This window comes from Zophobas morio, unplaced genomic scaffold, assembly GCF_036711695.1.
Source record: "Zophobas morio isolate AGI-343-1 ecotype UQ-CSIRO unplaced genomic scaffold, CSIRO_AGI_Zmor_V1 ptg000009l, whole genome shotgun sequence".
Taxonomy (NCBI): domain Eukaryota; kingdom Metazoa; phylum Arthropoda; class Insecta; order Coleoptera; family Tenebrionidae; genus Zophobas; species Zophobas morio.
Genome location: NW_026972114.1, coordinates 5,102,937 through 5,247,115, shown reverse-complemented (window position 1 = coordinate 5,247,115; position 144,179 = coordinate 5,102,937). Strand labels below are relative to the sequence as shown.

Genomic DNA, 144,179 nt, shown 5'->3' with positions numbered 1-144,179 from the left:
CTGCGGACTCGAAAGAAGGACAAATTGAGCCGTTGTCGCTCTTCGTTTCTTTTTCCTCCTTAGGAAGGCTTTTGACCAACCTAATTTTGTCTATTATTTCTGGCGCTCTCGACCGTGTATGCACTTGTATGAAAGAACTTCTTCCCGCCATTTTTCAAAACAAAAAAAAAAACACACAATGTAGGTTCTCATTTGTTAGACGATCACAGCCAAGGCCAAACTTTAAATTTTTGAATTTTTCGCGGGCCTTTCAAACTGTTTCAAGGTCAAATTTTAAGGCGGGAAGTTTGGGTTATCACACTATATTACTTCAAATAATAATACTTGATGCTCTTTTTAATTTTTCAACCACAGGACCACAGATTTGTGATCTTGAAATGTTATATTATGTTGAAATAGTCCAAAGAAAAATATATTTGTAATCAAACTATCGCCGCGACAGCACTGGTTCTAGCGTATGAGATACAATTCCGCGCGTTACTGATCAGATTTGGGGAGGAATAGATTCGCTGCCCGTTGCTGGGAGTGAAGGATTTTGAAAAGTAGTCAGCGAAACTGTCAACAAGAGCCTGTGATTTATTAAGTTCAGAGCCATCATAAATCATGCCAGAAGGAATCGTACCCGAGTCAGTTTTTGATTTAACAAAAGACCAAAATTTCTTGGGATATGATTTTAGATTACTATTGGTGATATTTACATAGGATTTATAAGCATGATATATTTCTGATTTAGTGTGGGCCCGTAAAGATTTAAATATGTCATGATCATCTCTTGATCCAGTCTTAATATAACATTTCCAAGCATTATGTTTCCGCTTTAAATTCTTGGTTATACTTCCATTGAACCACGGAGGGTATTGATATTTGGTAGCTTTCTTCTCAGGCACGTACATTTCAAAGACACGATTCAAGGCTTTATACATAATGGAGACAGCATCATTTATGTCAGAACATTGCGAAAGATAAGCCCAATTAATTTCAGACAGAGCAATATATAAAAGGCGGAAATTACATTTGCGAAAGTTGTATTCTGTATCAATGGCACTGAGAGATGTTTTAGATTCACTTCTAAGAATAAATAATTCTATGTCGAGGGCAGGATGATAATCATCTTCTGCAACAAGCGGAACTGGAGATTTACTAACGGAACAATTAAGATTTCTGTTGATGAAGACAAGATCCAAGAATCCATCTTTGGAGTTCAATATTTTATTACATTGCTGAAGATTAAAGAAGTTCATATATTGTTTTATTAGAACGCATCGGGAGGAAGATATACTGCTGAAGGAAGAAAGAGCAAATTCTGGGACACTGAAGTCACCCATTACGAGAATATTGGAGTTATATAAAATATCTAATGACAGTAGCCAATCAAAAAATATGTTAACAGTGTTTAAGTCACAAGATGGTGCTATGTAGTTAACAAGTATATATATAGTTCTCAGATTATTGGTAGATATTTTAACAAGCACAACATCGATAAAAGGTACAACTTTACTTATCGCAGTAGTGTCTACAAGTCGCATCTAAGTTGCTATCAATTGCTAAAAAAACTCCCCCACCCCTTTTACGTCCCGTAGCCAAATAGTCCCCATCTTTACGAAATACATTAAACAAAGATAAATTAAACAATTCGGCGTCATAAATTCCATTATGTAACCATGTTTCAGACAGAGCAATCACCTTATAATTAGAGTCTAAAGTACATGTCAAGTAAAAATCTTTTAATTTAGTACACAAACCTCGAACATTCTGATAATAGCACAGCACTGAAGAACAATTACCTGAAACAGGGCTAGGATCGATAGGCAAGATATTTGATTGCTATATGGGGATACCAAAAACGTCCTGTTTGAGTTTATTGATTATCTGTTGATGGGCCTGACACTTTAGAGAATCCCAAGCAGCATGATTAACAGCTACGCTTTCAAAGTTCTCCTTTGATTTTAAATTCGAACAATTAACACAATAGAGATTTACAGCTTTGCAGTCTTTTATATCATGCCTCTCAGCACACCGAGCGCACACTAACGCACTCTTACAGTTAGAGGCTGAATGATTAAATCCATTGCATTTGAAACATCGTATAATGTCTATCCCGCAATAAATTGAACAAGCATCCAAGCCGACCAAGCAGTGACCAACGTTTACAGCCTTTTTATATGTCTCAATGTCAACTTCAAGTAACGCAAAAAATCGTTCATCATCTTTCTTCTTTTTCAAGGGAGCAAGTTTTATCAGCTTATACTCGTCCACAGCATTAAAGATATACTCATTCTGTTTGACTAAATAGGTAATAACACTACCTTCATCAACACAATCGGATATGCCCACAATTCGAATTCTCGGCCGTAACGTTTTAATGTCACGAATGTCATAATCAGAAGAAAGCTTATTAGACTTTGCAAGCTGCTTAAATCGTTTGACATCATCACATCCAAGTAAGACGCCCCCCTCTCTAAGACTTTTCACCTTATCAATAAGCATCAAAGAATCAACAGGATCAATTTTAGACATAATGTCAGACTTAGTTTTATGTACTGACTGTGTTTTATCCTTTGGCTTCACAATAATCGTTTGTTGCGCATTCTTAGCTATCATTGCAGCATAAGTCGCTTTAGCATTGACATCCGAAGGCGTAACATTATTCGGCGGGATCAGCGGTTGCTGTTGAAAGTTTTTAGTTAGCTTAGAGATCTCATCACGGAGAACAGGATTCTGAATAACAAGATTACGAATAACAGAATCCATGGTATCTATTTTATCTGATAATGGTTTTAGCTCCGTATGGACAATCTCTTGCACCAACATTTTAAGTTGATCTGCCGAAATAGATATATCATTTGTTGCCCCCGTAGCACTATTCAAATTACTGAAAGGACTAGTTTTAAGTTTGCAAAAGCTGCAAGACCAGTCAGTGAGAGCACCCAAATCATTCATATTATTATACGTCTCAGGGGTTATACCACCGCAGAGTAAGTGATAATTGTGCTTACATAACTTACAAGAGATGTAATTATCTGACCGCCCTATGGTACGTGCACATCAGTATTTAGAAAAGATCGTCACAACAAAGGCGGAGGTGGACGTGTTTTAACATTGATCACATCTGCGCGAACTTTGCAGTTATTTCCATTACAGCCGACACGAGTAACATTGACACTATATTTCTGAAGATATCAAATAAGAGGTTGGTTGGCGTTTCTGTTAGGTTGCATTTACCGGCCACTTACTTCCATCATCGAAGATGAGCACTCCCTTATCCAGTGCATCTCAGAGATGACTGACGTTTATCATTATTATCAACATCTTTTTATTTTTGGTGATTTCAATATGCCTGATATAAAGTGGCTCTTAAACGCTTCTCAGGCTTGTTCTCCATCTTCTCAATTATCAGTCGACCTTGTTATCGAATAGTCACTTAACTCAGTTGCAGGATAAACAAGAAGATCTGGTACGCTGTCTCTTCCGCCATTTTGGCACTCAAAATACGGTCCAGAGCTAGTGACCAATAGATGGCGCATACGTGATTCAGTGACTGTCAGATTAAACGTCAACTTTGACAAGTACTACTTTTCTTTTCCACGAACGAATTGTTGATATTTAGAAAGATCGAAAGATGAGGCGGTGCGTTATTTGTGGCCGTGTAAAATTGCTTGACAGCGATAAGACGCTATTTAAAGTTCCTTCGGTAATGTATGTAATGTAGACAGCCGCTTTCACACATCGCAACTCTGCTGTACTCTTGGCTTGTTTTAGCATTTTTGCTTGATTTTTTTTTTTTGTCTTTATAACATTTTTGTGTTTAGGAATTCCAATCTACACCAAAAATCTTGTGATTTCTACATTTTGAAGTCAGCAGGAAACAAATATAACCAAGCATAGACGAACGCAGTGATCGCAATTGTTTTATACTTCGTCTTTATGTTTAATTTGCGTTTTACAAGTAAAACGTATTGCTGTTTATAAAATGAACTGTTTATTGTCTTTCAGATTTATCATGCGAATAAATTAACCTCTAGTTTTAATGAAGAGCGCGCCTATGACATGTCATTATATCCAGATCTCGATTCAGATACTCCAGACAGAAATCTTAACTTTTTATTTTAAAGCACAAAAACATCTTGACTTTGAATGTTTGGAGAATTTTGTGTTTTAATTTTCTTAGGCTTAGAAGTATATTACCAATATTTCGTTTCCACCTTCTAGGTTATGTTTGAAAATAAATTTCATCAATTTTTTTCATGAAAATTACTGACAGAAGTCATATAACAATTAATTGAAGGTCATTAACTCAAAAAGTACATATGAACACTGCCACAGAACAATTTTGGTTGTACAGTCGACAACCTCAGATTACATTTTGTTTTTTCTTTAAGTAGGTAGTCACATGAGGCGTGATTGACGAGTTCTATTTTGGAGACGTGCAATCTTTTGTAACTGGTTCCATGTCTTTAGTTATCAGAGTGTTTAATCTGTACAATAACAAGTTTAATTGTGTTTTCAGAATATGAATAAACTAAGTCTGTGGAGAAATTCTGCCGGCTTTGCGTTTCAAATGAACACTTTCATTTGCATGGACCACTTTGAACCTCGTTGTATTAATGAATTTTATAACAATAACAAGCTGGTTAGAAGAACCTTAGACTGCAACGCACTACCTACTTTAAATTTAGGATCAACATCTTCTCACCTGAGTCATTCATCCACTGTTCTCCCATCCTCATTCCATCAAGTGTACCATAACAAAAGAAAAGCTTTGACTAATAGGTAATACCAGTAGTACTAATAACTACCTAATCTATCTATCTATCTATGATCCAAGGTAGTGAAGTTTATTTTTGTGACGATTGTGTGGTCATTTAGTCATTGATCAAAGCAAATTATCAACATCTTATTTAACATCGGGTTGTTAAGTAGGTAAAGTTTTAAAATTTAAGAAGATAATTTTAGTCTTCAAAAGTGAAGTATTCCAGATATTAGATGTAAATATTAATATAAACTTATCACCTACCATAAATTTTAGATTATGTTAATCAAATTGCATATTTCCCTGTTCATCTCACAGAGCCATACATACTTAAAACTCACCATGGAACTGCTACACAAGCAACTCTTTATTTGTTGTCGACATAATCAATGAATTAGGTGATATAAAGTGTAACATCATTTTCCCACTCAAGTAAAGTTGCGATGAGAAACTGACGATTACTTGTAATAGGTATTTTAGTGAGAAATTTTGAGAGATTGAGGAAGAACGTAACTTCGCCATGAACACGGCTTACAGATGAAAACAGCTGTTGTTTCAAAAAATGAAGAAATGCCGTATTTTGTTGTATTTGCAAAGTATGAATACCCTAATAACAAAAAAAAAATGCACAAACACCAAACAAATATGAACCTTCGTAACAGTTTTAATAGCTACTATTTTCATTTGTTTTGACGACATAAAACTACTTTAACGATTGCAGAGCCCAATAATCCAGTCTTTTAAACATTCTTGTTGATGCCACTGACGACACCTGCGACTTTGACCACTAGTTTGACAATGGATAACATAACCTAGAAAGATCAAAAACTTGAAAATCGTGAAATTTCTGTCAAAGTGACAGTCGCTGCCTATGGTGGTGCCATCTAGTAGTAATTTCACTTTGCCCCAGATTTGGTTGCCATCGAGCGTAATGTAAAAAGTAACAAGATAGCGTACCAGATCTTCTTGTTTATCCTGCTCAGTTGGTAACGCAACCCACCCGGTACAGGATAAATCAAAACCCTTCTATACTGGACTTAATTATCACTAGCGACGACAACTCTCTGATGCATTTGGAATACCTTGAACCTGTCGGAAAATCAGATTACTCCACCACCAAGGTTAATTTCCAGATTTGCACGTTTTCGAAGGAAAGAACAGAGCTGTTATTGACTACGGATCTGTGAATAAGGCCTCAACCGATGTTTACTGGCCGTCCTTGGTCGCAGAAAACTGGGAATTATTTAAGACCACTGTGCTCAACCTCGTGTGACCATTCTTCTAGTATTAGTATCAAAAGATCCTCAACTAAACCATGGATTGGTAAAAAAATCTAAAAATGGTAAGAAATAAACGAGCTTTATGGCGAGCATTTAAGACACCAGGAAATGAAAACGACTACGAAGCACATCGTAATTTTTCTAATAATCTTTCAGTCACAATTAGAGAAGCTCGTATCGCATACGAAAAGCAACTTGCCGACTCAACAGACGCTAAGCGTTTTTACAGACATATCCGTAAAAAACTCTCCGGGTCGGTGTCGACTCTTCAATTGAGAGACGACTATGACAAAATCACCCATGACCGTGCTACTGTTGCAAATATTTTCGCAGACACATTTTCTAAAACTCTCACTCTTGAAACTGACAATACATTACCTAGTGCAATAATACTCAAGCCGAATGTCTTTCTTGATAGTATTGAGTTTCCCGGATGTCATTTACAGTAAGTTGAAGAAACTTAAACTTTCTAAATTCCCTGGGCCGGACGCAATTACTGCTTCCGTTTTGGCCCACTGTGTCGAATGTCTTTCTCTATCTCTGAGTCTTCTTAATGAAACAATCATTTACTTCAAGCTTCTTGCCTTTTGATTGGAAAGCAGCAGTCGTGCGACCTGAGATAAGTTCAATCCGTGTAATTATCGGCCCATTAGTCTCACCTCCCTCATTGTTAAAACCATGGAGTCTATAATCTACGAAACTCTCATTAAGTTCCTATTGGATCAACATCTTATTCCGGAAGAACAGCAAGGCTTTCTTCCAGGCAAGTTCACAATTTCGAATCTCCTTTGCTGTCTCTCAGACTGGACCCGGTGTTATGATTCGGGAGTTTCAGTTGATGTTGTTTACTTGCTTTCGATAGAGTTCCCAAACGCCTGCTTTTAGCCAGGCTTGAAAATATTGGAATAGTGGGGGATCTACTTCATTGGATTGGCGCCTTTTTGTCTGATCGTACGTTTAAAGTGAGGGTTAATGACGCCCTAAGCGAGCATATTCCGGTCCTGACTAGTGTACCTCGCGGATCGATTTTGGGTCTACTATTATTCATAGCATACACCGCTTATTTAAAAGACATTATTCAATCACCTTTCGCATTGTATGCTGATGACATAAACATATACAACACCAGCAACAATCAGTCTATCCTAAAAAAGGAGTTGTTAGCGATCAGCAAATGGTGCTCTGCCTGGTTACTACCTCTAAATGTATCTAATATATTGGTAAAAATAAAATAATTACTGACTACAATGTGTTTATAGTTCTACATGTTCAATGTTGGCAAATATGTTCATTAGTCTTTTTCGCAAATAGTTATTTTTTTTTAAAACCAGGTCAAAATTATTACCAATCACATTAAAAACAAATTGAGCAAAGTGTATCATAATATTACTTTACACTGAAAGGTAAAAGTGGTTTAATTTCCAACGTAAAGCAAGTATTTTTTAAAGCTTATTTGAGGATCGAAGCCTTCCGGGAAGCCTTAGCGGATTGTCCATTGCATCCAGAACCTGGTCTGATAAGATGCAGTTCGTGGATTGAAGCGGCAATATATTATTGCGATCATTTTGACGATATAAAAGACATTCGTTTATTGTTATTCATAATTTGGTTGTGTAATTCCAAATTAAATTAAACATTTTAGGATATTATGGAATTTGACTCCATAGTGGCGAAGTGCATCAATACGATTTCCAACAAAAGCATCTCAAACATACTTAATTTGGCTTACGTAAACCTATATTTCAAAAAACTGTTATTAAATTTATTATTATATGTTATACACAATAACTGCGACTAATTGCGATTGTACATTTCATAATTATGTACTCATTATCATTAATAACACAAATTAATGATGAAATTAGAAACATGGCTGTTAATACGTACGTCACACAACAAAAAAAAAAAACACGTTTTAAAATTGCTACGTTTTATAACTTTGATTACGATATTAAATAGTATATAAGTATAAGACTAATATATCAAATCTAGTATATGTGTTCGCAAGAAGTCACCATTCGTTGAAGTTCGTATGTGGCCCAAAGATGAAGAGGTAATTTGAACACAAAACTAAAAATTGTGGTTATTTTTCTGAAAGCAGATTTTATTGGCACCTATTATACACGTTACACAACCTGGGCCGGAATATCGTAACATTATGAGAAGACTGTGGCGTGCTTGTAACTATTGGATTAAGTGTCCCAAAAACTTGCAAAAAATCTATGGTGATATTGGAGATACAATTTATAATGTGGCTCTTATGTAAGTATGCTCTGGTTACACAAATATTAATTTAAATTTTCTTCTGTTTTATGCGTTTACAGTTTAGATGATATTGAAGATTTAACAAAAGTTCGACGAGGAATCCCCGCTGCCCATATGGTTTATGGAGTCCCGTTAACCGTGCAAGCTACAATACATAAGGCCATTTTGCTATTTCAAGACCTGATTTATCATCTGGGAGATAGTGAGGTGTTGTCTAGTTGTAAAAGTATATAATAATGATATGATATGATGATTACGTTGTACATTACCTATAGAGTTATTTTACCAATATTCTGATTTAGGAACTCGCCGATGGCTTCATTAAAGTAGGTCTTGATCTTATGACAGGCCAAGGAGTGGAAATATACTATAGGGACACTGAAACATGTCCTACCTTTGACGATTTCAGGGTGGTAGTTCAAGGCAGTAAGTTAAACATTAACTTTTTTTTCTTTAATTTTAATCACCATAATGTGTTTCGGTTTTAGAAGCTTCCTACACCTTTATGTGGGGAGTTCGATTATTAGAAATGTTTGCCAAGACAAAAAAAATCAATTTCAGTAATGAATTTTGGGATAAAATAGGTTACTTCATTCAGGTGTATGACGACTATATAAATCTGCACAATCCTAAGGTAAACAAACTAGGATTTTTGAATTTGATTTAAGTAGTTTCACAGTGGGCAACCGTTCGGGTTTTCTGTGATGACCTAGATGAAGGGAAATTCAGTTATCCGATAATTCATGCTATTCAAAGTCATCCCGAAGACCATCGCCTTATAAGTATTTCTTGCACAAAATATTTGATCAAGTTGTTTTACTTCGTCTTTTAGATTTGTTGAAAAAAAGACCACTAGATTTGGAAAGTAAGAAGCTTTTTGTAGATATAATGGAGAGTTTTGGAAGTTTTGAGCACAGTCGAGAGTTTTTGGAGGATTTGAAACGTGGAATTCTCGAAGAGGTGAAAAAAATTAAATTAGAGAGAAATCTACATTTAGAGAGAGTTCTTGATGATATTTTCACTAATCTAGAAACTAAGATTTTTATAGATGGGTGTGATTAAATATAAGTTGTATGGGTTTCCTTAAAATAACGAATAACAAAATAACTGTTTAGGTTATGGTTACTTAACGTAGACTTTGGAAAATATGCAGAAAATTGGTGAAGACTTTTGTAGATGATAGTACATTTCTATAATTATCGCCTTGGAGTGTAATGGTACGCATTAATTAGGGGGTTATCATTATCAAAAAGTTAGTGAATATAAAATTATGATTAAAGAATATATCACAACTTGAAATTTTTAAATAAACATAAATCGATTTCTTCATTTTTCGATTTCTCAGTTGTCAGTCGAGGCTGTCGACGTTAAATTGACAGATTCTGATTGTCTTTGATACATTCAGCCGCGTTGGTGTTTGAAACGTGAAACTTTCGAATTTTTTGAAAATAAAGGTGCAAAGTGGTTTACTCTGTGGAAAATAAAATTTCCATACTTCAATTTCATGGTTGCTGATTTTTACAACGTTGTTAAAAACACTGAGCAAATATTTCGCGAAACAGGTAATGTCCACCACAAAAAAGATGCTGGACGACCAACACTGTGTACCAATGAAGTCATAGAAGATGGGTTTTCCGTGGGTACATGCCATAAAATTGTGAAAACAGATCCAGCTTTTCCCGTACAAACTTAATGCCTATCACGAACTTTTGCCGGCTGATTTTAATAGACGTATTACCTACTGCAGATGATTTCTTGAACATCTCAATGATAACTTGCTTGATTTAACATTCTTTTCTGATGAAGCTTGGTTCCATTTCTCCGGTATTGAGTTTGTGTCAACAGTGGCGGCTCGTGACTGTCTGATGTGGTGAGGCGATGATAGAAGTTTGACAATAATATTATCAATAATAAAATTAATTAAATTAATGTAATTAATGCGTATTACTTGGTCTTAGTAGTTAGTAATGATAGAAGTCTTGCCTGAATACCGTTCATTTCCCAGTCAGTAGTGGGTCCTAATAATAGTAATAATAATATTAACACCCATAACACATTTAATCAACAATGTTTTTACAAGTCAAAATTTTTTTTAAACTAGCACTTTCTTGGAGGGATTCGGCAATAGTTGTGTTCCTTTCTAAATCTTTTAAGCCCATGAAATTTTTAATGTGTACTTTGGAACTTTTGTGTAACTTTGCACTTCGAATGAAATCCTTTAAATCGTTATATCCCGGAGACGTCGTCCATGTGTTTTTTACATTGCCTAAGAGTAGACACGGCCAACAATATAGACTTTCAGCATAAATATTACGGCTACGGCAGAGCCGTTTATGTTTCGTACCAGGCTGGTTTAAAAGACCTGGAGTACTGATGACATTGTCGCTTATCAATGGAAGTTAACGGTTTTGACTGTTCGATATTTAGCAAAATTTACCGACGTTCTAACTCGGTTCGTCGTGAAAACGGCGTTTCAAGAAGCAACATGACAATATCGTACTCGGGATTCATTTTTCACTCACCTGTACCCTGTACCTATGAAAGAGACAAAAATACGAAACACCAACTCCTGGACTTTTATTCACGTTAATGCTAATTACCCACGCACCCTGCACCCCTTCCATTCTGTAAAATAAATGGGAAAATGGTTTAATGGGTCCGCCGAAATTGGCCGAGAAGCATCGAAGATATCGCCTCAGTTCCGAGCGAATTCATGTGTAGGAGTATAGCAGCTGAGTCATGGAAATCCGTGTCTGTGATTGGGCTTCATTGGCTCAAGTGAACCGACGCTCTGGCCGCTTCAGTTAAAGAATTCGGGGCATAAATGGTACAGTATTCAACGGAAAATGTCCGCAGAAAGTGTAAAAAATAAAAAATAATCTACAGATTTACCATTTCAACATATTTTTGTAACTAAAAATGCATTGAAAGCTCTTTTTTAATTATAAATTAAATCAATCTGTTCTTAAGATATATGCTGTGAGGCGCCGCCTCACTTGCCTCATATGACGAGCCGCCACTGTGTGTCAATTTGAATCACAATTATGAGATTCCTCCATCTTGTTAAAATTGGTGAATGGTGCGCAATGTCTCGCAGACGTATCATTGAACCTCAGTTTTCTTTCAGGAAACTGTAACAGCACAAATATATCGAAACAATATCCTAACTGCTTTTATTCAAGAGTTAATAATAATAATATTAATATTAATAATAAGGTGAAAACATATGGACAAATTAGAATTACAGTTCAAGAATTATAAAAGGTGCAATCGTCATTAATGAACTTTGAGAATTCGTAATAAGCTTTCCCTAAAAGAAAATTTTTTATACATTTTTTGAAACATACGATCTCCAATACTTGAACCGGGACGGGGAGTTTATTGAAAAATTTCACAGAGTAATACTCTGCAGCATTTTTAGATTTGGATAATCGAATGCTTCTCGGACATAAGGCATCTTTGTTCCTGGTAAAGTATGAATGGTAGTCAGAATGCTGCTTGTACAGTTGTAAGTTAATTTTAACATATAACAGGCACTTAAGTATATAAATACATGGTAAAGTCAGAATTTGGAGATTCTTAAATTGCTCTTTACAATCGTCCTATAGTTAATATTGGCTAAGATTCGTATTGCTTTTCTTTGTAAGGAGAATAGGTGATGACGTATGCTAGAGTGACCCCATACGAAGATACCATACGAGAGATGTGATTCACATAAAGCGTAGTAAGCTGATTTAAGCACCATAGTGGGAACAATGTCTTTTAAATTTCTGAGTATGAAAGTCCACTGTTCGTTTTGTTAGCGGCCGAGATATCCTGGGCATTCCATAGCAGCGTAGCATCAAGATAGAGACCAAGAAATTTATGAGACTCAGAAAAATTATCAGGATTTTCAAACTTTTTTTTATGAGAAAATGACATTAACTGTTTTTTCGGTGTTCAGAAGAAGTTCGTTCTCCCGGAACCAATCAAAAGCTTCCGACCGAGACTACCTATTACTAACAATTGCGGATTGTAGGTCCTCAGCCCTGGAGAAGAGTGTAGTATCATCCGCGTATAGCGTGCAGTTTGAGCTTAGGTGGAGGGGTAAATCATTTAAAAAGATCAAAAAGAGTAGAAGGCCGAGGATAGATCCTTGCGAAACCCCCATATTAATAGCTAGAGGTTTCGAAAAGTTATTCTGAAATCGCACAACTTGCGACTTATTGGAAAGGTAAGATTCGATTAGAGAAATACTTTTCGGCTCTACGTTATACAAAGCAAGCTTATCCAATAGGAGGGTATGAGATACTCGATCGAACGCTTTCGAGAGGTCCAAAAAGGTGGCAGCAGCAATATGGTTAGTTTCAAAGCAATTGGTGATGAAGTCGACCAGGCTTTGTCTAGCATCGATAGTGGAGCGATTTTTCCGGAATCCATATTGAAATTCACTACAAAGATTATGGCTTTCAAAGTAGGAATTAAATTGTTCATACAGTATTTTCCCGCAAATCTTAGCAAATACAGGTAGAATAGCAATAGGACGATAGTTTGAGGGTTCGTTGGTATTACCTTTTTTGTGGACTGGCACAACAATAGAAGTTTTACGACATTCAGGGAAGACTGAGTGAGAGATACATAAGTTAATAAGTTTGGTAAGTGGTAAAATTAATAAGTCTATTTTTAAGACTCTCCAGTATCGACCTTACCTTAACATCGGAAACAGCACGAAATTTAAAAATTACATCGCTGGGACAACCAGGACTATAATTAGACTTATTGGGAATAGTAGTTGCTTGATCATCACTATCAATATCGATTGATCTACTGCTTTGTGGTAACTCAGAACTAGCCTTATTTACAGCAGTATTAGAGCAAATATTAGCAAAGTAACTATTGAAAGAGTCACAAGAGATATTACAGCACTTATTGTTATCCGTTGACACTTGAGCTAGTTTGCCACGATGCTGGTTAACAATCTGCCACATAGCCTTAGACTTATTGGTTGCTAAATCAATAAATTTACCATTGTACAATTTCTTTTTGAATTGCAGTCGCGCGCTATACAGACTTCGTAATTCATTTTTGCTTTTTTATGACATTGTCAACTATTGTATAATACTGCAATAATTGTCCCAGATTCTTTAGTTCATTTTAGTTCAAGAAGTCGAAAAAAGCACACAAAACATCACCCAAACAACAAGCAAAAAAGGAAGCAAGTAAAGTAGATATGGCGGGAATCGAGGAAAACACGAAATTATCTGATTGGAATAGTTGAACAAATAAGGAAAGACCAAACAACTTACATTTCCGAAATAAAACAATTGAAAGAGGAAAACCGGTAAATGATAACACGTATCGAGCTCTTAGAAACCAGACTTATGAGGGTAGAAAAATTGGAAAAGAAAAACAATATAGTAATCAAGGGCGCAGATATCCAGAACGATCCACTAAAACAAGGAGTGGCTGAATTCCTACAAAGTACAATTCAAGTCCAAGCTAAAATCATAGAAGCAACCAAGATAAAAACAAGACTAGGAAAGGATATAATTGTTGCGAAGCTGGGATGCTGGGAGGATAAGCAAAACATTATGCAAGCCAAATCCAAGCTCAAAGGAACCAAGGTGTTTGTTGATAATGATTTAACCAAAGAAGAAAATAGAGTACAAGCCAACCTAAGGAAGCTGGCAAAAAACGAAAGAGACCAAGAAAAAAATGTCAAAGTAGGATATCAGAAACTGATCGTAGACAAGCAGATATGGGACTGGGATGGCAAAACGGAGAAAATAATAGAGAGGAATACCAAGACATAAAACCAAAAGCATCTAAGAAAACGGAGAAAATTACGACGAACTTGGCAAAGAATCTGGCAATGATTAATTCAGGGAATAGCAAGAAAACGTATATGAGAGTAGGAACCTGGAATATTAGAACTCTATATGAGAAAGAACAAGAACTGGTGGACGAATTTCGCAAAGCGAATGTCACACTCATTGCGCTGACCGAAACAAAACAAAAGGGGAAAGGTGAACTCACACTAGGTGAAGAAGTCATACTATACTCAGAGGTGGAAGAAAACTTAAGAGCACAAGCGGGGGTGAGTTGTATAATCAAAAAACAATTTAGAAACAAAAATGTTTTAGATTGGTCTGGAATATCTGATAGAATTATGTCATTAACACTGGAAATAAACAAAGATCGAAAATACAGTCTTATTATTTTATATGGTCCTAAAGAGAATGATCCGAAACACGAAAAAGATTCATTTTGGGAGGACGTCCAAAGTGTCTGCGACGAGGCAAAATATCCTGTCATAATATTGGGCGACCTAAATGGAAGAGTTGGAAATATTACAGAAGGAACAGAAGGTTCGCTGGGCAGATTTGGGGAAGTAACATAGAATACAAACGGTGAGAGACTAATTGAATTTGCTATAAACAACAGTTTCATAATATCAAACTCTTTTTTCGAACACAAAGATGAACACAAATATACAAGAGAAGTTAAAAGTAGGAACGAAAAATCAATCATCGATTATGTACTAATAGAAAAAAAGCACAGAAAATTAATAAAAGATGTAAAAGTAAATAGAAATGCTGAACCCGGTTCGGACCACTACCTAGTAATAGCGAAGTTAGGAATCCAGGAAGAGCCAAGAACGATTAGAACTTCCAAGAAAGCAAAGAAAAGCACGAAAGTATATAAACTAGCTGAAGTAGAAGTAAGACGAGAGTACCAGAGGCAGATAAACACAATGATAATAGATTTGAAAAATAGAGATAGTGATTACGACCTAGAACAAATGTGGGGCTGCTACAAAGGTATACTACATAAAGCGGCAGAGTCAGTTTGCGGAACTGTGACAACAGGGGGAAGGAAGATAAAGACCCACTGGTGGAACAAAAAAACACAAGAAGCAGTAAAGAAAAATAAAGATGCTTGGAAAAAGTACCACCAATTAGGGACTATAGAAGCATATGAGGAATATAAAACGTACAGAATCATTGCCAAAAACACAATTAAAAAAGAAAAAGCAAAGGAGTGGGAAGAATTTGGGGAAAAAATGGAGGAGAACAGAAAAAGCAACCAAAAACTTTTCTATGCGAACCTAAAGCGATTGAGACAAGAAGAAAACAAGTCAATGAGTCAAATCATTAACAAAGAAGGACAGATTCTCAACAACCCCACGGAAATTCTCGACAGATGGAAGGAGTAGGTACCTCACCGAATTGCTCGAAGGAACAGAAAATAATCAGGAAGCATCAAACTACGATGGCACAACGGCATCAGAACCTAGGGCTGAGATCACAGAAAACGACATCCACATAGACGAAGTAACATCGGCAATTAAATCATTGGAAAACGGCAAAGCGGCAGGTATTGACATGATCAAACCAGAGATGATCAAATATATGGGCAGAACTGGCACTAAGTATCTACACAAGATACTACAAAGAGCATGGAGATCAAGGAGAGTCCCCGAAGATTGGTCCACTGCAGCGATCATACCAGTACATAAGAAAGGAAATTATAAAGAATGCGGAAATGATAGAAGGATTTCATTATTAAGCGTGGCAGCAAAAATATACGAAAGAATTTTGGAAATAAGGCTAAGATCAACAGTAGAAGATTCACTGAACGATGCACAAAGCGGTTTTAGGCCGGGCCACAGCGTTCAAGATCATATATTCACGATCACACAATGCATAGAGAAATATAGGAAATATGACAAAGAACTTTACCTATGCTTTATTGACCTACAAAAGGCATTTAACAAAGTCCCAAGAAATCTTATATGGAGAGCTCTAGAAAAACATAACGCCGACAACAACTTATTAGAAGCCATAAAATCGTTATACAGAAACAATTGGAATATAGTCAGGGCCCACAATATGAAATCAACTAGATTTGCAACTACAAAGGGTGTTAGACAAGGAGGAGTGCTAAGCCCACTACTATTCATCATCTTCTTGAACGAAATCATCTGCAAATGCGAAGAAGAAACCAACAAAACCACAGTCGGGTATAAACATCTACAAAAACAGCAAATCGGAAATTGTACTTTTGCAGATAACATCACCTTAATAGCTAGTTCAGAAAAGCAACTCCAAAACTCCTTAAACAAATGGAATGAGGTCTTAGAAGAATCGAAAATGGCAATTAATAAAGACAAAACCAAAGTCATGGTTGTGGCTAGAGATAATAAGCAAATAGACATACATTTAGGGAGCTCGAGAATCCAGCAGGTAACAGAATTTAAATACTTGGGTACCATAATTGATTCAAATGGAAAACTGGATAGAGAAATTAACGCGAGAATATCGGCAGCAGTGGGAGTCTACATGAGTCTTAAGAATGGTTTCATTAACAAGAGAGAATTCAGTCGAAAAACAAAACTAGCTGTTTATAAGTCCATATACTTGCCTACTCTCCTCTACGGCAGTGAAACCTGGATATTAAGTGAAAAGCAAAAAAGTAAGATACAGGCGGCAGAAATGAAATTCCTAAGAAGAATCGTAGGAAAAACTCGACTAGACAAGATTAGGAATGAAACAATAAGACAGGAGCTAAATGTGCTATTAGAATTATTGAACAGTCCCAACTACGCTGGTTTGGGCATCTGAACAGGATGGGTGAAAATAGGCAGGTAAAGAAAGTCTGGGAAGCAAGAGGAACAGGAAAGAGGCGTGTAAGGAGACCCAGAGCAGATTGGAACGGTACCATAAGTAGGATTCTGGAAAGAAATAACACATCCTGGCAACAAGCTTCAGTACGGTGCAGGGACAGAACAGAGTGGAAAAGTTTTATCAGGGATATAAAATAATACGTTTCAACACTGTAATTAGTATTTCTGAATTGTTAATTAGTTGTAATTTCTTAAGAATTATTGAAATTTTTGTTACCTCGACACCGAAAGGTACAAGAGGTTTATTGATTATATATATCTTTAGTTCATTGTCAAACCAACTGACGTTGTCACGTTTGCCTTGTGTATTAGATTTAATACATCTTACTGGAAGAGCGATATCGATATGATCTTGAAGAATTTTAATAAATTTGGAAAATTTAAGTAAGTTATATAAGTTGAATTTCCCTAGGATGGTAATAGCCTTAATAAATTTATGAATAGATTCGCTACCAGGAGTTGACTTCATGGGTAAATGAAGTTGTAGTCAGACAGTGCAGCGTCAATAGGAGTTGCTAAAGTGCAACAAGCATCAATATATGTGTTTCAAGCAAAAGCTGTTCATGAGATCAGATAGTTTAGTCTTCAAAGTGTTGTCCTTGTTAAATATAACATTAAAGTCACCAGCAAGAATTATGCTTTTTTGTAGGGAGCTAATGGTACTGAACAACTTGTTTAACACGTCTAGGAATAGATTAAAATCTCCAGAGGGAAGTCTATACACATTGATAAAATAGACATCTAGATCGTTAATATATATACCAGATAATTCACAATAATGATTGATGATCGATGGAAAGTTGTTCCACGTTGGTAGAAGCTAAGCAGTTAAACCCGTCAGTCGTCATGATTAAGGATCCTTCATAATTAGAAGATTGACGCAAGAGCAGTGATTTAGTGCAGAAGTCACCAATTTTAAGGCAATCGGCTTCACCATATGATAACCAAGCTTCACGTAGTCCCACCACAGAGAACTTATTAGCCAGAAGGAATGCTTCCATTTCTTGAATTTTAGACTTTATCGACTGAATATTATAAATTAAGATACTCAGGATGGGAGCGTCATTTTTGTTGAGTTCAGAGCTCCGACGGGTGGGACTGCCCTCAGCTGTTTGGTTTCGTGGTGGATTGTTTGTGGAGTCGAAAAAAATACCTTTTAACCACAACTCCAGAAGACCAGAATTCGGCTTTATTAATATCCCTAAAAGCGGATGGATTCATCGAGATTTTAAAGGCTCGACTGATTGCCGTGTCCCGTTTTGGTAAAAGCTCGACGTGGAATACTTCAAGAGTACTTTACTCGCAAGGTAGTTTAGGACTTCTTCCTCAGTGACATTCGGATTAACGTTGCCAACATATAGGTGGACTTGTTTCGTTACCGCGGCGAAGTTAGTCGTAATATCACCACGTTGGACTATTGGCACAGGAGCATTACCACGTACTAGTATTTTCCTACTCGGAGTTTTCCTAGTTTTCTGGGTAGATAGATTTTCTGTAGCTTTCACGGGTTCAACGAGCTCTGGCTTGTTTACTGCAACAGGTGATTTGATCACCTCAAGTTCAACTTTTTCTTCGCTTTGTGCGATAACTTTTTCACTGGTGTTGAATTTGCAAATTCCTTGTTTTTCTTTCAGCAACGCGACTTGTTCATTTAAGACCTTGATTTGATTATTCAGTTGGCTTATTATAGTGTCATTTTGTTTAATAATGTAGTGGACTATCCGGATGTCCCCATTATCCGGGTCAGATAAGGTATCCGAAAATTCTTGATTGGACTCGCTTTCCGTGGGTAGTGTTGTTATTGAGTCACAACATATAATATTATTGTCGCTGACAAAACTCACAGACTTGAGAAGCTTGGCACAACCCTTGTGGAAAACACTACCACAGTTAAGACACTTAAAAAACTTTCTATAGGCACATTCTTGCACCTTTTACAGGCTTCGGTATTGACCGCGTGCACGAGGCCAGACGCCATGTTTAAAAAAAGTTACAGTGTGATGAACTCCAAGACGAATTTTTTTAACATGACGGTGCCACGGCACATACAACAGTAGACAATTTGAATTTTTTACGTGAATTCTTTGGTGATAGAGTGATTGGTTTACGTTCAGTTCCTGAGTACCCCCAAGGTCACCAGATTTATCCCCTGTGGATTGATTCGTGTTCGGTCACCTAAAAAACACTATTTTTAAAACTCCCATTCACACCATAGAAGAACTGAAAGACAGAATTACCGCAAGGTGTACTCGCATTACTCCTGCCACACTACAAAATATGTTTGATAACATGAAAGGACGTACCAATTTATGTATACAGGAGAATGGATACCATTTCCAACAGTTTCTTTAAATTTGTATTCGCCTTTTAAGTAAACTTATTCATAAATCTGCACAAGTTAGTTTCTTTCACTAGTTTTTCTAGTTTTCAACAAGCAAGAGCTAACCTTCGTTTGTAAATTGATTTAAGTCAGTTTGCTATCAACATTACGCATTCTTTGATCTAAATAATCAATCAGCACACACGGTATTAATAAATAACTTCATAAGACTTAATAATTAAAATATCGACAATAAGAGTCACAGTTTAAGATAAAAAAAAACGAAGCCACGACTGTTGTTTGTACTATCACGAATAAGTTTATAAATATAGAGCCTTACCGTACTGTGCATTATCAGCAACAACTAAGTAACCATTACTATTATTTCCATATTGCCATTTTATCAAGTGCCATTAGTGTACCTGCTCTCTATTTAAAACTTCTTTATCAGTTTTAATATTTGAAAGACTACAGAACTTCGTTCATGTGAAACCATGTTCTTCAATTTATTATTTCTAACGATGTTTTACAACATTTTCAGTAACGGGCTTATCATACATAAAAAGAATAATGCTTGTTCACATTTAATCTACTACCCTGTAAAAGATTTTAGCTCGAATTGTTACCGAAAACGAGACGTCGTCCCTTCTACCGTAACAACAATAACAACAACTAGAAGTTTCAAGATTTTAACAAAAAACTTTTAGCCTGATATGATTAAACTAAATGGTTACAAATTCGAAACACACGAAATAGTTACTGAGGATGGTTATAAATCGCTGGCTTTTCGTATACCGCCAAAAATTCACGACAACAGAAAGGAGAAACAACCCATCGTCTTAGACCATGGTATTCAGGTTAACTCGGAAGTATGGACGTGGAGGGAAAACAGATCTCTCGGTATAGAATAGTCTTGCTTCAATTAATTCCCCAGTATAACATTCACACCACTGCAGCTTTTGTTTTGGTAAATGCTGGTTATGACGTATGGTTGGTGAATCAAAGAGATAGCGGTTACACCACCCATGTTAAGTACAAAATGTCAGATTTCAAATTTTGGGCCAACAGGTATGTCGTACATTCAAAATAATTAAATCATATTTCTAACTGATGGTTTCAGCCTTGATACAGTTGCAACTAAAGGAATTTCAGCAATTTTAAATACAGTTGCTACAGCAACTAATAAATCAGGATCTATTATTTATATTGGTCACTCTAGAGGAGCTACTCTGGCTTTTATGTACGCCTCTGAGTATCCCGAGGAAGCCCAAAAAATTCTGACAGGTGTGGTCGCCCTGGCTCTCATTATATATTTCGAACCCGTTTTCTATGTGAAACTACTTTTCCAATTATCACCTGTGCTTAGTGTAAGTTTTTCACTTTTAATTTTCTTTTAGTGGCATCTTGTTCTTTGTTGCGCAGAAAATCGTAAACGTATTGAGAATCCCAGTGATAAATTATCCAGTCAAAAATACAGCAAAGTTTTTTAAGATTCTTTGCACCGGTAACTTTCTTTTTCTTTACAGGTAGAGAACTTTGCTACTACACTTACTGTTTCCATTATAATATAATCTTTTATTATTCTTCTCGATTCTTAACGTTCCACTGTCACTCATGCAAGTTCAACAATATGCCCGAATGTTTCACTCAGGAAAATTCCAAAAGTATGACTATGTAAAAAAAGGCAGTATTCTAAAATATTATCAAGAGCAGCTTCCTTTGTATAATCTGACTAACTGTAAGCTTCCTGTGTATATGTTTTATGGTACATGTGACATCTTCATCAAGGAAAAAGTAGTATGATTTTTTCTTCTTTCTGGTTAAAAATGTCCCTTTCCAGGCTGTGAAAAAAGTTTTTAAAGAACTTGGGTGCAGCGAAAAAGAATATTTTCGGATACCAAGTGGAACTAACACCAAGAAGTTGAAGTTTGGTCACAATGATTATCTTTTTGCTAAAGATATTGAGGAGTTGTTCTACAGGAATCTCTTACGAGTACTGGATAAATTGCAGCCCAAGAAATAACTTTGGTTGATACAGAATTAAATATTTGTTTTATGCATTATTTACTCTGAATTCTTTAAAATATCGTGTGTAGAAGTGTGGAAATAGTCCTTGCAGATACTCAAACGCGTCGTTTCCATTTTGGTTAATTTTGGCATTTAGAGCATCGTTGTGGCATTGATCATCAAACACTTTCATGTAATTAAATATAGCTTGCTGAGGTACTATATAGTACAGTTCCATGGACAGACAATCCGTAAAGATGCCTAATTTGAACCTGGTTTGGCAACTCAAATCTGAATGGTTCAACGTAAGGCAAGTTGGCTCTTGTGGTGTGTTCAATCATATTCAGAATGTAATATTTCCAGTATTAAGAGATTTATTGTTATGAAATTTTAAATATAACTTGTCCACGACTTGTAGAATAAAACGCAATAATTGAAAGTGGAATTTAGGTCAGTAAAATAATTTTTTATGAAAATTTCGGGACGCGGTTTTCACCACTGTTTTCACCTTACAAAACTATATAACTATTTATTGTTCTTTTCGCTGACAAAAACGGTTGACAATGTTTTCCCTAGGCTTTATATAGTTTTGTAAACTGAAAACAGTGGTAGAAACCGCTTTCCAAAATGTCCCTAAAAAAATGGAAACTTGATTTTTAAAGATGTGATGCAAAATTTTTACTAAAATAAAAAAAAAAAAACAATAATCCTATTAATATTAGAGATTATGCATTTTAAAAATGTATTAAAAATCCCACGAAGCAAAAGGCGGCCTTTTAAGGATGGAATAATGTCTTCCCTATCTTGGCATCCGCCCAGGTTGATTTTCTGTGCACTTCATACTCAAGATTGTTGCTAGATCTCGTGATTTTCGTCTAGGAAGTTTAGAATCCTATTTTCTTCTTTTTCCGTAGTAAACGTAGTTTATATATGCGTTGAAGGAATTCTTCTGCCTGGTTGTCTCTATTTCTCCAAATATCCAATATGCTCTCTACATCCCTCACGCAACAAATTTGTTATCCTTGAACTTCAAGTCATTTAGACAACGATGACAGCCAGCGTGATTCTTGACCGTGAGAAGATCCCCACCATGTCCACTAAAAATGTCGCAGAGCACCGACGAAAACAGTGGCCTGTCTATTGCGTAGAATCTGGTAGTTTAAAAAATTGGGCAAAATTTTAAGAAGGTATTTTTTCCAATAAGTCAAAACCATAATCGCTGACGGTTTCTTCATTTTTGCTGATGTAATTGGAGAATGATGAACGGGCTATTAATTATATTTTTGTATATAATGACTTGTACTAGATTTGTCAAGGATTTTATAAGTAGACCCCAAAGACAATTAGGCAGTTATTTGTGTATGTTTCGTATCGTATAAAAAAGAAAAATAATCAGATTTGTAGGAAGGCATAAATATCTACGTATCAGCAGACTAGCACCGATATATTAGATGATATTTATAAAATTAAAACAATTGTTTTTACTTCCCGAGCGTAAGCAAAGGAAGTATTGTAATCGAGTCCGTCGGCCGACTCTCTACTTTTACGTTTTCTCGATCTTTCATGACCCCTAGAAGACGAAGAAATAGGTCTCCCATTTCCGTCTGTCTGTCCGTCTGTACGTCTGTCCGTCCGTCTGTCCGTCTGTCCGTCTGTCCGTCTGTCCGTCTGTCCGTCCGTCTGTCCGTCTGTTGTCCCGGATTTTTATTAGACAGATAATCTCCGAAAGTACTCGACCGATTGTTGTGAAATTTTGTACTTATATTAAGAATATCATGTAGATGGTAAAACGCTAACCAAAATTTGTCTAATCATCCCCACCACTAATGCGATGACGTCACTTCAAAATTGTACATAGTAAATGGGTTTTCAATTGTATAAAATAACATAGTCCTACACATGTAGTTTACAACTCTGAATCGACTTTTCACCCGAAACGTCCAGATTTTTGGAAAAAAAATCAAAATTATAAAACAACATTTTGAAATTTAATTTTTAATCTGCTAACCAGAATGCTTTGAAATGTTGCAGATGTTTTAAGGCTATAAAGAGCATCATAAATCTTTAGTCAAAAAATATTTGCTTATCCCCTCCAAAAACTTGATGACGTCAGCTCAAAAGTTTGTGGAATAAATCATATCTAAAATGTACAAAATATGATGAGTCTGTACTTGTGATCTATCACTCCATTCATATTTTTTGGATTTGCATATACAGGGTGACTCAAAAAAATTAATGAATGCGTAAATATATTTTATTGATTTAATCAGGAACTACAAAACCGAATGCTCTGAAATCTTGCAGATGTTTTAAGGTCATAAAGAGCATAATAAATGTTTAGTCAAAATATATTTGCTTATCCCCTCCAAAAACTTGATGACGTCAGCTCGAAAGTTTGCCGAATAAATCATATCTAAAATGTACAAAATATGATGAGGCTGTACTTGTCATTTATCACTCCATTCATATTTTTTGGATTTGCATATACAGAGTGACTCAAAAAAATTAATGAATGCGTAAATATATTTTATTGATTTAATCAGGAACTACAAAACGGAATGCTCTGACATCTTGCAGATGTTTTAAGGTTATAAAGAGCATAATAAATGTTTAGTCAAAATATATTTGCTTATCCCCTCCAAAAACTTGATGACGTCAGCTCGAAAATTTGCCGAATAAATCATATCTAAAATGTACAAAATATGATCAGTCTGTACTTGTGATCTATCACTCCATTCATATTTTTTGGATTTGCATATACAGGGTGATTCAAGAAAATAAATGAAAGCGTAAATTTACTTTACTCACACACACAATAGGCATGCAGTCGTCAATTTTCCGACAGCGAGGGAAGTACTGTCTAAACTCTTTAGACCAATTTTTTTTAGTCGTAAAAGAAAATAAAAACCAATTTAATTAAGAATTCTAAAAAATGAAGTTTAGTCTAATGTTTAATAACAAACAACAATCAATTTCAGTATATGTATGTACACATTAATTCATTATTTGCATATCTACAATATAGATACAGATTGATTACATTCCTTAGATACATAGGGTTATCAACGTCCTTGTTTGGAGTAATCAACGTTACATTACTAGTAATTAATTTATAAACTACAATAATGCACATATTTCAACTACAAAGTAAAAATATCGCTCACATGTCATGATACTTTTTTTTAATAAACTATGACAAAACTATGATTGAGTAAGAAAATACGACGAGGCTGCAATCCATGTTCGGTATTTTTGCTCCAATTTAGAATTATTACACTTTCTGTCAACAACTAGTCCCTAAAAGAAAACCTGCTTCAATTACGTGTTTTTATTTTGTTAACTGTTTTTTCACTGTGTACCAATTTTCAAGAAGAAACAAAGTTTCGTAGTCGCTACGCTTGCAGGTTCTTCAGTATTTGGTCACATTAAATTTTCCGCTTCCTCTCTGACACAAACTTTGACAGTTCGTCAAAAGAGTATATTTTGGGAAAATCGTTGTGAAATGCATTAAAATTCTGTGAACAAATTTAAACCAGAAGCCATTTCGATACTCCAAGAGAACCATGACTTGGTATAAAATGTTCATTTTAGTTACGAAACCTAACTGGATGTATAGTGAGAAAAATATTCGACGATGGAAAATAGCCTTGACGTCGTTTCTTGCTAATTCTGAGTATAAGGAGTCAAAAGGTATCATGGCACTTCACATTGCAAAATTTTTAAATATTTTGTACTCGAAGCGCCTAATAGATGCAAATACACAAACGCGTTTTGAATGCGTGAACAACGAATCTAGCGTTGCCATTTGTTAGACGAAACGTATTCTGATATCTTAATAGCATCACGTGGGTTTTAACACGGGTTGTTCATGTTTCGATCTTTAACATGAATGCTGCATCCGTTGAGCGATTCTGACAAAAATTTTTGTTACATATATGTACAAAATATGAGACACACACAGACGACATTAATTACACATTAGAACAACCATTTACAACATCACTTGAAAATTATAAAATTATTATTAAACTATTAGAACTAAAATTAATTGTACGATGGAAAATTATCTTCATCAAAGTGTTCTCTGATTGAAATATGTTAAATGGTGTTACCTGTGAACGGTTTGGCTATATAAATAATATGATTCTGATTAAGATGATTCTCTATCGCACCATACTGTTTTCTGTGCGGTGATTTCGGAATGTATGGACAACTTGTAGCTACTACAATGGACAAGATGAAGTTTCTGCTGATGGTGCAGGAATTTCGCCTAAATTCTCTGGTTTGGAAGTCGTTTAGCGTATGTTTTACTGCAATTTTAAATATTTTGTGATATTGTGACATCTTAAAGTTTCAAGTTACCTTAAAACGCTCTTCTGTTGATATTTTCCAGATCAGTTAGCGGTATTAAACCCATTTCTCAAATCTTGAGGTTAGAAACGTAAAGAAAAGCCTACAATTCAAAATGTTATAAATAAAAATAAGTACTTTGTTCGGAAAATTTACCTCTTTTAAATTAGTTGATATTAAATATTTTTTGAAGTGGAAGTTTTTTCAAAAACATTCTTCATTCTTCCAAGAGGTCTTGACGAATGACAAAAGTTTTGGTTCCAATTTTTTTAAAAAGATGGAAACACCTATCCTGAAATGTTAAACCAAATTTACAAAGTTAATTTCAAAATATTTTCACTCACCTTAGTTTACGTGTTTTGTTTGTATTTTTCAATTTGGACAGTAAGACGTACGCCAGTTTTTGCTGCAGCTTTCTTCGTTTTGTTGTGAAGGCCTCACGAAAAAATTTTTGCTGCAATTTCATTATTAGATAACCCCAAATATATTTAGATGATAACTCACCTGAAGTAAAAGTTGAAGGTACGCTGAGTTTGGCCGAAAATGCAGTTGAAAAATTTTGGTAAAAAAGTGACTGATTAAGTTTGCATTAATGTGATCGTCAATTAATCCAAATTTGGAATACTATCAGAATAATTTATGGAAAGTTCAAAATTTGTGTCATTAGAAGAAAATAAATTTGGTGAAAGCTAAAAATCCGAGAATCATACTTCAGAACAAACTATGAAGAAAATATTTATAAGAGAATTCGCCATATCAAATTATTTAGCTTGTGTCTATATTTTCCATAGAGGTGAAAATTGTGTGAATCTCAAAAATAAGTTTAAATATAAGAATAGATAAATAAATAAATTTATAAACACAGTACAAATCTTCACAATATCTGAAGACAGATGAAAGATAAAGGTATGTATACAACGGTGTCCATCATAAACTAGTCGTTTTCTTTTGATTTGCGTCTTTCGTCTATTGTGTTCCACTAATTGTCAAATCTATTTCCTACCTTTGTTAAATGGTGCGGTACGTTTCTCAAATTATTTTGGTTTGTGTCAAAACAGTTTCTTTTTTTTGGCAAAACAATTTCGTTGGGTTGATGAAGACTGTGTTCAACTCTTAAGGAAATTAAAATTAAATTGTTAGAGGAAAATCCTCAACAAGAAATAAGCGTATCTACCATAGACAGAGCTTTGAATTTGGAACATAGATACATTCTAGAAGGTCGTACGGAAGATTAATAATTAATAATAATTAATAATAATTTTTTAATAATTTAGTAATTAATTTTTCCAACAGACAATTGTCCATATAGAAACATATGCTGACAGAGTAGTACTACATTTACTTACATAATAAAAAAATAATAATAAAAAATGAATATATAAACTAGAGAAAAAAAAAATCAAAACACCATAAATAATTAACAATTGGCAGTCGTATACAAGATTAATTAACCCATTCGTACTACAAGACCAGATGGTTGACACACATTTTATTGACTATAATGCAATATAATTAATTTTTTTATTTTACTTCTATGTAATTTGTCGCAGAAAATATCGAACTTATCACTCAAAAAGTTGCATAGTTTAAAACAATTTAATTAAGGAGAATTGTAGTGGTGGTAACTATTCGGAATTACATAATGAAATGTCTGTGGCATTCGGCTTATACTCCTAGGTGCAATGATATTTATTTGGCTAAGTAATGTATCACTATGCACTGAACCAGCAATAATTTTTTGTAAAAATGTAAGACAAGCCAAATTTCTTCTACTCAAAAGTGATGTTTCATTAACTGTGTTCAAAAGAATTTTTTGGTCACAGTGTATCTGGCAAACATTTTGAAAAATACGTATTTACAAAATTTTGTCAGTACATTTTCAACAAGAAAGATATAAATATTATGCGTTGGGTTCCATACTACACTACAGTATTCTAGCTTTGCTCTGACTAAGGTTTAAAACAACAACTTTATACAATGTACATTGTGTAAATCTGTTGCATTACGAATTACAAATCGTAGCATCTTCAGTGCACTGTTTGTAACATATTCGATATGCGGTATAAATGACAATTTGTTATCTACTACACTCCCCAGGTCTGATCACAACGATCTAAAAGCGTACCATTCATGTTGTACATAAAATTAATGGGTTGCAATTTCCTAGTTATTGTCATAACTTTACATTTAGGGAAATCTACATTAAGGCAATTAATTTGACAACAATTTAAGAATGAATTAATACTATCTTGTAATTGAAGACAGTCAGAATACGAGGTTATAACATTTACAATCTTCATATCATCCGCATATATGTAAAATTTACAATCAATATGGTTAGATATGTCATTAAAAAAAAGTATGAAAAGCAAAGGACCAAGGTTGGACCCTTGAGCTACACCGGTTTTGCAATAAAATTCTGTCGACATAAATCCATTATACTCAACAAATTGACGCTTGTATCCTCTGTGTGTGATTACCAAGTAACTGTAGCGCAAACAAAGTTAAAGATCAGCTGAGAGGCCGTAATTACTCGATTGAAAATTTTTAAAAACCCAATTGGGTCACTTACATGAACATAATATTATGGCCGTACGGATATATTTTAATGAACAATGTAAGATTTATAACTAACTAGGTAAAAATTGGTTCAAGGTATCAGGCAGAACATTCCTCTCTCCTGTCCAACAAATTTAGTTGTTTATTGAATTAAATTTTTTTAATAATAAATCCTGTAATTAAAGTAATAATATCTCTCAAGCGTTAAGATAACAATGTTTTTTATAATAAAGTTTTGCAATATTGTCATTCAGATTGTAGCAAAGACGCTCATACCAATTTGAATAGGTATAGCAAAATCCATATCATAACAGTACTGCATTCTCAAATTTACGGAATTGTAGGTTGAACTGTCCCTGTTTTGATCAACAATAAATAAAAAAAAAATGTGGTGGCGGATGGTACTAGACAATTGAAAGTCTGGCCCGGCGCTGCGCGGAGTTTTGGATCGCCGTTGAAGGTTTCGACAGATTTTTGGTCACTATTCGAGGTCAACCTGCATTATTCATTTTAATAAACGAAAGTTCTTGCTCCGCATTTCATTCGGCATTCGACAATTTTTTCGTGGCTTTGAGGGGAAGCTACGTAAAGCGGTGTCTTTTACAACTTTTATCAGCGCGACTGATTTCGGCTACGCATTTCACTAGGCATTCGACAATTTTTTTCTGACCTTTCGAGGAAGCTGCGTAAAGCGGTGTTTTTTACCACTTTTATCAGCGCGATTGGTTTCGGCTACGCATTTCACCAGGCATTCGAAAACTTTTTCGTGATCTTGAGAGGAAGCTGCGCAAAGCGGTGTCCGACCATAATTATCAGCGCGATTGATTTCGGCTCCGCATTTCACCAGGAATTCGACAACGTTTTCGTGACCTTAAGAGGAAACTGCGTAAAGCGGTGTCCGTCCATCTTCATCAAGACTATTGATTTCGGCTCCACATTTCACCAGGCATTTGACAATTTTTTTTTGACCTTGAGAGGAAGCTGCGTAAAGCGGGGTCTGACCATATTTATCAGCGCGATTGATTTCGGCTCCGCATTTCACCAGGCATTCGACAATTTTTTCGTGACTTTGAGAGGAAGCTGCCAAAAGTGGTGTCCAGCCATCTTCATCAGCGCTATTAATTTCGGTTCCGCATTTCACCATGTATTCGACAACGTTTTTGTAACCGCCCAGGGAAGCTGCGAAAAGCATTGTCCAACGATTTCCATTAGCGCCATTGAATATGGTTAAGCATTTCTCCAGGTTTTTGACCATTTTTTTCTGACCTTTCGAGGAAGCTGCGTAAAGCGGTGTTTAACCAAAAATATCAACAAGGCAATTGATTTCGGCTCCGCCTTTCACCAGGCATTCGATAACCTTTTCGTGATCTTGAGAGTAAGCTGCGCAAAGCGGTGTCCAACCATAATGATTAGCGCGATTGATTTCGGCTCCGCATTTCACCAGGAATTCGACAACATTTTCGTGACCTTGAAAGGCAGCTGCGTAAAGCGGTGTCCGTCCATCTTCATAAAGGCTATTGATTTCGGCTCCACATTTCACCAGGCATTCGACAATTTTTTCGTGACCTTGAGAGGAAGCTGTGAAAAGCGGTGTCCCATCATATTTATCAGCGCGATTGATTTCGGCTCCGCATTTCACCAGGCATTCGACAATGTTTTCGTGACCTTGAGAGGAAGCTGCGTAAAGCGGTGTCGTACCATAATTATTAGCGCGATTGATTTTGGCTCCGCATTTCACCAGGCATTCGACAATGTTTTCGTGACCTTGAGAGGAAGCTGCGTAAAGCGGTGTCCCTCCATCTTCATCAAGACTATTGATTTCGGCTCCGCATTTCAACAGGTATTCGACAATTTTTTCGTGACCGTTCCAAGAAGCTGCGTAAAGCGGTGTCCATCCACGTTTATCAGCGCGATTGATTTCGGCTCCGCATTTCACCAGGCATTCGACAATTTTTTCGTGACCTTGAGAGGAAGCTGCGTAAAGCGGTGTCGTACCAGTTGTATGAGCGCTATTGATTTCGGCTCCGCATTTCAGCAGGCATTCGACAATTTTTTCGTGACCTTGAGAGGAAGCTGCGTAAAGCGGTGTCGTACCAGTTGTATGAGCGCTATTGATTTCGGCTCCGCATTTCAGCAGGCATTCGACAATTTTTTCGTGACCTTGAAAGGAAGCTACGTAAAGCGGTGTCGTACCAGTTGTATGAGCGCGATTGATTTCGGCTTCGCATTTCACCAGGCATTCGACAATTTTTTCGTGACCTTGAGAGGAAGCTACGTAAAGCGGTGTCTTACCACTTCTATCAGCACGATTGATTTCGGCTCCGCATTTCACCAGGCATTCGACAATTTTTTCGTGACCTTGAGAGGAAGCTGCGTAAAGCGGTGTCTTACCATCTTCATCAGCGCGATTGATTTCGGCTCCGCATTTCACCAGGCATTCGACAACTTTTTCGTGACCTTGAGAGGAAGTTGCGTAAAGCGGTGTCCGTCCATCTTTATTAGCGCGATTGATTTTAGCTCCGCATTTGACTAAGTACTCTACAACTGTTACGTGCCCCTCTCGAGAAGCTATTATAAGAGGCGTACTACGATCGAATTTAACAGTAAAATTTACTTTTTTATTAAAAATATTCCAAGATGAAAAGAATTGTTTGTTAACAATTTTAAACGCTTCTGCGTATCCGTGCAAAGCGGAAAAAAATAAGATATTAATTTTGTCTGTTCGACTATACGAATCTTTCAATCGTGATTTGCGTGTTTGTAATAATTCCAGTTCCGCTCCCAAACTTTCGCTTTCTCGTGCACATGCCGAGGGTGTGATTTTATGTAAAATATCTTGTTCTAATATTTCACAATTATCTAACAAAAACAATAACGCTTTAAAATATTCTTCCGTTTCTAATAAACTACTCATAACCTCCCTATTTGCCTCAATAACACAACCTCTAGTTTTGATTTCTACATTTATACGCCCATGCCTTCGTCCCCAAGAACAAATGAGATGTAACGCACTTCTTCCACATTCATCTTTACGTTTTATTATTTCGTCGTCAAAGTTCTCCACTTCATCAAAATTTCTGTATAAAATCGCGATGTGGACCGGTGAATTTTTGCCAGTTAACATGTCGAAGAAGAAACGTACATTATTATACTTTTTATCAAAAAATATGTCTCTGCGTGCCACTGCAAAATTTTTAGAAAAATATGAAGCAACAAAATATTCGGCAAAGGAAGCATGTGCAAATTGCGGTATGCCGTTTTGTAGTCCGGTCACGATACCAATAGTTGCGAAATCTTCAGAAACGGAATCTCTATCTTGTGAACAATCTATCTTTAATTGTTCTAAAATTTCTTCAGGAAATATTACTTTAAGCGCCAACTTTTCATACTGTTCTAATTTCTCTTCCTTTCTTTTCCTTACATCTTCTTCCCAAAAAACATGATTTACGGGTACTTTATCTCCATAGAAAAATTTAAATTTTCCTTCAATGAAGTAACGATACATGTCAGTCAGGAGAAATTTATTGTTTAATAACTCTATATAATTTTCTTTATTTTTAAGTAAAACGTCTGTAAGCATAAAAATCTGAAGAGGGATTCCCAATATATCGATATGTTTTGTAAATGCAAACGTGGATTTAATTTTGTCGATGGTCGGTTTCATGTCTGCAGACGCAAGAAAACTGTTAAGACGTTTCTTAATATAATCTTCTTGCTCGACTTCGCTGAGCTGATTCATACTCACTGACAGTGTGTCAAGTTTTTCTTGAAGAGAAGACCTCAAATGTTGCCTTGCAGTAACCCACTGAATGAACCCTTCTTGTGATAACATAAGAATGAGACCTAAAGTGGCATCTAAATAGTGAGTAAATATTTCATCAAGAGCGTCCCATACATAAACCAGCTTGCGTTGCTTTAAACACAGTGTCAAGTATTCTCGATCCAGCCCAGCCAACTGTCGATATTTTTCGTTTAAAATGAATGTTTCGAATAGTTTTAAATTTGCTGATATTTCATATTTTCCTGAATTTTTAAAGAAACACATAACATCTTGAGCACTCAGAATCACGGTCCAATATTTCGCACGACAGTTGTTTTTTAGACTCTTCGTTAGCTCGGTTTTGCCCATTCCTGGGTCAGCTGTTATTAGATTTATGTTGTTGATGAATTCGGAAGACCAAATTTCGTTTTCGTTTTTGGAACGACTAGGTAATTTATAATTTCGCAGTTCATTAACAGATCCTTTGCTTCCAATCCATTCTAAATTTTTATCTTTGAGAAATTTAAAATAGTGTACAGTTTTGGATGCTTCTGCTTTAGAACATATTTTCTGAAAATCAGAATCACTGCAATTTTTTTCACTTCTTATAAAAATTGGATTATCAAAAATTTTGGGGTCTGCATTACTTAAAAAACCCTCGACGTCTGTTAGAGTATGCTTCTTAGATATTTTCAATTCCTGAGAATTACCTTCGCAATTTAAAATGATAACAGTATTTCGATCAACATTTTCTAAATATTGAATGTCTATAATATTGACTGACAAATACCTATCGATATAAAAATTGGGAAAAACTTCCTTTTGTCCATCTATATGGTATAGACCATTTGCCATCTCTAATAGTTTTTCCACAGTAACATGATTTAAAATTTTACCATTTTTTTCTAAAGCAGTCACCAAATTACGTGGTTCTTTGCCTTGTATAGAAATGGTGAATTTTCGCAATACTTTTTCATACAATTCAACTTTTGGTTCCAAGTTGAACAAGTTTTGAAACACAGAGCGTTCTGTCATCCATGTTTCATATTTTCCCTCGCCAAGTATAATAAATTTTGCATTTGGACAGAGCTTAATAGCTTTCTCCATATTGATGTGTTCCTTTACAATAAGCGGACATTTCTCCATCAGCCATAGTAATTGTGTCAACAAATTTGCATCCAGATTTTCAACACTACTTATATAATTAAAAGAAAGGGAATAAAGTAACCGAACTTTGTTTAGTTCTTTGAGGTCAATGTTTTGGTCCAAGTCTCCCCACAAATTTTTAACTGCGTTGCTGCCTTTTTTTTCCAACAACGTAATGTCGAACATACAAATAGCCTTTCGAAGTATTTTCATTTCGTCTGTGACTGAACCAAAAACAAACGGTTCGATCTGAGAAGAAAGCAAACGAAGTGCGATGACACGTTGCATTATTCTTTTGCTTAGCTTTTCTTTTTTTCCATCTCGCATACTCCATTCTGATATGACTTCGACGTACTTCTTGAAAGTTTCTTCGTTAGAGCAAAACATTTCAGTAAATTTATTCATTGTTGATTTTGTAAAGGCTTCAAAACGTTCTTGGTTTGTGTAAAGACGAAAGCACTCGAAGAATTTTTGGTACTGCTGAATTTTTTCAGGATTTTGTTTAGTCCATTCATCCTCTACGATTTGAAATGTATGATAATAATTTATATTTTCCGAGATTCTTAAAACGTCGAAATCGTCTTTTGAAACTGTCCTTTTAATGGCTTTCAGGTAAAATTCTTCTCCGTCGAGTTTAATTTTTTTTTCTTCTGAAGTTACGAATGTATTTGTTGTGAATAATATAAATTCTTGCACTTCGCCTTGAACCTCTTGAGCAGATTTGAAATATTTAATTAAACTAAAGTCTCCCTTTTCGCCTTCTAGCTGCCTTATATATAATTGTCTTTTTTCGTTACTGTGTTTTAATTGCAGTGCTTTTGTTTTTATTCCCCTAACTGTCTTAATCTCAATAACCACGTCATCAAAATCACCAAAATTTTTATCGTTCGAAGAAATGCGAAAGTCATTTATTTTACTGTCGCTTACTAATTGTAGTGCGACGTTCGCGGTAACTAAATCTTCGTATTTTTTGCCCTTGTCGGTAGTTCCTCCTCGTTTTTCGAAAGTCTGAAACAGAATCAACAACGTGAATAAATCGAGAAAAACTATAATTCTTTCTAAAATATAGATCTACGAAGTATTTAATACTCGTATACCCTGTTATTGTACATTATTTAATTATTTTTCTAATGTGGACTGTCAGGTTGTATGTGGATGTGAATATTAATGTTTAACAAACAATAATCATACAAATTTAACAAAATGATGACAGCGCCAAAATTGCAGTAGGTGGCGCGTGCAGCTACAGAATGGCACGGGAGTCACGTGTCTTTTATGAAAACCAATATAAAATTTTAATGCAATGCTGTCAAGAACATGAGGTGAAAAAATCAACAGCAATTCAACAGGTTAGAATTCGAAATAATGCTGCTTATAAAACCTACTATTGTCCTTTGCGTCCTATTCGACAGCATGTGATCATGTCAAAATTAACAACTGTAAACTGAGATACTAGAATTTTTTGCCAATAATTCAGAATTGCCAATGCAAAAATTTGCTTCAAACATTAACTATTGAATGGAATAAATTCAAATACATATTATCGATTCATCAAAACTTCCAAATGCATTGTTTATTTCATTTTGCTTCATAAAATAGTTGGTATATTGAAATTGTAGCGTACCACATAAATTTAAAAACCAAACTAAATGTCATATATTTTGGTAAATAAACTCACCTTGTTCGAAAAAGCTTCATCTACTTTTCCATCCCTTTCTTTACTAATCCACGTCTTTTGATGTGTATTTTCTTTGGCACTTTCTTTAAATGCAAAATCTTGTTTGCTTGAAGTATCCTCTGTTTGTATTCGATTTGTCTGCAAACAAAATATTTATTTAATGACATTTATTTATTTGTTTACTTAGATTAATTAATTAATTTATTTATTTAGTATAAGATTAAACAAAATGTTCACCTACAACTTTTTATGGGAGATTTTATTATTTCGAATTTGTAATGTAGAAAATAAGTAAATGTAAGAAAGAAATATCGCCTGTTAATAAAAATGGAAAAAATCTTAATTCAAACAAATTCCCAATAATCCAAAGCTAAGAAAATGCAAAACTTAAGATATCTTTTAAATGGGCTGAAGACTCTTTACTTCTAATATTTCTAATGCAAACAAATCCACTTTATTTCGTGTTTAAGTCTTTGTTTATAAAATTAATTAAAATTCGTAAATCAATGTTGACGATTAATGGATCTGTCTCCTAAAAATATACTTATATAATTAACGAAATATTTTTATCTCCTCTTAAATACACATATTAAACAATTTAAAACAGTGTAAATTAAAATAGCCTCAATTGTTAATCACAGAGCGCTTAGGGTCTAGACAGCAGATTTTTATTTCGCATAATTTGGAAGAAAAAAAATATTTTTTTTATGTTTTTACTCTAAAACTTTATAGACGTGTTTATCTGGAACTCTGCAGTCAAGTTAGATATTTATTTGTTTAAAGTTGTAACAAATCTAAATAAATAATTGTTCCTTGCGGGCCCAAAGTAATAATACCGTTTTTGAGGAAGATACATTCTCTTCAGAGTGAGAACTATTCATCTTTTCTAGTTTTCTTAGTCTTCTATCTTCTTTTTTCCGTTTTAAATTTTCTTCTAATTTTATAATTTCTCTTTCTAATTGTATAATTTCTTCTTCTCCGGAACTCAAGTCCATGATGACGTTGAATGTGTGTGCTGAAAAAAAATTTCAAAATTATAACTACCAATTAAAAATACACCCCTCGCTGTCAGAACACTAATACTAGTGTATGTGTCAGTTTTTGACAATAAAACTAAAGGCGGGATACTCTATTATGTTAGCTCATTATTTTTTGAGAGGGAGAAAGAATGTTGTTAAAACAAAAATTTGCTATTATAATAGTTAAAATTCGTAAGCTGAGAACGACAGTGTTATCTTAAAAAAAAATTTATGACTCCACTATCAAATTCTAATTTAAAATTTAAAATATTCCATCAATTACTACCAAACATTTAATATAATTTTGAACAGCACTTTTATACAGTACATGTCCATTTAGTTAAAATTAAAAAAAAATATTTCTACTATGCATTTATTTCACACTAACAAAACTGATGACAGCCATTACTGTTAACCTCCGACAACACATACCTATACTTAAAAACTGTTGCAAGTTGAGAAGTGGCATTTCTGTCATATGTCTAACTGTAGTGCATAGAATATTCACAAAAAAAAATGGTCTAAATTTATTTCGACAGACCTTCTAATACAGCTTCATCGAAAAATTATAAAATTTAATTTTGCGAAATGTGGTATGATTTAATGATACCCTCTATAAATTTAAAATAAAGACTTGTGTGTGTATTGTTAAAGTACAGGTAAACAAACATCGAATACGTATGTTTCAAGCCAGTTTTTCCTAACAAAACTTTGTAATAATGGCATCAATATGTTAGCAAAGGCACATATAATTTGAAAATGTGCAATGTACAACTAATAATAATAAACCTGTATACTAAAAGTTTGGGAAACATGGGATGAACCGCTATTGATTTGATCAATAAAATATATTGCCTGATTCATTATTTTCAACTCACCCTGTATAAGTAATTTTAAGGCTTGCGATAGCCTTAAAACCTGTGCAAGATTTCAGAGCATTTGGTTCTGTAGTTTCAAAGTTAAATTGCAAAATGTTGTTATTGTGTTATTTTGAATTAGAGACCATTGAGCTGAACTTAAGTCAGTCTGTGGATATAGTATTAACGATTCGAAGATTCCTCGAGGAGAGGATTTAAAAAGCTGCAGATACTTTACAAAAAAATATCGGATACCAAGAGCTTAAACTTGTGAGCAAATAATTACAAAGCGAAAATGTAGAAATAGTTTTAAAAATGAAATCCACTGAAATTTCTAATTTTAGACATTGTTTTTTAACATAGTGTGATGTTGAGAGATCCTTGTCTAGACAAAAAAATGCCTTAACAGACAAAAGAAAAAATTTTTCTGTAGAAAATTTTTAAAAATATCTGATTTGTTATACAAACTTAACGATTTAAAATTAGAATCGCTGATCATGTGAAATAATAAAATAAATACAGGCTTAGCATAAAGTCCCGGGAAGGTCGAATAACTTCATTTTTTTTTTAATTTGGTTTGGATATATAGTTGATTGCAATATTTATTTAACTTCAAAAATGCCGAATATGTTTTATTGTACTTCAGGAGCGAGGGAGCTTCTGTCGAAACAACTTTCTACCAGTTTTTTTTTGTTTCTATTTTTTTGAATCAGTAGAAATAAACATGTTAATAATTTCTGAAATTAGTTTTTTATTCTGCATCAGGAAACGTCAAAAAATTTGGGTGTTCCATTAAAACAAAAGAAAAAGGCTACCTTGTGTGTGAAACCGAAAGCGATAAAAAAAGGAAAAATATTGATATCAAGTCACAATGTTCAATTGTACATCCACACCAAATTTCCAACATATAAATCTCAAAGAGAACCAGACGTTGCGTAAAATTGATTTTTCCTTGGAGATGTACCAAAGCTGGAAATACAAGTTTTAGGTCTGAAATTTTGTTGATATTGATAGAAACAAAGCAAGTTATAACAAGTTCGTTAATGATTATTATGTACAATAACAAATACGCGTACATGGTAAATTCTGATTGTAATTTTCAACTTACCCGTCAGGAAGTTCACTTATTTTTGAAATTTATAATCACAAAAAACTTTTATAACAAATGTTTATAATTAAAGTATTACTTTATTACGGTAAACTTTTATACATCCGTATCACAATGTTCACTAAATTTTTTAACGGTGTTCCTTATATATGCATAAAATGAGAGTGCGTCTCTTAGTTTTTTGTTTAAACGGCGTAATAAATCAATAAACACATCACCCACTGGTATGCTAAATACAAAAAGTTTGTACATAATTTACATTTTAATTAATTTACTACAAGTAAATATTTTAAAGCTAGATTTAGGCTAACGATAAACATGAAGTGTTTTATTAGCGCCTTCGTTGGAAATTTTGCAATAAAATTTTATCTTATTTAAGTTGTAGTTCATATTTATCTACTTGTTTCCATATGCGTCATAGTAAGTAAGATATGATTTATTTTCCAAGAATTGGTTTCTTAATTCTTTCATATTCAGTACAGTACAGAAAGGCAAAAACAAAATTGGCAGTCAAATACTTATTACATGGTAAAACTTCTTGTAGGTACATCTTCTCCTGAAATTTTGTGGAAAATTTATTGTTGCTTTTGACGGTTGACAGAGAAACCGAAATTAAACAGAAACATTACATGATATATCCTTATGTAACAAATTTCATAAGTTCAAAGACATTATCCTCCAGCATGATTATTTCCTCATCGGCATCACAGAAACATGGTGGTTAAGTCTTTTCTTAAATTTTAAATTTTAAAATTTTGATCGGATGAAACCTCTGCTAGCTCTATTGAGTACTTATTAATTAAACTTAAGATAAACTCACAGGAGATTGCCGTAGGTACTTTATAATAATAATAATAATATATAATACATATTGAACCTTGCGGTACTCCTGCAGTGACTTTCCTTTTAGCTGATATTTTATTATCAATGACAACTACCTGTGGCCTATTTGTTAAGTATGAAGTTATCAATACAACACTTTTTGCATCTAAACCATATTGTTTCATTTTTTCGATCAAGATGCTGTGGGAAACACAGTCGAAAGCTTTCGTGAGGTCTAAAATTTCAGCACACGTAAATTCTTGAGTGTCAAAACTCTCATTTATTTTATCGACTTATAAGGCATTAATTGCTAAAGTAGTGGATCATTTGGATATAATACCGAATTGTGAATTGTTAAAAAGATTATGTTCTTCTAGATGTAATGTCAATTGCCTTTTTAGTACTAATTCGAAAATTTTTGCAAAAATTGGAAGAATGGAAATAGGTCTAAAATTCTCTGGATTATTTTTGTTACCCTGCTTATAAAGAGGAACTTTTGCAACTTTCAAAGAATCTGAAAAAATGCTACATGTAATGCACATGTTAATTAAATTTGTTAAAGGTCTTAATATATGGCATCGAGTGGTAACTAGTATTTTTTTGTTTATGCCATAGACATCTCTGCCTTTGGTATTCTTTAAATTTGTAATAATGTCGTTTATTTCAATAAAAGAAGCTTCTTTAAAAGCGAAGTTTAAATCCTTATTGTCATTCAAAAATTTTCTATAATCCGTATGACATCTTGGAAGTTTATTTACGATATTCTGTGCCAAACTTGTAAAATAATTATTAAATTCATCGGCTGTTAGATCAGTTTTGCAGTTACTTACTTGTTCACGTTGGTTATTATTAAGATCCACCACTGACCCGGAAATGACCGGCATTCAGGCAAGACTTCTATCATTACGGGTACTAAGACCAAGTAATGATATACATTGATTAGATTAACAGAACAACTTTCGAGATTCTAGAATTACAGCATACAAATTAGTCTGCTATTATTATCTAATCTCACCCCATCCCCAAAAGTCTATTGATAAGCGAGCACATTGCTTTAAATGGATTATTAGACTCTGAAATGAATCTGTCATGTGCTCCTTTTCTTGATTTTATTATTTCTGAATATTGCTTATATTTTTTAATAAATGTTTTTAACTGTTCCGATGGATTCTTTCTGTTAAATTCTTCAATAGTGCAAAAAACTTCACGAATATTTTTTAGGTCTTAATTCAACCAATGAATTTTTGATATGTTATTGTTTATTTTAATTTTTGTTTTTGTTCTCAGTGAAAAAAAAAACGTTCTATGTAGGAAACAACAGTCGTAATAAAATTATAAAACTGTAACTCTACACTATTAGTGTTGTAATGAAATACGAAATTCGAGTCTAGATTTTCCATGTATGAATGTAACTTATAGAGTCCAACAGAAGTAATAGGTCTATGGTTTATATATTTGGTTATTTGAGGAAGACTAGGTATACTGAAACTGAAAGAAAGCTAATCATGATCTGAAAAACGAATTTTTATGACTGAAGTTTTAGTTTTTTTCAATTGTAAAATTGGTGAATACATTGTATAAGCATCTGTTTTTCTAGTATTAGTATTATCTGTTGCTGTTAAACCAAAGCAGCTAAAAAAATTCAAGATTTCGAAAGCTTGTTTATCAGGTTTATAAAAATGAACATTGAAATCACCTGCAATTAGGATATATTTATTTTTTGTCATTAAAATTTGCAAATACGATGACATTGTTTCATAAAATGTTTTTAAATCACCTGAAGGAGGTCGATAGACTGATATCATTGCAAAAATAGGGCCTTCAAAAGCTGCAATTTCACACTAGGTTTCGACAGACAAAGTATAGACATTACTGACAGAGCTGAAATATTCTGTTTTATCATTACAACAGTATATGGCTACACCCTCATGCCATGGCACGATACGGATCTACAAAAGAAGGATTTTAACATAAAATTTTGAAATGAATATGTTGAAATTTTATCATTTTCCAGTCAATGTAATATCCATCAAGTTCGTTAACTTTTTTTGTAAAGACAATATTTACATGTAATAATAAAGAGTTCGATACAACATTATATTTATTAGCTAAAATTTTACTTCTTCTGCGCTTATTATTTAACGTTATTTCCGTCTTTTCGAAAAAAGCTGAATTTAAATTTCTTCACAATTACAGCAGCCGGCCAATTTTCCGGCTTATAGAGCTCACTTAATAATTCAAAATTAGCTCCAACCTTAAAAGACATACTACGTGAGTTTGGTCTTTGTGGCATAGCTTCTATATCAAAAACATTTCCTGGGTATTTCAACTGCAAGAAACTCCTAACATCCGCAATAGTTGTCCCAGTTTTTACCTTTCCTACATGTATCCAGGCACGCTTTAAAGCTGCATTGAAATTGACTGGATTTTCTTCAATACGGTCTGCATTTCCCACAATGAATCTATTTTTTATACCATCTGTCTTGCAGTCATTCGGATCAATTGACTGGTTCGATGTGGATTTGTATTTATTATTATTATTATTATTATTATTATTATTATTATTAGTAATCCCTCAACAGGCTGAGAGCCCAATTACTGAGGAATAAAAACTAGAAAATAAAGGCAAAAACAACTAAGTTAATATAGAATTAGACACTGAAAAACTGCTTAATTTTTGCTGGCGAAGTACTAAATATATCAATTTCCGATTCCACCTCTCTATAGTTTTGAAGCATTTGATATACTGGAGACGATTTCAATATGTTTGTTCTTGGGACAGGCATATGCAACAAAGAATATGATCTTAAACCTGGTTTTAGCACACGTAGCTTTAGGATCTTAAGAAGATCTTCACATTTGATACGATAATTTAAAATATTATGTAACATTAAGATAGAAGCTGCTTTTCGCCTGCAGACCAAACTCTGATAGCCAAATCTACGTAACAGTATATCATTTGGAATTCCTCTTGTAGGGTAAACACCATCACAGATATAAGACAGGAATTTTAAGAATCGACGTGCATTTTTTCCAACAGAGAAATGTAGGTTTGATAAAAAGGGCTCCATACCACCGACGCATACTCCAAGACGGATCTGACGTATGATAAAAAGAGAAGCCTTAGAACATCAAGGTCTTTAAATTCCGCCGCGTTGCGAACAACAAACCCTAATGATTTATGCGCCGATGTCGAGATAACCTCATAGTGTTTGTGGAAACTTAATTTAGCATCATATGTGACACCCAAGTCACATACATAATCAGGGCGTTGCAGGACTCTTTGATCCAAGACGTAGTTGTATACAACATTAGAAAGTTTATTCGAATATGACTTTACGATGCATTTATCGGCGTTTAACAGCAAATTGTTTTTTTTCGACCATACCAACACACGATTCAAGTTGTCTTGCAGACGAATACAATGCAAAGATGACTGTACGCGAAAAAAGATTTTCAAATCATCTGCATAAAGCAAGGAAGGAGCGTCCAAAACATCTATAATGTCATTGACATACATTATAAACAACAATGGTCCCAAGACCGAGCCCTGCGGCACACCAGATGTCTGTGGAAACTGACGTGAGGAGCAACTATTACAAAATACATACTGATATTTGTTGCTTAGATAAGATTTAAAGACACTAAGCAAACCATCGGAAAAGCCAAAACTCTCCAGTTTATGCAGTAGAATACGATGATCAATGCGATCAAAAGCCTTGCTAAAATCCAAATAAATGCAATCAACTTGAAGATGTTTGTCGAACATTTCTGAGATAAATTGCGTCTTGATCATCAAATTCGTGACAGTCGACCTTCCTGTAATGAAACCATGCTGCATCGGTGACAAGTGCTGCGAAACATGGGAAAAGATGCGAGCATGCATTACAAATTCAAACACTTTAGCAAAGTTGTTGATCAAAGCAATTGGCCTATATTCACTGATTTCCGCAGTGCTTCCTTTTTTATGTATAGGCAAAATCCGAGATAACTTCCATTTGTCAGGAAATTTTGAATTACTCAAAATCAAATTGAATATAACTGTTAGTGGAGGAGCTAAAATTATGCCACAGTCTTTCACAAAGAATGACGGAATCTCATCGGGCCCAGCGGTTAACGTCGGCTTTAGTTTCTTCATGGCTGTAAGCACTTCAGACTCGTTAATTTTTCTAACATCTAATATATTTTGATTTAACGCACTCACAAGATCACTATCAATGGACGTATTCGTTGAGGTGCTACTAACAGGATGAAAAGACCTGGCAAAAAAATTCGCAAACGCATCAGCAATGTGTTGAGGGTTGGAAAGTTCGTTATCATTGTAAAACATATTAGCTGGAATACATGCATGATTCGATTTATTTTTAATAAACTTCCAAAACTTTTTTGGATCTCTCTTAATATCAGAAGTGATATTTTGCAAATATTCTTTGTAGGAAGTCCGAATCAAGAGTTTTACAGTAGCGCGTATGCTTTTTAAGGCATTATAGGATTCCGTTGTTTTATTTCGTTTATATTTTTGCCACGCTTTCTCCTTCATTTTTAAGTTAGAAATAACTTGTCCATTATACCAAGGAGGATAAGCTCTTGAAGGTTTTCTCTTAATAGGTACAAATGAAGAAAATAAGGGTTATAATTTTTTATATAAGTTATCAACAACCTTGTTAACATCAACACATGCGTCAAGAAAAGAGAAGTCAGTATTCAACATAGACTCATACAATAAGGAAAGATCAGCTTTCCTGAAATTACGGGATCCCCCACAAATTCCAGAAGGGTTGCCACCTTTACTAGTTTTTAAGGAGGACAAATCGACACACAACGCTGGATGATATGAATCCTCAGTACTTAAAAGTTCATCAGGCTTAGAAACAAAACAATGAAAATTAGAAAACACAAGGTCAAGGAGACGATTATCACGATTGAGGACACCATTCCATTGCGTAAGATTAAAAAATTCCGCAAAGTTAATGCAGGCATTGATAGCATTATTTGATGGACCTCCCATCTTGGAGAAACTATAGAACTGGGAGATATTTATATCACCTATAATTTATTTATTTACGTTTCTTTCGATTTATACGCTGATGGTTTTTATTTTCGCTATCATTTGTTTTTACCGTTGTGTCGATGATGGTGTCAGAGGAAGTTTCTAGAGTTTCTTGTTCGTCCTCTTCAGATGTTGATTTTTCTGAATTAGTTCGCTAATCTTGGGCTCCATTTTATCAATGATTAATCGAATAAAAATTACTTGGTAAATTACAACGGTAAAACCCAGGTATATATACGCACTGTTCTAATTTTAAGTACAACACTAAATATAAACACAAAGTTTCTAAGATAAGACATAAGTTTATTTGAAATTAGAAAAGAAAGTACTTTACTTACGTATTCTGGAATTTGGAGTGATCACTCAAAACTATTAGACAAAATGAATGTACATCAGGCAATTTTTTATAAAACAATTTAAAGTTCACAGGACATTTATAAATCTCCTGAAAATTTAAACCGCATTCAGTGAAATGTCGACACTGTTGCTCTGTTGAAATGTTTCAAAATTTTCTTGGTTGTCAAGATCTACTGTAAAGCGATTCGAATCTGTACTGGAGGAATCCCTCAAAGTGCTAGTCCTGCTGCTATGGCGCGACAGTAGATACCGAAATATAAAGTATATTACAAAAATAGCAATCGTCGAAATGAGCAGTCCAAATAATATATTGTGATGGTAAGTTACTTTATCTGTTGGATTGACGGGTACAGCTTAGGGTATTAAAGTTAGGCCATGGAGTCGGCTATGGAAAAGTAAATATGAAAGAGCAATACACAAAAAGATATTCCACAGCAGTGGAAATGAGCTGAAGTTGTAAAAGTGTCCTCAATACATTGTGGAATCGTAGGTTATGATATGAATTATGATTTCAGGGAATTCTCGCCAAAAAGCGACGTGAAGCTGTCCCTGATCTGATACGAATGGGAAAAGTAATAAAACATTTTGTTTTCTTTTTGAAACCTAAGAAAAGAAAATATTAGCATCGAGTAATCTGCAACAATTGTTTTACAATGAGTTAGGACGTAGGAATTGTTGGGGGTGTCCAAAGGTCGTTATAAAGCAAAATACGACTGTAGTCTATTTCAGAACTTCGTTCGCATAAGCCATAAACCGGGGTGATTGTAAATGGACAATTATCACCCAGTAGTAGACTTTATCGGGCTTCTTTTGTTAAAAAACAAGCACTGTTCCCTTCTTTTCGCCGGTAAGCGTTCAATCTAAGGGTGTCTTTGTCTTTCAGTATAGGGCAAACGAGTTGAGGCAAGAAAACCATAGTGCACTTTGAGCATGGTTGTATGATATAGCGATTTACTCAATGCTTAAAGCAGTGACGTTAAAAATGTTGAAACATTGCATTTATATGTAAAAGAGAAACTGAAATAGCATTTTTTTAGGGGTAACCTATTGCTTTATTATTTACAATTAATAAAACAAAAGGAGCCGTTTGCTCCATTGTGGTAGCGATTTTTGAGAATTATCTATTGTCAAGTGACTGACGGTTGAGAAACCCTGGAATCTGTCAATGTTTGGGACAGTTTATGACTTATGACTTAAGCGAACGGAGTTCTGAAATATAACATGGACTATATCGGTTTGGCTAGTTTTTGTGGGCCCTTTTCTAATTTCGTTACTTTTTAAAAACATAATATCCCAAGCAGCAGACTGTCGTCTAATTCACGTCAATTTTTGGTCATAACTCGTCGGCGACGTCTTTCGCCCAAAAAATCACGTGAAAATGACGAGATTTTTATGACTTACTTCTGACGTCAATTAATGACGTCAAAAGGCCGTCCTTTCTTCGTCATTTTTTATAGATTATATGATCAATTAGATGTGGATCGTCGTATTCTTTAAAATGTGGCCTTCATAATGCTTGATTATATTTAGAGCAAAAAATACAACGGCTTAATTAGAAATACACCAAAGATAAGTTTTTTCATTGTAATAATTTCTAATAAAATAATTATTTCTGAAAACTTGTTTACTCTGGAAGTGTTATTTTGTAAGTACCTGCTACCTGCTTGGCAAATTATAAATAGAACATCTGGGGTTGAGCGAAAATACCCAAAGACACAAACAAAGTCATAAAAATTCTTTGTCCATTGTCCCTAAAACGGGACAAGGTTTTGAAGAATTCCTTCGTCGAATTTTGATTTTATAAAGACGTTTTTATTTATAAAGTGATGACGGTTACCAAAAAAATTCGAGAGTGATTCATATTCAGTTTTATTAAATTTATCCTTATCCGTATTTACTATACAATACATCAGATGTTTGGGGTGTGCATTCGGACTTTCCCTTTTTTCGGTATTTATGTTTATTGCACTTCACAGAGAAGCATTCCAATATTGCCAGTTGGTTCTCAACCACCGAAACTTTCTCGTGTATCCGTTACTCACTTCAATTTTAACGCAGTTTTGTGCGAATTTATCCAATTCAGTGTGGGTTGTACTTATTTATAGTAGGTAAGTTAATATCTAATAAAGTAATCATTTTAATTTTTACGTGTTTCTGTTATTTTTGATAACTGTACGTAGATAACAAAAGCAGTTTTTTCAGATAAGCTGGAGAGACCACCATTAATCACTGAAGATACTCCCACTGATTATAAAGAACTTACGATGATTGTTTTTGAAAATGAGGCGCTATAAAATATTGCAAAGGTATGTTACTGCAATTTTTTGCGAACTAATGCTAATGAACATAATTTTATTTTAGATTTGAAACAAATACAAAACACGTGCGAAACGAAAGAAATGCTAAAGGAAACGAGTGAAAAAATCTCCAACATGGAAACGTCATCAAATCTGACAACTGAAAAAGAAAACAAAAACAGAAATTATGCCGCCAAAACCACACCTAAACAAATTTTGACGAATTACAAGATCATGTTTGCATATTAGAACAAGCAGATTTCTGTGTAAGTTAAAAAAATTCAATGAATTCAGACATACATATATAACATTAATATTGGATATTATATATAGGTAGATGCCTGTCATACTACGATACTTTTTGGTAACTTACTATTTACACATACACATTTCGCTTCATTGTAAAAAGTATTGACAACGAGATTTTCCTGATAGGCTGTACGTTTTTGTCAATGCAACCATTTTACGATTATCCGTTAGATTCAAGTAAATTTAGCATTTTTAAAATACAGAATTTGTCTTCTGCTTTAAGCTGTAATCCCTTAAATTTAATACTAGTCAAATGCTTGCTATTGCCCATAGATGAAAAAATGATTGCATTTCCATTAATCCATGCACTCTAACGGGTTTTTCTTTTCAGTGCAATAAATTGAGACAAACTTAAAAAACTTAGGTTAGAGATATGATTGTTAAAACAGAATTAATTCTTAACGGTACTTTTTTGTGTGTTGGGGACAGTCAAGTCGTCGTGAATTAGATAGTTTTGCATATACTGTGGTTTTACAGTGCATTTTCAATCAAGTAACTTCAACAATGCGATTCAATTGACCCTTTTCCTGTAAGCAAAGTGAGTAGACATTATATAAATTCCAATGATACAGAGTGAGATAACATCGCGCAGGCGAAGTCAGATTTTTGGAGCGCCAAGTTAAAATTAACCAATGAGCGACAGATTACGCATGTGTAGCTGGTTGCATTCTGTCAAAGCGGTTTGTTGTCACAGACCTTTGCTCTGCTGCCGGAGTGCCGGATACGTAGTTTTGAAGATGCGTGCGCACGGAAAGTCACTATGGAAGTTTTACGATCTTACAGGAAAAGGGTCAATTGTCTTTTGCCTTTATTCTATAGTTTTTTTTAATATTTTTTGTAAATAGATTTGTTTGTGTTTTTAAGACTGATCTATAGTTTATTATAGTTTTTTTTTTTAATATTCTTTGTAACTAAATAGATTTCTTTGTGTTTTTAAAACTGATTTTTCTTTAAATACCAAATTTTATTGCAACGTTTATTTTTGATTATATATTCTACAATATTCTTTTTTTTGTTTATACCAATTATACTCGTAATTACCTGTATGTAGATTTGTTTTTGTTTTTAGGAGTGGTTTATCTTTAATTTGTTTAATTGACATATTTTTTATTTGTTTATTGAAGTTCATTGTTGGTTGTACAAAATTGTAGTAAATTTAATTTTTTTACACTAATTTGTTTTAATTTTAATTAATATATACTTTGTTTTGGGCTTTACTTGGTGATTATAATGAATTATCTTATACTATTAAACGAGCAAAGTTTGTATATATATATCTATATATATATATAATGGGTTTCTCGAAAACGGCTCTAACGATTTCGATGAAATTTACAGGTTGGGGGTTTTTTGAGTCAAGAAATCGATTCATCATAGTTTTAACTTCTGAAAATTACAGCTTCATACATTTTCAGCAATTTTCAGGCAGTGAATTATATTTGTTGCTCGGCAACATCAGATGACACTACACGAACACGAGATTGTTTTAGAGAAGTTTGGGTGACAGTACGTTTGACGTACCTTTTTATCTTCAACTGTACGTACCGAAACATACTCCACTGTATATAAGACGTTAAAATTCACCTTCTGAAGTGAGAAAATTTACGGAAAACTAAACAGCGGATAAAAGGCGCACGAAAGTGCTTTGAAATGAGGTTATTTTGTCAAGCATTAATTTCGGAGGCTTCCACGGTCGGAGTCCATATATATGATCGTTTTACGGGTTGGGACCGTGTTATTTGAGTTTTTGGGTTCAACGTTTCGCACACTTTCGTAAGTGGCATCTTCATGAGCAGAGTTGACAAATAAGGAATAACGCAAAAGAGCACGGTAACTCAGTATGTTAACCATACCAGAGGGAAACTCTTCTGGCAGTAAGAATCAGTAAGAATGTGGTGAAGAAAAAAGAGAACGACACACAAAGAGAACTTGGGTAATAAATGACATTGTAATAAATATCAAACAATAATTCCAGTTTTCTATTCTTAAATCTCTACATGGCACTCAACAGTGTTTAAAACAAAGACTGCTTACGGAATTTCCTTTTTAATGTGTATTTTTAATTAGTGCGGGTACTTCAAAACGCATACTATAGGTATACCTATTTATCTGTCCTAATCTGATCTAATACTACCAAACGAGCCGAGTGAAGCTCGGTCAACCAGATATTAATATTTTATTTAAGCTAAACAATATAAAAAAATTAAATTATTTCAGCGTTTTATTTATTGCATATTTTTTTATAAAAATCAAAATATAAAAAACGTCTTAAAATGGACAATAAATGCCGTCTCTAGGACGTCAGTAAATCATGTCAATAATTCGTTACAAAATGACGACTCTAAGACTTCAGTACATCACGTCAATAGTTCGTGAGAAAATGACGTCATCTAGACGAGACATTTGACCGTCATTGGTACGTCAATATCACGTGAAATCTTTGGTCACTATGACGTAAATGATGACCATTTATTCAAGTGAAAAAGACGACATCATGTTGCCTGGGATGGTCCAACGTGAACGACATGTATTAGCAAAAAGACCTATTCTATTGCAGTTGTAACATTGAGGCCTACCGTTATTTGTGCGAGTAACTGGTAAATATTGGTTTTGAATTTTGGATAGATTTGGAACCTATTTTAATTTTGAAAATTTGACGAGTATTGCGTATTTGTAAAATTGCTGGGGGAGCGGGGGTGTAAAACGCGAAAATCCATTTGTATTTGAAGACGGCATTGAAAAAGAACTTGGATGCCGAGGGGAAAATTTTGACTAGGGGGTATAAATAGATGTCGAGGTCGGAAATTTGGATTGGGGGTGTAAATGGGGGATAACGTGTAGTAACGTTACCTTTTGACGAAATTGGTGTTTTCGGTGGCAATTCATTTATGGAAGTCGATGTATTTTTATCAATTTTTCTAATTTGTCAGTAATAGTTGTAAGATCGTATATAGTGGTGCAATCATGTTTTGAAAGCTGATAGTTTGTATAGAATTTTGGCTGTAAACCCTTCTTAAAATACTTAACAAATTGACTGTTATCCATGAGGAGATCGACGTCATATGCTTGGAGGCAAATTGTTTTCTATTTGTAAGTTCAAATTCGGCATCTCTATTCGATTTTAATGGAAACTCTACTCTAAATTCAAGTATAATATCTTTCCAGGTACTAGAGGTATTGTTTTCAACATAGTTTTCGTACCAACGGTTCGCTACATCGTTCAAAAATGTTTTTAAATTTTCATCCCACCCGTTGGTGATGGCTCAACGGTCATAAGTTCATAACTCTTGAGAAAAGCTTCTGCATCATGAAAACAGGGTTCGAAAATGGGTGGGCTTACGAACCGCACCGTGACGGGCGACTTTGGGTACTCAAAAGCCTCTTTGATTGTACTTCGGCGTGACATGGTATGTCTAATTGGGCTAATGAACGACGACGGTACATACGTGTTCATGTTTTCCCACGCCACGGAAAAAAAAAGGAAATTCGTTTCAACGAAACGAAAAATGTGGGTTTATGAACCTCGGACCGATCGGTTAAGTCTGTTTTTTTCTTAATTTATATTTTAATATTAGACATTAAAAAAAATATATTGAAAGTTTCAAGAAGAGTAGAAAAATGCAATACTCGTCGACGCGGACAACATGAATATGGGAAAAAATCATGTCTAGAAAGAGTTCTTCACGATGTACTTAACAAATTAGAAACGGAAATTTATTACGATGATATTACTGTATAAACCTGGCGATTGTTTTTTAAAGATACAACTAGTTTACAATTACTTGGGTTACAGATAGGCAGTAGTCGGGACAAAATACGTGTTATATTTTATTCAAAATTTTACTAAATTAAATATGTTATCAAAACATTCCAGTGCATTTTGATCTTGCTTTTATCGCATTTTTTCAAGTGGTTGCTGTAAAATTTTGAAATGTATAATAACTTTTTCAATATGACGTGTTCTTTTACCATTAGCCATAGCAACGTATCAGCAGATTAGCATCCATATATTAGATGCTATTTATAAAATTAAAAGAACTGTGTTTTTTTTTAGTCGTAAAAGAAAATAAAAACCAATTTAATTAAAAATTCTAAAAAATTAAGTTTACTCTAATATTTAATAACAAACAAGAATCTATTTTAGTATATGTACACATTAATTCATTATTTACATATTTACAATATAGGTACAGATTGATTACACTCCTTAGATACATAGGTTTATCGAACTCCTTGCTTGGAGTAATCACCGTTACATTACTAGTAATAGACTTATAAACTACAATAATTATACATATGTATTTCCACTACAAAATAAAAATATCGCTCACATGTCATGATACTTTTTTTAACAAACTGACAAAACTATGATGGAGTAAGAAAATAATACGACGAGGTTGCAATCCATGTTCGGTATTTTTGCTCCAATTTAGATTATTACACTTTCTTTCAGCAACTAATCCCCAAAAGAAAACCTGCTTCAATTACGTGCTTTTATTTTGTTAACTGTTTTTTCACTGTGTATCAATTTTCACGAAGAAACAAAATTTCATAGTTGCTATACTTACCGCTTCTTCAGTATTTGGTCACAGTAAATTTTCCACGTCCTCTCTGACACAAACTTTGACAGTTTGTCAAAACAGTATATTTTGGAGAAATCGTTGTGAAATGCATGCAAAATTCTGTGAACAAATTTAAACCAGAAGTCATTTAGATACTCCAAGAGAACTGTGTATAAGAAGTTAAAAGGTATCATGGCACTTCACATTTCAAAATTTTTAAATATTTTGTACTCGAAGCGCCGAACAGATGCAAATACAAAAACGCGTTTTGAATGCGTGAACAACGAATCTAGCATTGCCATTTGTTGGACGAAACTCATCTTGACATCTTAATAGTATCACGTGGGTTTTAGCACGGGTTGTTCATGCTTCGATCTTTAACAAGAATGTTGCATCCGTTGAGCGATTCTGACAAAAATTTTTGTTACATATATGTACAAAGTACGAGACACACGCAGACGAAATAAATTACACATTGAAACAACCTTGCAAACTATAAAATTATTATTAAACTATTAGAACTAAAATTAATTGTGCGATGGAAAACTATATCAATCAAAGTGCCTTCTGATTGAAATGTGTTATTAATATGTTAAATGGTGTTACCTGTGAACGGTTTGGCCATACTCTGACTAAGATGGTTTTCTATCGCCCATACTGTTTTCTGTGCGGCGATTTCGAAATGTATGACAATATATAGTTACTACGATGACAAGATGAAGTTCTTGCTGATGATGCAGGAATGTCGCCTAAATTCTCTGGTTTGGAATTCGTTTAGCGTATGTTTTATTGCAATTTTAAATATTTTGTGATATTGTGAAATATTAAAGTTTTAAGTTGCCTTAAAACGCTCTTATGTTGATATTTTCCAGATCAGTTAGCGGTAATAAACCCATTTCTTAAAACTTGAGGTTAGAAACGTGAAGAAAAGCCTGCAATGCAAAATGTTATACATAAAAATAAGTACTTTGTTCGGAAAATTTACCTCTTTTAAATTAGTTGATATTAAATATTCTTTAAAAAGTTTTCCACAATCCCTTTTGAAGTGTGGAAGTTTTTTTAAAAACATTCTTCCAAAAGTTCTTGACGAATGACAAAAGTTTTGGTTCCAATTTTTTTTAAACTATGGAAACATCTGTACTGAAATATTAAACCTAATTTACAAAGTTAATTTCAAAATATTTTCACTTACCTTAGTTTACGTGTTTAGTTTGTAATTTTCAATTTGGATAGTAAGCCGTACGCCAGTTTTTGCTGCAGCTCTTTTTCTATTGTTGTGAAGGCCTCATGTAAAAATTTGTACTGAAATTTCATTATTAGATAACGCCAAATATATGATATATGATGACTCACCTAAAGTTAAAGTTGAAGCTTAGCTGAGCTTGACCGAAAATATAGTTGAAAAATTTTGGTAAAAAAAGTGACTGATCAAGTTTGCATTAATGTGGTCGTCAACTAATTAAAATTTGGAACACTATCAAAAAGGTTTATCGAAAGTTCAAAATTTGTGTCATTAGAAGAAAATAAATTTGGTGAAAGTTAAAAATCGGAAAATCATACTTCAGAACAAGTTATGAAGAAAATATTTATAACAGAAGTCGCCATTTCAAATTATTTAGCTTGTGTCTATTTTTTCCATAGAGGTGAAAATTGTGTGAATCTCAAAAATAAGTTTAAATATAAGAATAGATAAATAAATTAATTAATAAACACAGTGCAAATTTTGACAACATCTGAAGACAAATTAAATATAAAGGTATGTATACAAATGTGTCCATCATAAAATAGTGGTTTTCTTTTGATTTACGTCTTTCGTCAATTGTGTTCCACTAATTGTCACACCTATTTCCTACTTTTATTAAATGGTGCGCTATGTCTCTCAAAGTATTTTGCTTTGTGTCAAAACAGTTTCTTTTTTATGGCAAAACAATTTCGTTGGATTGATGAAAACTGTTTTTTACTCTTAAGGAAATTAAAATTCGGAGGAAAATCCTCAACAAGGAATAAGCTTATTTTCCATAGACAGAGTTATCAAATACTTTCACTAGTCCTTTTTTTACTGATGAATTTGGAACATGATACATTCTAGAAGATCGTACGGAAAATGACCAAGTAAATGTAGCGCAAACAAAGTTAAAGCTCAGCTGAGAGGCCGTAATTACTCGATTGCGAGTCACTTGCAAGAAGGTAATATTAGGGGTTCACGGACATATTTTAATGAACAATGTAAGATTTCAAAGAACTGAAAACATTCAACAATTGATACGAACCCATGGAAATTTTCCTGTATTTCTACCTCCATATAGGCCTTTCCTTAACACAGTTGCACAAGACTTGGTCGAAGTGTGGAAATGATGTGCGCAGCCCCCTTTGAAATCTACAGATCAAACCCAGTTGGGGAACTATTTAATCAATGGAAAGTGATTATTAAAAGAAATCAGCCTAGAAACGAAGACGGGTTATATATATCCAATATCCAAATCCACAATGCTTCTGAGGCAATAACCCAAGAAGATTGCCAAAATTATGTGCGACATATGGAGACTATTGTGGGGATTGCCCGAACAGAAATGAAATTTTGAATTAAAATAATTTGTTATACAGGTATTTCATGATTATAGATAGAGACATACTTATTTATTAAAATATATTCTATATAAATAATGTAGAAACAAATTTTAATTTTAATCAAACTAGGTAAAAATTGGTCCAAGGTATTAGACAGAACATTTCTCGCTTCTGAAGTACACTCCAATAAATTTAGTTTTTTAATGAATTCTGTTTTTTTATCATAAATCCTGTAACTAAAGTTATAATATCTCTCAAGCGTTAAGGGAACATTGTTTTTTTATAATAAAGTTTTGCAATATTGTCATTCAGATTGTGCAAGGACGCTCATATCAATTTGAATAGGTATCAGTGGCAGCTGGTGACCTTTTGGAATGGGGGGACAGAATTTGATTGTGAGTTAAATATGAAGATAAAAAACAGGTTGTTATTGCCAATTAATAGACGAAATTGTGTGACGGAAATAAATAAAACCATACATTCAATAAAAGTAAAAATGGATTTGTTCACATACCTTTTTGCTTTCGGTCAAAATTTTACGTTGATGGCATCTAAAAGTTTATTTTGAACAGTTTTAGACGTTCCTTTAAAAGCTGTTGCTTCTTTCAAATGATCTGATAAAGGAGAGTCCAGTTCAGTCGTAAAATCAGTCAGGCCTCGAAATATACCTGGATTTTGTGGTTGTCTACTTTCGTCATGTCCAGGTAAAGCAAGTTCAAACACTCGACAAAATTTTATGCACATTATCAATCGGCGTAATATATGGCGATTGTTGTCTACCCTTGCGTTATGTGTCCGAATGTTATTAATATAGGCGGTCTTTAGTCGTTTCCGAATGTCTGTATTACCGACAAGGTTATCCAAGAATATTTATCATATCTGTTTTACGTCTATCTTGCGCAGCAGGAAAATTAAAATCCGCGATTGTACTCCTGTGGACCACTGTCAGAAAGGGACTGCGGTCCCATAGGACGTGTGGTTTCCATGGCAACGGTGTAAACAGTGGCGTAACAATCAAACTATGGGCCTGTGTTCTACAACACTGTGAGGCCCCTAATGAACAGCGAAATAATAATTATTTAAAAATACGAGTATAATGAGTAAAGTTTGAGTATATTGCAATTAGGGCTTACGTTTTATTAAAATCATTCTACCTGAAACACTGAATTAAAAAAAAAACAAAATACAATAACTACCTAACTACATATAATTAAAATATATAAAGAGAGTTTCAAAATAATTTTCATCTAATTAGCTTTGAAATCGCTTTAACTCCTGTCTTTCCCTTCATGAAAATCTGCAGCCATGGGCGACTAGATGAAAATCATTTTGAAACACGTTGTATTAGAAATGAAAATGCCCATTTTGTTATCTCAAAATTGTTTTTTTCTTTCTTTCCAATGGGCACAAGTTGATACGAGATTTGAGACATCTAATCTACTGGCAATTTGATTTTCTATTGAGATAACAGCCAGTGAAGATAATCTGCATTGGCCGATTGTGTTTCTTAAAAAAATTTAGTCATTTTTAATTTCGAAAAAGATCTTTCCGCTGAAACCACCGAAAGTGGTATTGTAAGAAAAATGAACTTACTAGGTACTCATTCTGTAATAATTTCGCGATCCAGTGTTTTTTCTACTGAAAAAATTAGTTGTAACATACATCATATATATTTGATTATTCCAAAAAGCACTACAAACACAAAATTAAAATGGTTTTGAAAATACGAAAGTTTTCATAAAACGCAACTGAAACTGAATGTTATTTACGTCTTACACCATAAAGTTTCACTGAAGATCTGAGGACAAAATGTAAGTATTTTGTTGTCCTGAATCATAAATTAGTCATACTTATGTCGGCTGAAGATTGGTAATTTACTAAATGGGGTGTTAGATTTGCCACAATGGGATTGCGACAGTGCGACAGTGCATTTCTGGCCGCTGGTGCCGGTCGCTAAAACCCGAGTTTATTAAGTCTATGATATTGAGATTCCGCCAGAGGTTCAGCCCTTTGCAGCAAAAAATCGTAAATAGGAATGAACGATGGATCCTAGGATCACCGCACATTTTCGAATTTTTTATTTTGGGATGTAATTTGCGCAATAATATAAAAAATCCAATAAAACGAAAATGTTCGTGTGACCGGACTAGGCCCCTTGAAGAAGCGGGCCCGGGTTCCGCCGAACACATGGAACACCGGTAGTTACACCACTGGGTGTAAATAAAACGTTTAAATTATCCATGTGTGCCCGGCTTTTATCAGCAATAATAACATATCATATATCTTTAGATGTAAGTGGATCTAAGTTTTGATCCATTTTATACAAGTGGAGCGAGATACAAAAATTAGGATAATTTCCGGATATTTTTTTAAATATTGAAAATTGCTATCTTGTAATGTCCAGTGTATTTGTAGACGTTGTAATTTTGGAGTGGGCACGTGCACCAGCTGACACTGATAGAAATAGCAAATTCCAAATAACAACAGTATTGCATTCTCAAATTTACGGAATTATAGAATGAATCGTCCCTGATTTGAATAACAAAATAATAATAAAAAAAATGTGGTCGGCGTGGATGGTAATAGAATAAAGTTTGGCCCGGCGCGAAAAAGTTTTGGATCGCGGTTGAACTAAGCATTCAACAGAATTTTGGTCACTTTTCGAGTTCAACCTTCATTATTCATTTTAATAATGGAAAGGTTTCTGCTCCACATTTTACTAGGAATTCGGCAATTTTTTTGTGACCTCTCGAGGAAGCTGCGTAAAGCGGTGTCCATCCACCTTTATTAGCGCGATTGATTTCGGCTCCGCATTTCACCAGGCATTCGACAACTTTTGCGTGACCTTGAGAGGAAGCTGCGTATAGCGGTGTCGCACCACCGTTACCAGCGCGATTGATTTCGGCTCCACATTTCACCAGGAATTCGACAATTTTTTCGTGACCTTGAGAGGAAGTTGCGTAAAGCGGTGTCTGACCATAATAATTATCAGCGTGATTGATTTCGGCTCCGCATTTCACCAGGCATTCGACAACTTTTTCGTGACCTTGAAAGGAAGCTGCGTAGAGCGGTGTTTCACCATATAGACCAGCGCGATTGATTTCGGCTCCGCATGTCACCAGGCATTCAACAACTTTTTCGTGACCTTGAAAGGAAGCTGCGTAGAGCGGTGTCTCGCTATTTATATTAGCGCTATTGATTTCGGCTCCACATTTCACCAGAAATTCGACAATTTTTTCGTGACCTTGAGAGGAAGTTGCGTAAAGCGGTGTGCGTCCATCTTTATTAGCGCGATTGATTTTAGCTCCGCATTTCATCAGGCATTTGACAACTTTTTCGTGACCTTGAGAGGAACCTGCGTAGAGTGGTGTTTCACCATATCGATCAGCGCGATTGATTTTGGCTCCACATTTCACCAGGAATTTGACAATATTTTCGTGACCTTGAGAGGAAGCTGCGTAAAGCGGTGTCCGTCCATATTTATTAGCGCGATTGATTTTAGCTCCGCATTTGACTAAGTACTCTACAACTGTTACGTGCCCCTCTCGAGAAGCTATTATAAGAGGCGTACTACGATCGAGTTTAACACAAAAATTTGCTTCTTCAATAAAATTACTCGAAGATGAAAATAATTGTTTGTTAACAACTGTTTTAAACGCTTCTGCGTATCCGTGCAAAGCGGAAAAAAATAAAATATTAATTTTGTCTGTTCGACTATACGAATCTATCAATCGTGATTTCCGTGTTTGTAATAATTCCAGTTCCGCTCCCAAACTTTCACTTTCTCGTGCACATGCCGAGGGTGTGATTTTATGTAAAATATCTTGTTCTAATATTTCACAATTAGCTAACAAAAACAATAACGCTTTAAAATATTCTTCCGTTTCTAATAAACTACTCATAACCTCCCTATTTGCCTCAATAACATAACCGCTAGATTCGGTTTGTACCGATAAACGGCCAAGTCTTCGTCCCCAAGAACAAATGAGATGTAAGGCACTTCTTCCACATTTATCTTTACGTTTTATTATTTCGACGTCAAAGTTCTTCACTTCATCAAAATTTCTGTACAAAATCGCGACGTGAACCGGTGAATTTTTGCCAGTTAACATGTCGAAGAAGAAACGTACATTATTATACTTTTTATCAAAAAATATGTCCCTGCGTGCCATTGCAAAATTTTTAGAAAAATATAAAGCAACAAAATATTCGGCAAAGGAAGCATGTGCAAATTGCGGAATGCCGTTTTGTACTCCAGTCACGATACCGACAGTCGTGAAATCTTCAGAAACAGAATCTATATCTTGCGAACAATCTATCTTTAATTGTTTCAAAACATCTTGAGGAAATATTACTCCAAGTGCCAACTTTTCATACTGTTTTAATTTCTCTTCCTTTTTTTTCCTTACATCTTCTTCCCAAAAAACATGATTTACGGGCACTTTATCTCCATAGAAAAATTTAAATTTTCCTTCAATGAAGTAACGATACATGTCAGTCAGGAGAAATTTATTGTTTAATGACTCTATATATTTTTCTTTATTTTTAAGTAATACGTCTGTAAGCATAAAAATTTGAAGAGGGATTCCCAATATATCGATATGTTTTGTAAATGCAAACGTGGATTTAATTTTGTCGATGGTGGGTTTCATATCTGCAGACGCAATTAAACTGTTAAGACGTTTCTTAATATAATCTTCTTGCTCGACTTCGCTGAGCTGATTGATACTAACTGACATAGTGTCAAGTTTTTCTTCAAGAGAAGACCTCAAATGTTGCCTTGCAGTAACCCACTGAGTGAAACCTTTCTGCGATAACATTAGAATGAGATCTAAAGTCCCATTTAAATACCGAGTAAATAATTCATCAATAGCGTCCCATACAAAAACCACAGAGCGTTGCTTTAAACACAGCGTCAAGTATTGTCGATCTAGCCCAGCCAGGTGTCGATATTTTTCGTTTAAAATGAATGTTTCGAATAGTTTTAAATCTGCTGATATTTCATATTTTCTTGAATTTTTAAAGAAAGACATAACATCTTGAGCGCTCAAAATCACGGTCCAATATCGCACACAACAGTTGTTTTTTAAACTCTTCGTTAACTCGGTTTTGCCCATTCCTGGGTCAGCTGTTATTAGATTTATGTTGTTGATGAATTCGGAAGACCAAATTTCGTTTTCGTTTTTGGAACGACTAGCCAATTTATAATTTCGCAGTTCATTAACAGATCCTTTGCTTCCAATCCATTCTAAATTTCGATCATCGAGAAATTTAAAATAGTGTACAGTTTTGGATGCTGGTGCTTTAGAACATATTTTCTGAAAATCAGAATCACTACATTTTTTTTCACTCCTTATAAAAATTGGATTATCAAAAATTTTGGGGTCTCCTTTACTTAAAAAACCCTCCACGTCTGTTAGAGCATGCTTCTTAGATATTTTCAGTTTCTGAGAATTACCTTCGCAATTTAAAAGGATAACAGTATTTCGATCAACATGTTCTAAATATTTAATGTCTATAATATTGGCCGACAAATATCTATCGACATAAAGATTCGGAAAAAGTTCCTTTTGTCCACCTATCTGACATGGGCCATTTGACATTTCTAAAAGTTTGTTCACATTAACATGGTTTAAAATTTTGTCATTTTTTTCTAAAGCGGTCACCAAATTACGTGGTTCTTTGCCTTGTATAGAAATGGTGAATTTTCGCAATACTTTTTCATACAATTCGACTTCTGGTTCCAAGTTGAACAAGTTTTGAAACACAGAGTGTTCTGTCATCCATTTTTCATATTTTCCCTCGCCAAGTATAATATATTTTGCATCTGGACAGAGTTTAATAGCTTTTTCCATATTTTTGTGTTCCTTTACAATAAGCGGACATTTCTCCATCAGCCATAGCAACTGTGTCAACAAATTTGCATCCAGATTTTCGACACTACTTATATAATCACAAGAAAGGGAATAAAGTAATCGAACTTTGTTTAGTTCTTTGAGGTCAATGTTTTGGTCCAAGTCTCCCCACAAATTTTTAACTGCGTTGCTACCTCTCTTTTCCAACAACGTAATGTCGAACACACAAATAGCCTCTCGAAGTATTTTCATTTCGTCTGTGACTGAACCAAAAACAAACGGTTCGATCTGAGAAGAAAGCAAACGAAGTGCGATGACACGTTGCATTATTCTTTTGCTTAGCTTTTCTTTTTTTCCATCTCGCATACTCCATTCTGATATGACTTCGACGTACTTCTTGAAAGTTTCTTCGTTAGAGCAAAACATCTCAGTAAATTTATTCATTGTTAATTTTGTAAGGGCTTCAAAACGTTCTTGGTTTGTGTAAAGACGAAAACACTCGAAGAATTTTTGGTACTGCTGAATTTTTTCAGGATTTTGTTTAGTCCATTCATCCTCTACGATTTGAAATGTATGATAATAATTTATATTTTCCGAGATTCTTAAAACGTCGAAATCGTCTTTCGAAACAGTCCTTTTAATGGCTTTCAGGTAAAATTCTTCTCCCTCGAGTTTAATTTTTTTTTCTTCTGAAGTTGTAAATGTATTTGTGGTGAATAATATAAATTCTTGCACTTCGCCTTGAACCTCTTGAGCAGATTTGAAATATTTGATTAAACTAAAGTCTCCCTTTTCAGCTGTTAGCTGCTTTATAATTAATTGTCTTTTTTCGTTACTGTGTTTTAATTGCAGTGCTTTTGTTTTTATTTCCCCATCTGTCTTAATTTCAATAACTAGGTCATCAAAATCACCAAAATTTTTATCGTTCGAAGAAATGCGAAAGTCATTTATTTTACTGTCGTTTACTAATTGTAGTGCGACGTTAGCGGTAACTAAATCTTCGTATTTTTTGCCCTTGTCGGTGGTTCCTCCTCGTTTTTCGAAAGTCTGAAACAGAATCAACAACGTGAATAAATCGAGAACAACTGCAATTCTTTTTAAGATATAGACCTACGAATTTTTTTTTTCTAATGCAGTCTGTCAGCTTGTATGTGCATGTGAATATTGATGATTAACAAAAAATACTCATAAAAATTTAACAAAATGGTGACACAGCTCCAGAATTGCAGTAAACCATATAAAACTGTCATGAAATGTTGTTAAGAACATGAGGTAAAAAACTCAACAGTACCTCAACAGGTTAGAATTGGAAATAATGCGGCTTATAAGTCTAGGACAAGAAATCAGAATTTGTCCCTTACGTCCTATTCGACAGCAGGAATTAATATAAACTAATTCCACATTAATATTAATTCTGGAGACTGACTTTGAATTTGGTTTTATGATTAAATTAAAGAATTCTGGCACTTACAAAGCTTGTACTGTATTGATTTTTAATTTTCTGAAACCGAGAAGATCATAGGGAAATGTAATTGCCCGTTATAATCTCGCCTGTTTGCTGTCCTCGGCCACGCCTCGACTACCAAACTGCAGACTTGCGTATAATACGCAAAATTTTAAAATGGCAAAACTGATTTTCAAAGTAATATATATATAGCAGCTGCCATCGTCTTAACCAATCAACACATTCGTTACACGTGGTCATGTCAAAATTGACAACTGTAAACTGTGGTACTAGCATTTTTTGCCAATAATTCAGAATTGCCAATGCAAAAATTTGCTTCAAACATTAACTATTAAATGGAATAAATTCAAATACATATTATCGATTCATCAAAACGTCCAAATGCATAGTTTATTTCATTTTGCTTCATTAAATAGTTGGTATGTTCAAACTGTAATATACATGTCGCACAAATTTAAAAACCAAAGTAAATATATATTTTGGTAAACAAACTCACCTGTTTCGAAAAATCTTTGTTTACTTTTCCATCCTTTTCTTTACGAATCCGCTCTTTTTGACGGGTATTTTCTTGGGTACTTTCTTTAATTTGCTGGTTATTCCGAAATGCAAATGCTCGTTTGTTTGAAGTATCTTCTGTTTGTTTTCGATCTGTCGGCTAACAAAATATTTGATTAATTATATTTATTTATTTGTTTATTTATTTAGTTATTTATTTAATTATTTATTTACTTATTTATTTATTTATTTAATTATTTATTTATTTATTTAATTATTTATTTATTTATTTATTAATAAATACACATATTAAACAATTTTTGCGAAGACAATCTAAATTAATATATCCTAAATTGTTAATGACAGAGCGCTTTGGGTCTATAAAGACAGCAGCGGTCTAATATTTGTGGAATGTTTTTTTTACGTGGTAATCACTGTAAAGTAAAAAAACATAGAAGGTACTAATCACAGTGTAACACAAAAAAAGAATTTTCCACCTTCTTAAAACTAGTTGTTTTGAAAAATGAAAGCATGGGTAGATGTAGTGTAATACTAAAAATAAAAGTACTGTATTCTCAAATTTTCGGGAAAATGAATTGGGTCATTTTAAATATTGATTTACAAATCGATAAAATAACGAAACAGTTACTCACGTATGCCGCGTGTATTAGCAAAGGCAACTGAAAATCATTTATGTATAAGCATTCTTAACTTAAGACAACACGCGGTAACACTTGTTGAGATTGTATACGTGAGAGTGAAACAGAGAAACTGCAAACAACGCCGATGGTCGTCCAGACTTTTTTATTGCTTCGACTTCCGCTTATTATATAAAACATTCGAATATTATTTTCATTTTTGATGGTGTAATTCACAATTACATTACGCCTATATTTCAAACGAGTTTTTACTTTACAAAATTTTGTGTATCAAATTGGGTTAGTGCAATGTAATACTAATAATAACAGTGTTGTACCTCCAAATTTTCAGGAAAATGGAGTGAACTATTCATAATTTTCTCAATAAAACAATTTGACTCATTTATTAACTTTTTTGAGCCACCTGTTTAAGCAAATGTAAAAAATATGGATGGAATGATAAATCACAAGTACAGACTCATCATATTTTGTACAGTTTAGATATGACCCCAAGAGTACGAAAAAATAAAATATTAAGTAGTTTGATGTAAATAAATTTCGAAACGGATTACTTTTTCTTGGAAAATAAGACCCAGATAAGAACCAATAAACAAGGATTACACTTAAGATAGTGTCGCTATTTTATGATAAATTTTCATTAAAAGTACGAATAAACACATCAATTTTATCTTATCTTGATACGGTCTTACAACATTCATTTGCTTTTTAATCTCCATGATGGATTTGTAAGCTTTATCTGCAGACAAAAATTCCGATAAATCTTTTCTAGAGCAAAAGTTTGTAATTATTTTGCGAATTTTATTTTTACTTTCTGAGCGCAAGCAAAGAAAGTATTGTGATCGAGTCTATTGGGGGACGACCGGCTATTTTTATGTATTCTGGACATTTCATGACCCATAGAGTATGAAAAATTAGGTCTCCTGGATGAGTCTGTGTACGCTCTGTTCAAATTTTTCTTAGACAGATAATTTCCAAAACTACTGGACCCTTTGTATTTTATATGTACCTATGCTAAGAAGATCTTATAGATGGCAAAACGCTAACCAAAATTTGCCCAATCTCCCTATCAATGTCATGGCATTTTAAAAAAGTTTTTTTATAAACTTTATAAAATAGCGTACTCTTGTATTTGTTTAATTGAATACAAATTCAAAAAGTTACTTCGACAAGACTTCCCTTGCCCCCGATTTTTTTTAAAATTGTAATAAATCTATATTTATAAACATTTGTTCACTGCTAGCCCAAAGTTACAATACCTTTTTTGAGGAACATTCATTCTCTTCAGATTGCGAAGTATTCATTTTTTCTAAATGCTTTCTTAGTTTTCTCTGTTCTTTTTTCCGTTTTAAATTTTCTTCTATTTTTCTAATTTCTTCTTCTTCGGAACTCAAGTCCATGATGAGGTTGATTGTGTTTGCTGAAAAAAAAATCAAAATTATAACTACCAATTAAAAATCCACCTCTCGTTGTCAGAACACTGATACTAGTGTATGTATCAGCTTTCGACAATACAACTAAAGGCTGGAAACTATTATATTAGCGCATTATTTTTCTAGAGGGGGAAATAATGTTGTTTCGGACAAAAATTCACTATTACAACTGTTAAAATTCGTAAAGTGAGAGAATAGTGTTATCTTTAAACCAAACTTTTATGACTATCTACTATTAAATTCAAATTAGCTATTTATTTTTGACTTTTTTCTGCCTATTTTGTTCCAAAATCTGAATTTTCCAGGGGTTCCATTAAAACAAATAAAAGTAGGCGGTCTTGTGTGTTAAACTGAAAGCGATAAAAAAAATGAAAAATATTGTAATCAAGTCGCCATGTTTAGCTATACATCCACACCAAATTTCCAAAAAAACGCTTTTCAAATAATAAAATTATTCAATCGTTCCGAGACTTCATACTAACCCCGTATAGAACTGAAAGAGAACCAGACGTTGCGTAGTAGGAGGTACATTGTTACACGAGTGAGAAAATTGGTCATTGACCATTTCTCACGAATATAACACTATACTTTTTCCTAAAACTTGCCTAAAGCACATATTTAGCCCTTTGTAGATCTAACTCCACAATTTTATCGCCTATTTTGGCTTTTTTTTAGTCTAAAATTCGCTCTTTATTTATAAGAAGTACCATTAGATTAGATTAAATTTGGAGATTTACCAGAGGTAGAAATGCAAGTTTTAGGCCTAAAGTGTTATACATATTGATAGAAGCAATGCAGGTTATAATAAATTCGTTAATGATTATTATGTACAATAAAAAGTACGCGTACGTGGTAAATTCCGACTGTAATTTCAACTTACCCGTCAGGAAGTTCACTTATTTTTTAAACTTATAATCACAAAAAACTTTTATAAAATATGTTTAAGAGTAGATTATTACTTTATTACTGTAAACTTTTAAATCACCCGTATTACAACAATCAGCAATATTTTTAACGGTATTCCTTATATATCTACTATATTCTAAAGGTGGGGTTAGCATATCTGATAAGTTGGTGTGATCAAGAGAAAGACCTTCAAGATATGGAAACTCCAAAACCTGATAAACGGCTAATTTAATATACCGGTGTGAAAACAGCAACGATTTATCAGCAACGATTTTACTTCGAACCGTGATTTCATGCAGGCGGCACACACATAGAAATATATTTCAAAAATATCGTTACTAAAAACTTGAGTTTCTCAGTGCTGTCGTGGGTCTGAAGTCTAGTCGATCGGCAAATCCGTCATGCGAGTTTTATTTAGTACTCCGACTACAGAGTCCTTTCTCTATCCTAGTACCAACGTTGAAAGAAAGCGAAGGTTTTTCCCAAAAAAGTAAGAGCAATCTGTTATTTTGTTTTACTTAGCTAGATCGTAAGTCGTATTTTTTTCTTGAGTTTTCATATCCGTTATATACATTTTTTTTATTTACAGATAGTAATTGCATCTATATAGTTTTGCCCATATCCATAACATGAAAAACTGTCGGGAAAAAAAATCGAGGAATTAGGCATACAATTCTTAAAAACTTTGAGTCGTTTGTAAATAATTGTTTCGTAGTTATTTGCTTAAACTGTTATTAACTTTAACATTGTTCGTTTATTAACTGCGATATTATATTTTTTATTGATATTTTCTAAATAAATATTTTGTGGTTTGTTGTTGTACTTTTTGTTTTTAATTCTTTTTTAATTTAAATCTCCCACACTGAATTTCATCGTGGCACAAACACTGATAAGCGAATTACAGACGTGCCGTCAATGATATAAGCCCATATATAATTATATTAAGGAACTATATTTTATACTAAAGGATACACAGCTGATACACATAGTTTCATAGTATCACAACCAGTAGTAACGATATTTTTGAAATATATTTCTATGTGTGTGCCGCCTGCATGAAATTGCCTATCGAACTAAAATCGTTGCTGTCTTGCTGAGGAGGAATACGGCATCACGAGCATAAATAACGCAGATTTGTAACCCGAATCCGGCGCATCTGGTCCGGGATGATTCCTCCATATAGACACTGTAGACGCGTCGTCTGGGTCGACTAGGTACCGGATCCAGTCACTTAGATCCCTTGAATACTTCTCCGGGCCGCTACTAACCCAATGGTACCTTTTAGGGTCCGAGTCGCTCGAATGAGATGACTGGACCCTATCGTCCCAACTAGAATCGTCCTTTTAAATACCTTGAATGGCACTTTGGACCCTACGAAAGGTTAGACTTTTGTTCCCGAAGTGTGCTTGTGCCACCCCAACCCTGTGCCGTCTCTACTACCCCGTCTTTCGGCTTAAAAAGGCGGGACCTCTGCCCCCGCCGCTGCCGGTTAATTAACACGCCCATTGCGCACCTGTTAGGTAATAGCAAGTGTTTCCCTGATCCCGCGTTTTTCCCCAAGTGATGGATGGACTCAAAATATGAAGTTTGTAGGAAGATACTCCAAGCTTTAAAAGACGGAGAAGGAAAACTGCTGCAATGACTGATGTTGCTCGGCCGTGTGATTTTATTTGCTCTTCATCTACATTTTTATTAGAAAATCATTTATTGTACATTTGATATTTGGTCAGTTTTATTGATATCGTAACGCTAATTAAAAAAAAAACACATACATGCTAAATAACTTTATTCGAGTCCTAAACGGTTTCTTTCACTTATATGAAATTTTGTAAACACATCATCAAATTTTACAGTTCATGAATTTAGTAAACAAAGCAGAGAGTAAGATAGTTTAACCGCCTAAAACAAATTTAATAATTATTTGGAAAAATTCCTTCTCTAAGTTTACCGAAACAAGCATTGGAAATGAAAGGGAACTGAATGGTCCAGCTGTCAGACAGAAAATTATTTGGCTCCTTGCTAACATAAACAAAACGTCTTTTTGCAGTCTAATATCCGCCTCATACCACTTTGAAAACCAAATACATCCGGCTATTGATTCACTCTAGAATTATTAACTAAAAAAAAATCTTCGTCATTTGTAACAACTTACAACGTTGATAAGAATCTGTCCAGAGAAGCAAGCAAACGTTAAAACGAGAATCCATCCCGAAAAATGTAATACAGCACAGACACGATCACCCTAGAAGAAAAATGTAGTGCTATAACATTCTATTTTATCCTTAGATATTACCTCGGTAAATTGTTTTTCGATGAACGCACAATTTATTGCAGTTAGGCAAGTGTGTGTAAACATGGCGTTAGAAAAGCATTCATCGAGTATTTTTGCTTTCCTAGAAGAAGAACTTTATTGAAGAATATTATTAATTAAACATAATACCTGATTATATCTGAGTGGTAAAAAATACAGTTAGTTAATCTACGTCGTGAAATTTCGTATTCTGTATTGCTAAAAGTTTCGTGAATCATTTCATTTAGTTGTTTGATTCTTAATATCAAATGTTCAGTTAACTCATACTCATTGTATGTTATCATTGCGCAGGTTTCAAGAGTAACTGTATACAGAGAAAAACATACACATGGAATAAGTAATAAACAAAAACATTTTTTGTGTTGACTGGAGTCCAAAACGTAGTGATAAAGCCGCAGTTTTCTTCCAAATTTTCTCTTCTGTTTTTATCTTCGCATTCTTCTTTTCCTCTGAATTTTAATGTCGTACGTTAGTATACAAATAGATATATAAACCAGAAAACATGTGGGAAAAAAATTTAAAGTTTCCTCCTTTTGGTCGAAATTGCGTGGTTTCCCAAAATTTCGAAAATTTGACATTTCCTTGAGAAGTCTTACAACTTTTGGTTGATTTTTTATATATATAAAAGTCATATAATAATTACCAAATGCTGATCCTAAAAGGACGTAGTTGTCTACTACTGACACGTTTAAATTTTCTAAAAAAATATCTTAATACAACAAACACACAGTGTGCCTTATTTGTACTTTTTTTAGTGATTATAACATGCATCAACACACTCATAGGATAAATTGGAGTAATAAAAACGTATATTACAACTCTGATCGTGTAAAAGATGCTTGGTTTAAGTTCCTCATTAACACTTGGCCATAATAAAATGTATCTCAGATTTCTCCTTGTTGAACGACATATTGTAATTTCACCTTGTTCAGCCGCCATATATTTAAACTGAAACAGTAAAAGTTTTAGAAAATATCTCACTATATCTAATAAAAGCGCATAGACTTACCTGAAGTTTTGTGTTTCTTCAGACTTTATTTTTAAATAGAATGTTTGCTCACTGCAAGTTGTATCAAAATTTTCCAACGCCTTTAGTTAAGACTGTTCACTGCCATATATTTCAATAACAATAAGGTTGAAGGAATGCTGTTGGTTTCACTGTTATTATCGTATCAGCGGTATTTTATTCTATAACTTTAAATTTAAATGATAAATTTTCAAGTTTTTTTATTTACCGATAAAAAACGAAATCCGGAAAACCTGTCATTAAGATTTCATCACAACTGGGTCTAGATTTATCAAAAAAATTGTATTTTCTCAAACCTGTTTATTAGTGCTTGCTTGTGCAACGCAACTGAAGACTGACTCTATTTACAGTATTAACTGCAAGTGATGTCCAACTTTTCAACAACTGACTATTATGCCTTCTGACACAAGTTCCAACTGTGGGATGTTTCATGTCTTATTAGGATAACAATATGGTAGAATGTTTGTCTCTGCCTCACTAATCAGTATTATTGATGTATCTATAGTGCTTTATTCACCAACTTGAAGTTTAAATTATTAGTTTAAGGCATCCCTTATTATTATGAAAATTACTTTTTAATTTAATATAATAAACTTGCAAGGACACGACGGTTACAAAAAATTAAATTAATGGCGAGGCACACAACAGTAGGTGTGTAAGGCGTGGTATAGTCGAAATACATCAAAAAAATAAGCGCATTTTTTTTAATTGCTAGATTATTATTTCCATTTTCAGTTTCATAAAATTTTACGTGTAAAAAAAAAAACTTTCTGCGTTAAGATATTCTTTATTTCTGCAAGAAATTCGTCGCATCTAAAATTTAAGCCCACAGGGAATTTTCAAACAGCTAGATAACGGGTGTCCATTTAAAAAATTCATCAAGTTGCCATTGATTTTTATTTTTTATTTTTGAAGTATGTGTGCTCTGAAATTCAAATTTATGATCGATGACAGCTCTCATGTCAAAATTCTAATCTTCCTGGGAAGTCCACTGGTAGGAGTTCTTGAACTGCTGTGATAAGGATAGACTTCCAAATCTTTGCGAAAAGTTTCTGAGAGTCCCAACAAAAAGATTAATTTGCTGATGTACTCGTAATTGACGATGTTTCTTTCAATAATTCTTCAGCATAAACAATAATAACTTCAGGTATTCGTTTTTTTGGCGCCCCACTGTCTACTTTTCGCAAAAGGCTACCAGATTCTGCGACGAGTTTTATAGTTCGGTCCAAGGGTTATTTAAATTACATGTAGTTGTTAGCAATATTTGGGCATTCAACTTGAAATTTCTCCTGCAATGTATAAGCACATTGACTATCAACTTTAACCCCATTCCGACAATAACTCTGAACCAAAAAGTCTTTGTGTTCTAAACTGTAAGCCATAGATAGCATCAATAATAGAACGTTTGCTCATTGGTTAGTTGTGAAAGCAACTGATTATTTTTTAATTCGGAAAACAGGAAACATGTAAAAGTAAACTGAACAACGAGTCACAAACGGAAAATTGCTGCGCAACTCGTGATATTTCCATCGCAACACAAAATTCGTTTAACTAACAAATCGTTTGAATTATCACAAATATTCATCCTACTCATGGTATTACTACTGATTATTTCAATGTCCCCCCATACACTTCATATTTAAATTCAGGAAATTTTCTTGGAAACACTGTTCCATTGCTGCATTTCATGAATATTCTGGAGTGTTCACAATATAATAATGTTCTAAATGTTAATGACCGGGTTCTTTATTTAGTTATTACTAACATATCATGTAAAGTAAATAAATCGGACGAAGGACTAGTTCCTGTAGATATACATCCCCCTCTGCTGTTGATCGTTAATAGTACTGTAAAACGCAATAGTTACCTATATATGTAGTGTGAACACAAGGAAGAACTTGAACTTTCGGACAGCTGATATTACTCTGTTTTAATCGAGGGTATTTCACTGATTGGTCATCACTCAATAAATCTAATGATGTGAATTCAGCTTGTGAAATATTCTACATGAAACTTTCAGAGGTGTTTAGTTCAAATGTTCCAAAAAGTATAGCACATAAATATCATTATACTATCACCCTTGGTTCACTCTTTATCTCATAAAGGAAATAAATCAAATAAGTAAATTTTGGAGAAAGTACAAGAAATACGGGATTAAAGAACACTATGAAACTTTTAAAAAATTGCGTAGGGATATCAAAGTGAAACTAGCGGCGCTATATAAAGATTATTATTATTATTGTAAATGAGAGGTTACTACCTGTTATGCCCGCGCTCACTAATGGGAGTACTCAATAAATAAAGCGTATGAAGTAAATATGTTTAACTACGATTAAGGTTTTCGTCAATATGATTATCGTACTTCATTTTAAAGGTGGCTGTACTTGTACTTTGTACAACTTCTGCAGGTAGAGAATTCCAGACATTAAACACACGGTTAACAATGAAGAACTGTCTAAAACTGGTACGAAACCGGTCTTTAACACTAGAACGACGGAGGCGGTCATTTGACCGCTTTTGAATTTTTTATTCTTGATATCTCTGGTTTTATAAAGTGTTTCGTTATTATTCTTCGTGACAATTATTTATTTGTTCTTGATTGTATGTGGAAAAAATCTCAATTCAATAGGACCGTTCGTCACCTGTGTGGGGATATGTCTTCCTAGAAAGACGGAGTGCGGTCATTTGACCGCTGCTTTAAAATCGCTTCAAAAATTCTCGAAAAAATTAAAATTACCTGAAACCCCATACTGTCAACATCTGGACATAATTTCCACTAAGATGGTTGGTAATTTTCGTGGTAACTTAATTTATTTTGGCATTGCACTTGATTACATTCTTTGGTTTGGATATTGTTCTTTTCGTGAAGGGTGTGCTTTTTCTTGGTGATTTTTGCTTTGAAAATTTCGCAACATTCGGTGAGAAAATATATGACAGATTTGTAATTACTCGCAGAATCGAATAATTCGCCTCAAGACGGATAGTGGTAATGTATATGACACAAAAGTTCTGAAGTATAATACTACCACGCCGACTGTATATCAAGGGAAAAAAACAAAAATGTTCTGCTTTTGAGCACAATGCATCCTGATATAATAATTCAAGATAATCGAAAAAAGCTTCTGGACACCATAGCTTATTGCAACTTTACAAAATATGACGACGATACGGTGGACCAAGTGGCTAGAAAAAATTTGTCCAAAGCGGGATCAAGGGCAAGTTATTTATAACATTTTAGACTTGGCTGTATTAAATGCATGGGTTTTATATCAGGAAGTGATAAAGAAGAAAATCAGGAGACGAAAATTCCTCTTGAAATTGTGAAAAGAACTCGCAGCAAGTGATGTTGGGTCAGGTCAGGTCAAACTAATAAAAATGACCTACTGCTGAAGAAAAAGTTTAGAGGAAAAAGGAAACAATGCCATGCAACTAAATGCCGCAAAAAAGAAAACCGAACGCGTGATAGATGCAAAAACAATTTATGCGGAAAATGTAATAAAGTTACAAATTTCTTGTATGCAAATTGCTTTGAATCATAAGTTTCATTTATGATTTCCACTTTCAAATGCTTATGTTATTGTAATTTAGTTATTTAATTAATTTTAATAAAGTATTTACGCAATTGGCCATGTTTTACTGAAAAAATAGTACAGCGGTCAAATGACCGCAAGCCGTCCGTAGAGGTATGCGTTAAACGCCGTCCTCCTAGTGTTAAGAAGTTTGTATGAATGCCCTCGTGTCCGTCCGTCTGTATTGAGAGGAAATATATGCTTTATCGGAGAATTATCGTCTGTCAGAGCATTGTATACAGTTATCACGTCACCTCTAACTCGCCGATTCGAAAGCAGCGGAAGTTGCATAATTGATAATCTTTGGTGATACTGGGGTCTATGGTAGCCATAAGGAACACGCGTAGCTCGTCTTTGAACAGACTCGAGAAGATCTTTGTCGCGCTGGAATATGGGGGCCCACACTGCATTAGCAAATTCCAAGATCGGCGTAAAATATGTTTTAAACAATTTAGAAAAAGTTAACCGATCAGTTTTAGTAAATACTTTACTTATGAGGTAAAGTACTTTATTGGGTTTTCTTGTAACTTGACTAATATGGTCGGACCATGATAATGTGGAAGTTACCAGAACACCCAGGTCAGTACAGGATTCATACCTTCTAAGCTCAAGATTATTAATATAATACAGATGTCTTGGATTGTTCGCTCCAACAGACAACACTTTACACTTGTCGACGTTAAGTGGCAGTAACCATTCATTTGACCAGGTATAGACGGTTAAAAGATCCCTACACAAAACTAGATGATCATTCGCTGAATTATAAATTTTTAAGTCATCAGCAAACATCGCAAAAGGAGATTTCAGTCGAACACCTAAGTCGGCTGTATAAACTGTAAATAAGAGTGGACCAAGCACTGATCCTTAACCTTAACTGTAAAGCTACGATTAGAGAGGAATGCATCGATCCAACGCAAAAGATTCCCTCGTATTCCAAAATAATGCAACTTGTGGAGAAGACGACGTTTAGGTACACGGTCAAACGCCCGGGAAAAATCCATGTACATTATATCAGTCGGGATATCCAAGTCAAAATTCCTTGTCCAATTTGATAAACAACAAAGCAAATTGGTAACAACTGATTTACCAGGAACGAACCCATGTTGTTCAACGGGAATAATTTAGTTGTCCAAAAGAAACTTGAACGTGCTGTCATATACAACTGTCTCCATGATCTTAACAACCACCGATGTTAAGCTGATAGGCCTGTAATTATCGGGACAAAATTTATCTCCCTTCTTAAATATGGGCTTGACGAAAGCTGTCAACCAATCGGGAGGTAAAGTACCAGAGTTAAAAGACTGAGTAAACAAAAAACTAATCGGTTCACATAAGGAGATAGCACATTCTTTCAGAACTTTGGCAGTTATATAATCCGGCCCTGGAGACTTTGTCGTTTTCAATTTTTGCAAGAGCTTCAATACTGTTTCAGGAGTAAACTGAATCTCGTCCATGTGGACGGAATTTGGTTCAAAAGGTATGTCAGCAATCTTTGCATCAGGCTCTACTATGAAATTTCGGGAAAAGTTTTCTGCAAAAATATTCGCTATGACCTTGCAGTCGTTTAGAAAGCAAGCAGTAGCATCTTTAAGTTGAGGAATTTTAACTGGGCCCGATATATTAGCGCGGATGTGCTTGAACAGGCGTTTGGGATCCTTACTTTCCGCTATTCGTTTTTCATACTCAACCCTCGCTTCTCTGATTTTATTACTTATCCAAAATTGAGGGCGAAATTTCTAATGATCCGAAAAAGTTTGGCAATTTGTTAAATATAAAGAAACAGTACCGACATTCCTTTCAATATGAGTTTCGGTAATGTAAACTACTCAAGACCAAAGGAGAGACTAGATGCTTTTTGTGAAATGTTTAAGTCAGTGTTCACTCCGGTAACACATAACTTAGGGAACTATTATTCCAAAGAAATCTTGTTTTGGAGAGAGTCTTCAACATAACTTTCGGCGACAGCCGAAGATTTCTAGCCCCCATGCCTCTTTAAGCCCAATACGTCTACACCTTTATTCGCTAAAAGTGTAGCAGATATGCGCCGAAATGCGTGACCCGTGTAGCTGGCTGGATTTTGCAATTTCAAATACTCTGCAATTTTTGAGGGCCATCTGCCAATCGTACCCTTTCCTAACACTTGAATAGTACATTTTCCAGCTCGATAATTCAGAAATAAGTGAGAAGACTTGACGTGATTTGGCCGTAGTCTGAAATATTTGCGAAAAATTTCCAAATAATGAATTGTCTCGTTTTCTATATTGGTAATAAGGTACGAGACAAAAAATTATCACGGTGCAGAATTTTTGCCTAAATGTATTAAAAGAAAGTGAAGATACCTGGTTGATTGAGCAATTCCATTTTTAATTAATTTAATAAAACATTTTCACAGAAAACACTAAACTAAACGAAATTTATTGAAAATATGTAATTTTGTTAACAGACTTATTGTGACAAATTATTATCACGCTTAAAAGGGAAATAACTAACTAACTAAATGAAAACTAAATTAATACCCAATGTATTTTCCACCTGCTTCTATGAGATTGTAGACGCGCTGCTTCATAGAATTGACCAAATGGATGAAGTAATTGACGTCCAAATTCTCCCAAGTCCCCAAGATACCATCTTTCGATTCATTAACTGTTGCGTACTACTTCCCATCTTTATAAACCTCTAGTATAAGAGAACTCCATACATTCTCAATAGGATTGAGATGTAGGCTTTTCGCAGGCTATTATAGCAAAGCTATATTTTGTCGTTAAAACCACGTTTTCGATGAATTAGACACATGAATCGACGCATTATTTTGCTGAAAAATCACTTTGCTGTCTTGAAATACGTTCAAAGGTGGTTTGAGGTGCATTTCCAACACATCTTGGTAATTCAGAGAGTCCATTCGATTTGATTAATGCTAAGTTATTATTTCCTAAGCTACGAAAGGCACCCCACACCATAACATTGCCACCTCCTTGAACTCGTTTTGACAAATACTTTGGTTCTTTCCGTAAATCGTGCCAATAATATCTAAAACCATCAGGACCATCAAGATTAACTTTCTTTTCATCTGAAAAAACTATCTGGAACCATTCTTCATTTTTCGTTTGCATTTCTCTGGCCCATTCACGACGTTTTTGAATATGTTCTTTTGTTAACATTTGTTGTTTCGTATATTTGGCATATTTAACACTTTTGTCATTAGCCAGTACTCGCAAAACTGTTCTTTTGTGAACAGGAAGTCCTAGGGTCGTCTTTATCATTTGAGACGACATGTTATCCTTTATACCCGGAATCACAATGGATTTTTTGGCACGTGCAGTGAGTTTTTCTTTTCTTCCACAATTTTGTCGTCCATTTTCACTGTATTTCTTTCTTACAAACTTGGAGATTGTGGTCCGATCTCTTCCAATCTTTCATCCTATTTCCGCAAAAGTCAAACCTTGGTCATAGTATGCCTCAATCTGTCCTTTTTCACGTTCTGTTAAATCGTTTTCTTTGCCTATGGCGAAAGACAATTATTGTAGCTCAGCCAATTATATTTCGACACTTTATCAGTTCTAACAAACAATTGCATATCGTGCATATCATACAAATAAACAACAATTACGCATACTACGTTTTTTTAATTGATTTTTATACAAAAAGTGATGCGTGATAATTTTTTGTCTCAAAATTTCTTGACACAATTGAGTTTTCACAGATCAGAAATTATTTGATGCAAAAATATCACTGAAAAAAGCATTTTTGTATACTAAATTAACTTCTACTGGGTGTATTATTTAGTCAAAGGTCTAGATAAGAAAAAATTCGTAAAAAATTGCACCGTGATAATTTTTTGTCTCGTACCTTAGTAAACGACCGTTGAATGTGCGTCTTTGTATCAGGTATCTTGACAAAAATAAATTCACCACGATCTTCTATATCCTCAACTGCCATATTGTACAGTTCTTGCCGTCTGCAAGCTCCCGCCCCTCCTAGCATCATTCCCACCTGAAATTCACGAAAGCAATAACTAAAATGTTCATCTGTTGAAATCGATAGAATTTACCTTATAAATTAAGAATTGTTCATCTGGTGCTTCTAATAAGAATTTGGAGATTTCTTCCTTAGTAAAGACACTGGATTTCTTCAGTCGATGTCCAATATTCTTTCTTTTAAGGAAGGCAATCAGTATGGAAAACTTGGAAATATCAACTGAATCGTATAGAAAAATTGTTCTCTTTAACATAGAATATTCCGCCCATAAACTGCCGGGCGCCTTCAATTTTTCATTTCTTTGTACAAAGTATGCCACAACGATCTCTTCACTGATGTTTGCATTCTTTTCCTTGAACCAATTCTTGAAAATTCTATAAGTATTTTCATAACGTTCCTTTGATTTTTCCGGGATTACTGATGAACACCCTAAATTTCATGCTTGTTCCACTTCGATATTTTCGCTTTCAGAATCACTCATGATTATGAAAGCGAAAAGCAAATAAATCACTCACAAATCTAAATCGATAACAGTCAAAATGGAGACTGATTTTTAAAATTGTTGTTTATACTAATCGAAACCATAGTAACAAATTTTAAATTAAAAAACGACCTTGTTGATGTTTGATATAAATTCTTTCAATTTATGAATTTGATAAAAAGATGCAAATCTTTTGATGGTCGTACAAAAAATAGTATAAGCATCACGAACGTTAAGGGGGTTTACTGGTCTCAGACAAATTGGAGACGTCGCTTCGCTCCGTCTCCATACTTTTACCTTCGACCAGTAAACACCCCTTACCGTTCTTAATACTTAATATACTATAACCAGCTTAGAATAATGTGAATAATGTATGTCACAATCTATGTCAATTACTTCGTATACTTTTTAATATGTGACTGCTGAATATATTATCTGGAGCCACACAATTTCTATAGCAATTTAGTTCATTGGTAGTGTCGGCCAGTTATTACAATACTGAATGTTTGATGGCCTCTTGCGTTCAGTTTCAGTATCCTTAATTCAACCACTATGAATTTTCCATCCGCTTTGTATAAACACCAACTGTAAATGTATTTTTTAAATCGATTCACAGTTTATTTATATTTGTACGAAGGTACATCCCAAAAAATACTATTCGTTGAATTATGTATCGTTGTTTATTAGATGGTGGTTGCAGACAGACTCTTAGTCCGTTCGAAATATACATTGAATTGAACAGTGGAACGGGTGGGGGTAGAAACATGGGGTTGGTACCAGTGGTACTAACATGCTCCCCCACGTTGAAGTCAATTCTTCAATAAAAAATATATAAACAATACAATAAAATAATCATAACAAAATTATCAAATTAAAGTCCTTGAAAATACTAGTGCTGACGCGCTTATGTTTCCAGCGGTGCACACACCTTTTTCACAGATCGCTTAAACAGGCCATTCGCGGTTTTTACGGTCACTACGCGCACCACACTATCTTCACCAGGATGAAGCTCTGCAATTCGTCCCAGTTTCCATTGCATGGGCGGTTTCCTCCATTAGCACCACCAATGTGCCGACGTCGATGGCTGTTGCTGGACCCCGCTGACCCTCTAGTCGGCATTGTAGCTGCGATAGATATTCCTTATGCCAACGCTTCCAAAAATGTTGCTGTAACTGTTGAACTCTTCTCCATCGAGATAATCGGTTGCTTGGGATCACTGTGAGGTCTTCCTCAGCATGGGCCGTAATGGGTGCCCCAATTAAAAAATGACCCGGCGTTAAGGCGTCGAGATCGTTAGGGTCACAGGATATGGATGTGATAGGTCGTGAATTCAAACAAGCTTCGATTGCTGTTAAAACCGTGTAAAATTCCTCGTAATTTAAATTACCGTCACCTACTACCCTTTGCAAATGCTGTTTCTTCTGAGCGCTCTCTCCCACAAACCTCCGAAATGTGGGGACCGCGGAGGAATAAAATGAAATTTTATGTTTTGGCAGGTCAATCGCTCGGTTATTTTGTTTTGGAAGGCTTGGGTACGAAAGAGCTGCCGCTCGGCTCCTACAAAATTCGTGCCGTTATCGGAAAATATTTCCGCTACCTTACCTCGCCGCGAAGTAAACCGTTTTAAGGCCGCTAAAAAACCCTCGCTAGTTAGATCTCCTACCAGCTCCAAATGTACTGCCTTCGTACTGAAGCATATAAATAGAGCGATGTATGCCTTAACGTTTTTGGCGTTGCGAGTTCGACCCTCCTTTATCAAAGAGGGTCCGGCGTAATCAACGCCCGACACATGAAATAGGCGCGTTAATTGTACTCTTTGCCTCGGCAGATTGCCCATTTTCTGAGTAAATGGCTTGGGATTGGCGCGACTGCATTTCGTACAATGGTGAATTATTTTCTTAGTGGTATCCCTAGCCCCCAATGGCCAGAATTTTTGTCGTACCGCTGTCACCGTCCCGCTGGTACCTGCGTGCAATTCCCGCTCATGCATATGTCTTATTATTGTTTTTGATACGTGATGATTACGCGGCAGAAGTATTGGAAACCTTTTATCAAATGAAATTGGGGCATTTTTTAAACGTCCCCCTACTCTTAAAAGCCCGTTGCTGTCCACAAAAGGATCAAGTTTTGACAGCTTATGCTGTTTAGCTTTAATGGGATTACTGGTGAAATATTCAGGTAAAGCTCGTACCTGAATGTGTTTAAATATTATTGTTTGAGCCTCGTTTAATTCTTCTACCGATAATGCGCCTTTGATTTTAGTTTGCTGCCTACAATTTTTAATAAATCGTAAGCAGTATGATATGACCCCTTGCAATTTTTTAAATGATGAATATTTGGATATAACTGGTAACTCTGGATCTATATTAACGACATTAATAGTAACTAACGACTTCCTTTCTGTGTTAAGCGCAACTACTTCGTATTCGTTATCGTTAATGGTGCGACGCGAGATTTTGCACATGCCAACCTAACTGAAACCTCACCCGATTGATATATAACCCTTATATAAATGGCTGCGCCATATGCCTTTGTTGAAGCATCCGAAAAACCGTGGATTTCAACAGCCATATAGGGATATGAGATTATTAATTTGCGTGTTGTGTTATAATTCCTTAGATCCTTCAGCCCGTTAACGAATTTTGTCCAAGCATTTTGAAATGTGGGCGGTACCGGTTCGTCCCAATTCAATTTTAATTTCCATAAACCCTGTAGCAGAATTTTGGCCTTTACAATTACTGGATTAACTAGCCCTAAAGGATCAAATATTTTAGCCACGCTTGACAATATGTGCCGTTTTGAAATTTGTTCAGATTCAATTAGTGGAATGTTGACTTGATATCTTAATTCGTCATTTTGACAATGCCAGAAAAATCCTAAAACCTTAACTTTGCTTTCTTTATTCCAACTAACTGATGTTAAGGGTTCGGATTCAGCCACAACTGATTGGGCCGGTATATTTGACGCCCATTTACAAAGCTTAAATCCCCCCTTTATTAAAATCTGTGAAAGTTGATCCCCGATTAGAACAATTTGCTCTGCTGAATTACTGCCTGTTAGAAGGTCGTCCATATAAAAATCCCGATTTATTAATTCGCTGGCTAAAGGATAAATATTTTGGGCTTCCGCCGCTAGCTGTTGCAGACAACGTACTGCTAAATATGGTGCACAGGTTGTACCGTATGTTAACGTTTTCAACCTAAATGTTTGAACTGGCTCATCGTTACTAATTCTCCAAAATATCCTTTGATAATTTGTGTCCTGTTCGTCAACAAGTATCATTCTATACATTTTTGTTATGTCCCCGGAAAGGACGTACTGGTAAGTTCGAAACCGACAAAGGAGTGAAAACAAGTCCCCTTGTATTGTAGGGCTCGTCATTAAAACATCATTTAAGCTTAAGTTATTGGAGGATTTTATGGACGCATTGAATACCACTCTTATTTGAGGACCATCCGGTGTTTGTTTGAAGACCGGATGATGGGGCAGGTAGAAGGTTTTGGGAATTCCTAATTCTTTCGTTGGGACAAGTTCCATGTGGTTTAACGCTAAATACTCCCTCATAAAATTTTTGTAATTTAATTTGAGTAAAGGATTCCTTGCCAGGCGTCTTTCAAGACTGTAAAATTGTTTGAGTGCTAATCCGCGCGAATGACCCAAAGTAGCCTGGTCTTTGAATGACAGCCTTACCATAAATTTGCCCTGTACATCCCGATGGGTATTTTCAAGGAAATGAGATTCTATTGTACACGATTCGCCGAAGTTGGGTTCATCGACACTTTCTTGTTGCCAAAAATTTGCTACCTGTTCATTTAGTTGTAAATCGGCAGATAATGATAAAAGATTACAGGATAAATTTTGGTTGCGTTTTTCAACTGTAGAAACCTTCCCGCTGACTATATAGCCAAAAATAGTTTCTTGTAAAAATGGTTGATTCGGTTTGAACCGAGTTGGACTACCAATCAAAAGGCTCCAAAATATTTCAGCACCGATAAGTAAGTCTACTTCGCGTGATTGTTCGAAATCGGGATCCGCTAAAATGATATTTGGGGGTATACGTATTTTACTTTTATCAATTGACAGTGCTGGTGTGCGTTCCGTAATTTTAGGCATAACTAAACAATTAAAGGAGATTTGAAATTCATTAACTCGAGACTTAACAGTTATATTAGCACGCTCAGTAACAGAATTTATTGAGCCATTGATTCCCGATATGAAGGTATTTATACCCCTTGGATTTAGATTCAATTTTTTGCACAAGTTTTTAGTTATCACATTAGCTTCTGAACCTTGATCTAGTAAGGCACGACATGGATGCAGTTTGCCGTTATTATCTTTAATTAATAAAAGTACTGTTGATAAAAGGACTTGACTAGGTGTCGATACATGCAATGCGGAAGTAGATGGCTCTAGTTGAAAACCAAAGCTGTGCCTCTCTGGAGGTACTTTCACAATACGAACACGTTTCGAATTCCTACAGTGCTGTCCGCGAGTGGTGAGCTTTGCCATGGCCAAATTTGGATGGTCAAAAGACCAAACTGCAGAACTAATTGCACGATATGGAAAAAAAAGGACTAGAGAAATCGCGTAGCATACACTAAATTTATTTTCAACTATACAGAGTGTTCTGTTTTTGAGGCGTAATGTGCAACGTACTTTTTTAAACAGAATGCCTAATTCTAATTTTCTAAAAAATTTTTGTAATGAAGCGGTTCACAAAAAAATCGCAATCGTATTAATTTTAAGATCTGTGTTATAATATTTTATGGGGAGGTAAACGAAAGTACGTGCTTTGCTGTGGTATCAATTAAATTAAATTCTAATATGCCGAGTGTTTATAAAAAAAAAACTAAAATATTACAATTTTCAAACATCGTTATTTCCGTCAGCCGATTCTCTACTTTTACGTTTTCTCGACCTTTCATGACCCCTAGAGTACGAAGAAATGCCTCCAGTTTCCGTCTGTCGGTCTGTCCGTCTGTCTGCCGTCCCGATTTTTATTAAACAGGTAATCTCCAAAAGTACTGGGCCGATTCCAGATTTTTGGAAAAAAAAATTTAAAACAACATTTCACAATTTAATTTTGATTCTTACAGCTGTTTTAAAGTTATGATAAGCATAATAAATTTTTAATCAAAACATATTTGCTTATCCCCTCCAAAAAATTGATAACGTCAGTACAAAATTTTGCCGAATAAATTCCACCCGAAATGTGCAAAATATATATGATCAGTCTAATACTTGTAATTTATTATTGTGTTCATATTTTTTAGATTTGCTTATACAGGTGATTAAAAAAAAATGAATGCGTGAATTGATTTTACTGAATAACACAAGAATTGCAAAACTGAATCTTTTGAAATCTTCCAGACGTTTTCAGATTATTGTAAGCGTGGTAAATTATTAATCAAAATTAGGGATGTACCGACTAGTGGCCGACCGGTCAGATAAGCCGACTATTCGGCCGTTTTTCATCGTCGGCTGCAGTCGGCGACTAGTCGGCTAAACAGCCGATCGGTCGGCTTTTTTTATTAAAATTAAAATAGTATATAAAACAATTAAACCCGGTTTACAGAACCTCAATTAAATATTTAATTGCGATTTAATTTTTAACCCCGCGTTAAAGCATCATGTAACCGACTCTACGCCAATCAGACGTCGCTAATGGCCTTGTTAAATGCGCGATCAACTTAAACTCAGTTAAAATATTGTATAAACTGGCCCTAAATTGTGTTATTCTTTATTTTCGTACTGAGTTACTAAATAAAATTAAATGTTAAAATTATCCAAACAAATTTAACACATTTTTTGGAAAACAAAGGAACTTTAGTTATTCCTTTTATTAAAATAGAACAAACCTTTAAGGTAGCCAGAGAAATTGAAAAAAAAACACACTGTTTGTCGCATTTATAAACCGGTTTTAGCAAAGCCGACCAGTCGGCCGACTAGTCGGTTTTTACTGGCCGAACAATCGGTTAGACGGTTAGTCGGCCATACCTACAGTCGGTACATCTCTGATCAAAATATATCTCTTTATTCCCAACAAAAACTTGATGGCGTCATCTCTACGTGTGCAAAATATGTTGAGTTTTTAATTGTGATTTATCACTGCATTCATATTCATATTCATCTACTGTTATTTTTAGTATTATACTGCACCGATCCAAGTTGATATACGTGTCCTTGCAAAAATGTTGATGACGTCATCACAAAATTGTGTAAAGAAAAAACTCAACTCGAAAATGTTAGATATATTTCATTGTTCTTTCGGTGTGAGGGAAGTTCTGTCGAAACAACTTTCGACCAATTTTTTACATTTTTAAGAGATATGTGGAAAGAAGATTTTACATAATATTAAATAAGAGTAATAATGGCAATGTTGATTTAATCAAAATCAACTCTACATTAAAATTATATGACATTATAATAGAGGATGGGGTCATATGAATGTGACAACCTGTGACACAGAAAAGAAGGGTCCAAAAACCCCAAAATGTGCGTGACATAACTTATGGAGAACACCTTATTTTGTTCAATGATTTACATAATACTTTTACATATGTACCTCTTACAAAAAATCGTAATGTTACTATTACTCTTTCATGAATAGAAATAGCATCGTGCATTTGCGTATTTCTTAGCACAATTTTAGGTCCACATAATAATTTATGTCCTCTTACTACCTGTTTTCACAGCTGCAATATTTTACCGCATTTCTTGAAAAATAAATTAACAAAAGGCTCGTAAAATCATAAATTCTTTGTCGGTTCGAGTAAAGAGGGTTCATTTTCCTCGCAAGTGCAACTGTGTAGTGGACAGGGTTTTGAGAGCTTTGTCTGATCGACATCTATCGGCGAGCAAAATTTGCCAAAATATCCTCTCAAATCGACAAGCCCTTGAAAGTAACTCTCGCGAATTCTCGCCAAGTCACTCTCCAGTGGACACGTACCTTAAAGCTCAGCTGAGAGGCCATAATTACTCGATTGCGAGTCACTTACAAGAAGGTAATATTAGGGACGCACGGACATATTTTAATGAACAATGTAAGATTTCACAGAACTGAAGACATTCAAGAATTGATACGAACCCATGAAAATTTTCCTGTATTTCTACCTCCGTATGGGTCTTTTCTTAACCCAGTTGCACAAGACTTGGTCGAACTGTGGAAATGATGTGCGCAGCTCCCTTTGAAATCTACAAATCAAACCCAATTGGGGAACTATCTAATCAGTGGAAAGTGATTATTAAAAGAAATCAGCCTAGAAACGAAGACGAGTTATATATACCCAATATTCAAGTCCACAATGGTTCTGAGGCAATAATCCAAGAACATTGGCAAAATTATATGCGACATATGGAGATATATTGTGGGGATTGCCCCAACAGAAATGAAATTTTGAATTAAAATAATTTGTTATATAGGTTCTTCATGATTATAGATAGAGACATACTTATTTATTAAAATATATTGTATATAAATAATGTAGAAACAAATTTTAATTTTAATCAAACTAGGTAAAAATTGGTCCAAGGTATTAGACAGAACATTTCTCGTTCCTGAAGAACAGTCCAATAAATTTAGTTTTTTATTGAATTCAATTTTTTTTTATCATAAATCCTGTAATTAAAGTAATAATATCTCTCAAGCGTTAAGGGAACATTGTTTTTTATAATAAAGTTTTGCAATATTGTCATTCAGATTGGAGTAAAGAGGCTCATATCAATTTGAATATGTATCAGTGGCAGCTGGTGACCTTTTGGAATGGGGGGATACAATTTGAATGGTGATATAACCAACGCGCGGAATTGTGTTTCATACGCTCGATCCAGTGCTGTCGCGGCGATAGTTTGATTACAAATATATTTTTCTTTTGGACTATATCAACATAATATAACATTTCAAGATCACAAATCTGTGGTCCTGTGTTTGAAAAATTAAAAAGGGCATCGAGTATTGTTTTTTGAAGTAATATAGTAATATAGAAGTAGTTTTTTAACAAGCTGTAAACACTCCAAGCGACGCACTGGCTACGACCTTGTGGACCAGATCAAAGCGTCCCCGCTACTCGCCTTAAAACACACCTTGCTTCAACTGGGGAATTGCATCCGTAAGATATTTTTCCGCCCAGTGGATATAACATATAAAACAGGTTGTTATTGCCAATTAATAGACGAAATTGTGTGACGGAAATAAATACAACCATTCATTCAATAAAAGTAAAAAATTGGTCTAAAGAGTTTAGACAGTACTTCCCTGGCTGTCGGAAACGCGACGACTGCATGCTTATTTTTTTTTTTTGCAGTGGATTTCAAAGAATTCAGTTTTGTAGTTCCTGAGTAAATCAATAAAATAAATTTACGCATTCATTAATTTTTTTGAGTCATCCTGTATATGCAAATCCAAAAAATATGAATGCAGTGATAGATCACAAGTACAGACTCATCATATTATGTACATTTTAGATATGATTTATTCGGCAAACTTTTGAGCTGACGTCATCAAGTTTTTGGAGGGGCTAAGCAAATATATTTTGACTAAACATTTATTATGCTCTTTATAACCTTAAAACATCTGCAAGATTTCAAAGCATTCGGTTTTGTAGTTCCTGATTAAATCAATAAAATAAATTTACGCATTCATTAATTTTTTTGGGTCACCCTGTATATGCAAATCCAAAAAATATGAATGGAGTGATAAATCACAAGTACAGACTCATCATATTTTTACAGTTTAGATAGGATTTATTCGGCAAACTTTCGAGCTGACGTCATCAATTTTTTGGAGGGGATAAGCAAATATATTTTGACTAAACATTTATTATGCTCTTTATAACCTTAAAACATCTGCCAGATTTCAAAGTATTCGGTCTTGTGGTTCCTGAGTAAATCAGTAAAATAAATTTTGCGCATTCATTAATTTTTTTGAGTCACCCTGTATATGCAAATCCAAAAAATATGAATGGACTGATATATCACAAGTACAGACGCATCATATTTTGTACATTTTAGATAGGATTTATTCGGCAAACTTTTGAGCTGACGTCATCAAGTTTTTGGAGGGGATAACCAAATATATTTTGACTAAAGATTTATGATACTCTTTAGAGCCTTAAAACATCTGCAACATTTTAAAACATTCGGGTTAGCAGATTCAAAATTAAATTGCAAAATGTTGTTTTATAATTTTGATTTTTTTTCCAAAAATCTGGACGTTTCGGGTAAAAACTGAATTCGGAGTCGTAAACTACATGTGTAGGACTATGTTATTTTATACAATTTAAGGCCCACTTACTATGTACAATTTTGAAGTGACGTCATCGCATTAGTGGTGGGGATGATTAGACAAATTTTGGTTAGCGTTTTACCATCTACATGATATTCCTAATATAAGTACAAAATTTCACAACAATCGGTCCAGTGCTTTCGGAGATTATCTGTCTAATAAAAATCCGGGACGGCAGACAGACGGACAGACGGACAGACGGACAGACGGACAGACGGATAGACAGACGGATAGACAGACGGAAATGGGCGACCTATTTCTTCGTATTCTAGGGGTCATGAAATATCGAGAAAACGTAAAAGTAGAGAGTCGGCCGACGGACTCGATTACATTACTTACTTTGCTTACCCTCGGGAAGTAAAAATGACTTGTTTGTTGCTAGGATGCTATCTTTTATTATCTCAGTAAAGAAAACGTTAACCTTAGAGATCCCTGACAGTCAAAAAACGTCATGCTTTTATGACGGTCGGAGAAAAAATATATTATAGTCGGAGAGTCCATGACATATGTTTCATGATGCACTTCGTAATTTTACCTAGTACCTAGTTTCGATGGAATATAGGTGTAAATAATGAACCTGACCCACCGTGGGACACCAGGTACTGCGCATTGGGACAAGGTGCCAAAAATTTTTTTTTTATTCATATGGTTGATATTATTCATAAGCCAACAAAAACATTTTAGTAACTGAGTTGGTTTACAATAAAAAATTAAAAAATGCCCACAGTTTGCAGGAGATTATTTTCGAAGCAAACCATCGCAAAATTGTTTTTCTAAAAATCCAAAAAAAATTGGTCGAAGGATATCTCGACAGAACTGCCCTCGTCCCAGAAGGGTAAATAACACCCCCTCAATCCCTGCGCCTCGAGAGTGTAAATTCCAAGGGGGCAAGGTCTGAACAAATGCAACATTGGTGACCCCGACATGATCTATATAGGTAAGCGGAGAAAAATGTTGTTACCTCGGTGGGAATCGAACCCACGCCTCTCGCTTTCCGGGCAAGCATTCAGACCACTAGACCACGAGGTGACTTATCTTTCCCCGCTTACCAACGTGTTATTGTGCCGCCACAAAATCTTCACTGGAGACATATGGAGAATATAGGTAAACATATTGTTAAATTACAAAAATGTCTATCATAATACAGTTTTTCCCGTTTTTCGTCATTTGTGTTTCACTATTTGTCAAATTATTTAATTTTGTGTCAAAATAGATAGTTTCCTTTTTTGCGAAAACAGATATGGGCAACCGTTTAATATTCTACCAAACACTGTTATAAAAATTTACGAACCCAGAGATTTTCCTGCAATTTTATCTCCATACAGCCCTTTTCTTCACCCAAAAGATCAGAACTGGTCGTGTGGAAAAAAAGTGCGCAAACTTGTACAGGGTGATTTTTACTTCCCGAGCGTAAGCAAAGGAAGTATTGTAATCGAGTCCGTCGGCCGACTCTCTACTTTTACATTTTCTCGATCTTTCATGACCCCTAGAAGACCTAGAAATAGGTCTCCCATTTCCGTCTGTTTGTCCGTCTGTCCGTCTGTTTGCCGTCCCGGATTTTTATTAGACAGATAATCTCCGAAAGTACTGGACCGATTGTTGTGAAAATTTGTAGTTATATTAGGAATATCATGTAGATGGTAAAACGCTAACCAAAATTTGTCTAATCATCCCCACCACTAATGTGATGACGTCACTTCAAAATTGTACATAGTAAATGGGTTTTAAATTGTATAAAATAATATAGTCCTAAACATGTACTTTACGACTCCGAATTGAATTTTTGCCCGAAAGGTCCAAATTTTTGGAAAAAAAAAATCAAAATTATAAAACAACATTTTGCAATTTAATTTTGAATCTGCTAATCCGAATGTTTTGAAATATTGCAGATGTTTTAAGGCTATAAAGAGCATCATAAATCTTTACTCAAAATATATTTGGTTATCCCCTCCAAAAACCTGATGACGTCAGCTCAAACGTTTGCCAAATAAATCCTATGTAAAATGTACAAAATATGATGAGTCTGTGCTTGTGATATATCACTCCATTCATATTTTTTGGATTTGCATATAAAGGGTGACTAAAAAAAATTAATGAATGCGTAAATTCATTTTACTGATTTACTCAGGAACTACAAAACCGAATGCTTTGAAATCTTGAAGGTGTTTTAAAGTTATCATAAGCATGGTAAGTTTTTGATCAAAATGTATTTGCTCGTCCCTCCTAAAAAATTTATGACGTCACCACAAAATTGTGCCGAATAAATCCTATCTAAAATGTACAAAATATGGTGAGTCTCTTCTTGTCATTTATCATTCCATTCAAATTTTTTCCATTTCCATATACAGGGTGACTCAAAAAAATTAATAAATGCCTGAATTTATTTTATTGAGTTAATCAGGAACTACAAAACCGAATGCTTTGAAATTTTACAGATGTTTTAAGGTTATAGAGGGCATAATAAATGTTTAGTCAAAATATTTTTGCTTATCCCCTCCAAAAAATTGATGACGTCAGCTCAAAAGTTTGCCGAATAAATCCTATCTAAACTGTACAAAATATGATGAGTCTATACTTGTAATTTATCACTCCATTCATATTTTTTGGATTTGCATATACAGGGTGACTCAAAAAATTTAATGAATGCGGAAATTTATTTTATTGATTTACTCAGGAACTACAAAACCGAATGCTTTGAAATCTTGAAGATGTTTTAAAGTTATCATAAGCATGGTAAGTTTTTGATCAAAATGTATTTGCTCATCCCCCCTAAAAAATTTATGACGTCACCACAAAATTTTGCTAAATAAATCCTATCTAAAATATGCAAAATATGATGAGTCTTTTCCTGTGATTTATCATTCCATTCATAGTTTTTGGATTTGCATATACAGGATGACCCAAAAAAATTAATGAATGGGTAAATGATTTAATCAGGAACTCCAGAACTGAATGGTCTGAAATCTTGCAAATGTTTTAAGGTTATAAAGAGCATAATAAATTTTTAGGCAAAATATATTTGGTTCTCTTCTACAAAAACTGATGACGTCAGCTCAAAAGTTTGCCGAATAAATCCTATCTAGAATATACAACATATGATGGGTCTATACTTGTAATTTATCATTCCATTCAAATTTTTTGAATTTGCATATACCGGGTGACTCAAAAAAAAATGAAATCTACTGCGAAAAAAAACATAATAGACTTGCAGTCCTCACGTTTCCGACAGCGAGGGAAGTACTGTCTAAACTCTTTACACCAATTTTTTGATGGACTGGAATAACCTTTGCAATTTTTAGGCACTCGAGAAAGATCGAATCTTTTATACATAGGTTTATAAGTTTTGTTAAGGGTGAAATTATTAAGTGTATGACACCTTTTAATATTCTAATATTTAGACCATAAATGTCATTACAACTAGTGTTTTTAAGTTTCATTATCACCTCTCTCACACGTATATACGATACCTCCAAGAATTTAAAATCACAAATATTGAATGAGTCATTTACAAGTAGCATATTGAAATTTTTAGAGGATTGAATATTAGCATTACCCGCAAACCATTGGTTGTAGCCAGTAGCTGAGCCGCCGCATTTGTAAAAAAGTTATTAAAAGTGTCACTTGATATGCTGCTGTCGGCTTCTTTATCGTGGGCTCCATTTTTTCGTGATTGATTTATAATTAGCCACATTGCTTTTGTTTTATTACTGGCAGATTCAATAAATTTTTTATTGTATTTTAGTTTAGACTGTAGCAATTTATATCTGTATAATTGTCGATATTCATTTCTTGCTTTCCTGGATTCCTCAGTCTTTACGTGATTATGCACATCACATAGAGAACGTAAATGCTGTCTCATATATTTTAGTTCTTGGTCATACCATTTAATCTGATCACCATTAATTGTGGACATTTTAACGACTTTTTCCGGGAAAGCAAGACTGACCTGGAGCTTGATAATATTAATAAAATGTAAAAATTTTGTCTCTACGTCCCAATAGGTCCGATCAATGAAATTCCAGCTAATGTTAGAGACAAAGTGAAAGAAAATAAATTTACCTACTGCAGTTAGTGGCCTATGTACTTTTACAACATTTGTTTCATTGGATGGTGGAATATATAGTTTTAGTTTAATGTCTGAGTGGTTTGTGATAGATGTGTTAACAGGAGTTACTTCAAAGGAAATGTTGTCAGTATTTATAAATGCATTATCCAAGCAGGAATTGTTCATAGTTGGAAAATCTACAGTAAAAGTCAGACCATATGCCATCAAGAAATCACATAAACGATCTTTTAATGGGTCGTCACAATCAAATTTCACATTAAAATCACGGCATATTATTATGTTGTTATTAAGTATGTGGATTAAATTAAAAATACACATCTATAAACTTTTCAAAGTTTCCAGATGGTGGCGTATAAATATTTATAAAATATAAAGATAGATTCCTTATCAGTACCCCTGATACTTCGCAGTGTCTTTCTACAGATGTTTCCTTCAGCTCTTCTACTGAAGTGCAGGAGATTTCAGAGCTTGCCATTATGAGCGATCCTCCGTGTTTTGAACTTTCCCTGGAGAAGTATGACTTTGTGATGAAGTTACTCAATCTCAGGTCTTCAGTTTCCTCAGGAAATAGCCAATGTTCGCTTATTCCAGCTATTAAATAATTGTCTTCGTTTAATATAACATCAAGTTCGTTCATTTTGTGTCTTATTGACTGGATATTTAAGATTAGTATATTCAGTGCTTGTCGGTGATTTGCTACGTTTGGGGTGTCGATTTCGTCCCTTTGTGAAAAAATCTATTGATGCAGGTGCCCGTTGGCCATAATTCGGGGTCCGTTGCTTTGTTTAGTTCGTCGAAGTTGATGGGGACCTTAAAGGAAGAATATTCTTCTGGATGTTTTGATTTCAGTTTTTCACATTGAAAATCAGATAGCTTTTGTTGCAGAAATTGCTCGAGATGATCTCCCGTCGCGTTTGGATGCAATCTATAGACGTGTAGATGAGCTTTTTTGGGTGCAGATTTTATTATGTTACAGCTGGCAGAGCTTCCAATGATTGGTTTGTTGTCAGGGCGTTTTTTCTTTGAGGTAATGGTTTTCCACTGAGTTTGAACACTTTCCTTTGTTAGATTTTCTCGTTGCTCGGTGGGTTTTACCTGTGTTTCCAGGTTGGGGTTTTCCTTATTTAGGTCATTCCTGCTTACATTAACATCGGTCATTTTCTTTCCTTATTTTGGCGGTTTTTTTTTTTGCCTCGTCAACCTGATAGTTTAGTGAGCTCTACTACATGAAAATGGGAAAAAATTCATGTCTGGAACGTGTTCTTCAAGATGTACTCGACAATTCAGATTCAGAAATTTATTACGATGGTTGCGACTAATATAAATTTAGCGATTATATATTTTTTTAAATACATCTAGTTTACAATTATTTGTGCTATAGGAAAGGCAACAGTTGGGACAAAATATATGCTATATCATGTTCAAAATTGTACTAAATTAAATATACCTATCTCAATGAACTGTTTATGAATAATTCGTACGTATTTTTTTTATACATTAATCAAAAATGGAAATTTTGAAAATGTTATTTTTAAAAATTGTTGTTGATTTGCTTTTTATGGACAATAACCATAAGTGACATTTAATTTAAACCTGTTACTTCAATTACGTTGTTATGGTGAAAGTAGGTACACATTTGGATTTTATCTCGACCATTTTGGTCCAATCCAAATATTACAGTTTTTGTATTACGCCATCTTTTTTTACTGTTATTTATGACTTTTGAAATTGAGAAATTGTTCTTGGACATTGATTGGACATCAATGACATCGGTTTCCCAATCCACTTTTCTGCCAACTTAAAAAACGGAGCACCTTTGTGTACCCATCATATTATTGATCAAACTTATCATTATTTCAATGTGTACAACGTAAGATCTGTTCTGATTTATACAATTTATTTTTCCCACTGATAAATAAATGTTATCTATATGTATTTATGCCAGATGAGTCAGTAGGCGCGCATTTCTCGATATATCATTAATTAATTATTAGAACTAGAAAGAAAAGTCCAATACTAAAGTTGTACGGTTCTTTGAGAACGATAGCCTAAAATTATTTTGAACTATACAGAGTGTTTGTTTATAAGGTACAACACTAAGATGCAACATGCAACTTAATTTATTTAAATGAAACACTATATATATTTACATAAAGGGTTATTCACGAGAAGCTCCACGCCTACAAAATTTAAAATGCAACCAACAGTACAATTTCATAGGAGTCTTTGATGTTTATTACCCTTTTTATTTTATGTTAAACATACTTAGCTGTTTGATTTTGATAATTTAGGAATAAACATTAATGACTAGGGCTAAAATTGAAAACAAACGAATTCAAAACAAAAGTTTGCAGCGAATCTCCTGTGCGGATAATGTCGTTAGAAAACCGCTCTCACTATATTTCAAAATCACATCAGTTTTTTCGTTGTTTGAACACTCTGTGTCAATTTTGACGAACGTAAGTTTTAACGTAATAGTATCTGATTCTAGGCAATGTTGTTACACAAAACGGATAACTATGTAATACTCTTTTTTTTTTAAATGGTATGAAATATCAAAGATGATTTTGAAATTGTATTTCTGGTTGCGTCTCAAATTTTTTAGGGGTAGAGCTGCTCGTGAATAACCCTGTATGTAAAGATATACCGAGTGTTTCGTTTAAAAAATACCAAGTCGGCTATTACGCCTTAAAAACAAAACACTCTGTATAGTTAAAAATAATTGTAGAGTATAGTTCTCAAAGAACCGTATAACTTTTATATTTGTATTTTTTTATTTCTAATAATTAAGTAATGAGATATCGAGTAACGCGCGCCTAGTGACTCCTCGTATACATATAGATAACATTTATTTATCAGTAGAAAAAATAAGCTGTGTAAATCAGACCAGATGATTTTATGTTGTAGACTTTAAAATAATGATAAGGTTGATCAATAATTTGGGTACACAAAGGTGCTCTGCTTTTTATGTTAACAGGAATGTGTAACAGGAAATCAAGTCGTACCAAAATGCTCGAAATAAAATCAAAATGTTTATTTTCACCCTAATAACGAGATTGGAGTGAGAGTTTCAAATTAAGTATCGTTTATGGTAATAGTTCATAAACTAATCAGACTGACAAAAAATTTTAATAGTAACATTTATAAACCTCAGTCAAAATTTCCATTTTTGCTGAATGTATAAAAAAAATACCTAGGTATTCTTCATAACCAGGAAAAATATTTTAATGAATATAACATTAAAATAAACCCATTTTCTGATGTTTGTTTTAAACAAGCAACAAATGCTCGTGATGCAAAACGAAAAATCCTTCAAGAAAATTGTGAAACTAGAAAAGTTAGGGCGAAAGCTCATTCGCTGCAAAAAGCGCACGCAATGACGAATAGTTGGAATGAGGCTAATCCGGATGAATTGGACAACGGTGGTTAATTTACTGGACGTGTTGAGAACAATCTCGTTTTTTCCAGAAAATTGCTCATAAGGAACAACGAAAATGAAAATCTCTGTCCTGTTAGATTATCGAAGAAAATGTTATAAAAACGAAATTCTAAAATAACAAGCGACAGATTATTCTTGACAGTAAATCCTATCAAAATGGACAAAACAATTAGCACAGAAGATTGGGTTAAATATTAAAAAGTTGAAAATAACTTAATCATTCTATAGATCTTCTGCAATATCTAGATTAGCTAAAAGTGGAGTTGGGAAGCAAGAATTGTAATCAAATTAACAGGGTACTCAAGTGCTAAGTTGTTAAAGCCCTACCTTCAGCTAGACAAAGATCATCATGGGAATCTAATTAAAAAATTGCGAGGAAACAAAAATTAATCAGGGATACAAACGAATGCTTTCAAGAAAGACAAATCTCGAGAACCACAAACTGAACCACAAACATAACATACATTCCATATTCATAGCAATGCAAAATAAAATTTTACAAAATATTGTGACGTCCTTCTCACGGCCAGGCTAGCTCCTTCGTCGTTGCGGGGTGATGGGTCGTTCGACTGTCTTGACCTTGGGCGCCAGTGTGTCACAAGAGGGCACACAGAAAAAAAGAAAGATGACAGGAAAGCCGAAGAAGAGAAAGAACGAAGAGTGGAATAATTAGAATAAAGAGAAGAAAAGGAAGGAAAGGGAAAAAAGGGAGAAGCAACAAATACCCGGTCTAATCACGTATATAATCTGGATTCTATATACAAAAAAATAATATAAATTGGGGGGGGCGGCAGCAGCTCGTTGGTAGGTGGATTGATGACCCTGGTGAACCGGCGACCCGTGACGATTGGAGGCAAAACAAAAAAACTGGCACAACGCAAACTGGGACGCACCCGGTTTCTCCCGGACGATCGGCGAGCACTTCCCGGCGATCGGCGCGCACTTCCCGGCGATCGGCGCGCACTTCCCGGCGACTTACCGTATTGGTACCAATATGCAGAACGCCCGTTCCCGTCTCCGCGGTCCTGTTGAGGTCAGCTTCGCTTCCTGTGCCTCTCCTGGACTCCGTTGGCCTTTGGTGTTCTCGCCTCAGCCCTTTTCTCGTCTCTCCAAACACGGTCTCCTTCCCAAAGCCTCGACACCGGCCCTCGTCGTCTTCACCCAACCTCGCCTCTCTCTTCTCCTTTTTTTTTTTTTTCTCTCTTTTTCTTTCGCCTCGTCGCTCGTCGCTCCCGCAGAGCTGCGCCGCCGCGTAAAATCAAATGTCACGTTACACACCCCCGTTAGTTACCCAAAAAAATTAATAATAACTGGAATTAAAATAATTACGGGGAGTATTAATTTTTTTCTAAACCTACCCTACCTACATAACAACTAAACTTATATCCCTATAGGACTTGGACCACTCATCCAACTATTCCCCTTATTGGACGGTCCGACATTTCAGACTAATGGCCAAACTGTAGTCCATCACATAGTCAATTTTCATATGTCTAAATCCGGTATAATAGCTACGTCACAACCTGTCAATCTATTATTTCTGTCTACTCTGGGTATAAATGGCTAAATTTCAAATTCTGCCAATAATACAAATCTGTCAAATCTGCCAACCTCGACACTAGTGCCTAAAAAAAGTCAAAATCGAAATCTATTCTCTACACAAACAAACACCCTAACCGTTCACACTCCATTCACGAGATCTATCGTTCTTCTTCATGCACTCCTCCCCTTCCTCACAGCGTCTAATCCGAGTTTCTTGTCTGATCAGGTTTCAGATCCTTGGTATGGTATCTCCCAAGATCCACACCATTCTCTGTCGTCAATCGGTACACTAGAGGTGAAAGGACTTCTGCAATCTTGCACTTCACGAATTTCGGTTCCAATTTAGCGGCATATCTTTTAGAAGCATCTGACAAAACGTAATTTTTCTTCCACACCGTATCACCAACGGCATACAAAGGTGCCTCGCGTCTCCTTAGATTATAATAATGACAATTTCTGTGATACGCCTTATCAAGTTTCCTCTTTACCTCGTTGTACAATGGCAATAAACGATCCATACTTTCCGCATAAACGTCCCTGAAAGTGGGTTGAAGATCAAACTGATGTAGGTTTTCGTCCTTACCGTACAGTAATCCGTGTACTGGTACAAAACGGCCGAAATTCAAAAAAACGGGAGTGTATCCTGTCGATTCGTGGACGGCTGTTCTCAACGCGTAGCCAATCTCGTGGATGTTAGAATCCCACTTGTCATGTCGCGTATCTTTTATGTATGAGCGTATCGCAGCTCCTACTACTTTGTTTACCCTTTCCACAGGATTCACTTGAGGATGGTACTTACAATTAAACCATAATTGGCTTCCAAACTCCTTGGCCAATCCTCTAAACATGTTGCTCGTCAACTGCTTCCCATTATCGCACACTATTACTTGCGGTGCTCCAAAGATATAAAAGACATTCTCTCGCAGATAGGTGGTAATGCTGCTACTAGTCGCCTGTCGCAGCGGCTTCAATAAACAAAACTTCGTGAACCAGTCTGATACCACAAGCAAAAATCTATTACCTTTAGACGATCTTGGAAGTGGTCCTATCAGGTCCAAAGCAATCATCTGCCATGGGTACGAGACCTTACGGGACTTCCCCATCAATCCTGGTGGCGCCAAATTGAGTGGCTTCTGCGCCTTGCACACTTCACAGCTTCTTACATAACGTTGTACGTCCTTACGCATGCGCGGCCAATAATAAAGCTCCTGCACTCTTTTCAAAGTTTTGAACATGCCTAGGTGCGCAGCAATTGGTTCGTCATGACATGATTTCATGACCTCTGTTCGGTATGTCTCTGCTACATATAATTTCCACTCTGGACTGCCATTTTGGCTCTTCAAACGCCTAAACAGGTGGGAGTCATCTTGTATCTTCCACACTGCATTACCATCTGGAAATTTGCTGACTCTTTCAAATCGACGTCTGTATTCCGGATCTTTCATGCTCTCACCCTTGACCATAGTCAATATCGCTACTTCGTGTGGCGCTCTCGACAGTGCGTCTGGGACTACATTCAACGTTCCCTTTCTATGTTCGATCTCTCAGTCGTATTGCTGTAGCTTCATGGCCCAACGTGCTAATCTAGCTGTTGGATTTTTCAATTGATTGAGCCACAACAAGCTGTAATGGTCAGTTATAATTTTAAACTTTGTACCTTCCACATATGGCCTGAACTTCTCAACACCAAACAATACCCCTAAACATTCTTTCTCAGTAACTGTGTATTTTCTTTCTTGGTCTGTCAGTGTTCGGCTAGCATAAGCTACCGGAGTCTCTTTGCCTTCTTCATTCGCCTGCACAAGCACACATCCTAAACCTCTATCTGATGCGTCGCATTGGATTGAAAATAATTTAGTAAAATCAGGACTGGCAAGCACAGGTGCTGATACTAGCGCCTCCTTGATCTTCACAAAACTTTCCTCAGCTTCGGTCGTCCAAGTAATCGCCTGACCTTTCTTTTGTCCTTTAATGAGTTGAGTTATAGGTGCACTCATCACCGCAAAATTAGGAACAAATCTCCTGTACCAACCCGCAACTCCTAAGAAACGTTTCACTTCTGTTCGCGTGTTGGGCCGTGGATATTCCACCATAGCTCTCACTTTCTCAGGATCCGTTCGCAACCCCTGTCTGTCAATTACGAACCCTAAATAACGAAGACTCGCCCTACAAAATTCACATTTGTTAAAGTTAATTGTAAGATTGGCGTCATGCAGTTTTCCATATACTTGTTGTAACACTTCTACGTGCTTCTCAAAAGTGGGTGTCGCTATCAGTAAGTCATCTAGATACACAAAGACAAATGGTTCTAAAGAGGGTCCAAAAATCGTATCCATAAGACGTTGTTGAGTTTGCGCTGCATTATTCAACCCAAACGGCAGTACATTAAATTCATATAGACCTCTTGATGGTATCACAAAAGCAGTCTTTTCTTTAGAGTTGGCATCTAAGGGAATCTGCCAGAACGCAGCTTTCAGATCTATGCTACTCAGAAACTGAGCTCCCGTTAATTTGCTCAAAATACTGTCAATGTGCGGCAACGGATAAGCGTCGCGCTTCGTGACTGAGTTAAGCTTACGTCCGTCAAAGCAAAATCTGTACTCACCTGAGGATTTCTTTATCAACACTACTGGTGATGCCCACGGGGATGAGGATGGCTGTACTACCCCTAATTCTAACATTTTGTCTAACTCGCCGTTCAAATGTTGTAACATATATGGAGACATGTTGTTATATCTCTGCTTAATTGGTTCTGCTTCACCGGTGTCAATCTTGTGAATTATTTTGTTGGTTCTACCCAACTTGGTTCCTGCTTCCCACGAAAGGGACTTAAATTTGCCAATAACCTCTCTCAAGTTTTGTTCTTGGTCGCTATTCAACTCTCCCCTACAAATAATTTTGTTGACAGTCATCACTGCCTCGTTGGTCGTTTCACCTACCTCGCATCCCTCACGTTTATCATTCACAACAATCGTTTTCTGATTCCAATCTATTACCGTTCCAAATTTCTCACAAAAATCGTTACCCAAGATTACAAAATGGCGGATGGTCGGTACCACCCAAAACTTCATGACCTTGCACGTTCCATCTACCGATATAGGTAACTGAACGTACCCCGTAATTTTCTGCATACGTCCTTCTGCAGTATTCACGCCTTCCGTTCCTGATTCGTACACATGTAGATTAAAAAATTCTATCAGATATAGACCGTTTTCCCCTATTACCGAAATTGACGCTCCGCTATCTACTAATGCAACCAATGAATGTCCATACGCTTCAATTTTCAAATGGGGCCGACTATCACATTTTTTGTCTACCTCAAACATAGCACCTAACGGATTTGTTACTATTCCAGAGCATTCGGAGTTACTAACCTGCTTAAACGATGCCTTTTTTCTACACCTTTTTGGACATCTTGCTAAGGAACCGCAAAAACTCTTCACCTTCGCCAACCACTCTCTCCACTCGTGTGGTGAGACGCCACATTTTTTCTGAGCCTTTTGATATACACCAGACAACTCGCGCGGGCTCTTGGATGCGTGTTGCCTGTTTGCTAGTTTTTTGAACACTTTGGGCAGTTAGGTCGGATAACGCCTCTTTGTCCACATCCAAAGCACACTGGTTCCTTCTTGGCTTCACGACAATCTCGCTTCAAATGACCAGCACGATTGCAATTATAACATCGCAGTTCACTAACTTCAGGTCGGGCACAATGTGACCGTGACTGCCTCGATTTAGACGAATGCGCCTCTGTCTCTACTAACGTCTCAGAGTAGGCCAAATCTGGTTCTAGCAACGCTACACTTCTCCTTGGTGGGGGTTGGAATCGTTGTTGTGTCTTAAAGGCGGCTTCCAACGTCCTGCAAACATCGGCCAACTGTTCAATGGATCTTATCTCTTGCAAAGCTATTCTAGTCTGGAACTTGGGCAGTAAGTTTTTCTTTATGGTGCTTAATCTAATTTCTTCTGACGGCGGTTGTGAGAGACGACTAAATAAATTCGCCATTGCAGCTATGTAAATAGTAACACGTTCGCTGTAACCTTGTGTCCTGCTACGAATCTCTCTCCACAATTCTTCGTCGTAATCGGGTGGTAAAAAATCTCGCTTCAAAGCCTGTACTAACGAATCCCAACTGTGCACTGAATCTCTGATTGAACGGTACCATATTAGCGCTTGACCTTGGAATAAATCTACGGCAGATCGGAACAACTCTTCTTTCGACGTACTTCTCGCCCTTCTAAGTTCATCAATTCGCTGCAGAAAGGAACTCACTGATTTACCATCGAACGTAATTCCCCATTTGTACACTGGTGCTATTTTGTGCATAGCTCCTTGTACATCTGCGCTACCTGAACCTCCCGGTAAGTTGGCTTGGTCCAATATCTCTAAACGTGTTTCATCGAATGCTACAATGATCAACGTATTGTCCAATTTATACGCTGCGGATTCTTCACCTTCAACGCTGGCGGGGTCTGCACAAAACCTACTGACTCTTCCCAACACGTGGTTGATCCTGGTCTGTAACCTCCTGTTTGCTTCTACCCGAGATCCGTCAAATTGCCTCAACAACTCTCGTATCTCCGCTATCGTGGCGTCAACTTCCTTCTTTTCGTCTTGAAACACAAACTGTGACGTAGTGTAAACAATATTGGGCCGTGCCTGATCTTCCCGTAGCCTTCTCCTCAAATTCTTCCTTTTTGTGTCAACGTCGACACGGTCTGTGCGAGCTACTCCTCGTATCCTCAACTCGTAGTCGATTTCGTTGACCTTGAGAAAGTTCGGTTCCATGTCATAAATGGAGCTTGCACTGGCCATTATGTAACCCTACGATACAAGACCTCTTAAAAATGCGCACTATCTAGATCTAATAAGATACTAATTATTATTGTTGCTTCTCGGACAGAATAGAGCGTAGAAAAAGAAGTAGAAAGAAAAGAAAAAAGAAAAGAACCCGACAACTCAACAAAATCCACCACTCGCATCAAAGTTTTACACCCTAAAGCTTCGAATCAAAGCCCCACGTTGGGCGCCATTTTCTTGTGTGACGTCCTTCTCACGGCCAGGCTAGCTCCTTCGTCGTTGCGGGGTGATGGGTCGTTCGACTGTTTTGACCTTGGGCGCCAGTGTGTCACAAGAGGGCACACAGAAAAAAAGAAAGATGACAGGAAACCCGAAGAAGAGAAAGAACGAAGAGTGGAATAATTAGAATAAAGAGAAGAAAAGGAAGGAAAGGGAAAAAAGGGAGAAGCAACAAATACCCGGTCTAATCACGTATATAATCTGGATTCTATATACAAAAAAATAATATAAATTGGGGGGGGCGGCAGCAGCTCGTTGGTAGGTGGATTGATGACCCTGGTGAACCGGCGACCCGTGACGATTGGAGGCAAAACAAAAAAACTGGCACAACGCAAACTGGGACGCACCCGGTTTCTCCCGGACGATCGGCGAGCACTTCCCGGCGATCGGCGCGCACTTCCCGGCGATCGGCGCGCACTTCCCGGCGACTTACCGTATTGGTACCAATATGCAGAACGCCCGTTCCCGTCTCCGCGGTCCTGTTGAGGTCAGCTTCGCTTCCTGTGCCTCTCCTGGACTCCGTTGGCCTTTGGTGTTCTCGCCTCAGCCCTTTTCTCGTCTTTCCAAACACGGTCTCCTTCCCAAAGCCTCGACACCGGCCCTCGTCGTCTTCACCCAACCTCGCCTCTCTCTTCTCCTTTTTTTTTTTTTTTTTCTCTTTTTCTTTCGCCTCGTCGCTCGTCGCTCCCGCAGAGCTGCGCCGCCGCGTAAAATCAAATGTCACGTTACAATATAATAAAATTGGTTATATTTCCTTTCAAGAAATAGTCAAACCGAATACTATGCGTGATACAATTTTTCCTGACAAAATCTCATGATAATAATGTTTTTCCCATCATATGTAGAAAAAGTGTTCTTATTATCCCGTCTTTGATGGAGAAAAATCAACATTTTTACATCGATGTAGAAAATGCAGCTTTTCTCAACTTCCATCATACAATCAGAAAGCAACAATCTCATTTCTCCATCGTTACTACTCTACCTCACCTCTAATATAATTGAATCCCTCCGTTGTTATGGTCCGTTGCTATGAAAAGAATTTGACAGTCGAGCTCGAGAATAATTTGCGTTCTGCGTTTAAACAACTGGTGGTACTGTTTAGACAACGTAATGTGTGATCAAGACGAAGAAAACGAAAACTGTACCCCCAAACATTCACAGAGGCAGCAAAAATAACGACGTTTGATTTACTTCCCGCAAAATCCAGAAAGAAATATGACATGGCTTACAAGGCGTTTCTCAAAAAAAGACATGTTCGTTCTCGGAAAACGTTCTCCTGGTATACTTCACCAAGCAAGCAAAGAAATCCAAGTCCTCCACGTTATGATCTCTGTTCAATACTGAAATCAACTATCAGCATTCATCATGACACTCATGTTGAAACATATCACCAACTTCAAGGATTTTTAAAACGCCAATCTGAAAATTATCAAGCAAAAAACCGAAAACGTTCACATCTGCAGAAATTAAAGAATTCGTAAACAAAGCTGCAAATGAGTTACACTTGGCAACAAGGGTTTGAATAAGTGAGTGCATTCGTTAATTTAATAATATTTTTCTAATTTTTAGGTTATTTTAATAATGGGGACAGCCGGTACTTGTCGTACTAATGAACTCTACGATATGAAGGTGAATGATATTAAGGATCTAAATACAACTTTTCTGGTGACACTGCCAGTCACTGAAACAAAAACTGCAACAACATTTACGGTAACTAGTGGGAGCTCTATGAAGTTGTAAAAAAATATTTGAATCTTCGACCTGCCATCGTTCTTAACAACTTTTTTTGTGAACTTTTGAAAAGGTAAATATACCTTCCAAAGAAATGGAGTAAACAAATTTGCCGGTCGCAGTTTCCGCAGATCCAGCGCCACCTTGCTCGTAGACGCTGGCGCAAGTACGTATTACCGCATTAAAAAGGCATGGGGGTTGGAAGTCAACCTCCGGCACAGAGGGCTACATTGACGACTCCTTGAAGAACAAAATAAATTCTGCACAGAAGATTCATGGTGCTGTTCAGCAGTCTTCTAGCACGAATACTAGTTATAACACCAATTCTAGTACACTAGTATAAATAAAAATTTAAAATTTGATGTAAATTCAGCTCCATTTTCCATTATTAATCATGAAAGTTTAAATATATTTATAAATAAATAAACGTTTGCCTTCCTATGATAGGAAAAAGTATAATGTTATGAATTACTTCACTCGCCTTTGGCTCGTTTCGTAAATTTTCATCTCGTGAAAAAATACCAATTTTCTCACTCGAGTAACAATATACTATTTCAATATCGATGTGTTCTTTTACCATTAGCGGACATTGGACTATCAGCCATAGCAACGTATCAGCATCCATATATTAGATGCGATTTATAAAATTAAAAGAACTGTTTTGTTTTGTTCTAGTCGTAAAAGAAAATAAAATTCAATTTGATTAAACATTCCAAACAATAAAATTTAGTCTAATGTTTATTAACAAACAACAATCTATTTCAGTATATGTACAGATTAAATCATTATTTACATATTTACAATATAGGTACAGATTGATTACATTTTTTAGATATAAAAAAACTTATAATCTACAATATATACTTAGGTATACATATGTATTTCAGCCACAAAATGAAAATATCGCTCGCATGTCATGATACTTTTTTTAATAAACTGACAAAACTATCATTGAGTAAGAAAATACGACAAGGTTGCCGTCGGTGTTCGGTTTTTTGCTCCAATTCAGATTTTTACACTTTCTATGAACAACTAGTTCTCAAAAGAAAACCTGCTTGAACTTCGTGCTTTGCTTTTGTTACGTGTTTTTTCACGTCTGTATCAATTTTCTAAAAGAAACAAAGTTTCGTAGTTACTATGCTTGCAGCATCTTCAGTATTTGAACAGCAAAGTTCCCGCTTCCTCTCTGAAACAAACATTGTTAGGAGTGAATTTTGGAGAAATTGTTGTGAAATGCATTAAAATTCTGTGAACAAATTTAAACTACAAGCCACTTCTACGCTCGAAGAGAACTACGGCTTGTTACAAAATGTTGATTTTAGTTATGTAGCCTGAGTGGATGCATAGTGAGAAGAATATTCGACGATGGAAAACAGCCTTGACATCGTTTCTTGCTAATTCTGAGTATAAGTAGTTAAAAGGTATCATGGCACTTCACATTTAAAAATTTTTAAATATTTTGTACTCGAAGCGCCGAACAGATGCAAATCTAAAAATGCGTCTTGAATTCGTGAACAACGAATTTAGCGTTGCCATTTGTTAGACGAAACGCATCCTGATATCTTAGTAGCATCACGTGGGTTTTAGCGCGGGTTGTTCATGCTTCGATGTTTAACATGAATGCTGCATCCGTTGAGCGATTCTGACAAAAATTTTTGTTACAAAGTACGAGACACACACAGAGGAAATAAATTACTCATTGAAACAACCATTTACAACACCACTTACAAATTATAAAATTATTATTAAACTATTAGAACTAAAATTAATTGTGCGATGGAAAATTATCTAAATCAAAGTGTTCTCTGATTGAAATATGTTAAATGGTGTTACCTGTGAAAGATTTGGCCATACAAATAATATGACTCTGATTAAGAGGATTTTCTATTGCAACCATACTGTTTTCTGTGCGGTGATTTCGAAATATATGGACAATTTGTAGCTACTACGATGACAATTGTAGCTCCTACTGATGGTGCAGGAATTTCGCCTAAATTCTCTGGTTTGAAATTGGTTTAGCGTATGTTTTACTGCAATTTTAAATATTTTGTGATATTGTGAAATACTAATGTTTTAAGTTACTTTAAAACACTCTTATGTTGACATCTTCCAGATCAGTTAGCGGTATCCATTTCTTAAAACTTAAGGTTAGAAACGTGATGAAAAGCCTACATCGCAAAATGTTATAATTAAAAATAAGTACCTACTTTGTTCGCAAAATTTACCTCCTTTAAACTAGTTTTCCACAATCCAGTTTGAAGTGGAAGTATTTTTCAAAACATTCTTCCAAGAGTTCTTGACGCATAACAGAAGTTTTGGTTCCATTTTTTTTTTAAATTATGGAAACACCTGTTCTGAATAGTTAAACCAAATTTATAAAGTTTTTTTCAAAATATTTTTACTTACCTTAATATACGTGTTTTGTTTGTTCTTTTCAATTTGGATAGTAATACGTACACCAGTTTGTGCAGCAGCTCGTTTTGTATTGTTGTGAAGGCCTCACGAAAAAATGTGTACTGAAATTTCTTATTAGATAACGCCAAATATATTTAGATGATGACTCACCTAAAGTAAAAGTTGAAGCTACGCTCAGTTTGGTGAAAATATAGTTGAAAAATTTTGGTAAAAAAGTGACTGATCAAGTTTGCATTTATGGAAATAGTTAAAATTTGGAACATTATCAAAAAAATGTATCAAAGTTCAAAATTTGTGTCATTAGAACAAAAAAAATTTGGTGAAAGTTAAGAATCCGAAAATCATACTTCAGAAAAACTATGAAGAAAATATTTGTAACAAAAGTCGCCATATCAAATTATTTAGCTTGTGTCTATATTTTCCACAGATGTGAAAATTGTGTGAATTTCAAAAATAAGTTTAAATATAAGAATAGCTAAATAAATAAATTAATAAACACAGTGCCAATTTTCACAATATCTGAAGACCGATGAAAGATAAAAGTATGTACTTATACAAAGGTGTCCATCATAAAATAGTGGTTTTCTTTTGATTTTCGTCTTTCGTCAATTGAGTTCCACTAATTATCAAATCTATTTGCTACTTTTATTAAATGGTGCGCTATGTTTCCCAAATTATTTTGCTTTGTTTTTTTTTTGACAAAACAATTTCGTTGGGTTGATGAAGGCTGTGTTTAACTCCTAAGGAAATTAAAATTCAATTGTTAATGGAAAATCCTCAAGAAGAAATGAGCTTATCTACCATAGGCAGAGCTATTAAGTACTTTCACCAGTCCTTTTTTTTTACTGATGAATTTGGAATATGGATGCATTATAGAAGTTTTAGACGTTCGTTTAAAAACTGTTGCTTCTTTGAAATGACCTGATAAAGCAGAGTCCAGTTCAGCCGTAAAATCAGTCAGACCTCGAAATATACCTGGATTTTGTGGTTCTCTACTTTCGTCATGTCCACGTAACGCAAGTTCAAACACTCGACAAGATTTTATGCACATTATTAATCGGCGTAATATATGGCGATTTTTGTCTACTCTTGCGTTATGTGTCCGAATGTTATTAATAGAGGCGAATGAGTTACTTCTGCCGACCACTGTCAGAAAGGGAACGCGGTCCCATTCAATCAAATGGCTAGGACGTGTGATTTCCATGGCAACGGTGTAAATAAAACGTTTATGATTCGGTTTCTGTGCTCGGCTTTTATCAGCAATAACATATCATATATCCAAGACACACATCTTTAGATGTAAGTGGATCTAAGTTTTGATCCATTTTATACAAGTGGAGCGAGATGAAAAAATTAGGAGTTATGACACAAATTACCGGATAATTTTTTAAATATTGAAAATTACTATTTTGCTATGTACAGTGTATTTGTAGACGTTGTAATTTTGGAGGGGGTACGTGCCCTTGTGCGATCCGGCACCAGCTGCTCCTGATAGGTATAGCAAAATCCAAATAACAACAGTACCGCATTCTCAAATTTAGGGAATGATAGAATGAACCGTCCCTGATTTGATCAACAAAATAATAATAAAAAAAAATGTGATCGGCGTGGATGGTAATTGAATATTGAAAGTTTGGCCCGACGGGGAGGAGTTTTGGATCGCCGTTGAATTAAGCATTCGACAGATTTTTTGTCACTATTCGAGTTCAACCTTCATTATTCATTTTAATAATGGAAAGGTTTCTTCTCCACATTTTACTAGGTATTCGGCAATATTTTGTGACCACTCGAGGAAGCTGCGTAAAGCGGTGTCAAACCATAAATATCAGCGCTATTGATTTCGGCTCCGCATTTCACCAGTCACTCGACAATTTTTTCGTGACCTTGAGAGGAAACTACGTGAAGCGGTGTCCAACCCTATGCATTAGGGCGATTGATTTCGGCTCCGAATTTTAGCAGGCATTCAACAATTTTTCCGTGGCCTTGAGAGGAAGCTACCTTAAGCGGTGTCTTACCACTTTTATCAGCGCCATTGATTTCGGCTCCGCATTTCACCAGGCATTCGACAATTTTTTCGTAGCCTTTCCAGCAAGCTGCGTAAAGCGGTGTCTGTCCAAAATTATCAGCGCGATTGATTTCGGCTCCGCATTTCAACAGGCATTCGACAACTTTTTCGTGACCTCGAGAGGAAGCTGTGTGAAGCGGTGTCTCTCCATAGAAATCAGCGCGATTGATTTCGGCTCCGCATTTCACCAGGCATTCGACAATTTTTTCGTGACCTCGAAAGCAAGTTTCGTGCAGCAATGTGTTCTCATATATATTTGCTGGATTAATTTTTGCTCCGCATTTCACCAGGCATTCGACAATTTTTTCGTGACCTCGAGAGGAAGCTGCGTAAAGCGGTGTGTGACCATAATAATTATCAGTGCGATTGATTTCGGCTCCGCATTTCAACAGGCATTCGACAATTTTTTCGTGACCTTGAAAGGAAGCTACGTGAAGCGGTGTCCAGTCACATGCATTAGCGCGGTTGATTTCGGCTCTGCATTTCACCAGGCATTCGACAATTTTTTCGTGACCTTGAGAGGAAGCTACGTAAAGCGGTGTCATACCACTTTTATCAGCGCCATTGATTTCGGCTCCGCATTTCACCAGGCATTCGACAATTTTTTCGTAGCCTTTCCAGGAAGCTGCGTAAAGCGGTGTCCATCCACGTTTATTAGCGCGATTGATTTCGGCTCCGCATTTCACCAGGCATTCGACAATTTTTTCGTGACCTTGAGAGGAAGCTACGTAAAGCGGTGTCATACCACTTTTATCAGCGCCATTGATTTCGGCTCCGCATTTCACCAGGCATTCGACAACTTTTTCGTGACCTTCCAAGGAAGCTGCGTCAAGTGGTGTCTGACCATACTGATCAGCGCGATTGATTTCGGCTCCGCATTTCACCAGGCATTCGACAATTTTTTCGTGACCTCGAGAGGAAGCTGCGTAAAGCGGTGTTTCATCGTTATTATTAGTGTGATTGATTTGGGCTCCGCATTTCACCAGGCATTCGACAATTTTTTGGTGACCTTGAGAGGAAGCTGCGTAAAGCGGTGTCGAACCATTAATATTAGCGCGATTGATATCGGCTCCGCATTTCACAAGGCGTTCGACAATTTTTTCGTGACCTTGAGAGGAAGCTACGTGAAGCGGTGTCCAACCAGTGTTATCAGCGTGATTGATTTCGGCTTCCGATTTCACCAAGCATTCGAGAATTTTTTCGTGACCTTGAGAGGAAGCTACGTAAAGCGGTGTCTTACCACTTTTATCAGCGCCATTGATTTCGGCTCCGCATTTCACCAGGCATTCGACAATTTTTTCGTGACCTCGACAGGAAGCTGCGTAAAGCGGTGTCTCACCAAAAAGATCATCAGCGCGATTGATTTCGGCTCCGCACTTCACCAGGCATTCGACAATTTTTTCGTGACCTTGAGAGGAAGCTACGTAAAGCGGTGTCCGTCCATCTTTATTAGCGCGATTGATTTTAGCTTCGCATTTGAGTAAGTACTTTACAACTGTTACGTGCCCCTCTCGAGAAGCTATTATAAGAGGCGTACTACGATCGAATTTAACAGTACAATTAACTTCTTTATTAAGAAGACTCCAAGATGAAAATAATTGTTTGTTAACAACAATGTTAAACGCTTTTGCGTAACCGTGCAAGGCGACAAAAAATAAAATATTAATTTTGTCTGTTCGACTATACGAATCTTTTAGTTGTAATTCGCGTGATTGCAATAATTCCAGTTCCGCTCCCAAACTTTCACTTTCTCGTGCCCATGCTAAGGGTGTGATTTTATGTAAAAAATCTTGCTCTAATATTTCACATTTATCTAACAAAAACAATAACGCTTTAAAATATTCTTTCGTTTCTAGTGAACTACTCATAATCTCCCTATTTGCCTGAATAACATAACCCCCAGATTCGGTTTGTACATTTAAACGCCCATATCTTCGTCCCCAAGAACAAATGAGATGTAAGGCACTTCTTCCACATTTATCTTTACGTTTTATTATTTCGTCGTCAAAGTTCTCCACTTCATCAAAATTTCTATATAAAATCGCCATGTGGACCGGTGAATTTTTGCCACTTAACATGTCGAAAAAGAAACGTACATTACCATACTTTTCATCAAAAAATATGTCCTTGCGTACCAATTCAAAATTTTTAGAAAAATATAAAGCCACAAAATATTCGGCAAAGGAAGCATGTGCAAACTGCGGAATGCCGTTTTGTACTCCAGTCACGATACCGACAGTCGCGAAATCTTCAGAAACAGAATCTATATCTTGCGAACAATCTATCTTTAATTGTTCTAAAATATCTTCAGGAAATATTACTGCAAGCACCAACTTTTCATACTGCTTTAATTTCTCTTCCTTTTTTTTCCTCACATCTTCTTCCCAAAAAACATTGTTTACGGGCACTTTATCTCCATAGAAAAACTTAAATTTTCCTTCAAAGAAATAACGATACATGTCAGTCAGGAGAAATTTATTGTTTAATAACTCTAAATATTTTCCCTTATTTTTAAATAATACGTCTGTCAGCATAAAAATTTGAAGAGGGATTCCCAACATATCTATATGTTTTATAAGTGCAAACGTGGATTTAATTTTGTCGATGGTGAGTTTCATATCTACAGACGCAATAAAACTGTTAAGACGTTTCTTAATATAATCTTCTTGCTCGACTTCGCTGAGCTGATTGATACTAACTGATAGAGTGTCAAGTTTTTCTTCAAGAGAAGACTTCAAATGTTGTCTTGCAGTAACCCACTGAGTGAAACCTTTCTGCGATAACATTAGAATGAGATCTAAAGTCCCATTTAAATACTGAGTAAATATTTCATCAAGAGCGTCCCATACAAAAACCGCAGAGCGTTGCTTTAAGCACAGCGTCAAGTATTCTCGATCTAGCCCAGCCAGGGGTCGATATTTTTCGTTTAAAATAAATGTTTCGAATAGTTTTAAATCTGCTGATATTCCATCTTTTCCTGAATTTTTAAAGAAAAACATAACATCTTGAGCACCCAGAATCACGGTCCAATATCTCGCACAACAGTTGTTTTTTAGATTCTTCGTTAACTCGGTTTTGCCCATTCCTGGGTCAGCTGTTATTAGATTTATGTTGTTGCTAAATTCGGAAGACCAAATTTCGTTTTCGTTTTTAGAACGACTAGGTAATTTATAATTGCGTAGTTCATTAACAGAGCCTTTGCTTCGGATCCATTCTAAATTTTGATCGTTGACAAATTTAAAATAGTGTACAGTGTGGGATGCTGCTCCTTTAGAACATATTTTCTGAAAATCAGAATCACTGCATTTTTTTTCACTCCTTATAAAAATTGGAATATTAAAAATTTTGGGATCTGTATTACTTAAAAAACCCTCGATGTCTGTTAGAGTATGCTTTTTAGATATTTTCAATTTCTGGCAATTACCTTCGCAATTTAAAATGATAACAGTATTTCGATCAACATCTTCGAAGTATTCTGTGTTTATAATATTGACTGACAAATACCTGTCGATATAAAAATTAGGAAAAGCTTCCTTTTGTCCATCTATATGGTATGTACCATTTGCCATCTCTAAAAGTTTTTCCGCAGTAACATGCTTGAAAATTTCTTCATTTTTTTCGAAAGCAGTCACCAAATTACGTGGTTCTTTGCCTTGTATAGAAATGGTGAATTTTCGCAATACTTTTTCATACAGTTCGACTTCTGGTTCCAAGTTGAACAAGTTTTGAAATACAGAGTGTTCTGTCATCCATTCTTCATATTTTCCCTCGCCAAGTATAATATATTTTGCATCTGGACAGAATTTAATAGCTTTTTCCATATTGTCGTGTTCCTTTACAATAAGCGGACATTTCTCCATCAGCCATAGCAACTGTGTTAACAAATTTGCATCCAGATTTTCAACACTACTTACATAATCAAAAGAAAGGGAATAAAGTAATCGAACTTTGTTTAATTCTTTGAGGTCAATGTTTCGGTCCAAGTCTCCCCACAAATTTTTAACTGCGTTGCTACCTCTCTTTTCCAACAACGTAATGTCGAACAGACAAATAGCCTCTCGAAGTATTTTCATTTCGTCTGTGACGGAACCAAAAACAAACGGTTCGATCTGAGAAGAAAGCAATCGAAGTGCGATAACACGTTGCATCATTCTTTTGCTTAGCTTTTCTTTTCTTCCATCTCGCATACTCCATTCTGATATGACGTCGACGTACTTCTTGAAAGTTTCTTCGTTAGAGCAAAACATCTCAGTAAATTTATTCATTGTTGATTTTGTAAGAGCTTCAAAACGTTCTTGGGTTGTGTAAAGACGAAAACACTCGAAGAATTTTTGATACTGCTGAATTTTTTCAGGATTTTGTTTAGTCCATTCGTCCTCGACGATTTGAAATGTATGATAATAATTTATATTTTCAGAAATTCTTAAAGCGTCGAAATCGTCTCCTGAAACTGTCTTTTTAATCACCTTCAGGTAAAACTGTTTTCCTTCTAGTCTAAATTTTGTTTCTTCTGAAGTTTTGAAAGTATTTGTGGTGAATAATATAAATTCCTGCACTTCGCCTTGAACCTCTTGAGCAGATTTGAAATATTTGATTAAACTAAAGTCTCCCTTTTCGCCTGCTAGCTGCTTTATATATAATTGTCTTTTTTCGTTACTGTGTTTTAATTGCAGTGCTTTTGTTTTAATTCCCTTATCAGTCTTAAGTTCAATAACTATGTCATCAAAATCACCAAAATTTTTATCGTTCGAAGAAATGCGAAAGTCATTTATTGTACTGTCGCTTACTAATTGTAGTGCGACGTTAGCGGTAACTAAATCTTCGTATTTTTTGCCCTTGTCGGTGGTTCCTCCCCGTTTTTCGAAAGTCTGAAACAGAATCAACAACGCGAATAAATCGAGAAAAACTGTAATTCTTTTTAAGATATAGACCTATGAAGTAGATAATACGTATTCTCTGTTATGGTTCATTTTTAATTATTTTTCTAATGTAGTCTGTCAGCTAGTAGGTATGTGCATGTGTGATATTGATGATCAACAAAAAACACTCACAAAAATTTAACAAAATGGTGACGCAGCCCCAGAATTGCAGTAAACCAATATAAAACTGTCATGAAATGTTGTTAAGAACATGAGGTAAAAAAATCAAGAGCACTTCAACAGGTTAGAATTGGAAATAATGCTGCTTATAAGCCTAGGACAAGAAATCAGAATTTGTCCCTTACGTCCAATTCGACAGGAGGAATTAATATAAACTAATTCCACAATTAACATTAATTCTCGAGGCTAACTTTGAATTTAGTTTTATGATTAAAATAAAGAATTCTAGCACTTAAAAAGCTTGTGTTTTATCGATTTTTAATTTTCTAAAACCTAGGAGATCATAGGGAAATGTAATCTGGACCTCTGTAAAAAAGTGCCTGTTATAATTTCGTCTGTTTGCTGTACTCGGCCAGGCCTCGACTACCAAACTGCAGACTGCATAATACTCAGTTTTTCATCCTTCGTACATACATTAATAACTACCGGGTGACTATTAATGAATGTGATTTTTTTAAACAGGTTGGCAACCTATTTAAAATTTTATCATGGCAAAACTGATTTTCAAAGTAACATATATAGCAGCTGCCATCGTCTTAACCAATCAACACATTTGTTACGCATAGTCATGTCAAAATTGACAACTGTAAACTGAGGTACTAGCGTTTTTTGCCAATAATTCAGAATTGCCAACGCAAAAATTTGCTTCAAACATTAACTATTAATATCGACTAAATTCAAAGACATTATCGATTCATCAAAACGTCCAAATGCATTCTTTATTTCATTTTGCTTCATTAAATAGTTGGTATGTTCAAACTGTAATATATATGTCCCACAAATTTAAAAACCAAAATAAATATCATATATTTTGATAAACAAACTCACCTCTTTCGAAAAATCTTCATTTAATTTTCCATCCTTTTCTTTACGAATCCGCTCTTTTTGACGTGTATTTTCTTGGGTACTTTCTTTAATTTGCTCATTATTCCGAAATGCAAATGCTTGTTTGTTTGAAGTATCTTCTGTTTGGATTCGATCTGTCGGCTAACAAAATATTTAATTAATGACATTTCTTTATTTATTTATTTATTTATTTATTTATTTATTTATTTATTTATTTACTTATTTGTTTGTTTAGTTATTTATTTATTTATTTATTTATTAATAAATACATATGTTAAACAATTTTTTGGGAAGACAATGTAAATTAACATGCCTAAATTGTTAATGACAGAGCGCTTTGGGTCTATAAAGACAGCAGTAGTCTAATATTTGTGGAATGTTATTTCTACGTGGTAATCACTATAGAGTAAAAACAATATAGAAAGTACTAATCACAGTGTAACAGAAAAAAAAGAAGGTTCCACCTTCTTAAAACTAGTTGTTTTGAAAAATGCCAAGATGGGTAGATGTAGTGTAATACTAAAAATAAAGTACTATTGATTTACAAATCGATAAAATAACGAAACAGTTACTCACGTATGCCGCGTGTATTAGCAGACGCGACTGAAAATCATTTATGTATAAGCATTCTTAACTTTAGACAACAAGCGGTAACACTTGTTGAGTCTGTATACGTGAGAGTGAAACAGAGAAACTGCAAACAATGCTGTTGCTTCGACTTCTGCTTATTATATAAAACATTAGAATATTATCTTCATTTTTGATGGTGTAATTCACAATTGGTTGATTATAACTTGTCTATACCACCTTCACGGAATCTAGTCAAAGCAACAAAACAAATGCACGTCTGTAATGTTAAAGTAAATGTAAATAAAGGTGCTACGCCTATATTTCAAACGAGTTTCTACTTTACCAAATTTTGAGTATCAAATTGGGTTGGTGCAATGTAATACTAATAATTACAGTGTTGTATCTCCAAATTTTCGGGAAAATGGACATGACTATTCCTGATTTAATCAATAAAACAAATTGGCTCATTCATTAACTCTTTTGAGCCATCTGTTTAAGCAAATGTAAAAAAATATGAATGGAATGATAAATCACGAGTACAGACTCATCATATTTTGTACATTTTAGATATGACCCCTAGAGTACGAAAAAATAAAATATTAAGTAGTTTGACGAAAATAAATTTCGAAACGGATTAATTTTTCCTGGGAAATAAGACCCAGATAAGAACAAATAAACAAGGAGTACACTTGCTTAAGATAGTGCCGCTATTTAATGACAAATTTTCATTAAAAGTACGAATAAACACATCAAATTTATGTTATCTTGATCCGGTCTTACAACATTCGTTTGCTTTTTAATCTCCATAATGCATTTGTAAGCTTTATCTGCAGACAAAAATTCCCATAAATCTTTTCTAGAACAAAAGTTTGTAATTATTTTGCGAATTTTATTTTTACTTCCTGAGCGCAAGCAAAGAAAGTATTGTAATCGAGTCCATATGCCTATCAATGTCATGACATCTCATAAATGTTTTTTATAAATTTTATAAAATAGCATACTCTTGTATTTGTTTTATTGAATACAAATTCAAAAAGTTATTTCGACAGGACTTCCCTTGCCCACGATTTTTTTTTTAATTGTAATAACTCTATATGTATAAACATTTGTCCTTTGCTGGCCAAAAGTACAATACCTTTTTTGAGGAAGATACATTCACTTCAGAGTGCGAAGTATTCATCTTTTCTAAATGTTTTCTTAGTTTTCTATGTTCTTTTCTCCGTTTTAAATTTTCTTCTAATTTTATCATTTCTTTTTCTAATTTTATAATTTCTTCTTCTTCGGAACTCAAGTCCATGATGACGTTGATTGTGTTTGCTGAAAAAAAATCAAAATTATAACTACCAATTACAAATACATCGCTCGCTGTCAGAACACTGATAATAGTGTATGTGTCAGTTTTCGAGAAAATAAAACTAAAGGCTGGAAACTATTATATTAGCGTATTATTTTTCGAGAGAGGGAAAAAGTGTTCTTTCGGACAATAATTCGCTACTTTGACAGTTAAAATTCGTAAGCCTAGAACGATAGTGTCATCTTTAAAAAAAACTTTTATGAGTCTCCACTATCAAATTCAAATTTAAAATATAAATTATTCTAACACCTACTGCCAAACATTTAATGTAATTTTTAAGCAGTACATGCCCATATAGTTAAAATTAAAAAAAAATTGGTTTTTACCTTGCATTTATTTTACACTAACAAAATTGATGACAGGATTGTAGCCACTACTGTCAACTTTCGACAGCACATATACTTAAAAACTGTTGCAAAATTCAGCTTTTGTCTTTGAGTAGTGGCATTCCTGTCATATGTCTAACTGTAGCTGTACAAAGAAACATTGTTGTTAAATTTAACATATTTACAGAGCATCAAGTAACTGTAAAGAGTTTACTCTAGAGCCTTTTCATTTTGGTTGCAGGCAAACGTATACAAGTTGCATATAAATGTATATCTGAGAAAATTCTTTTATTTGAGCCCCTCTTGTTTTTGCCTATTTGTCTATTTTTGATCATGAGTGCCTTATTTGCATTTTTTCAGCCAATTTATTTTTGACTATTTTCTGCCTATTTTGTTCCAGAATTTTAATTTTCTAGGGGTTCCATTAAAACAAAAAACAAAAAATAAAAACTTATTCAATCGTTCCGGGACTTCGTACGTATTAACCCTGTATAGATCTGAAAGAGAACCAGACGTTAGGTAATAGTATATTATTACATGAGTGAGAAAATGTTTCAAAAGATGAAAATTTATTTACGAAACGAGCTGAAGGCGAGTGAAAAATAACTAATTCTCACGAGTATAACACTATACTTTTCCCTAAAACTCTCCATTTGCAGGTCTAAATCCACAATTGTTATAGCCTATTTTGTTTTTTTAGTCTAAAATTCACTATTTATTTATAAGAAGTACCATTGGAACATTGGAAATTTGGAGATTTACCAGGGGTAGAAATGCAAATTTTAGGTCTGAAGTGTAGAAGCAATGCAAGTTATGATAAATTCGTTAATGATTAATATTATGTACAATAAAAAATACGTGTAGATAGATGGTAAATTCTGACTGTAATTTTCAACTTACCCGTCAGGAAGTTAACTTATTTTTTAAACTTATAATCACAAAAAACTTTTATAAAATATGTTTACAATTGAAGTATTACTTTATAACATAACTGTAAACTTTTAAGTCATCCGTATTACAATAATCAGCAATATATATTTGGGAAAATTCTCTTATTTGAGCTGTACTTGTTTTTGCCTATTTGTCTCTTTTTGATCATGAGTGTCTTTTTTGCATTTTCAATCTACTTATTTTTGACTTTTTTCTGCCTATTTAGTTCCAAAATCTAAATTTTCTAGGGGTTCCATGAAAACAAAAAAAATTAGGCGGCCTTGTGTGTCAAACCGAAAGCGATAAGAAAAGGAAAAATATTGTAATCAAGTCGCCATGTTTAACTATATATCCACGTCAAATGTTCAAAAAAAAAAGTGAGAGAGTGAAAAATGACCAATTCTCACGAGAATAACACTATACAATTTCAATGATAGAAGCAATGCAAGTTACAATAAATTCATGCAAATAAAAAATATGCGTACGTGGTAAATTCTAAAATTCTAACTGTAATTTTCAACTTACGCGTCAGGACGTTCACTTATTTTTGAAATTTATAATCACAAACACTTTTATAAAATCTGTTTACAATGAAAGTATTACATTATTTCTGTAAACTTTTAAATCATCCGTATTACAATAATCATCAATTTTTGTAACGCTGTTCCTTACATACGATATTCTAAAGGTGGGGTTAGCATATCTGATAAGCTGGTGTTATCAAGAGAAAGACCTTCATGATATGGAAACTCCAAAACCTGATAATCGCTAATTTAATGTTTTGTCCATAACTTCTAATGTATGAATATTTTTCCATTTTTCAACACGCAGATTCAGATTTATTAACGCAAGTAGCAATAAAGTAAAATCAAATAAAGCAAACAAGAGATCAAGTAGCAATCACTACTAAAATGCTATTTACTTAATTCTAACCCTATGTGTGAAAGTTCGCTCACATATTGAAAAATTGCTAAGGAGAGAACTTTTCATGGTGGGGTTGAAAGCAAAAACAATCTTCCTAAATTAATTTTTGTTGTTAGTGATAACTATAGTGTATCAACTTGGGCCACTCTTATCACTTAGGGGTATAAAAAATAGTTTACAATACAAATACAAATCGGTCAACCCATTTCGGAGGAGTTTGGTTACAAACACTGTGACGCGAGAATTTTATATAATATATTTTCATTACCATAAAAAATGTTATATTGAGTCGACCTTGAAAGATAGACATATGCTGTCGTGGACTTTTCTTTAGAACTTTTAGCGGGGAACAATTTCATCATACATGATTTTTACGTAACTTTAACCATTTAAGCAGCGTAAACAACGGGAACTGTCAAAGGAGGAATAATTTTCCCGTTTTTCCCAATTTTTCATTGCTACTTCGCTCCTATTGATCGTAGTGTGATGTTATATAACCTATATGTATATAGGATAAATGGACTATCCAACACAAAAAGATTTTTTGAATTCGAACGAATAGTTTCTGAGATTAGCGCGTTCAACCAAACAAACATTTCAGCTTTATAATATAAGTATAGAAGTATAGATATAGATGTTAATGATGAAATTAAAAGAAAGAGGATACAGTTATCGAATTTTGTTCAGTTCTTCAGACTGCTGCTGTCGAAAACCCCTTGCTTAATACATTTTTACGAACATTATTATTGTTTTTTTTTTCTAGTCATAAAAAAATAAAAATCAATCTATTTAAAAATTCTAAAAAATGCAGTTTATTCTAATGTTTAATAACATACAACAATCGATTTCAACATATATATATATATATATATATATATATATATATGTATGTAATCCCGGAACTTTGGCACGGTCGGCACACTATGGCAACACTGTAGTAGACCAAACTCATAAACTAGTCAGTTTCGCACATAAGGAAAATACGGCATAGTTCAGCCCCTCGACGATAGATGGCCAAAAAAATTTAATTATATTTAAAAGGCACTTTGGCATTTATATTTAAAATGTTATAATTAATAAAGTTTGCGGTAAGTTTCAACAAAATTGTAAATCCAAAAAACAAAAGGATTTGTGTTACGTATAAGAATATTCTAAGTACGTCACCCTTAGAATTACTTTTTTAAAAAATAAAACATTTCGACACAATTGTTTGTATCTGGAAATTCAAAGTGGTTTTAGATGTTCCAATAGCCCAAGTCAAGCGGAAATTGAAACCTTTAACAAATAGAAAATACTAGGGAAGTAAAGGCATTATTTGTTGTCTTTATTTCGCATTTTGCTAACAGTGACCGGGACTAAAGTGTGTGCCAAACTACCTGTTGTATGCGTTCGGTACGCATTTAACAGGGAGTTTCGCATGACATTTATTTTCCCCCAAAATTTTAAATCAAAAAGGAAGTGATTTTTAAGAACAAAACACTCTATGTTATTCATAAGAATATTCTAAGCACGCTGATTATACTGTATTTGCTTAAAAAACTAGGAATTTCTATGGGATAGATTGTATCTGGGTGTGCTAATGGTTTTCGATGTTCCAATAGCCCAATTCAAGCGGGAATTGATATTACCTACAAGATATTCCTAATATAAATACAAAATTTGACAACAATCGGTGGCTCGTAGATTATCTGTATCATAATTCATAAAAATCCGGGACCGCAGACAGATGTACAGACAGACGGCCAGACAGACAGAAACGGGACACCTTCGTACTGTAGGTGTCACGGAAGGTAGAGAAAACGTAAAAGTAGAGAAAACCGCTTTTCTTAGATTTACAGTTTTGTGGAAAAATACAAATCATGCGAAACTGCCTGTTAAATACGTACCGTATGCATGCAACAGGCATTTTGGCACAAACTTATTTACCTGACAGTGTCAGCAAAATGCGAAAATTATGACAATTAATGACGTTTTTAGTTTCCAAGTATGCCACTCTTGCTGAAATTTTAAATTTTCGCTTGAATTGGTCCATTACACCATTAAAAACCTCTAATTAGTTTGTCCAATAAATACGTAAATCCCTGGCAATTTAAGCAAAATGCTAAAGTAGTGAAACTTAATTTTGTTTTTACTTCCCTAATCACTTCTGTTTGCTAAAGATGTCAATTTCCGACTGAGTGGGTCTGTTAGGACATCAGCACCCACTTAACATGTCCAGACACAATTCATAAAGTGGAAATATTCTTTTTTTTTTAAACACATTCTGCAGACTACTTACATTTAACTTGCTCAGAATATTCTTATGCGTAATATGAAGCCTTTTGTTGTTAAAAATCCCTTTTTTTGATGATGAAATATTATAGGAAAAAAAACATGCGAAACTGCATGTTAAATACGTACCGTATGCATGCAACAGGCAGTTTAGCACCAAAGATACCTGTCAACGTCATCAAAATACGAAAATTATTCCAATTAATTACACCCTTACTTCCCTAGTATCTCCTGTTTGTTTAAGATGTAAATTACAGTTTGTATTAGGCTATTGAAACATTAATAAACCGATTATTACGTTCAAATACATTACTTACTGCAGAAGTTGCTTGTTTTCGAAAAAATTAATTAAGTACTGCATTATGCGTATGGTACGCAAGCGGCAACAGTTTGACACACACGTTAAAATCTATCAAAATATCATGGTCAGCAAAATGCGAAAATTATGACAATAAATGACGTTTTTAATTTCTAAGTATATCACTTTTGCTGAAATTTTTTGTTTTCGTTTGAATTGGACCATTACACCATTAAAAACCTCTAATTAGTTTGTCCAATAAATACGTAAATCCCTGGCAACTTAAGCAAAATGCGAAAGTAATGAAACTTAATTTTGTTTTTACTTCCCTAATGACTTCTGTTTGCTAAAGATGTCAATTTCCGACTGAGTGGGTTTGTTAGGACATCAGCACCCACTTAACATGTCCAGACACAATTCATAATGTAGAAATATTCTTTTTTTTTAATAACAAAACATATACAGCATAATACTTACAGTTAGCTTGCTCAGAATATTCTTCCGCGTAATATAAAGTCTTTTGTTGTTAAAAATTCCTTTTTTTAACGATGAAATATTTTAGGAAAAAATAAAAATCATGCGAAACTGCCTGTTAAATGCGTACCGTATGCATGCAACAGGCAGTTTGGCACCCAAGATACCTGTCAAGGTCATCAAAATACGAAAATTATTACAATTAATTTTACCCTTACTTCCCTAGTATCTCCTGTTTGTTTAAGATGTAAATTACAGTTTGTATTAGGCTATTGAAACATTAATAAACAGATTATTACGTTCAAATACATTACTTACTGCAGAAGTTGCTTGTTTTCGAAAAAATTAAGTAAGTACTGCATTATGCGTATGGTACGCAAGCGGCAACAGTTTGACACACACGTTAAAATCTATCAAAATATCATGGTCAGCAAAATGCGAAAATTATGACAATAAATGACGTTTTTAATTTCTAAGTATATCACTTTTGCTGAAATTTTTTGTTTTCGTTTCAATTGGACCATTACACCATTAAAAACCTCTAATTAGTTTGTCCAATAAATACGTAAATCCCTGGCAACTTAAGCAAAATGCGAAAGTGGTGAAACTTAATTTTGTTTTTACTTCCCAAACCACTTCTGTTTGCTAAAGATGTCAATTTCCGACTGAGTAGGTCTGTTAGGACATCAGCACCCACTTAACATGTCCAGACACAATTCATAATGTAGAAATATTCTTTTTTTTTAATAACAAAACATAGACTGCATAACACTTACACTTAGCTTGCTCAGAATATTCTCACGCGTAATATAAAGTCTTTTGTTGTTAAAAATCCCTTTTTTTAAAGATGAATTATTTTAGGAAAATATAAAAATCATGCGAAACTGCCTGTTAAATGCGTACCGTATGCATGCAACAGGCAGTTTGGCACCCAAAATACCTGTCAAGGTCATCAAAATACGAAAATAATTACAATTAATTACACCCTTACTTCCCTAGTATCTCCTGTTTGTTTAAGATGTAAACTCCAGTTTGTATTAGGCTTTTGAAACATTAATAAACCGATTATTTCATTCAGATACATTATTTACTGCAGAAGTTGCTTGTTTTCGAAAAAATTAAGTAAGTACTGCATATTGCGTACTGCACGCAAGCAGCAATATTCTAACCATTTTTGACACACACGTTAAAATCTTTCAAAATATCATAGTCAGCAAAATGCGAAAATTATGACAATTAATGACGTTTTTAGATTCCAAGTATGTCACTCTTGCTGAAATTTTAAATTTTCGCTTGAATTGGATAATTACACCATTAAAAACCTCTAATTAGTTTGTCCTATAAATACGTAAATCCCTAGCAACTTAAGCAAAATGCTGAAGTAGTGAAACTTAATTTTGTTTTTACTTCCCTAATCACTTCTGTTTGCTAAAGATGTCAATTTCCGACTGAGTAGGTCTGTTAGGACATCAGCACCCACTTAACATATCCAGACACAATTCATAATGTAGAAATATACTTTATTTTTAATAACAAAACATATACTGCATATTACTTACACTTAGCTTGCTCAGAATATTCTTACGCGTAATACAAACTCTTTTGTTGTTAAAAATCCCTTTTTTTTTTTGAAATATTTTAGGAAAAAATGAAAATCATGCGAAACTGCCTGTTAAATGCGTACCGTATGCATGCAACAGGCAGTTTGGCACCAAAGATACCTGTCAAGGTCATCAAAATACGAAAATTATCACAATTAATTACACCTTTACTTCCCTAGTATCTCCTGTTTGTTTAAGATGTAAATTACAGTTTGTATTAGGCTATTGAAATATTAATAAACCGATTATTACGTTCAAATACATTACTTACTGCAGAAGTTGCTTGTTTTCGAAAAAATTAAGTAAGTACTGCATTATGCGTACATACGCAAGCAGCAACAGTTTGACACAGACGCTAAAATTTATCAAAATGTCACAGTCAGCAAATTTTTTTTTTATTTTATTTTATTTTATTCAAATGAGAAAATTATGACAATTAATGACGTTTTTAATTTCTAAGTATTTCACTTTGGCTGAAATTTTAAGTTTTCGCTTGAATTGGACTTTTACACCATTAAAAACCTCTAATTAGTTTGTCCAATAAATACGTAAATCACTGGCAACTTAAGCAAAATGCGAAAGTAGTGAAACTTAATTTTGTTTTTAATTCCCTAACCACTTCTGTTTGCTAAAGATGTCAATTTCCGACTGAGTGGGTCTGTTAGGACATCAGCACCCACTTAACATGTCCAGACACAATTCATAATGTAGAAATATTCTTTTTTTTTAATTACAAAACATATACACTTAGCTTGCTCAGAATATTCTTCCGCGTAATATAAAGTCTTTTGTTGTTAAAAATTCCTTTTTTAACGATGAAATATTTTAGGAAAAAATAAAAATCATGCGAAACTGCCTGTTAAATGCGTACCCTATGCATGCAACAGGCAGTTTGGCACCCAAAATACCTGTCAAGGTCATCAAAATACGAAAATAATTACAATTAATTACACCCTTACTTCCCTAGTATCTCCTGTTTGTTTAAGATGTAAACTCCAGTTTGTATTAGGCTTTTGAAACATTAATAAACCGATTATTTCATTCAGATACATTATTTACTGCAGAAGTTGCTTGTTTTCGAAAAAATTAAGTAAGTACTGCATATTGCGTACTGCACGCAAGCAGCAATATTCTAACCATTTTTGACACACACGTTAAAATCTTTCAAAATATCATAGTCAGCAAAATGCGAAAATTATGACAATTAATGACGTTTTTAGATTCCAAGTATGTCACTCTTGCTGAAATTTTAAATTTTCGCTTGAATTGGACAATTACACCATTAAAAACCTCTAATTAGTTTGTCCTATAAATACGTAAATCCCTAGCAACTTAAGCAAAATGCTGAAGTAGTGAAACTTAATTTTGTTTTTACTTCCCTAATCACTTCTGTTTGCTAAAGATGTCAATTTCCGACTGAGTAGGTCTGTTAGGACATCAGCACCCACTTAACATATCCAGACACAATTCATAATGTAGAAATATACTTTATTTTTAATAACAAAACATATACTGCATATTACTTACACTTAGCTTGCTCAGAATATTCTTACGCGTAATACAAACTCTTTTGTTGTTAAAAATCCCTTTTTTTTTTTGAAATATTTTAGGAAAAAATGAAAATCATGCGAAACTGCCTGTTAAATGCGTACCGTATGCATGCAACAGGCAGTTTGGCACCAAAGATACCTGTCAAGGTCATCAAAATACGAAAATTATCACAATTAATTACACCTTTACTTCCCTAGTATCTCCTGTTTGTTTAAGATGTAAATTACAGTTTGTATTAGGCTATTGAAATATTAATAAACCGATTATTACGTTCAAATACATTACTTACTGCAGAAGTTGCTTGTTTTCGAAAAAATTAAGTAAGTACTGCATTATGCGTACATACGCAAGCAGCAACAGTTTGACACAGACGCTAAAATTTATCAAAATGTCACAGTCAGCAAATTTTTTTTTTATTTTATTTTATTTTATTCAAATGAGAAAATTATGACAATTAATGACGTTTTTAATTTCTAAGTATTTCACTTTGGCTGAAATTTTAAGTTTTCGCTTGAATTGGACTTTTACACCATTAAAAACCTCTAATTAGTTTGTCCAATAAATACGTAAATCACTGGCAACTTAAGCAAAATGCGAAAGTAGTGAAACTTAATTTTGTTTTTAATTCCCTAACCACTTCTGTTTGCTAAAGATGTCAATTTCCGACTGAGTGGGTCTGTTAGGACATCAGCACCCACTTAACATGTCCAGACACAATTCATAATGTAGAAATATTCTTTTTTTTTAATTACAAAACATATACACTTAGCTTGCTCAGAATATTCTTCCGCGTAATATAAAGTCTTTTGTTGTTAAAAATTCCTTTTTTAACGATGAAATATTTTAGGAAAAAATAAAAATCATGCGAAACTGCCTGTTAAATGCGTACCGTATGCATGCAACAGGCAGTTTGGCACCCAAGATACCTGTCAAGGTCATCAAAATACGAAAATTATTACAATTAATTACACCCTTACTTCCCTAGTATCTCCTGTTTGTTTAAGATGTAAATTGCAGTTTGTATTAGGGTATTGAAACATTAATAAACCGAATTTTACGTTCAAATATATTATTTACTGCAGAACTTGCTTGCTTTCGAAAAAATTAAGTAAGTACTGCATTATGCGTATGGTACGCAAGCGGCAACAGTTTGACACAAACGTTAAAATCTATCAAAATGTCATGGTCAGCAAAATGCGAAAATTATGACAATTAATGACGTTTTTAATTTCTAAGTAAATCACTTTTGCTGAAATTTTAAGTTTTCGCTTGAATTGGACTTTTACACCATTAAAAACCTCTAATTAGTTTGTCCAATAAATCCGTAAATCCCTGGCAACTTAAGCAAAATGAGAAAGTAGTGAAACTCAAGTTTGTTTTTACTTCCCTAACCACTTCTGTTTGCTAAAGATGTCAATTTCCGACTGAGTGGTTCTGTTAGGACATCAGCGTCCATTTAAGATGTCCAGACACAATTCATAATGCAGAAATATTCTTTTTTTTTTAATAAAAAAACATATACTGCAAAATACTTACACTTAGTTTGCTCAGAATATTCTTACGCGTAATATAGAGTCTTTTGTTGTTAAAAATCCCTTTTTTTAACGATGAAATATTTTAGGAAAAAATAAAAATCATGCGAAACTGCCTGTTAAATGCGTACCGTATGCATGCAATAGGCAGTTTGGCACCCAAGATACCTGTCAAGGTCATTAAAATGCGAAAATTATTACAAGTAATTACACCCTTACTTCCCTAGTATCTCCTGTTTGTTTAAGATGTAAACTCCAGTTTGTATTAGGTTATTGAAATATTAATAAATCGATTTTTACGTTCAGATACATTATTTACTGCAGAAGTTGCTTGTTTTCGAAGAAATTAAGTAAGTACTGCATTATGCGTACTGTACGCAAGCAGCAACAATTTGACACACACGCTCAAATTTATCAAAATGTCACAGTCAGCAAAATGAGAAAATTTTGACAATTAATGACGTTTTTAATTTCTAAGTATATCACTTTTGCTGAAATTTTAAGTTTTCGCTTGAATTGGACTTTTACACCATTAAAAACCTCTAATTAGTTTGTCCAAGAAATACGTAAATCCCTGGCAACTTAAGCAAAATGCGAAAGTAGTGAAACTTAATTTTGTTTTTAATTCCCTAACCACTTCTGTTTGCTAAAGATGTCAATTTCCGACTGAGTGGGTCTGTTAGGACATCAGCATCCATTTAACATGTCCAGACACAATTCATAATGCAGAAATTTTCTTTTTTTTTTAATAACAAAACTTATACAGCATAATACTTACACTTAACTTGCTCAGAATATTTTTACGAGTAATATAAAGTCTTTTGTTGTTAAAAATCCCTTTTTTTAGAGATGAAATATTTTAGGGAAAAATAAAAATCATGCGAAACTGCCTGTTAAATGCGTACCGTATGCATGCAACAGGCAGTTTGGCACCAAAGATACCTGTCAAGGTCGGTCATCAAAATAGGAAAATTATTAGAATCAACTACACCCTTACTTCCCTAGTATCTCCTGTTTGTTTAATATGTAAATTGCAGTTTGTATTAGGCTTTTGAAACTGTTAGAATAAGTATTTTTATTTGTGAATTTAAAGTTTGCTTGTTTTTGTTGAGAGACGAATGACGTCAGACGCTGCAAAGCGGATGCAGGTGTCTCGCTCCCTACTCTTTGTTTTATGTCGTTGGAATGTAGTCGAAGTAAGTCTCTGATTGTCGTCGCAAGAAGACGTTTCAATAAAGCTAGACAAGTTTATTCTCCTCAATTAGTTTTGGCCAATTCCAATGTATTCACAGTAGTATTCACAGAAACATTAATAAACCGATTATTACGTTCAGATACAAAATTTACTGCAGAAGTTGCTTGTTTTCGAAAAAATTAAGTATGTGCTGCATAATGCGTACTGTACGCAAGCGGCAACAGTTTGACACACACGTTAAAATTTATCAAAATGTCATAGTCAGCAAAATGAGAAAATTATGACAATTAATGACGTTTTTAATTTCTAAGTATATCATTTTTGCTGAAATTTTTTGTTTTCGTTTGAACTGGACCATTACACCATTAAAAACCTCTAATTAGTTTGTCCAATAAATACGTAATTCCCTGGCAACTTAAGCAAAATGCGAAAGTGGTGAAACTTAATTTTGTTTTTACTTCCCTAATCACTTCTGTTTGCTAAAGATGTTAATTTCCGACTGAGTGGGTCTGTTAGGACATCAGCACCCACTTAACATGTCCAGACACAATTCATAAAGTAGAAATATATTTTTTTTTAATAACAAAACATATACTGCATAATACTTACACTTAACTTGCTCAGAATTTTCTTACGCGTAATATAGGGTCTTTGTTGTCAAAAATCCCTTTTTTTAACCATGAAATATTTTAGGAAAAAATAAAAATCATGCGAAACTGCCTGTTAAATGCGTGCCGTATGCATGCAACAGGCAGTTTGGCACCCAAGATACCTGTCAAGGTCATAAAAATACGAAAATTATTACAATTAATTACACCCTTACTTCCCTAGTATCTCCTGTTTGTTTAAAATGTAAATTACAGTTTGTATTAGGGTATTGAAACATTAATAAACCGATTATTACGTTCAAATACATTATTTACTGCAGAAGTTGCTTGTTTTCGAAAAAATTAAGTAAGTACAGCATAATGCGTACTGTACGCAAGCAGCAACAGTTTGACACACACGTTAAAATCTATCAAAATGTCATAGTCAGTAGGATCCGAAAATTATCACAATTAGGTAATGACGTTTTTTATTTCTAAGTATATCACTTTTGCTGAAATTTTAAGTTTTCGCTTGAATTGGACTTTTACACCATTAAAAACCTCTTATTAGTTTGTCCAATAAATACATAAATTCCTGGCAACTTAAGCAAAATGCAAAAGTAGTGAAACTTAAGTTTGTTTTTACTTCCTTAACCACTTCTGTTTGCTAAAGATGTCAATTTCCGACTGAGTAGGTCTGTTAGGACATCAGCATCCATTTAACATGTCCAGACACAATATCATAATGCAGAAATATTCTTTTTTTTTAATAAAAAAACATATACTGCATAATACTTACACTTAGTTTGCTCAGAATATTCTTACGCGTAATATAAAGTCTTTTATTCAATTTTGACATGTAAACAAACGTTATTTTGCCGTCAGTAGGCCACTAAAGCTTTGGTTTATCCGGTAGCACCATAAAATTTTTAAACCGCTAGCGAAATAAAATTTTTATTTTGCTGTTTTAAAACCATGGTTACCATTTCTGTAATTTCTCCAGTGCCTTGCTGCTCTTTCCATCTAAGGAACTTTTGATACACTTTCTGATCTGGTCTTTTCTGGGAGCAAGTTTTGTCGTTAGAATCTTGCATGATTTTGTAATTTTTCGATCATTTTAGTTTGTTTAAAATAAACAAACACCGTCGCCAGAGTCACATACTAGGTACACACACACACACCTGATATTGTGCACTAAATTCTACGCATATAAAACTTTTATTTGGTCGCTGTCAATTCTGACGTTTCTCGAGTCTGAACTTTGAATCACCAATTTTTTCACAATTTGGGACTTGGAGTTGTCAAAATTGAATAAAATTTTGTATTACACTCGCGTTTAAAATGAATGTGTAACTTGCGGTCTTAAGGTGCTCGCGGCATACGCCGCTCTCGCCTTAAACTGACCGCTCATTAAACATTCACTTTAACCGCTTGTATAATAAATAACTATTGTTGTTAAAAATCCCTTTTTTTAACGATGAAATATTTTAGGAAAAAATAAACATCATGCGAAACTGCCTGTTAAATGCGTACCGTATGCATGCAACAGGCAGTTTGGCACCAAAGATACCTGTCAAGGTCGGTCATCAAAATACGAAAATTATTACAATCAATTACAACCTTACTTCCCTAGTATCTCCTGTTTGTTTAAGATGTAAATTGCAGTTTGTATTAGGCTTTTGAAACATTAATAAACCGATTATTACGTTCAGATACATTATTTACTGCAGAAGAGTTGCTTGTTTTCGAAAAAATTAAGTATGTACTGCATAATGCGTACTGTACGCAAGCGGCAACAGTTTGACAAACACGTTAAAATTTATCAAAATGTCATAGTGTGCAAAATGAGAAAATTATGACAATTAATGACGTTTTTAATTTCTAAGTATATCACTTTTGCTGAAATTTTAAGTTTTCGCTTGAACTGGACCATTACACCATTAAAAATCTCCAATTAGTTTGTCCAATAAATACGTAAATCCCTGGCAACTTAAGCAAAATGCGAAAGTAGTGAAACTTAATTTTGTTTTTACTTCCTTAACCACTTCTGTTTGCTAATGATGTGAATTTCCGACTGAGTAGGTCTGTTAGGACATCAGCACCCACTTAACATGTCCAGACACAATTCATAATGTAGAAATATACTTTTTTTTAAATAACAAAACATATACTGCATAATACTTACACTTAACTTGCTCAGAATTTTCTTACGCGTAATATAGGGTCTTTGTTGTCAAAAATCCCTTTTTTTAACCATGAAATATTTTAGGAAAAAATAAAAATCATGCGAAACTGCCTGTTAAATGCGTACCCTATGCATGCAACAGGCAGTTTGGCACCCAAAATACCTGTCAAGGTCATCAAAATACGAAAATAATTACAATTAATTACACCCTTACTTCCCTAGTATCTCCTGTTTGTTTAAATGTAAATTGCAGTTTGTATTAGGCTTTTGAAATATTAATAAACCGATTATTACGTTCAGATACATTATTTACTGCAGAAGTTGCTTGTTTTCGAAAAAATTAAGTAAGTACTGCATTATGCGTAGTGTACGCAAGCAGCAACAATTTGACACACACGCTCAAATTTATCAAAATGTCACAGTCAGCAAAATGAGAAAGTTTTGACAATTAATGACGTTTTTAATTTATAAGTATATCACTTTTGCTGAAATTTTAAGTTTTCGCTTGAATTGGACTTTTACACCATTAAAAACCTCTAATTAGTTTGTCCAAGAAATACGTAAATCCCTGGTAACTTAAGCAAAATGCGAAAGTAGTGAAACTTAATTTTGTTTTTAATTCCCTAACCACCTCTGTTTGCTAAAGATGTCAATTTCCGACTGAGTGGGTCTGTTAGGACATCAGCATCCATTTAACATGTCCAGACAACAATCCATAATGCAGAAATAGTCTTTTTTTTTTTAATAACAAAACATATCCAGCATAAAACTTACACTTAGCTTGCTCAGAATATTCTTACGCGTAATATAAAGTCTTTTGTTGTTAAAAATCCCTTTTTTTAACGATGAAATATTTTAGGAAAAAATAAAAATCATGCGAAACTGCCTGTTAAATGCGTACCGTATGCATGTAACAGGCAGTTTGGCACCAAAGATACCTGTCAAGGTCGGTCATCAAAATACGAAAATTATTACAATCAATTACACCCTTACTTCCCTAGTATCTCCTGTTTGTTTAAGATGTAAATTGCAGTTTGTATTAGGTTATTGAAACATTAATAAACCGATTTTTACGTTCAGATACATTATTTACTGCAAAACTTGCTTGTTTTCGAAAAAATTTAGTAAGTACTGCATAATGCGTACTGTACGCAAGCAGCAACAGTTTGACACACACGTTAAAATCAACCAAATGTCCTAGTCAGCAAAATGCGAAAATTATAACAATTAATGACGTTTTTAATTTCTAAGTGTATCACTTTTGCGGAAATTTTAAATTTTCGCTTGAATTGGACCATTACACCATTAAAAATCTCCAATTAGTTTGTCCAATAAATACGTAAATCCCTGGCAACTTAAGCAAAATGCGAAAGTAGGGAAACTTAATTTTGTTTTTACTTCCCTAACCACTTTTGTTTGCTAAAGATGTCAATTTCCGACTGAGTTGGTCTGTTAGGACATCAGCATCCATTTAACATGTCCAGACACAATTCATAATGCAGAAATTTTCTTTTTTTTTTTTATAAAAAAACATATACTGCATAATACTTACACTTAGTTTGCTCAGAATATTCTTACGAGTAATATAAAGTCTTTTGTTGTTAAAAATCCCTTTTTTTAGAGATGACATATTTTAGGAAAAAATAAAAATTATGCGAAACTGCCTGTTAAATGCGTACCGTATGCATGCAACAGGCAGTTTGGCACCAAAAATACCTGTCAAGGTCGGTCATCAAAATACGAAAATTATTACAATCAATTACACCCTTACTTCCCTAGTATCTCCTGTTTGTTTAAGATGTAAATTGCAGTTTGTATTAGGCTTTCGAAACATTAATAAACCGATTTTTACGTTCAGATACATTATTTACTGCAGAAGAGTTGCTTGTTTTCGAAAAAATTAAGTAAGTACTGCATTATGCGTACTGTACGCAAGCAGCAACAGTTTGACACACACGCTAAAATTTATAAAATGTCATAGTCAGCAAAATGAGAAAATTTTGACAATTAATGACGTTTTTAATTTTTAAGTATATCACTTTTGCTGAAATTTTAAGTTTTCGCTTGAATTGGACCATTACACCATTAAAAACCTCGAATTAGCTTGTCCAATTAAAACGTAAATCCATGGCAACTTAAGCTAAATGCGAAAGTAGTGAAACTTAATTTTGTTTTTACTTCCTTAACCACTTCTGTTTGCTAATGATGTGAATTTCCGACTGAGTAGGTCTATTAGGACATCAGCACCCACTTAACATGTCCAGACACAATTCATAATGTAGAAATATACTTTTTTTTAAATAACAAAACATATACTGCATAATACTTACACTTAGCTTGCTCAGAATATTCTTAGGCGTAATATAAAATTTTTTGTTGTTAAAAATCCCTTTTTTTAGAGATGAAATATTTTAGGAAAAAATAAAAATCATGCGAAACTGCCTGTTAAATGCGTACCGTATACATGCAACAGGCAGTTTGGCACCAAAGATACCTGTCAAGGTCATCAAAATACGAAAATTATTACAATTAATTACACCCTTACTTCCCTAGTATCTCCTGTTTGTTTAAGATGTAAATTGCAGTTTGTATTAGGCTTTTGAAACATTAATAAACCGATTATTACGTTCAGATACATTATTTACTGCAGAAGAGTTGCTTGTTTTCAAAAAATTAAGTATGTACTGCATAATGCGTACTGTACGCAAGCGGCAACAGTTTGACACACACGTTAAAATTTATCAAAATATCAAAGTCAGCAAAATGAGAAAATTATGACAATTAATGACGTTTTTAATTTCCAAGTACAGTGGACGCCGCTTAATGTGATCACTTTGGGACTCAGACAAATTGATCACACTAACCGGCTGATAATAATAAGCGAAAACCTCCAGCAGAGACAGTAAAACCTCGAAACAAAATAAAATCGTGAACAAGTAGTGTTTATTATGCTGTAGATGAAGGTACATAAACGTTAGAATTTATTTTAAATTTTGGTTACCATTCTGAGAAAGGAACACTCGATTTCCTTTGGCTGAGAAATTTTTAAGGTTACCGCTGATTCATCCATGATGGGAGCGATCATACTGTCTTCAGATCTCCAACTGCTTTGATAATATGCAAAGTGTTTAATCACACCGATAATAAGCTGAGATCTAGTCATTTCAAAGTGCTCATTTTTACATAAGTACTCTAATTTAAAACAGAAAAAATTCGTGCGTTCAGAAGACGAAAACGCACAATTTACGTAAAACTGTCACTGATTGTGGTTGTACAAAGTGATCAGTATAAGCGAATGTACTTTTTAAAGCAATGAATATTCATTAAAACACAATAATACCAGTTTCAGTCGTCTCACTTCTCCAAAAAAGCAATTCCCGTTTGTATAAGAATTGCGAGACTGATCACAATAAGCGAAATATTGATCACAATAAACGGAAAAACTGTAATGCATTAGTATTGCGTGGGACCGTTCCAAGCCATTTTGATCACACTAAGCGGTTGATAACATTAACCGTGATCATATTAAGCGGCGTCTACTGTATATCACTTTTGCTGAAATTTTAAGTTTTCGCTTGAATTGGACCATTACACCATTAAAAACCTCTAATTAGTTTGTCCAATAAAAACGTAAATCCATGGCAACTTAAGCTAAATGCGAAAGTAGTGAAACTTAATTTTGTTTTTACTTCCTTAACCAATTCTGTTTGCTAATGATGTGAATTTCCGACTGAGTAGGTCTGTTAGGACATCAGCACCCACTTAACATGTCCAGACACAATTCATAATGTAGAAATATACTTTTTTTTAAATAACAAAACATATACTGCATAATACTTACACTTAGCTTGCTCAGAATATTCTTACGCGTAATATAAAGTTTTTGTTGTTAAAACTCCCTTTTTTTAGAGATGAAATATTTTAGGAAAAAATAAAAATCATGCGAAACTGCCTGTTAAATGCGTACCGTATGCATGCAACAGGCAGTTTGGCACCAAAGATACCTCTCAAGGTCATCAAAATACGAAAATTATTACAATTAATTACACCCTTATTTCCCTAGTATCTCCTGTTTGTTTCAGATGTAAATTGCAGTTTATATTAGGCTTTTGAAACATTAATAAACCGATTATTTCGTTCAGATACATTTTTTACTGCAGAAGTTGCTAGTTTTCGAAAAAATTAATTAAGTACTGCATTATGCGTACTGTACGCAAGCAGCAACATTTTGACACACACGCTAAAATTTATAAAATGTCATAGTCAGCAAAATGAGAAAATTTTGACAATTAATGACGTTTTTAATTTCTAAGTATATCACTTTTGCTGAAATTTTAAGTTTTCGCTTGAATTGGACCATTACACCATTAAAAACCTCTAATTAGTTTGTCCAATAAAAACGTAAATCCATGGCAACTTAAGCTAAATGCGAAAGTAGTGAAACTTAATTTTGTTTTTACTTCCTTAACCACTTCTGTTTGCTAATGATGTGAATTTCCGACTGAGTAGGTCTGTTAGGACATCAGCACCCACTTAACATGTCCAGACACAATTCATAATGTAGAAATATACTTTTTTTTAAATAACAAAACATATACTGCATAATACTTACACTTAGCTTGCTCAGAATATTCTTACGCGTAATATAAAGTTTTTGTTGTTAAAAATCCCTTTTTTTAGAGATGAAATATTTTAGGAAAAAATAAAAATCATGCGAAACTGCCTGTTAAATGCGTACCGTATACATGCAACAGGCAGTTTGGCACCAAAGATACCTGTCAAGGTCATCAAAATACGAAAATTATTACAATTAATTACACCCTTACTTCCCTAGTATCTCCTGTTTGTTTAAGATGTAAATTGCAGTTTGTATTAGGCTTTTGAAACATTAATAAACCGATTATTACGTTCAGATACATTATTTACTGCAGAAGAGTTGCTTGTTTTCAAAAAATTAAGTATGTACTCCATAATGCGTACTGTACGCAAGCGGCAACAGTTTGACACACACGTTAAAATTTATCAAAATATCAAAGTCAGCAAAATGAGAAAATTATGACAATTAATGACGTTTTTAATTTCTAAGTATATCACTTTTGCTGAAATTTTAAGTTTTCGCTTGAATTGGACCATTACACCATTAAAAACCTCTAATTAGTTTGTCCAATAAAAACGTAAATCCATGGCAACTTAAGCTAAATGCGAAAGTAGTGAAACTTAATTTTGTTTTTACTTCCTTAACCAATTCTGTTTGCTAATGATGTGAATTTCCGACTGAGTAGGTCTGTTAGGACATCAGCACCCACTTAACATGTCCAGACACAATTCATAATGTAGAAATATACTTTTTTTTAAATAACAAAACATATACTGCATAATACTTACACTTAGCTTGCTCAGAATATTCTTACGCGTAATATAAAGTTTTTGTTGTTAAAACTCCCTTTTTTTAGAGATGAAATATTTTAGGAAAAAATAAAAATCATGCGAAACTGCCTGTTAAATGCGTACCGTATGCATGCAACAGGCAGTTTGGCACCAAAGATACCTCTCAAGGTCATCAAAATACGAAAATTATTACAATTAATTACACCCTTATTTCCCTAGTATCTCCTGTTTGTTTCAGATGTAAATTGCAGTTTATATTAGGCTTTTGAAACATTAATAAACCGATTATTTCGTTCAGATACATTTTTTACTGCAGAAGTTGCTAGTTTTCGAAAAAATTAATTAAGTACTGCATTATGCGTACTGTACGCAAGCAGCAACATTTTGACACACACGCTAAAATTTATAAAATGTCATAGTCAGCAAAATGAGAAAATTTTGACAATTAATGACGTTTTTAATTTCTAAGTATATCACTTTTGCTGAAATTTTAAGTTTTCGCTTGAATTGGACCATTACACCATTAAAAACCTCTAATTAGTTTGTCCAATAAAAACGTAAATCCATGGCAACTTAAGCTAAATGCGAAAGTAGTGAAACTTAATTTTGTTTTTACTTCCTTAACCACTTCTGTTTGCTAATGATGTGAATTTCCGACTGAGTAGGTCTGTTAGGACATCAGCACCCACTTAACATGTCCAGACACAATTCATAATGTAGAAATATACTTTTTTTTAAATAACAAAACATATACTGCATAATACTTACACTTAGCTTGCTCAGAATATTCTTACGCGTAATATAAAGTTTTTGTTGTTAAAAATCCCTTTTTTTAGAGATGAAATATTTTAGGAAAAAATAAAAATCATGCGAAACTGCCTGTTAAATGCGTACCGTATACATGCAACAGGCAGTTTGGCACCAAAGATACCTGTCAAGGTCATCAAAATACGAAAATTATTACAATTAATTACACCCTTACTTCCCTAGTATCTCCTGTTTGTTTAAGATGTAAATTGCAGTTTGTATTAGGCTTTTGAAACATTAATAAACCGATTATTACGTTCAGATACATTATTTACTGCAGAAGAGTTGCTTGTTTTCAAAAAATTAAGTATGTACTCCATAATGCGTACTGTACGCAAGCGGCAACAGTTTGACACACACGTTAAAATTTATCAAAATATCAAAGTCAGCAAAATGAGAAAATTATGACAATTAATGACGTTTTTAATTTCTAAGTATATCACTTTTGCTGAAATTTTAAGTTTTCGCTTGAATTGGACCATTACACCATTAAAAACCTCTAATTAGTTTGTCCAATAAAAACGTAAATCCATGGCAACTTACGCTAAATGCGAAAGTAGTGAAACTTAATTTTGTTTTTACTTCCTTAACCAATTCTGTTTGCTAATGATGTGAATTTCCGACTGAGTAGGTCTGTTAGGACATCAGCACCCACTTAACATGTCCAGACACAATTCATAATGTAGAAATATACTTTTTTTTAAATAACAAAACATATACTGCATAATACTTACACTTAGCTTGCTCAGAATATTCTTACGCGTAATATAAAGTCTTTTGTTGTAAAAAATCCCTTTTTCTAGAGATGAAATATTTTAGGAAAAAATAAAAATCATGCGAAACTGCCTGTTAAATGAGTACCGAATGCATGCAACAGGCAGTTTGGCACCTAAGATACCTGTCAAGGTCATCAAAATACGAAAATTATTACAATTAATTACACCCTTACTTCCCTAGTATCTCCTGTTTGTTTAAGATGTAAATTGCAGTTTGTATTAGGCTTTTGAAACATTAATAAACCGATTATTACGTTCAGATACATTATTTACTGCAGAAGTTGCTTGTTTTCGAAAAAATTAAGTAAGTACTGCATTATGCGTACTGTACGCAAGCAGCAACAGTTTGACACACACGCTAAAATTTATAAAATGTCATAGTCAGCAAAATGAGAAAATTTTGACAATTAATGACGTTTTTAATTTCTAAGTATATCACTTTTGCTGAAATTTTAAGTTTTCGCTTGAATTGGACCATTACCCCATTAAAAACCTCTAATTAGTTTGTCCAATAAATACGTAAATCCATGGCAACTTAAGCTAAATACGAAAGTGGCGAAACTTAATTTTGTTTTTACTTCCTTAACCACTTCTCTTTGCTAATGATGTGAATTTCCGACTGAGTAGGTCTGTTAGGACATCAGCACCCACTTAACATGTCCAGACACAATTCGTAATGTAGAAATGTACTTTTTTTTTAATAACAAAACATATACTGCATAATACTTACACTTAGCTTGCTCAGAATATTCTTACGCGTAATATAAAGTCTTTTGTTGTTAAAAATCCCTTTTTTTAGAGATGAAATATTTTAGGAAAAAATAAAAATCATGCGAAACTGCCTGGTAAATGCGTACCGTATGCATGCAACAGGCAGTTTGGCACCAAAGATACCTGTCAAGGTCATCAAAATACGAAAATTATTACAATTAATTACACCCTTACTTCCCTAGTATCTCCTGTTTGTTTAAGATGTAAATTGCAGTTTGTATTAGGATTTTGAAACATTCATAAACCGATTATTACGTTCAGATACATTTTTTACTGCAGAAGTTGCTTGTTTTCGAAAAAATTAAGTAAGCACTACATTATGCGTACTGTACGCAAGCAGCAACAGTTTGACGCACACGCTAAAATTTATCAAAATGTCATAGTCAGCAAAATGAGAAAATTTTGACAATTAATGACGTTTTTAATTTCCAAGTATATCACTTTTGCTGAAATTTTAAGTTTTCGCTTGAATTGGACCATTACACCATTAAAAAACCTCTAATTAGTTTGTCCAATAAATACGTAAATCCATGGCAACCTAAGCTAAATGCGAAAGTGGCGAAACTTAATTTTGTTTTTACTTCCTTAACCACTTTTGTTTGCTAATGATGTGAATTTCCGACTTAGTAGGTCTGTTAGGACATCAGCACCCACTTAACATGTCCAGACACAATTCATAATGTAGAAATATACTTTTTTTTAATAACAAAACATATACTGCATAATACTTACACTTAGCTTGCTCAAAATATTCTTACGCGTAAGATAAAGTCTTTTGTTGTTCAAAATCCCTTTTTTTAAAGATGAAATATTTTAGGAAAAAATAAAAATCATGCGAAACTGCCTGTTAAATGAGTACCGAATGCATGCAACAGGCAGTTTGGCACCCAAGATACCTGTCAAGGTCATCAAAATACGAAAATTATTACAATTAATGACACCCTTACTTCCCTAGTTTCTCCTGTTTGTTTAGGATGTAAATTGCAGTTTGTATTAGGCTTTTGAAACATTAATAAACCGATTATTACGTTCAGATACATTATTTACTGCAGAAGTTGCTTGTTTTCGAAAAAATTAAGTAAGTACTGTATAATGCGTACTGTACGCAAGCAGCAACAGTTTAACCATTTTTGACACACACGTTAAAATCTATCAAAATATCATAGTCAGCAAAATGCGAAATTTATGACAATTAATGACGTTTTTAATTTCCAAGTATATCATTTTTGCTGAAATTTAAAATTTTCGCTTGAATTGGACCATTACACCATTAAAAATCTCTAATTAGTTTTTAAAAAAAATACGTAAATCCATGGCAACTTAAGCAAAATGCGAAAGTAGTGAAACTTCATTTTGTTTTTACTTCCCTAACCACTTCTGTTTGCTAAAGATGTCAATTTCCGACTGAGTAGGTCTGTTAGGACATCAGCACCCACTTAACTTGTCCAGACACAATTCATAATGTAGAAATATACTTTTTTTTAATAACAAAACATATACTGCATAATACTTACACTTAGCTTGCTCAGAATATTCTTACGCGTAATATAAAGTCTTTTGTTGTTAAAAATCCCTTTTTTTAAAGATGAAATATTTTAGGAAAAAATAAAAATCATGCGAAACTGCCTGTTAAATAGGTACCGTATGCATGCAGCAGGCAGTTTGGCACCAAAGATACCTGTCAAGGTCGGTCATCAAAATACGAAAATTATTACAATTAATTACACCCTTACTTCCCTAGTATCTCCTGTTTGTTTAAGATGTAAATTGCAGTTTGTATTAGGCTATTGAAACATTAATAAACCGATTTGTACGTTCAGATACATTATTTACTGCAGAACTTGCTTGTTTTCGAAAAAATTAAGTAAGTACTGCATAATGCGTACTGTACGCAAGCAGCAACAGTTTGACACACACGTTAAAATTTATCAAAATGTCACAGTCAGAGAAATGAGAAAATTATGACAATTAATGACGTTTTTAATTTCTAAGTATATCATTTTTGCTGAAATTTTAAATTTTCGCTTAAATTGGACCATTACACCATAAAAAATCTCTAGATGTCAATTTCCGACTGAGTTGGTCTGTTGGAACATCAGCAACCACTTAACATGTCCAAACACAATTTATAATGTGATGTTTTTTTTTTTAATGAAAAAAATATATATACTGTACGTATAATACTTACACTTACCTTGCTCCGAATATTCTTACGCGTAATATAAAGTCTTTTGTTGTTAAAAATATTTTTTTTAATGAATAAATATTTTAGGAAAAAATAAAAATCATGCGAAACTGCCTGTTAATTGCGTACCGTACACATGCACCAGGCAGTTTGGCACACAAGAAAATAGCTGTCAGTCACCAAAATACGAAAATTTAAACAGTTAATAATGCCTTTGGTTCCCAGTACTAGAATTGTTTGTTAAAAATTTGAATTACTGCTTGAATTGGTCGCCGAACTTTGGCATTATTCACTATTTTCCGATTTTGCTTATGATAAATATTCTCATATTGCCATCTACCTGTGGAAAGAAGAAATTCTGCTTTCAATTAATGATTTTCTGTTGCATGTTTGTCGATCCTTTACCATGTTGCCAAATCACGTGCCGAACTGCCGACCGGGTGCGGTGGTAGTTTGGCACCAGTGCGAAAGTGCACAAAATATGCCAAACTGACTGAAATTTACTCGAAAAATGTGCGGAAAAGCCCACTTTATGAACATATATATATATATATATATATATATATACGTATCCAACCGTCGTTACCAGACCCAACATATTAAACAGACGTTACCAAGCCCGGCTGTTTTTCCGAGTATAATATAATAAATTTAATGGTTTTTGCAATAACAAACTTAAAAAAAAGTAGAGGGGTAAAATTATTCCTTGAAAAAAGTTAACACCATATTCATCCAACGTTACCAGACCCACTATGTCCAACAGCTTTCTCAGTCCCATTTCAGTATAAATAACACAGTTAACCGACGTTATCAATCCCGACATTGTTGCCACATTAAATTTATGGAAAATCGCTTCACATTGTATTGATCTGTAAAATTTCTTGTGTATCTTGAAAGTTGGATTTACAACCAGTGGATATGCAAAAGTGTCACAAAAGAAAATAAGGAAAACCAAAAATATATCTTATCTGCCTGTCTTTTTGACGCCATGAGTGCCATGACAAACGGATAACTCATTAATAAAATAAACGCCAAGGCGATTTTTTTATTAACAGATATGCAAGTTTGATAGACATTAGTAACATTTTCTTTTTACTAGTTGTACATGTCTATCGAGTTAGTTCAACCAAAATTTGGACACCTATTCCCACCTAAAATTTTAAGAAAATTTATAAAATAACATAATTTTACACTTGCGATTTATTAATGCAATTTTTATTTGACCTTAGGCTTACAGATTTGTAAAAAAAAATGATATGTTATCTAAGCTTTTCTTACACATAACATAAATCACAAATTAAGATTTTTTAATATTAACATCCTAAAAAAATCGAAATTTTTACCACAAAATGGTACAATATGTGTTAGAAACTTTAAGATTGATTTAGAGATCTAAAATTGCATATTCTTTAAGAGTAACTTTAATATTTCAAATTATTAATTAAAAAATTTAAGAACGCTAAACTAGTATTAAAAAGACCCTCTTCAAAATAGTTACAATGCTCCATAGCAATTATTTAATCAATACTTGTTAATAAGGGCGATTAATAATCGCCTATTAACAAACGAGTTGGTTGCAATACTTCTCCGGTGATTGCAATTTCATACACGAAACTGCTAAAAATCAGTTCCAAATTTCATGATATTTATAACATTTAAATAAAAAATTTCACATCAAGTGCGCGGGGGTATATCTGATTGCTGTATTAACCCATTAATATATAAATCGTTTATTAATAGCCGTAATTAATGAATGATTTCGAGACAGAATCACCAAAAAATATTTTTAAGCCTAGCTGGCAGCTTTAGAAGCACAACAAAATTCTCTATAATTTTCTGCAATTTTAAGCTTGTCTCTGTCTATATTGTTAAATAGAAAAAAATAATTTCATGAATTATCGGTAATCTTAGTGTCAAAACTCAATGCATAAAACGTTTGCAAATTTACAGGCCCTCGAAGGATCTCGATCCCTTAATAATACTTAGCGTGGCAAACGCTACAATGAAATTAGTACATGTGAAGTCCATGTGTCATTTTTAGTTTTCGTGTACATATTTTGTCTGAACCATATGAATTCTGCAAAATAATCCTTATGCTTGCTGAGACACATTTTAAGACTTTCATCTTTCTCTAGATTGTCTGTCATCTAAGTATACCGGGTGTCCCACGTAACACTTTCGGGCACAATAACTCTGGTATTTTTGAACGGATTGTTATGAAATTTGAAATGTAGGTATTTTGATAGATGAGGATTAATATGAACCGGTGAGAATAATCATTATCTTGAAAAAGTAAATTTTCCATGCCTTAATTTAATTTTGAAATAATTAACTTTAATTAATTTGCATCACTTGATTAAACATGAAAAATAAATACTGTATGCAAAATTTCATCTCCGAAATACGTCTGGTTAGCCAAACCGATAAATTATTGCGAAAATAATTCCAAAAATTATTAAAGGATAGGTTACTATGGAACAAGAAACTGCTATACTCGCATTTTGGACACCCTTGCGGGAATTTGATACCTGTTTGCCAAGCGTTATTTTTTGAATTTTAAGAAAATACTAATTTTCAGTCATTAATTTTTTTGAGACAGCTGTATAACCAAATCTAAAAAATATTAATGCAGTGATAAATCACAAGTATAAAGTCATCATATTTTGCATATTTAAGATAGGATTTATTTAGCAAAATTTTGAGGTGATGTCATCAATTGTTTTTTAGGGTGGATGAGCAAATACATTCTGATCAAAGATTTACTATGTTTATGATAATCTTAAACATCTCCATGATTTTAAAACATTCGGTTTTGCAGTTCCTGATTAAATTAATAAAATAAATCACGCATTCAATAATTTTTTTGTGTCATCCTGTTTATGCAAATTCAAAAAATGTGAATAAAATTTATACCGCAAAATTTTGATGTTTCATAATTTTGATTTTTTTCCAAAATTCTGCACTTTTCGGGTCAAAACTCAATTCGGAGTCATAAACTACATGTGTAGGACTATGTTATTTCATACAATTTAAAACCCATTTACTATGTGCAATTTTAAAGTGACGTCATCACATTGTTGGTGAGGACGATTAGACAAATTTTGGTTAGCGTTTTACCATCTACATGATATTCCTAATATACTCGTAAATACAAAATTTGACAACAATCGCCCCGTACTTTCGGAGATTATCTGCCTAATAAAAATCCAGGTCTGCAGACAGACGGACAGACGGAAGTGGGAGACCTATTTCTTCGTCCTGTAGGGGTAATGAAAGGTCGAGAAAACGTAGAAGTAGAGAGTCGGCCGATGGACTTGATTACAATACTTCCTTTACTTACGCTCAGTAAGTAAAAAATTAACTAAATGCGAAATTCTAACGAACAGAAATAAATAAAACATTTGCCGACAAATATATTCATTAAAAAAAAATTGAATAAAAACTAAATGTTGCTTTAAAAAGATTGTTGTCGAAATCTACCAATAGATGTACAAATTAAATGTAGTTAAAAAATGATTTCTGTCAATTAATATTAAGTGAGAATCAATTAATTTAGAATATAATCAAGTTCCTATCTTCAAATAAAAATTAAGTAAAATATGGATACGTAGATCATTATAGCGAATTTGAAAATAAGAGAGGATTAAAAAAAAACTACACTTACAGAAGTATACAATTTTGCACTTTTCAAATTACATTCAGTTAAACGCTTTGGTGACCTAACCTGACCACGTTCATTATAACTATAAATGCTCATTCACAATGGGCATAAAGCATAAGCATGTCATAAGGATTAATGCATAAGAATTTATGTTTAGTGCTCTATTATGCTTCTATTCGTTTACAATGAGCATAATGCTTAGGACATCCTTATGCTTTATGCCTATTGTGAATGAGCACTTATGCTCATTGTGAACGAATACAACCATAGAGCACTAAACATAAATTCATATGCATTAATGCTTATGACACCTTATGCTTTATGCCCTTTGTGAATGAGCACTAAGGCATAATTATGCAAAATTTTGCGGAGTCGTTTTCTAATTTCTGAAATTAATTGTCAAATGTTGTATAATTTTTATATATTTTTCAAAAAATTGACATATATCGTCTACTAAATATAAATACAACGATCTGATTTAAAAAAAATAATTTTTAACTTTCATTTGTTTTTATCTACGACATAGAACTTTTGTTTTTTAAATGACAGCAGACACTCTGAATATTTTTTTAAGATTCATGTAGAGATTTTTTCTAAATTTATTGATGTATCATAGTGTACATAATACGTTAATATTTTCAAACATTAATAATTTAATACATCATATTTGCAATAAAATGTCTTGAGTTAATAATGTTTTCGTATAGAAGTTTAATTTTCAAATTTAAAACTCCTATACATTAATAAGTGTTATAAACCGTGTTAAACTTGCTATGTAACAAAAATTTTGGTACATTTTTCCGTCACAGTTACCTTGCTAAAAAAATTAAATTAATTTTTACCACAACTTTTTAACAAAATGCGAAACATGGTACATCAATGTATTCAGAAAAAAAAATCACAAGAATTAAAAAAAATATCTAGGATTTCATTTAAAAAACAAAAGTTGAATGTCATAGGCAAAAAAAAGAAAGTTAAAAATCAGTTTTACAATTAAGATCGCAATACATTTAAAATGATTTAATTTGATCTATTCAAAAAAATAAGATAGCTACGGTCCCGGGCTTTTTTTTTTCGAACATATGGTATATTTAAACTAAAAAACCTTATCTTTATTATTTTTATTAAACATAAGGCTGAATTATGTATTTAGTTAATTAGCATTTTACCCCCGTCTCCACGATAATCCTAAACTGTATCTATAATTTCAAAATAATCTGTATAGTATATAATTTTGGAAATTGTCTCTAACAAGAACGGCGGACAAATGACAATGAAAGACATAATTTTTCATATTCTAGGTCTAATAAGAGTTATGTAACATCGAGAAAACATGAAACTAGCCATTCCTCAAACGATTCATTGTAAAAATGCTTTATTAATTCAAATAACATATTTTTACTTAATGCAAGCAGTCAGATACAAGTAGAATAAGAAAAGCACTCATGATTTTCTTAAATACTGAACTGATCTGCTAGAATGCAGTGTTGCAGATTTACGGATCTGGTAACGTTGGTCCGATGTGGACGATTTTATGCAGGCAGATATTATATACAGCTAAGCGACACGACGCCCTCTGCAGAAAAGGGGAATGAACTATTTCTGTATAAAATTTGACGTTCAACAGTTTTACCAGACCCACTTTTTTATTTCAATTTTTAATTGTACTGGGCTCAAGAAGGCGATATACATGGTTAAACGTTATCAGACCCGAACCCGGGTCTGGTAACGTCTCAAAAGGTCTGGTAACGTTTACTAGATATAGCGAGTCGGGACTGTGTAAGCGGTATAACAACTATATATATATATGTTATCATTAACATATATATATATACGTATCCAACCGTCGTTACCAGACCCAACATATTAAACAGACGTTACCAAGCCCGGCTGTTTTTCCGAGTATAATATAATAAATTTAATGGTTTTTGCAATAACAAACTTAAAAAAAAGTAGAGGGGTAAAATTATTCCTTGAAAAAAGTTAACACCATATTCATCCAACGTTACCAGACCCACTATGTCCAACCGCTTTCTCAGTCCCATTTCAGTATAAATAACACAGTAAACCGACGTTATCAATCCCGACATTGTTGCCACATTAAATTTATGGAAAATCGCTTCACATTGTATTGATCTGTAAAATTTCTTGTGTATCTTGAAAGTTGGATGTACAACCAGTGGATATGCAAAAGTGTCACAAAAGAAAATAAGAAAAACCAAAAATATATCTTATCTGCCTGTCTTTTTGACGCCATGAGTGCCATGACAAACGGATAACCATTAATAAAATTAACGCCAAGGCGATTTTTTTATTAACAGATATGCAAGTTTGATAGACATCAGTAACATTTTCTTTTTACTAGTTGTACATGTCTATCGAGTTAGTTCAACCAAAATTTGGATACCTATTCCCACCTAAAATTAAAAAAAAAATATAAAATAACATAATTTTACACTTGCGATTTATTAATGCAATTTTTATTTGACCTTAGGCGTACAGATTTGTAAAAAAAATGTTAGCACAAAAATTTTCTAATTTATTTCATAAAGTTTTTAAATGAAATTTAAGCTTTTCTTACACATAACATAAATCACAAATTAAGATTTTTTAATATTACAATCCTAAAAAACTCGAAATTTTAACCACAAAATGGTACAATATGTGTTAGAAACTTTAAAATTAATTTAGAGATCTAAAATTGCATATTTTTTAAGAGTAACTTTAATATTTCAAATTATTAATTGAAAAATTTAAGAACGCGAAACTAGTAATAAGAAGACCCTCTTCAAAAGAGTTACAATGCTCCATAGCAATTATTTAATCAATACTTGTTAATAAGGGCGATTAATAACCGCCTATTAACAAACGAGTTGGTTGCAATACTTTTCCGGTGATTGCAATTTCATACACGAAACTTCTAAAAATCAGTTTCAAATTTCATGATATTTATAACATTTAAATAAAAAATTTCACATCAAGTGCGCGGGGGTATATCTGATTGCTGTATTAACCCATTAATTATAAGTCGTTTATTAATAGCCGTAATTAATGAATGATTTCGAGACAGAATCACCAAAAAATGTTTTTAAGCCTAGCTGGCAGCTTTAGAAGCACAACAAAATGCTCTATAATTTTCTGCAATTTTAAGCTTGTCTCTGTCTATATTGTTAAATAGAAAAAAAATAATTTAATGAATTATTGGTACTCTTAGTGTCAAAACTCAATTCATAAAACGTTTGCAAATTTACAGGCCCAGTAAAGTATCACTGTCGAAGGACCTCGATCCCTTAATAATACTTAGCGTGGCAAACGCTACAATGAA

General features: G+C 34.2%; 5 protein-coding genes across 5 annotated transcripts; 2 read left to right on the top strand and 3 right to left on the bottom strand.

The window, feature by feature from the left end:
- Window positions 1-7,899: 7,899 nt before the first annotated feature.
- Window positions 7,900-9,357, top strand: LOC135125689 (terpene synthase-like). Its single transcript, XM_064051341.1, has 8 exons — window positions 7,900-7,913; window positions 8,023-8,083; window positions 8,132-8,292; window positions 8,355-8,502; window positions 8,598-8,721; window positions 8,784-8,929; window positions 8,975-9,077; window positions 9,128-9,357. Exons 1-8 carry the CDS (start codon window positions 7,900-7,902, stop codon window positions 9,355-9,357), a joined length of 987 nt encoding a protein of 328 aa, XP_063907411.1.
- A 10,636-nt stretch (window positions 9,358-19,993) lies between these two features.
- Window positions 19,994-21,303, top strand: LOC135125688 (gastric triacylglycerol lipase-like). Its single transcript, XM_064051340.1, has 5 exons — window positions 19,994-20,137; window positions 20,215-20,348; window positions 20,401-20,647; window positions 20,874-21,074; window positions 21,121-21,303. Exons 1-5 carry the CDS (start codon window positions 19,994-19,996, stop codon window positions 21,301-21,303), a joined length of 909 nt encoding a protein of 302 aa, XP_063907410.1.
- A 5,359-nt stretch (window positions 21,304-26,662) lies between these two features.
- Window positions 26,663-37,907, bottom strand: LOC135125781 (uncharacterized). Its single transcript, XM_064051466.1, has 4 exons — window positions 37,765-37,907; window positions 35,617-35,795; window positions 34,781-34,918; window positions 26,663-34,110 (listed from the first exon to the last, which is right to left on the bottom strand). The coding sequence occupies exons 2-4, from the start codon at window positions 35,773-35,775 to the stop codon at window positions 29,491-29,493; spliced, it is 4,917 nt and encodes a 1,638-aa protein (XP_063907536.1). The 5' UTR covers window positions 35,776-35,795; window positions 37,765-37,907; the 3' UTR covers window positions 26,663-29,490.
- Window positions 37,908-50,676: 12,769 nt separating this feature from the next.
- LOC135125687 (uncharacterized) lies at window positions 50,677-126,175 on the bottom strand. Its single transcript, XM_064051337.1, has 9 exons — window positions 126,065-126,175; window positions 115,325-115,406; window positions 114,619-114,633; window positions 113,174-113,355; window positions 111,451-111,609; window positions 103,609-110,391; window positions 103,450-103,559; window positions 103,269-103,397; window positions 50,677-52,093 (listed from the first exon to the last, which is right to left on the bottom strand). The coding sequence occupies exons 1-6, from the start codon at window positions 126,173-126,175 to the stop codon at window positions 105,376-105,378; spliced, it is 5,565 nt and encodes a 1,854-aa protein (XP_063907407.1). The 3' UTR covers window positions 50,677-52,093; window positions 103,269-103,397; window positions 103,450-103,559; window positions 103,609-105,375.
- LOC135125609 (uncharacterized) lies at window positions 66,313-67,059 on the bottom strand. Its single transcript, XM_064051251.1, has 5 exons — window positions 66,980-67,059; window positions 66,833-66,932; window positions 66,692-66,781; window positions 66,488-66,643; window positions 66,313-66,438 (listed from the first exon to the last, which is right to left on the bottom strand). The coding sequence occupies exons 2-5, from the start codon at window positions 66,893-66,895 to the stop codon at window positions 66,394-66,396; spliced, it is 354 nt and encodes a 117-aa protein (XP_063907321.1). The 5' UTR covers window positions 66,896-66,932; window positions 66,980-67,059; the 3' UTR covers window positions 66,313-66,393.
- Window positions 126,176-144,179: the final 18,004 nt, after the last annotated feature.

Coding starts and splice junctions, on each gene's coding strand:
- LOC135125689 (XM_064051341.1), top strand. Junction 8,084..8,131: donor TGTGGCCCAAAGATGAAGAG/GTAATTTGAACA, acceptor TTCTGAAAGCAG/ATTTTATTGGCACCTATTAT. Junction 9,078..9,127: donor CGAAGACCATCGCCTTATAA/GTATTTCTTGCA, acceptor TTCGTCTTTTAG/ATTTGTTGAAAAAAAGACCA.
- LOC135125688 (XM_064051340.1), top strand. CDS start 19,994: ATGATTAAACTAAATGGTTACAAATTCGAAACACACGAAATAGTTACT. Junction 20,648..20,873: donor AATTATCACCTGTGCTTAGT/GTAAGTTTTTCA, acceptor TTCTTCTCGATT/CTTAACGTTCCACTGTCACT. Junction 21,075..21,120: donor ACATCTTCATCAAGGAAAAA/GTAGTATGATTT, acceptor GTCCCTTTCCAG/GCTGTGAAAAAAGTTTTTAA.
- LOC135125781 (XM_064051466.1), bottom strand. CDS start 35,775: ATGGACTTGAGTTCCGGAGAAGAAGAAATTATACAATTAGAAAGAGAA. Junction 34,919..35,616: donor ATGTATCTTCCTCAAAAACG/GTATTATTACTT, acceptor TTTTGTTTGCAG/ACAAATCGAATACAAACAGA. Junction 34,111..34,780: donor ATGAAGCTTTTTCGAACAAG/GTGAGTTTATTT, acceptor ATTCTGTTTCAG/ACTTTCGAAAAACGAGGAGG.
- LOC135125609 (XM_064051251.1), bottom strand. CDS start 66,895: ATGTTTACACACACTTGCCTAACTGCAATAAATTGTGCGTTCATCGAA. Junction 66,782..66,832: donor TCGAAAAACAATTTACCGAG/GTAATATCTAAG, acceptor TTTTTCTTCTAG/GGTGATCGTGTCTGTGCTGT. Junction 66,644..66,691: donor GACAGATTCTTATCAACGTT/GTAAGTTGTTAC, acceptor TAATAATTCTAG/AGTGAATCAATAGCCGGATG.
- LOC135125687 (XM_064051337.1), bottom strand. CDS start 126,175: ATGCAAGATTCTAACGACAAAACTTGCTCCCAGAAAAGACCAGATCAG. Junction 115,407..126,064: donor CTGGAGAAATTACAGAAATG/GTAACCATGGTT, acceptor AGCGATTATCAG/GTTTTGGAGTTTCCATATCA. Junction 110,392..111,450: donor ATGAAGATTTTTCGAAAGAG/GTGAGTTTGTTT, acceptor ATTCTGTTTCAG/ACTTTCGAAAAACGGGGAGG.